This window comes from Vulpes vulpes, chromosome 2, assembly GCF_048418805.1.
Source record: "Vulpes vulpes isolate BD-2025 chromosome 2, VulVul3, whole genome shotgun sequence".
Taxonomy (NCBI): Eukaryota; Metazoa; Chordata; class Mammalia; order Carnivora; family Canidae; genus Vulpes; species Vulpes vulpes.
Genome location: NC_132781.1, coordinates 78,909,710 through 79,053,888, shown reverse-complemented (window position 1 = coordinate 79,053,888; position 144,179 = coordinate 78,909,710). Strand labels below are relative to the sequence as shown.

General features: G+C 46.1%; 1 protein-coding gene, 1 long non-coding RNA gene and 1 other non-coding gene across 10 annotated transcripts; 2 read left to right on the top strand and 1 right to left on the bottom strand.

Annotated features, from left to right (window-relative positions):
* Nucleotides 1-34,105: 34,105 nt before the first annotated feature.
* On the bottom strand, nucleotides 34,106-133,410 carry USP46 (ubiquitin specific peptidase 46). 8 transcript variants are annotated; one of them, XM_072749004.1, is made up of 11 exons: nucleotides 125,261-125,418; nucleotides 123,644-123,813; nucleotides 110,526-110,638; nucleotides 68,955-69,035; nucleotides 65,809-66,022; nucleotides 63,979-64,208; nucleotides 51,074-51,150; nucleotides 42,661-42,744; nucleotides 40,315-40,512; nucleotides 37,351-37,429; nucleotides 34,106-36,227 (listed from the first exon to the last, which is right to left on the bottom strand). In XM_072749004.1, the coding sequence occupies exons 3-11, from the start codon at nucleotides 110,628-110,630 to the stop codon at nucleotides 36,126-36,128; spliced, it is 1,170 nt and encodes a 389-aa protein (XP_072605105.1). In that variant the 5' UTR covers nucleotides 110,631-110,638; nucleotides 123,644-123,813; nucleotides 125,261-125,418; the 3' UTR covers nucleotides 34,106-36,125. The 8 variants fall into 8 exon arrangements, with proteins under 8 accessions (XP_072605105.1, XP_072605107.1, XP_072605104.1 ...); XM_072749006.1 differs by lacking the exons at nucleotides 110,526-110,638; nucleotides 123,644-123,813; nucleotides 125,261-125,418 and adding exons at nucleotides 89,670-89,969; nucleotides 91,015-91,338; nucleotides 91,553-91,663; XM_072749003.1 differs by lacking the exons at nucleotides 123,644-123,813; nucleotides 125,261-125,418 and adding an exon at nucleotides 132,774-133,410 and having other exon boundaries at nucleotides 110,526-110,635.
* LOC140597895 (uncharacterized) lies at nucleotides 96,999-106,399 on the top strand. The gene is made up of 3 exons (XR_011999895.1): nucleotides 96,999-97,091; nucleotides 105,484-105,665; nucleotides 106,294-106,399. It is a non-coding gene; the product is annotated as an uncharacterized lncRNA (long non-coding RNA).
* LOC112913040 (small nucleolar RNA SNORA26) lies at nucleotides 126,733-126,853 on the top strand. The gene has a single exon (XR_003233630.1). It is a non-coding gene; the product is annotated as a small nucleolar RNA SNORA26 (small nucleolar RNA).
* Nucleotides 133,411-144,179: the final 10,769 nt, after the last annotated feature.

Below are 144,179 nucleotides of genomic sequence, written 5' to 3'. Positions count from 1 at the left end.
GCCTGCTTCTCCCTCTGCCTGAGTCTCTGCCTCTCTCTCCATGTCTCTTGTGAATAAATAAATAAAATATTTTAAAAAATAAATAATAAATAAATAATCTGTCAGGATAAAAAAAGAAAATATGCCAATGCTGCTGGATGGATTTTGGAAGGGGTTTGGATCTACAGCTCAGCTGGCAAGGGAGGCACGGCGGGTAGAGGATTCCATCTCAGATACTTAAATCCCCTTTTGAAATTCTCCTCCCTGAACGGCCCCAGCCAGGTGTGACCCTGGATGAAATGAGAAAGCCCCCGGGTGGGGTGGGGGCCCCCACTGAGGAAGCCTGGCTCATAAGCCTTTCTCCAGTTGCCCAAGCTTCTCGGTGTCCTGCAGAGGCCTGACAGAGCCACACTCTGCCCCCTTCGCCCACACCAACTCGCCAGAAGTTCCCTCGAGTCAGGCCAGGCCCTCTAAGTGGTTCCCCAGTCATGGCAGGAGTGAGGTACAGGTGAGAGTGACAATCTGTCCCTCCCCACCCACTCCCTACACATACACACTGTGATGACTGATTTCATCTATCAACTTAGCTAGGCCACACTATCCAGATATTTGACCAAACACTGTTCTGGATAGTTCTGTGAAGCCATTTCTTAGAAGAGATTAACATTTAAATTGGTAGACTGCGAGTAAAGCACAAGACATGCCATAATGCAGGTGGGCCTCGCCCAATCAGTTGAAGGCCTTGCTGGAATAAAGACAGACTTCCCCTGAAGAGGAGGGATTTCTGCCAGCAGTCTGCCTTTGGACTCCAGCCACAACCCTTTCCTGGGTCAGCCTCCACTACTGTGTGAACCAATTCCTTAAAATCCCCCTGACCTCTGTCTGTTGCTCTCATCTGTCATGCTGGAGGAAGCGAGCAGCCATGCTGGGCGCAGCCCCATGGAGAAGCCCACCAGGGCAAGAATCTGATACCTCCAGCCAGCCTCCAGAGAAGCTCTGAGACCTGACAACGGTCACGTGAGCTGGCTCAGAAATGAATATTCTGTGGCCTGCCAACAACGACCCAGTGAGCCTAGAAGGCTGATGGCCACTCAGCCCCGCCCACAGCTTGACTGCAGTCTCATTAGAGGTTTTGAGCAAGAGGCCTCAGCTGAGTAACACCCAGATCCCTGCCCTGTGGAAACTGTGCAATTATGGATATTTGTCGTGTTCTAAGCTGCTAAATTTGGGGACAATTTGTGACACAGCAACAGATGACTAATACGTTTTGAATAAAAGCATAACCAGGCGGAAATTAATTCAGCAAATCTAGTAGGCAGAAGATATGCATGCCTTCAAACCCAAAATTCTGATCTGGGGTCTTACAGTGAACCGTTATTATGATTTTTAGCCACCAAATATGTTCTGAAAACTGTCCTCCATTGGAGGAATTTCCTACTCTTATTTCCACCTCCCTTGGGCAAAAGCCGGTCTCCTCTTTCCCAGCCTCCCTTGCTGCTGAAGCCAAGGGACATGACCCAGGCTTCACGATTCAGGTGCACCTAGATGAACCTGTGATTTAGAAAAGAGAAGAGTGGAAGAGTTTTGGTTTGGGGGATACGTGACGTTGGTCTTTCAGAGGCAGTAGACAGAGTTCCTAGTGATGGCTTCCTGTGGAGAACAGCAGCCACCGCAGGTTCCACTGGGGCAATCTGAAGTGTCAGTGGATCTGTTTTCTTCCTATGGGCTTCCAAATCTGCTTCTTTGCCCCATCTTGAGATTCATTTTGATTCAGAATCCTCTAATAGATCCCCGTTATGCAAATTGAAACCAGTTAGAGCAGAGTCTGTATTTTTGCAACGAAGAACAGCAAGCAAGTTCAAGGAAGTGTTGGGTTCCGCTCTTCACTCTGATGATCGGAGGGTCCTCTGGGTGTCTGGGTCCGTTTGGGTTGCTATAACACAATATCGTAGACTGGAGGCTAAACAACAAACATTTATTTCCCACAATTCTGAAGATCGGGAAGTCCAAGACCAAGGTGCCAACAGACCTAATGTCTGCTGCAAGCGCTCTTCCTCCTTCAGAGGGCCGCCTCCTTGTTATATGCTCACATGGCAGAGAGAAGGACAGAGAGAGAGAGAGCGAGATGGTCTTTTCCACTCCTTATAAGGGCCCTGACCCCATCACAGAGGCTCTACCTTCACAACCTCATCTAAATCTAATCCCCTTCCAAAGGCCTCACCTCCAAATACCATCACCCTGGGGACTACGACTTCAGCTTATGAATTTTGGGGGGACACAGACATTCGGACCATAACACTAAGGGAAGTTTTCACTTTTGTGAACAAAAAGACCCATACTAAAATGTTCACTGCAAGACCAGGCAACGGGAAAATAAACTGTGGTACATTGACAAAATGGAATCCTCGGCATAGGTTAAAATGAATGAGATATATATGTATGGACACAGATGAGTCTGAAAATACAATGGTCAATAAAAAAAATAGCTAGTGCTCTCGTACCATTTTTTTAAAGTTTCAGACTTGAAGTGCAAAACGGTTTCTGTTTATGGTTACATGTGTAGCAACAAGAGTCTTAACACACGCCAGAGATAAATACTGCGTCCAGGCAAATGGCTAAGTCTAGGGAGGGAAGAGAGAGAATAGGATTAGGAAAGTATCTCAGGGGAACCTCAATCTGTTTTATAGACAAATCTTGTTTTATTGATCTTCACTTCGTTGGGCTTTACAGATCTTGTGTTTTTTTTTTTTTTTTTGTGGGGGTTTTTTGTGTTTTTTTTTTAATAAATTGAAGGTTTGTGGCAGCCCTGTGTAGAGCAAGTCTATCACAGCCATTTTTCCAGTAGAATTTGCTCACTTCATGTCTCTGGGTCACATTTTGGTAATTCTTGCAGTATTTCAAACTCTTCATTTTTGTTGTATTTGTTATGATGATCTGCGATCAGTGAATAGGACTTGCTGAGAGCTCAGGTGATGGTTGGCATTCTCAGTGTAAAAGTAGAGAGTTTTTTAAAGATTTTTATTTATTTATTCATGAGAGACACAGAGAGAGAGAGAGAGAGAGAGAGAAGCAGAGACACAGGCAGAGGAAGAAGCAGGCTCCCCACAAGGAGCCCCATGTGGGGCTCGATCCCAGGACCCTGGGATCAGGACCTGAGCTGAAGGCAGATGCTCAACCACTGAGCCATCCAGGCATCCCAAAATAGGACATTTTTTAATTAAGGCAAGCACATCAGTTTTTTAGACATGATGTCATTATTGCACGTGTAATAGCGGCACAGTGTAAATATAAATTTTACATGCACCGAGAAACAAAAATGTTCATTTGGCTAGTTTATTTTCCTTGTTGCTGTGGTCTGGAACCAAACCCACAATACCTCGGAGGTGTGCCTGCCTCTATGTGGAGCTTTCTTTCTGTTTTTCCAACGTTATATAGAGTTGAGATAATAACATTGGGTAAGTTAAGATGTACAGCAGCACGATTTGATACCCATATATTGCAAAATATATTGCAAATATGTATATATTGATACACATATATTTTGCAATATATGTGTACATATACATGTGTACTACAGTAGGGTTGATCAACACCTCCATCACCTCACATAATTACCATTTTTCTGGTGAAAACATTTAAGATATGCCCTCTCAGCAATTTTCAATTACACAGTATTGTTAGGCATAGTCCCCATGCTGTGGTGTTTATTCACCTTACAACGGGAAGGTTTTACACCTTAGCAACATGTCTCCATCCGCTCGCCTCCTCTTCACCCCAGCAACCACAGTTCTAACTCCTGTTTCTGTGATCTTTAGATTTCTATGATTTTTTTCGATTTCATACACAAGGGATATCATACAGTATTTGTCTCTTTCGGATTTATTTCATTTAACATAATGCCCTCAAGATCTATCCATACTGTTGCAAGAGACTGAATCATATTCCTATATATGATATATTGGGCATATTATTAATATATTAATCATTATTAATATAATGATATATCATGTATATTACATAATGTAATTACACACACATTTATCACATATGTGTATCACATCTTCTTTATCCGTTCATCCATAGGCGGACACTTAGGTTGTTTCCCTCTCTCAGCTCTTGTGGCTAAGGCTGCAGTGACCACAGGAGTACAGATGTCTCGAAATCCTGATTTCATTTCCTTTGGATTTATAACCAGAAGTGGGATTGACAGATCCTAAGTTCGTTCTATTTTTACTTTTTGAAGAAACTCCCTACTGTTTTCTGTAGTGGCTGCACCAGTTTGCGTTCCTCATGGTGCACGAGGATTCCTTTCTCTCCACACCCTCACCAACGCTTGTTCTTTTCTTTGCCTTTTAAAAAATTAGAATCATTCTAAAAGTCCTGAGGAGATATCTCCCGTAGCTTTCATTTGCATTTCCCCGATGATGAGTGATGTTGAGAATCTTTTCATGCACCTGGTGGCCATTTGTGCGTCTTCTTTGGAAAAATGTCTGTTCAAGTCCTCTGCCTGTTTTTAAATTAGATTGTTTGGTTTTCCTGCAATTGAGTTGTAAGTTCCTTGGGTTTTTGCATATTTACCCCTTATCAGATGGATGGTTTGCAATTATTTTGTCCCATTTGGGCGGTTGCCTTTTCATTTTCTTGATTCTTTGGCTGTGCAGAAGCTTTTTAGTTTGATATAGTCTCATTTATTTATTTTTGCTTTTGTTGCTTTTGCTTTGGATGTCATATACAAAAAAATGATTGCCAGGACCAATGTCAGGGAACTTTACCTCTAAATTCCCTTCCAGGAATTTTCATGTTTTAGAGCTTGTGTTCACATCTGTTATCCAATGAGTTAATTTTTGTGAGGAATGTAAAATAAGGTTCCGAATTCATTCTTCTGCAAGTGAATATCCAGTTTTCCCAACACTGTTTATTGAAAAATTAGACTTTCCTCATTGAGTATTCTTTGCTCCGTTGTCAAATATCAGTTCACATATATGCGAGGGTTTATTTCTAGAGTCTTGCCTCTGTTCCGTTGGTCTACGCATCTATTTTTATTCTAGTACTACACTATTTTGGTTACTATCGCCTTGTCATGCAGTTTGAAATCAGAAGTGTGATGCGTCCAGCTTTCCTCTTTGACTATCTTGACCTGGCTATATTCTTGTCCTTTGGGTCTCAGAAATAACCTCCTCGGGGTGCCTGGGTGGCTCAGTTGGTTAAGTGTCCAACTCTTGATTTCAGCTCAAGTCATAATCTCGGCTCAGGTCATGATGTCAGGGTGGTGGGAAGGAGCCCTGCATTGAGCTCCATGCTCAGTGGGGAGTCTGAGATTCTCTTCCTCTTCCCTTCCTTTTACCCCTTACCCTTTACCCCCCTTGTGCGCTCTCTCTCTCTCTCTCTCAAATAAAAATTTTTTTAAAGAAAGAAAGAAAGAAGAAAGAAAGGAAGAAACTTCCTCTAGGAAGCCTTTCATAATACCCTCTAGTACATTCAAATTTACTGTCATGCCTCATATTATATGTACTTGCGTATATACCTCTCTGTTTCCTTGAGGGCAAGATTTATTACTTACTCAGTATTAAATGCCTAGATCCTAGCAGAATGCTGAGTATATGGCAGATAATTGTTAAATGAATGAATCTGGCTCCATCTTTTATAATGCCTGAATATTATTTTATGTTTGCTTTATGAGGCACTCACCACTCCACAAGACATCTTATTCCAGGTTTAGAGAGTTCTAAATATCAGAAAGAATACATCTTTCTTAAAATGGACTCACAGCTGCCTTCACGTAATTTCCACACATTGGCTCTACTTCTGCCTTGGAAAGCTACACAGAATAAGCCCAGTGCCAGTTCCATCACTTACTCCATGAGTGTGAAGAGTCCGCTCCCTTTCCAGACTGGGCACATCATCTCTTCTTTATTATTTTATTTTATTTTATTTTATTTTATTTTATTTTACCATTTTGTAAAGATTTTTTTTTATTGGAGTTCAATTTGCCAACATATAGCATAACACCCAGTGCTCATCCCATTAAGTGTCCCCCTCAGTGCCCATCACCCAGTCACCCCCACCCCCCACCCACCTCCCTTTCCACCACCCCTTGTTCATTTCCCAGAGTTAGGAGTCTCTCATGTTCTGTCTCCCTCTCTGATAAATCATCTCTTCTTTAGTCTTTAGATCAAGCATCTGGGTACTTAACAATGCATATAAAGTATGTATTTTCCTAGTGAATGCTGCTTATAGGAAACCACATAGATTTCAGACCCAGAAGTAGTCAGACATTTCTCAAGGCCAAGAACTTTAAATCTTTATATCTGCTGCCAGGACTCAATAGATGCTCAAATTAAACTATTTTGGCTACTCTTTTCTTTTCATTGTAAAAAAGTGAAAAGATAAGCATGGCTTCAAAGTCTTCCCTAACATCGCCCTTCCTCATCCCAACCCCTAGCCCCCTGAGAAAGAAGTCATTGACCCTTCATGTACTTCCACTGCACTTTGTACAAACCTAACTAAAAGTACAGTTCAAGATGCATATTATAAACAACTTGACCAAAAATCTGTCACAGAATTTTGAGACCCATTAAAACAAAAGTTTAATGAGAAAAAAAAAAGATGCATATTATACTGAAGTTTCTGTGTCTATTTCCCCACTAGACCATAAACCCCTTGAGGAGGGCAGGATCTCATTTGTTGTTGTATCACAGCATCTAGCACAGTGCCTGGCACATAAAAGATAGTCAACATACGTTGCAAGGAAGTGTAATAAAATATCTAAAATAAAATTACTTTATTTGTACACAGGATTCCTTGTCCTATCCATTTTTAATAAAAGGATAAAGTTCTGTTTTCCTGGGTCATTTTTCAACAAGAAAAGATGACTGTACCCATATTATACTGTTCAGATATTTCAAGGGTATCAGAACGGAGTCCATGCAAGTTTTCAGGGGGAAAAAAAGATATATGTTTTATGCTTCTATGTGGTTAGTTTGCAGAGCACGGGGTATAAGGTGAGTTTAATTGCCTGGTTGCTTCTATGAGGGCACACTGAGGTTCCAAGACACAGGCCTAGAGAATGTGAATAACCCGTGTCCTTCCAGAACAATTTCCATGGAGGAACAGGCATCTGAGCCAATCCGCCTACCCACCGTGCCCCTGGGGTGTGAAAGCTTTAGAAGTCCATCCTTACAGTGACATTTTTTCTTTCTTTTTTAAAAATTAATCTCCATCATCCCTTTAATCTTCCTTGGGGACTTAATGGAATGGTGGGTTAGAAGTCAACAGCCGTGACGGTATTTTCCCAGGAGGTCTTCATCAGCTGTTATGAAATCGGAAGTATGTGTGCGCTGGCTGTGGGGGTGACAGACGCGGTCAGGGTGACTTTAGTTCAGACGGAACCAGAGCTACTGGAATTTTGTGGAGATGCCCCCAAGGACAGACACTTCATCTACAGAAGTGGAGTCCAGACAAGGAGTCCATGGCAACCATTGCTAGGAGATAAGGGTATCACAAGAGAGGTGGGAGCCAGGAGCAACGGATTGGCTTTTAGCTTGTGGTTCTTGCAAAGCACAGAACTGTCTTTCTCCCTTTTGGAGCTGGCTGTTGGGTGAAGCCAAATCTGAGCCCCCCCCACCCCCACCCCCCCATAGCACACAACATTTTGTGCATGGCCTCTTTGCCAACCGCATTTTACATCTCTACCTTACTTCTTTAAAAATATATATATATATATTTATTTATTTATTTATTCATTTATTTATTTATTAGAGAGAGCATGAGCAGGAGGAGGGTCAGAGGGAGGAGCAGGCTCTCCGCTGAGCAGGGAGCCTGATGCAGGGCTCAATCCCAGGGCCCTGGGATCATGACCTAAGCCAAAGGCAAACATTTGATGGACTGAGCCTGCCAGGTGTCCCTCTACCTTATTCTTTATAAATCTTCAAAAATTAGTTTGGAAACAAACTGAAAAACAAACGGAAACTCTGTGTGCACAAGGTTGGTTGACTGGTGGGCTTCTCTGGAAGGGTATCAGGTTAGAGACCATTAATTCTTTCCTCCTGAGCTGCTTGGTTCAGAGCAGCTTCAGAGCACGATTCAGAGAGGAATCGTCCAATCTCCTGCCTAGGATACAGGATACCAAGCCCCTTTCTCTGACTGCAAGTGTTTTCAGAACCCAGTGAGGAAAGGGAACTCGGGGCAAAGGGTTTTCACTGTGCAGTTGGTGTCTTCCTATGATTTCGACTTTGGTTACAAGATCCTGGTGGTGGGGAGGGGCGGTCAGCTGAGATAACTAGTATATGTGTTCAACGTACCATGACTAACTGTGCAGGACCTCCTAGGGATGTCAGGGAGGCATGGGCCCCCATCAGTGATTGCATAAGCATGAACGTCAAGTGGCCATATGACTCGAATTTTCATACTAGAAAGAACGCTGTTATTCTTCAGCTTATCCATAGTTCCTTGGACTATATTGACCTAGTATTTTCCTAGGGGATTTAAAGGATCCATCATGGAGAGTTCCAGGGAAGGGCCATATAGCACATCTGTCATTTAGATTCTAAAGCGCCCCCAATCACTAGGGACTCCACAGTCTTCAGAACCACTGTTGGGAGCAGTATCGGAACATGCCAGGACAGTCCTTCCACCTCCTCGAAAGGGCTACTCCAGATTAGATTACAGGCCAGCATCCTGCGAGGGGTGCCCAGTGTCCTTCTCTGAGATTAGCATCTCTGGAAAGTTCTCTCCAGTGTCCTTAATGTGACAGCCTTCTGGTGGACCCCTATGAAGATTTAAACCCAAGGAGGTTTTGTTACGGGGTGGACTGGAGAGACCTCTGGTCCTGAAGCCCAGACCCAGACTGTCCAAAAGATATCCCCGAAGGCTCTTTCTCATCATGAGAAAGAATTCAAGGACAAGCACAACACAGTGGATGAGGAGTACAAGCAGGAATGTACACTCTGGAGATGTGAGAGCAAGTGAGCTCCCGAGACAGCTGTGACTGGGGTTTGGGTCTCTGTGTTTTATTCTCAGTTGTTATCAAGGGGGAGGAAAATTCATTACATTCATTAATTAATGAATTACTTGTAATTCATTCATTCATTACAAGGGGGAGGAGATGTGTTGGGAGCAGGATTTCCAGTCTTTTATTTTTTTTTTAATTTAAAAATAATTTCTTCTTCTTCCTTATTGGGCCAGGGTCCTCCAGCCTACTTTGTCAGCCATCATGGGCCTAACCTGTTTTGATCTGGCTGCCTGTGGCTGTGTTTTGGCCTGGCCAGGACAGGTCTCTGACTTTCCTGTTAAAGCCTAACTAACTTCCCCTAACAGTTTGGGAAGCTTGGAGGACTTGGGCAGGCTGCCCCATTTTGGCTCAGGCCCTGTTCCAGCTACGAGGAATGCCACAGGGAGGAATATAGGAAAAATCCCTGCCCTTGGGGCATCTTACCTTCCAGTGGGAATGACACAGAGCTTCAATTTAAAGGCCGCAAGACCAATTTTAGGAAAAATATACCTACTCATTCTAATTTGATAAGAAGTGATTCATTTAAGCTTCTAAATCTTAAGAAACTTCAAAAAGATACAGAGAGAGAGAGAGAGACAAACCATAAGAGACTCATTAAGTCTAGGAAACAAACTGAGGGTTGCTGGAGGGGAGAGGAGTGGAGGGATGGGGTAACTGGGTGATGGGCATTAAGGAGGGCACATGATGCAATGAGCCCTGGGTGTATGCAACTGATGAATCACTGAATTCTACCTCTAAAACTAATAACACAGCACATGTTAATTAAATGGAATTTAAATAAATCATTTTTTTCAAAAGAAACTCAAAAGGGGTACAAGCAATGGCCTCATGGGAACAGGATGGCGGGTTAGTGGCACAGCGAGATTCGGCAGTTTCCTCACCCCCTGCCCTGCCCCCCCATGAGGTCTGGACTAGATGTCCCTCCCTGTCCACTGCAGAGCTGATGATCTAAAGCCGAATTTTTAACGTCTGCATTTTTCTCTGTTATACACAGAAACACGTGCTAAGTGCCGAACACAACGCTTAAGTGCTGACACTGTAGCTGCTGTAATTAACTGTCCTCTTTTTTACCTTTTGTTGTTCAAGGCTGACAGTATGAGCATACGCTCCCCAGAATATCCTCCTTGTCTTTTTCTCCCAAAGCACTTGGAGCTATACTCTAGATAAAATTTCTCATACGACCCTGAGCAAAAACACTGGGAAACATGAGGTCTCCTTTTACTATTTAGGGAATTATAGACTTCTTTTGTTATCTTAATGTAAAGGACGGGTTTGGACAGGACCGGTAATGGGCATTTGTTGATTTGGGGTCGTCCAGTGTCCACTGAAGCTGCTTCTGTTAACAGGCTCTGTTGTCCATGTCTTTGAGGAATCCATTCTCCCTCGTTCTTATGCCATAGGGCTCCGATGCATGCTGCCCCTCATTTCTCCCAACCCCATCACCACATCCCCTCCCCAAGGCCGCCAAGCACCAAGGTTGAAGCACGTGATGACCTCGGCCAAGCAGCTCATTCAAACTCCCCACTCACAGTGATTGGTCGGAACACGTGTTCTAATCCGAACCAGGGAAACACAAGAACTTTTGCTAAAGGAAGAGCTAAAAAGAAGCAAGTGTTGATGAATGAATTTCAAGCTTAGACATGGGAAGATCTAGGGCCATGGCAAGCTTTGAACCAGGTGGGCAGATAACAGAGCTACAGCTGAGGGGGAATGAAGCTGAAAGACTGAGACAAAGGACATGAAAGGAAAGAAGGGAGAGAGATGGGATCTTGGTGATACTCTTTGAACCTTAGACCAAAGTGTGCTAGAAGCTAGCGATAGAGCCCTGACATTTCAACCAGGAGAAGCAATCATCTCCTATGTCTGCTTGCTCCAGTGACATCTGGCAGAGTTGACGGGAGAGATGTGCAAGCAGCAGACCCTCCTGGTCGTGCTCCGGGAGTTGGGACCCCTGAGAGCCGGGAAAGAGTATACCACTGTCTGTGTCAAGCGGGACTGCACCTACAGGCGTGCAAGTATGGGGAGGTCATGTGATTTAAGAGATTGCAATTTAGGATAGCAAGCTGCCGAATGGGGTGCATTTTCTTGGGTCTCTCAGATCCCAGAAAGGAAATGACTCTCATGGGGTTCTAACCTATGAATTCATCAAAAGATCACTGGGTCAAGAGAAAGAACCCAGTTCTGCCTTCTAAACCCCCCAAACCTCTTTTTAAATGGAAGTGCAAAGTAAACCACTGTCTTAGCACAGGCCGTTGGACCAAAACAGCACAGACTGGGGGGCTTATCCAGACATATGTTTTTCACAGTTCTGGAAGCTGAGAGCTCCCAGATCAGGGTGCCGGCATGATCCGGGGCTGGTGAGAGCCCTCTTCCTGGCTTGCTCGGATGGCTGCCTTCTCAGTGGGTCCTCACTTATGGAGAAGGTAGCTCTGGTGTCTCTTATGAGGTCCTCTCCTTATGAAGACACTAATTCCATCACGGGGGCTCCACCCTCATGACCTCAGCTAAACCGAATTACCTGCCACAGGCCCAGCTCCTGATCGCATCACTTTGGAGTTTAGGGCCTCAGCGTATAGGGGGTGGGGACAAACATTCAGGCCAACACCACAATGCTGCTGATGCTCAGAGTCTGCTGGCATGTTGTGGCTATTTACATCTCACGCTAGGACGAACCCTTTCTGGTTTCTCAGAGGCTGCTGGGGTGATTTTAACTGCTGACATTCCTGGGCCTAGCATCCCAAACCAACGCGCCCCAGTTATCCTGGGGCGGACAGGTTTCCTCTTGCGTTTTCCTGCAATTCCAAGCTTGGGCCTGATTTCTAAAAGGGGTCCGATGCCCTCAGATGCTGATCACGGGCGCCCCCCTCAAGGGCCTTAGCCCACAGCATAATCCTTGCTCCTCTGGAAGACCCCTGCTGCGAAAGCTTAACTTAAACCACATTCCACAAATCACAGACCCCCAGGAGCAGGGTCCCTTCTAAGGAGATGATTGCACTTTTGTCTTTTAAGTAGAGCTCAAGTTCCTGTCCATTTCGTCAGGGATTCTCCATGGATAATGAGATTTGGGAATAGGATTAATACCAGAGTCTGTGCCCCCAAAGTTTCTCAGAATTACTGTTATTCAAATCCTGCCTTTCATTTTGTTCGAAAAAGGACATTAAAGGGACAGCAAATCGCTCGTTGGCTTGTTGGTTAATTGAAACAACCTGAAGCAAGGATTCCATCTTCGGTCAGCGTGGACAAAGCCGTCTCTATCCTGACCGGTGCACCCCTTCAATTCCAGAACGCGGTTTCTATCTGGTCTGAGCGGAAAAAGTGAAAATAAGTAAATAATCTTAAAAAAGGGAGCTAGGTGAACATCCTTATCTTATCGAGGATGCAACCAGGAGCCGTTGCAGCCAAGAGCCCATCCTTGGGGACTCTCCATGAAACGGTGTCATTTCTCACCCGGGCGAAGCTCGGGGACCACTGGGCAGGCAGGGCGTGGGGCCACCGCCTCCGCTGGGGCTCAGGCTGCCGCTGCACCCTACTGCACACCGCACGAAGCCCTCGCCCGTGCACGCTCTCAGTTATTCTCCAGGCCCTCGAGGAAGACCGGTCAGTAATCTCCACTGGGCTTTGAATTCAGGTCTTTTTTTTTTTTTTTTTTTTTAAGAATTTATTTATTTCTGAGAGATGAAGAGAGAGAGGCAGAGCCACAGGCAGAGGGAGAAGCAGGCTCCCTGCGGGGAGCCCGATGCGGGACTCGATCCCGGGACCCCGGGGATCACGCCCGGGGCCCAAGGCAGGTGTCCCCACCCCCCTGCCCTGGAAGAATTTTCGGCAGGAGCTAACACGATTGGACTTGCCGGGTTAGGACAGTGGGGTGCGTGCGGGGCCGACAGTAGGTGCGCAGAGGGCGGGTGGGAGCCACAGGGGGCTGGGACCAGCGGGTGACCGAGGAATGGGAAGAAGTGGACACATTCCAGAGGCCTTTTGAAGGCAGCATCTGTGCACGTGGGATTAGCGGGATGTCAGGGTGAGCGGGACGGGCCCTCCCGGGTAACTTCCAGCCCTCTGAACCCAGGCACGGCCTTCCGCACCATCCCAGAATGAATAGTTTTCGCCCAACGTAGTTGAAATGTTTGGATTCCTTAAAAAAAAAAAAAAGAAAGAAAGAAAGAAAAAGACCCCTGGGTATTGCCTTGGACACCGTCATTAAGCTGAACCTCCCCTTCTCCCAACTCTGCGGTTTAGGATCAATAAAAGGCCAGCGTGTGAGGAAGGGGTGTTATTCGTACTGGCACAAGTAGACCATCTAGGTCTACACTGTGATTTTTTTCAGTCTCTGATTTAAAATCTTTTCAGGGTGTTTTTGATGATCAGCAGTGTGAGGGATGCCTGGGGGGCTCAGCGGTTGAGCAGCTGCCTTGGGCCCAGGGCGTGACACCCCCCCTCCCCCGCCCCCGGGGTCCTGGGATCGAGTCCCGCTGGGCCTCCCCTCCCCGCAGGGAGCCTGCTTCTCCCTCTGCCTGTGTCTCGGCCTCTCTCTCTCTCTCTCTGTGTCTCATGAATACAGAAATAAAATCTTTAAAAAAAATAAAAGATAAATTAGAATTTATTTTAAAAAAAAAAAGGAGCATGAGAGTGGTTCCCTAATACCTTCACAGCAGATCACCAAGCGGGGCAGCTTAAAACGAGAAATGTGTTCGCTCGTGGTTCCAGAGGCCAAAAGTCTGAAATCCGTGTTGGCCTAGTTGGTTCTTTCTGGAAGTCCTGAGAGAGCCCATCCCCCCGCACGCCCCTTGGCTAGGTTCCGGAAATCCCTGGTGTTCCCCAACTTGCTGACACATCGCCCCAAGCTGTATCTCAGCCTTCACTAGCCTTCCCCCCCACCCCCACCCGGGGCCTGGGTCTCCCTTTCTGTCTCATATAAGGACGGGTCTTTGGATGGAGGCCTCACCCTACATCCTGGGTGGTCTCATCTCTAGCTCCTTAGCCTCATTGTATCTGCCGAGACCCTATTTCCAAATAAGTTCACATTTCCGGATACCAGAGGGTTAGGACGGGGACACTTCTTTTGGGGAGATACTTTCAACCCTCTATAAAGGAATAACCACTTATATCAGAAAATACGATTGCAGGAAACTGATTCAGAGAGTTTTCTGGGTTTCAAGGATGTGCACAGAAACACACCGGCCTTCTCTCTGCTGCTGAAAATTAATTACTGCACTGGGTTTTCCCTTCCAGAAATGCCACAGAGAGGAGCGGAGATTTCAGTAGTCACAACCCCCAGTTTATGTATAAACAGAGGAAACAAAGGATTTGGTTCGTTGTGCCTGGCCTTGGAGATAGATACAGATTCTTTCAAGCTAGGACTAATTGTTTAGTTTAAAGGTTGATCATTTATTTGCCAAGGAGCCAGAAAATAACTAGAGATTAAAGAACAGCTGTGGATGAATTAATTTTATCCCCAATCACATGAACATGAGATCTGGAAATGTACCAGGAGGAAAAGCAAATAAATGAGCTGAAAATCCTTGCCGTGTACAGCGGACTTAAGCTGCTCGTTTTCAAGAATCATAACCGCTCAAACCACGGAACATTTCCGTTGCGCTTGCCAACCACGTTCAAAGCACTCGGCAGGCACGTATCGGCTCGTGTGACCCCACAGCAGCCCGGTGACCGTTCTCACCCCCATAGTGTAGGAGAGAATATTGCTCAAGGTCACAAAGCCACTAAGCAGCAGAGAGGCCAGGATTGGAATCCAGGCACACATCAGAGCACCCGCTTTTAATCAATATGCAATTTTAGAAGTCTTTCTTATTTCAAAACTATACATATAATAGCATAATAGTGATTATTTTTCTGCTAAAGGCAAAAATGTTGGGTGAAACTTTGCCAGTCTCTACCAAGCACCCACGCTTTTCTATCCCACTCTCATCAACCTACCTTCCGAAATGATCATTGGCATGTATTTAATGTCTATCTTGCAAAAATAAAAAGAAATGATAAACGTAAAATTGTCTTTTAGGGCAGGTTGTCTCTATGTGTATAGCTAGCCAGGCTATCCGGGACTCTAGGCATGGGGCAAGGTCATAGGAAGGACACCCTCCAAGATCAAAACCAAGAAAATCCAGATTGTGGATTTTTTTTGGGGGGGGGTGGGCAGAGAATAAGATGAAAAAATAGATTAAAAGAGCCTGAAAAGACACAATCATTTTTTAAATGATGGAGATGAAACAAACCATAGCGTCCAAGGATGCACACCGGGTAATAAAACTATTGTAAAAATACAAGGGGGCGATAGCAAGAAAAGCCAGCAGAGTGGTTACTTCTGGGAAAGGAGGGACACTGATAAGGATGGGGCTCCTGGAGGGGTGTCTGGGTGTCTCACAAAGTTCTGTTTCTTCTTTGGGGTACAGTTACAAGGTGTCGGGCCCACTGTATCCCATTACACCGTTCATGGACTTTGTGTGGTGTTCTGTATCAGTATTTTCTTTTGCCTTAAACGCCTTTTCAAAATTGTTTTTTTTTTTTTTTAAGATTTTATTTATTTATTCATGAGAGACACACACAGAGAGAGAGAGAGACAGAGACACAGGCAGAGGGAGAAGCAGGCTCCATGCAGGGACCCCGACATGGGACTCGATCCCAGGACTCCAGGATCACGCCCTGGGCCAAAGGCGGGGCTAAACCGCTGAGCCACCCGGGGATTCCCCCCTTTCCAAAATTTTAATAATAACTGAAGTGTATTATTTTACAAATACAGAAGTAAACACCAGTATTTTATTTTACCTTAAACGCCTTTTTAAAATTTTAATAATAATTGAAGTGATTATTTACAAAGACAGAGGCAAACACCGGGAGAAATAACTAGAATAGGTGAAGGTGGATTACTTCTGGGGGTGTTGCATGGCTTATGAGTGATGAACTTCTGTATTTCATTGTAAATCGTTTGATGCTGAATTCTTCTGCTTAATAACATTAACTAATTTTTAAAAGAAAATAAACCAGGGGTAGTAAAACTTTACTCACAGGACTGTCAAAAGATTTAATTATGAATATACGGCACCCAGAACCCAGTGTCTAGGCTGTAACAGGCACTCAGTAAGTGATTGTGATTAAATTTATTTTCCTACGCCAGACTGCAGGATGAAGAAACGTGTCCATGAATCCCCAGCCCTGCCTGGCACATAGTAGGCACTCAATAAATATCAACTTCCGAAACGAGCATGTGAATATAGGGGTTTCTTTATAAAATTAAAAATATTTTGACATCAACTTCCTGGCAAAACCTTGTTAGTTCTGGCTATGAACCAGCTAGGAAATGCCTCATCCCACTAAGGCATTTGCGAAAGCATTGAAGCAGGGTCTGATTACAGCACTTCAGAAGAATGCAGCCCCTCTGCCCCCGGAACTGGTTGAAAACAAAAATTTGAATTCTAAATTGCACAACGAGCATGTGCACTAAAATTTTTAAATCTGCCTTTGTCTCCCAAACGTGAGCTGTATTTTGTGACTTGTTTCCAAAGAATGGGCTATGGAACGGGAAAAATAATGTTGTAGTGGCAGGGTCTGCAAATACCACCTTAACCAAGGGACCGAGATTAACACGACGGTGATAAGTCCTGTGGTAGCATGTACCCACTGACTGCACGAATGAGAAGACACCTCGCCTCTGAGGATTTCTTTCCAAAAATTCCTATCCTCAATCCAAGTAGAGAAAAGCATAAGATGAACTGAAATCAAAAGACATTCTATAAATTATCTGGCTCTGGTCCGTCCTCCTCAAAACTGTCAGGATCGTAAAAACCAGGATGATGAACCTGATTGTAGTGATTATCTCACAACGTAAATATGTATTGTCACCATGCTGTACACCTTAAACAATAAAAATAAAAGTTTGTTGAAAGATTTGAAAAGAAAAAAAAAAAAAACAATGAAAAACAAGGAAGAAATGCAAAAGCGCTCCAGACCGGAGTAGACTCTGGACACGAGACAAGTAAATGTGATGCTGTATCCTAGACAGAAAGAGAACGGTAGTGGGAAATGTGATAAAATCTGAATAAAGTCAAGAGTTGGTTAATAATAGTGTGCCAGTCTTGATTTCTTAGCTTCGCCAAATATACCAAGGTAATGTGAGATATTAACATCGGAGGGAAGGGGTGAGAGGTTTTACAGGAACTCTGGGATATCACTGCAACATTTCTGTAAATCTAAAGTAGTCTAAAATTAAAAGATTAATTGTCAAAAGATTTAATTATGAATATACAGCATTTTTTAAATGCTGCCTTGTTGTAAAAAAGAAAAAATATTATAATTACAAAAAACATACTTACAAAAAAAATTACAAAAAACAAAACACCAAACCTTAGGCCTGTCACATGGAATTCGGGTTGCACATCGGAGTATGCCAAGTACCAGTTACAGCTCACCCCACCTTTCGGGCAATCTGGCATTAAAAGAAGCAAAGGGAACAAAAGACAGGTAGCCTGAGGCTGGTGAAATCATTTTTACAAAAATCATCTTGCAGTGACTTCCATTTTAAAATAATGGCCATTCCTTCGTCTATCTCTCTTCTGAACCCCTGGCAGGTATAGACCTGCCAACTGCAAGTAGAACAGGTAAGAAGAGCTTCCCAGGGACAGAGCTGACCAGCTCGAGGAATTGGAAATAGTCCGGTGTAGGAGGAAGAGTGGGTGCGAGGAGGGAAGGCTGAGAGAAGCAGTGGCCGGGATGTGCCTGGCTTTGCAGTCAGGGTGTGCAAAGCTTAATTCAGCAAGATGCCACCGGAGGGTGACTAACCCAGCGGAAGCACCATCTGACTTACGGCCCATCGGACCCCTGAATGGGATGCTCTGAGGAAGAACCCACCAAAAACGAATCACCTGCATTTACTCCTGAAGAAACCTCAGACAAACCTATCCAAAGGGAGGGGTGGTCTATAAATGATTGGCCTGCACTCTTCAAAAATCCTAATTTATGAAAGCCCAGTAAAAGTCTGAGGTTAGAAAAAGCTAAAGGACATGACCACTAAATGTATGTTAGGGATTGGGTCCCAGAACAAACAAAAAAATTATAAAGGATATTTTGGGGGGCGATTGGTGAACTTTAAATATGAACTGTTGATTAATAATAGTATTGAATCAATGTCAAATTCCCTGAATTTGATCACTGTGCTGTAGTTAGTATGTAAGGGGATGACCTTGTCCTTAGGAGGATACAGATTGAAGTATTTACAAATGAAGGGCCGTGATGTCTCCAGCATACTCTCAAGTGGATCAACAAAAATAGTAATAATAGTAATGGTGATAGTAATAAGATATATATATATATATTTATTTATATAAAGAGATAAAGCAAGTATGATAAAAAAATTACAATCAGCAAATCTAGGTTTAGGTATACAGGTGCTTATTATTCTATTCTTGCAACTTTTCTGTAGGTTTGCAATTTTTCAAGTTAAAACGGTAAAAGAAGTCCCTCAGGCTGCTGTGCATTAATAATAGATTGGAGGGAGCAATCAAGAAGGTTGGTCCAGGCAAGACAGAAAAGTGGCTTGGAGCATCCGGGTGACTCAGTCCGTTAAGTGTCTGCCTCCAGCTCAGATCCTGATTTCGGAGTCCTGGGATCAAGCCCTGCATCAGACTTCCTGCTCTGAGGGGAGCTTGCTTCTCCATCTGCACCCCCTCCCCATTCTTAGTCACGCATGCGCATGCTCTTGCTCGCTCTCTCTCTCTCTCTCTCTCTCTCTCTCTCTATATATATATATATATATATATATACATATATATACACATATATATAAGATAAATGAATAAAATCTTTAATAAAGGAAAAGAGGGATACCTGGGTGGCTCAGTGGTTGAGTGTCTGTATGCCTTTGGCTCAGAGTCCTGGGATCAAGTCCTGCATCAGGCTCCCTGCAGGGAGCCTGCTTCTCCCTCTGCCTGTGTCTCTGCCTCTGTGTGTCTTTCACGAATAAATAAATTAATTAATTAATTAAAGAAAAGTGGCTTGGATCAGACATTTGACAATGGTCATGAAGTGATGCCCCTGTGGTTGACGTAGGTCTTGGAGGTGAAGGAATGGGCCTGGGGAATGAAGAGACAGAGGTATCAGATGTACACCTGTCACTGTCACAAGTCGATGATTACGTCAGTTTCTTTCAGGTTGGTCTATTAGCATACTATTAATCTTTCAATATATTATTAAATATATAATCATTAAAGTCGCCATAAGCATAAATGTAGTGTTATAATTAATGTCATTATTACAGACGACACATTAATAACTTGTTTCCACTGATGTAACAAATGCTCATGGACGAACTGCAACCACTGCAGTGTGCTATTTAGTCAAACCTGGGGTCCAGGTTATGTAGGGGTGGAACCCAGGAAACTATGGTGCTGGAAGCTTCCCGCTGGCCCTGAGGCATAGCCAGGCGGTGGGGGCCGCTGCTGCAGGGTAGTCTGGGTTTGGACTCCTGTCTCTGACTCGTGGTGCGCTTGCCTCTCTGAGTATTTTGGAGCAACCCTCCACTCAGGCCACAGGGGGTTTCTTAATCATCGCCCCAGCGATCCTCTGACAGACAAACAAGATTATTCAAGAGACTGTAGAGTCAAAGCAAGGAGTGAAGGCATCACTTTCATGAAGACTTTGAAACAGCCCCCTCCGAAATCCTACTGCTCCTTCCCAGGTCCTGACCTTCAAATTTCAGTTCTCTACTTTTTATCTCAAGAAGAGCAGCATGAGACTTCATCTTGTGGCATTTGCAATTTAAATCATGTGGCTTGGGCAACTGTTAAAAGACACTCTCAAATCAAGGGAAAAACACTTCAGCAAAAAGACAAGTTTCACAACCAAACCAACCCTGGTGAAAGGGTAACAATGGAAAAACACACATTATCAACCTTCAAGCCTCTCCTGGCTCTAGGACACTTGAAAGAGTCCCAAATACCAGATGAGGAGAGACACCAAGTGCATTTTACACTGTCTTTGGGCAACCTGAAAACTATGTCTCCAGTTACTACCCTTAGATGATGGCTCCAGGGTCTCTGTGTGTTAGACACACATGAAACTAAAAAATTTCCCTGGGCAAGGTGCTCTGACGGTCAGTGCTAGCTCTTGTCCTAAAGGTTTAACGAGGGCTCCTGGCTGGCTCGGTCTGTAGAGCATCCAGTGCTTGACCTCAAGGGTGGTGGGTTTGAGCCCCAGGTGGGGCCTAGAGATTTCTCAGAAAAAAAACTTTTTTCATGAGTCCCTTGCAAAGATACTTACTCCAAGGTGCTCTGACGGTCAGTGCTAGCTCTTGTCCTAAAGGTTTAACGAGGGCTCCTGGCTGGCTCGGTCTGTAGAGCATCCAGTGCTTGACCTCAAGGGTGGTGGGTTTGAGCCCCAGGTGGGGCCTAGAGATTTCTCAGAAAAAAAACTTTTTTCATGAGTCCCTTGCAAAGATACTTACTCCAAGGTGGCTTATAATAGCAAGTAAAGAACCCAAGTATTCTTTTTTATTTTACTTTATTTTATATTTTATTTTATTTTATTTTATTTATTTTAGAGAGAGAGCAAGCGAGCAAGAGAGAGCATGAGCAGGGGGGAGGGACAGGGGGAGAGGGAGAAGCAGATTCCCTGCTGAGCAGGGAGCCTGATGCAGGACTCAATCCCAGGACCCCAAGATCATGAAATGAGTGAAAGCAGATGCTTAACCAACTGAGCCATTTAGTAGGCCCCTCAACTAAATGTTCTTGAAATTAGTTATGATACACCCATGTTATAGAATTATATGCAACGATTTTGTTTTTTTTTAGTGAAGAAGTTCTGGTATAGAAAGATCTTCAAGACAAGTTGGGGGGGAAACAAGTTGCAGAATAACACTTGAGTTTAAAAATCAAAAGTAAGCACATGTGCATGTTTACATACCCACATGCATATATATGTATGTTAATCCAAGAAAAGACCTGAAGGGTCTTTTACAAATTTTCATTACTAGTTACCTTTAGGGAAGGAAATGCAGTTGGGAGAAAAGAAAGAGGTACTTTCTGTTTTTACCCTATTTTACTAGGTAGTTTTGAATTTTTAACTCTAATTATGACTTGTATATCACTTCTATAATTTCCAAAAACTATGTATGTAAGAGGAATGTCCAAAAAAAAATGGCAAAAGAGCATTATAAAGCTGCTTCTACTGTGGACAATGAGCATTTACTACTTTTACTTTACGTTCCTACTTTTCTTTAAAAATCATGCAAAGTATTTTTTCAAAGAAAAGATAAACACGTTGCTTGACTGGAGCTAGAATAAAAAATAAATGAATTCCTACTGAATAATAATTTTAAAAAATCCCAAAAAACCCAGTCGGAGATCCCTACATGGCTCAGAAAAGGGGCTGCAAAATTGTCCACAGATCTGGAGCAGCTGGTTTGCTGGGCCAGCCTTCGGTGGACAGACAGGAGGTGAGAAGCGGTCCCCGCGGGCCCGGCCACTGTCCCTTTAGGCCAGGGCAGATGGCAATATCTGTGAGTCCGGCCACCGCAGGCCTTGCGGAGCTCCCCGTGCGTGCACGAGGAAAGCCTGCGACTGGCAAGCCCCTCATCCTTTTGCAAGTGCAGAAACTGCGATTTTGGAGAAAGTGCTGACTGATTTAGACCTCAGCAGCTCGAACAGCTCCCAGGGGGCAAAATGCATCCCAGAGCTGCCGCTTACAGGCAAAGTTCACGCAAAGTGCAGGGATGATGACTTGATGTTGTCAGCCCCTTCTGCTCTCTCTGTCATTGGTTGGCCGGAACACCATGCACCCATGCCCAGGCCCTGATCTGCTGACTGGGTTGCCCTAAAGGAAAAGAAGATATAAAACAGTAATCTTATGTTCTCTGACATTAAGCCTCTGCTCTTCAGGCTTAAAATACATGAGGCGGAGGAGGGGGAGGTTGGAGGGGTGCGAGGAGGGTGGGGGGCATGCATTCCTTCCAGCAGTAGTAGCTTCACTGTTAACCTGTTTGGGCCTAGAAGTGTTCCTCGTCTATAAATGCAACTTCAAATCTAAGCCTTGAATGTTTTATTTATTATAACAAAAGGTTTACATGAAAAACAACAACAACACCCCCCCACACTAAACCTTAAAACCAGGCCACAGCAGACACCAAACATGAGCTAATGTCTCTCAGAGAAGCAATCAGACCTTAAAAGAATAAAAGAATTAATCTAAATGGTGTTAGCATAGATTTACTTCTTATTTTAAATTAATCCAGGCAACTTCATTTGTTACTGTTTTAAATATGTGCATAAGTGGGGGCACCCGAGTGGCTCAGTCCGTTAAGCAGCTGCCTTCAGCTTAGGTCATGATCCCGGGGTCCTGGGATCGAGTCCTGTGTCAGGTTCCCCGCTCAGGGAGGAGCCTGCTGCTCCTTTTCCCTCTGCTTCTCCCCGATTCATGCTCTCGTTCTCTCTCTCTTTCTCGAATAAATAAAAAAATATGTGCATAGGGCAGCCCGGGTGGCTCAGCAGTTTAGCGCCTGCCTTTGGCCCAGGGCCTGATCCTGGAGTCCCGGGATCAAGTCCCACGTCGGGGTCCCTGCATGGAGCCTGCTTCTTCCTCTGCCTGTGTTTCTGCCTCTCTCTCTCTCATTGTGTCTCTCATGAATAAATAAAATATTTTTTTTAAAATATGTGCATAAGTGGAAGATTTGCCTAGTATCATTGTATTCAGCTAGTCCAGACCTATTCATGAATTAATAGTGACAAAATAATAACTAATACTTTCTGAACACTCACAGCATCAGATGTATTGAATGCCCTGAACACAGAGGCAAGAGTTGTGTCATGTGTCTGACATACTTCAACTCATTTAATCCTCATGACACTGAAATATAAGTACTATAATTATCGTCATCTCCATTTTACAGATAAGGAAACTGAGACTGAGTAAGAACACACCACTGATTTGTGGCATAGCCTGTATTCCAATTCATGCTAATTTGATTTCAAAGCCTGTGCTCTTGGGACACCTGGGTAGCTCAGCGCTTAAGCATCTGCCTTTGGCTCAGGTCGTGATCCTGGAGTCCCGAGATCGAATCCCATATTGGGCTCCCTGCAGGGAGCCTGCTTCTCCGCCTGTGTCTCTGCCTCTCTCTTTCTGTGTCTCTCGTGAATAAATAAAATCTTAAGAAACAAACAAACAAACAAAAACAAAGCCTGTGCTCTAAACTGCTGTGTTACTTATGGAAATTTTTCAAATGAAAAAAGCTTGGTTCTAAACCACCTCATCATTTGTACCTGGAATTCAAACCAGGTAGCTTTAGTGGTAGCAGAACAAAAAGCTCCAGAAAAGCAAGCTTCGTAAGTGCCAGCCTCAGCTTTCCCATCCCTAGATGGGAATGATAATACTAGACCCCGTCTCACAGGGCTGTTGTGGGGACCCAAGGAGGTAATTCATGTAATGTGTTTAGCGTAGTATTTCGCGCATAGCACTTGCTCCATAAATATGTAATACGATAACTAATACTTACAAAGGAGTACCAGTAGACGTAGCAGCTGAACTGGTTTACCGGGATAGCAGGCAAACACTGTGCAGAAACAGGGTCTGAGTCATGGGATACCGAACAAAGAGGATAAAAGTCTTGATGGAAGGACTGACGAAGCCATGAGAATTAGGCCCACCTACTTGATGATTTTATTGGGCCCTGGAACCCATCCAGGCAGCAGGGGCTGGCTGCTTTATCCTCCTTTCTATCCTCGTGACCAACAGTGCTATATCTCAGTGAAACAGAGTTCAAATGAGCTCAATCTTATTTGAAAGTTGCTAAGAGACTAGATCTTAAAAGTTCTCGCAACAAAAAAACAAAACAAAATACTGTACCTATTTGAGGTGATGGATGTCAACCAAGGTAATTGCAGTAATCATTTTGCCACATAGATATTTATCATATCATTAACCGTGTGCACTTTAAATGGATAAGATGTTATGTGTCAAATATGTCTCCGTAGAAATGGAGAAAAACCTCAGCAAAACGTGCTCTCCGAAGAGGGGAAAAGCCATGAAAGGGCAGCATTAAAAGCTGAAAGGTGTTTGGGTAAGGAAATAAAGGATCCCTTACCTTTTGAGATTTATTTACTTTAAAGAGACAGCTCCTGTGTGAGTGGAGAGAGGGGCAGAGAAAGAGGGAGAGAGACTCCCCGCTGAGCATGGAGCCTGACCTGGGGCCCAATCCCAGGACCCCGAGATCATGACCTGAGCTGAAAGCAAGAGTCTGATGCTTAACAGACTAGGCCACCCGGGCGCCCCATGGAAGCCTTACCTTTTGGATACCAGATTGGTAGTTTTCAAACTGTGTTCCATGGAATCCTGCTTCAGGGGCTCCAGAAATGTTTTCATCAGGATTTCACTTTTTATTTTTTTTTATTTTTATTTTTATTTTTTAGGATTTCACTTTTTAAATATAACTCAGTTTAATAATCAACAGACATACTCAATAACCACTTTTGTTCTACATCAAATTTACATTTAGTGGAGACTTCCTACTGACTTAACTGGGGAGGTTAACTAATTTTTAGGAAGATTTCACATGAGAGACTCCTAACTCTGGGAAACGAACAAGGGGTAGTAGAAAGGGAGGTGGGGGGGGGGGCATGGAGTGACTGGATGATGGGCACTGAGCGGGGCACTTGACAGGATGAGCACTGGGTGTTATGCTATATGTTGGCAAATTGAACTCCAGTAAAAAAATAAACAAAAAAAAAAAAAAGGGAAGATTTCAAAAATAAAAGTTCCCCACCCTCTCTCTTTGCTGAAAAGAATTCCGGAATTTGCAAGACAACTTTTTAAAAACCAACAAAACAAAATATTATTTGTAATCATATATATATCTGTGTGAACTTGGACTTTCTTAATCCTCTGCTAGCAAAACAAAATTCATAAGGCTGGGTGCTGAGATCAATAAAACACTGGCACTTTCTTTTTTTCTTTTTTTTTTTTTTACACTGGCACTTTCAAAATATCATGGTCATCAAGTAGCCTCGTGGTTCTCATTAACTCTATGAAGTTAGTTTATAAGAGGAATGTGTGTTAACAAAAGGCAATATAAAAATATACATCCACAGTGAGGTTCTACATAAGACCGTTTTTCAAAAAAGATTGTGCTTAGTAAATGAAAAGTTTGAAAACCACAGCCTTAGTTCATTGGGACAACGGGGTGAGAAGGGTGAAATCCCATGCATAAGACCCTGAGGTTTCTGCTCAACCCCCGACCGCTAAGACCACCTATTTCTCTTTCCCTGCCCAGACTCCTGCAGCTCTGAGGCCCGGCCTGTGGGCAGAGGTGGAGATGAGATGCAGAGAGCTAACATGGCCTTGAGGCCCCCTCCTGCTGGAAGGGTCCACCACACACAATGGTGACCCTGCTTCAATGCCAAGGCGACCTCCACCAGCCCCCACCCCCATTCCTTATTCGAGCTCATACCAGCTTAGAAAGCAAAGCAAGTCTTGCTGAGATCTCAGGGCTTCTGGATCCTTATCTCAGCTTTGGAAAATTTGCACTGTTAACTGGAAACTTCCTTTCTGCTTTGGCATTCTTCAATTTAATCTATTAATCAGTGCGATCTGTTCTTGACCTACCAGGAGGGAAAATACCAACAGGAAAGGGTGGAGACAAATAGAAATATTGAGCTTCACCCCATCCTTCTGGGGAAATTCTAGAAAGATAAGGGGTGGGGGTAGATGGAAAGGTGAAGATCTAGAAGACAAGTCTTACGAGATAGACATAAAACTTTGCACTTTTTAAAATTTTTTAAAAACTTTTTTTAAAGTAGGCTCCACATCCAGTGTGGAGCCCAAAGCAGGGCTTGAACTCATGACCCTGAGATCAAGACCTGAGCTGAGATCAAGAGTCCAATGCTTAACCGAATGAGCCACCCAGGGGCCTCCAAAACTTTGCACTTTTGCCTACACATTTGTAAGACTGTATTCTATAATCTAGATCAGTTTATGACAATTAGAAGAGCCAATTATTTTCATTTTAATTTTCCAAATAAATGTGGTCGCCCTCAAACACCGCAGCCTCAGTTTCATTATATTTCTCGTTATTTAGCCATTAGGCAAATGAGGCCTACGTCAACCATAAAAATCTCTGTATTGCAAAATGTTTCCACATTCCTCAGGTTGGAGGAATGACATATTATTTCATGTTAGAGGAATGACAAAATAGATTACCCATCTATGGGTAATCCCTTAGAGTGGGTTGTTCAACCGAACTATGCTCATGCCTCATGTACTTATCCTTTTATGCTTCAGATATCCAGAAGTGTTGGAGGCTTGCGAGTTTTGGTTACTTCTCAGGGCCATCTGAAGATTCTATCAGTCTAAAACAAGACCAGGGGATCCCTGGGTGGCTCAACGGTTGAGCGCCCACCTTCGGCCCAGAGCGTGATCCTGGAGACGCGGGATCAAGTCCCACATCGGGCTCCCTGATTCTCCCTCTGCCTGTGTCTCTGCCTCTGTCTCTCTCTTTTTCTCTCTCTCTGTGGGAGTCTCTCATGAATAAATGAATAAAATCTTAAAAAATAAACAAATAAATAAAACAAGACCAGCCATAAGTCACTGTTGAAGATGAGTCATGGGTTCCTAGAGATACTCTACTTGTGTATATATTTAAATTTTCTTAAAGCTTAAAGCTCAATCAATTGATTGATTGATTGATACAATCTGCCCTCCTGAAATCTATTTTAGAATAGATCCTGATTATCAGCCAGCTTCATCTAAATCTTGGTGTGACCAAAGTCACCTGCTAACCGGCCATCTCTAAGAAGAACAACCACTATTTCTCCCTGTTCCCTTCGGCTTTGCTTTCAACTTTGCTCCCCAGGTGCCCTTCTCACACCCCTTCTCACACGTACTTCATTCCATCATCCCCAGTTCCTGCTCTCGAATGTCACTATAGACTTCCCGTCTGCACATCACTCCCTCGCATATCTAAACGGAGCCGAGGAAAAACACATCCTGAGCCTGATGTAATCAAAGCTCTATATCCTATAGTTCGGAGTCAGCAGACACGATTACAAACGAACGCCTCTGGCCAGGGTAACGTAAGGCTCCTCCAAGATGCAAAACGATTGTCCAGAAATTCGGAAACAGTCAATGAATCCCTAGCCCCCTACCACTCGTGCAGAGGTCTTATGGCCTGTGTGCACAAAAACCAATAGCTTGCAAGGAATTTTAACCAAATTGCGAAGAGCAGGGAAAAGAAGACACTTTGCCCGTGGGCCAAACTGTAAGGATTAAAATTGTGCCTTGTCACCTTAGCCGGCTTGCTGTGGGGCACGCTCCCTGATTACCTTCCAGAATATGAAAGCAGCTGTCAGATGTTTTCACTTAACCTCGGTGATGCCATTTGTGCCCCCTCTTCTTCTTCCAGCCTTCTCTTTCCACTTTGTACCATTAACAAGTCCAATGGGCCCAGTCATCAATTGTCCTGGAATCTTCCAAGGTTCTCCCACTCAAGCTCCTGCCTCATATCAAGTCCTCATTTTTACTCGAAGACCTCTTCTAGGCATGAGGCTCCAGACATAAGGGACACTCTCTGTCTTCAAAGAGATCATCTTCTTCTCTCCCTGACGCTGGCCATACCTTGTTCCATTGCAGAAAAGTGAGGGCCTGCTTAAAGCCTCCATGTGGATTCAAGATAACTGTTGTCAGATTTGATGTGCGTTATTAACAGAAACCCACGGACAAACAGTGCATATAAAATAAAAGCACACCTGCGGTAATTCTTTTTAAGAAAATTCAGGGGTATTTGGAGAGGGCAATAGACCCTACACCACGTCCACACTCACCTCCAGGCCCCTGGTTTCTCTACCTCACTGCCCCATAGCCCACCCCAACCCTACAACTCTAAAAAGCTCTTCAGCACACGTAACAAGATCCAGACAGCACTGGGAACCTCTCCATCGGAGAAAATTGGGATTCCTCAAATAGATTTTGCACCCTCCCTACGGATGGAACTTGGGCCCCTCTTGGGAGTTTTCAGACCCTGCCTCAAATAGGGTTTCTGATCCTTCAGTGAACTCAAGGGCTCTAGAGCGAGTCCTCCCTGAGCCTGAGAAATTCTGAGTGTGGCTAAGTGTGGAGTGACCGTGTACCCATAGACAATGGGCAAAATATACCATATCCTGCTCATAATTAAATGCCTACCATGCTTTCCAGCAGTTTCTGCATGTCACAATCCTGCTCTAACTTCATTTGACAGGTTGGGAAAAACTGAGGTCCAGATGCATCCAAAGTAACTTCTAAGAAGTCTCCCTGTGGCATCTAGGCCAACAGCATCATCCCTTCTGGGCAAGAGTTCCTGTCCATCGGCCGGATACCGGGACACCCATGAGCACCTTGAAGGCGTGTGGATTTTTTTTTATCAGCCGGCGACCAGAACAGCAGATCCAGGCTGTCCCCAGGAAGTGGCTCATCTCTCTCTCTCGGTCTAGCACGTTCCTCCGTGGACGTTCTCCAGCCAGACCAAACAGGAACACCACTGTGGTCGGACACGTCGTGCTTAATGCTCAAAGCAGCAAGACTGCACACTCTGGGCAAGCACGTGGTGCCGCAGAAAGAACCTACGGGCTTGGGGCTCTGGTTTGGTAATTTGGGGGGAGGGTCCAAGGAACAGGGGTTCACTCTGGGTTGGGTGCTGTCAGGAGATGGGGAGAATTCTTTGCTCGTGGATTACAACACATCTCACCTAGAACAGAGGAGGGCAGAGCTAAGGCCGTCACCAGGAAAGCAGCGGCGGTGACTCAGGCTTGGTGGGCGGGAGGAATGTTGGGTAGCTTTGTGGCCTGCAGGGACTTGGTTTTTGCCTGTGCTCAGATGAAATTACGAAGTGGCCTCGTTTTCTGTTGTCCCTTCATCGTGGTCACAGCACGACCTCGTCTGAGGCTGGTGTCCTGTGACATTGTGTCCAGCCAGAGAGCACCACCGCCCGGCTGGAGCACCAGGTCAGCTCCTAACAGCCAGAACGTAGCCGTGGCAAGCCAGTTCCTGCCTGTCGGGGCTGTTTTTCTCGTTCTCAGCCCTGTTTGGTCTTGTCTTTCAAGCCTGGAAGATGCGGGGGAGGCTTAGATAAAAGGAAGCCGCATAGCACGGTACCCCGGAACTTCTACTCTATGCTTTCCACCGTTTTCCATGGTTGTATTCTTATCCCCTCCTCACCCCCCGGGGGCCTGTGGAGAAGAAGCCCTTTGCCACAGACCGTTCATTGGCATCCTAACCCCAACGTGATGTCCAACATGTGACTTAGGTGACAGATCTCTAGCATCATCCGACCAGGATGCCACAGTGAGGACTCGAACCCAGATCTTATTAGCTCTGCCCAGAGCACCAGCGAGTGACCAACCCACGCTGGACCCTGAAGCTGACGCCAAGTCCCATAGGGCATTTCTGCACTTCTTCTGAATCGAGACTAAAATCGTCCTGTCGGCGATCTGGACCTGGGCAATCACAGATACGGCGTAGCCTGTGCAGGCCCAACATCAGCCAGAGGAAACGCAGAGCGGGCCAGGTGCGCAGTGAGACCCAGGCTCGAAGCCAAGCAGTGATGTGAGAAGGGTCCTAACCCCAGCCTCCTCCTCTGGCTCCTCTGAGAGCCACCCCCCTTACTCTTCTACATTCTGTACAATTTCCCACTGAAGGCAGATTCTGAGGTACGTTTGTATCTCGTGAACTTCCAGGCTTCTCAGGGGGCATAATTTAGAGCCCGGCCAATCACTGAACCTCCAGGAGGAGGGGGTCTCCTCCTCTCCACAGCCTTCACCCCTACTTCTGTGGAAGCCTCGAATGTTGAGGCCCAGACAACCTGCATCGACCGGCAACTCATACTTATTTTTGTGGTCAGGGCTCTGGGGTTGCAGAGATGGAAAAATATGCGGAAGCAACTCTTCGGGGGCTTTCAAACAATTTATTCTGGGGGTGGGGGGAGGAGGAGTCTTCACACAGGCTTCAAAACCCGTTAAAAAATATTTTTCTAGGGATCCCTGGGTGGCGCAGCGGTTTGACGCCTGCCTTTGGCCCAGGGCGCGATCCTGGAGACCCGGGATCGAATCCCACATCGGGCTCCCGGTGCATGGAGCCTGCTTCTCCCTCTGCCTGTGTCTCTGCCTCTCTCTCTCTCTGTGACTATCATAAATAAAAATTTAAAAAAAAAAAATATTTTTCTACCCCTCAGCATGGGAGACAGGCAACGCTCAACCTGGAGACCAGCTCTCTAGCGAAGAGATTTAGCTTGCTTCAGGAGGGATGAAGGCTCACTCTTAAATTGTTCCTTGTGTTTGTTATCTCAGCACAGAATGTTCTCTCAGGCAAGGTCAACTAAGAGACTTAATACAAATACAGTTGAGGTGGATCCCCGGAGGATTTGGTTAAATAGAAATAGTGGCCTCAACCATTAAATTATTTTGCCTCCTGCCAAGTCAAATCGACAGCTGTTTTCTTCTCCAAGCTCCCTACTACAAAGAGGAGGTAAGAACAAACAGAACAGGGTTTCAGCCCACAACGCAAGCGCCCAACCTTCCCATGGAGAGTCTCCATGGAACCTCTCACACGGCCTTAGGGGACCCCGAGTGCTCAACTGTATTTGTATTAAGTCTCCTAGTCCACTCGAGGTTGGGGGGGACGGGTAGCGAAGACGCATCCATGGAACTCACAACATGAACAGGATACCCCAGGGTCATCAATAAATACTTTATTATGAATCATCGTGTGGGAAATGAGCACAAAATTAGGAATTCTTTTTACATTTAATGTCATTTCTGACTCTGGTGTCTTCACAACCAGAATGAAGCTTTTCGTTTGTTCGTAGGCTCCTCGTGTGCTCCGTTCAAAGCACTTTGAAAACGTAAGGGAACTCAAAAAGGGTAATCAAAAGCAGGTTGGTAAGTCGACAAAGTCATTAGTCACATAGCTGGGAAACTCTCGTGCCCTGACTGGTTTTGCTAAAGTTTGGACAGGCTGTAATTATTTGGTAATAATGTATAAGGACTGTTTATTGGTAAAACTCTCTGTTAAGACTTTCAATATCCCTGGCTCCTTTGACATGAAATTAAGGGGCAAAATGCTCAGGTCCATTGCTGCAACATAACAGATTTACCCATTTTTAAAAATGTGTTGTCCCCCGATACAGCAGGCAGGGAGGCAGGTGGGCCTTCCCTCCAGGGAAGAAAGGACCCGGCCTGCTTTATCCAACTGCCCATCTGCTCCCTGAGACCCAGGCCAAAGGCCAAACTGTGCTCAGCTGTGAAGTCCCCTCGGGCACACAGTTTCCACAATTTAAATTTCTTTTCCACAGATCTTTTTTGTTTTCGTTTTTCCTCCTGAGGTAAGCAATGAGAAAAGGCGATCCTCTGCTTCCCCCTCTTCGTCCCCCAACTGCCAACAGATCTGGCGTATACTGGGTGCTAAAGGATCACTTCATTAGAGATCTCTCTCCACTTGGGGCATCTCTAGGACAGGTCTAATGGTTTGTCTTTAGTAACATCCCCACAAAGTCTGCCCTGAGGGCGAGAAATGACTTAGCAAGAATCTTTATTTCATGTAAATAGAAGGTGAAGGAAGGCTCCATTCTGTTACAGGTGTTTTAGTATCGATGTACGGATACTAAAACATTTTACAGGATAAAATGAACCCATCTCATTCCCCAGAAACCGGGTTCTGCGGGTGGGGGACACATCTGTCCTTGTACACCCCATTTAACAGATGGACAAAACCAGTTCTAGAAAAGAAAAAGCCTTTCCTAAGGTCTTCCCTTTCCTACAGCCTTCACGGTGGCTGCAGGTGACCTTCCACTCCAGGCCGGTTCAGCTGACTTGCCCCAAGAGAAGACGGATGGAAATTGGTCTGTGGGTTTTTATTGCCCATAACTGGGCCCAGGCCAATGCATTCAGATGACCACCTCGTGCTCACAGACCTCCTGAACAGACTGGCTGGGGGGGGGAGGGGCGAGCCTTGAGCATTTTAACTGCAGGCTTGGTGTCAGGCAGGCAGTGCAGGGAGGGGTGTGCACGCCCCACTGCGGGGGCCCACAGCTCAGGAACCACCCAGAAGCCTAGGCCTAGGGCTGGCTGTCACTACTACCACCGGGCCAGGACCGCAGCCCCACTGGTGCCTAGAAACCAGCTGCTGGAAGCCACTTTGTTTGGGGAACGGATCTTCTATTTCATAACCAGCAAAAGGAAATCTTAATATGCAGAGCCCCAGCTAAGGAATTCACCTGATAATATACCTGACTCTTATTCCCCTCCCCCCAAAATGATATCCTCAATTTGGTATTCCCCAAATACAGGTTTCTGGATTACTTCGGTTGATCTTTTTCACTCAGAAACAGGACTGAATTACCTTCAGAACACTGACTTTATCAACCTTGACAGTAGCACCGCATTTATCTATCACAATGACCAGAATGTTCTTTACATTGCTTCAAAATTAAGCTTGGAATGATTACCCAGACATGAGACTTGCCAATAAATCACATTTTATAAAAAAGGGTTTTGTTTTTTTTTTAAAGTCCATGTGTGTAACGTTACCAAGATATAATTCTCTAGGAAGAGAATTCCTATTTTATTTATTTATTATTATTTTTTTTTGCAAACAATTTTAGAGGCAGGGTGTTAAACTGATTGAAATTTCACAAGATTGACGTTATTGCTTAAAGTGCTTGAATTGGTTACATTAAAAAAAAATTAAGGTACAGATTATTCTTAAATAAAAACTAAACCTTTTCAGCAACAAAATCAAATGAATGCCACACAAATACAGTAACTATTTTGGTTACAAAGAAATGGAGGCCAAAAATAAATTAACGTAATACTGGAAAACAGAAATTTAATTAGGCAGAAAAGTAGGAAATAATTTTCCCTGACCCATGCCATTTACATGAGTTAATCACAATAGTGCTAATAAATGCCTTGACCATATAATAGCAAATGAGGGCAAAACATTTAGTGCACGATATTTTAATACACGTGAATATACAAAGTTGATCAAAATGCAATGTTTAAAGATAAAATCCATCTGTAATAAAGCTACACTCCAATATCTAAAATAAGTCCTAAGCTCCAGTTAGAACATAGTTCATTGTTAGGCATGCCCATGAAATTAAGCATATCCATGAAAATAAATGCATAGGGACCATTCCTGTCATTTTTTTTTTCCCATTTCATCTGAAATCCAAAATATGCCAGGCTGTAAAACCAAATACGACTGCCTGCCAATTTAAGCCAACATCCTCTTGTGTTGTTCCTTGGCTCTCTGAGAACCAGTCCACTTCATGCTGCCCTGGAATGGAAAATGTATCCATGTAGTAGGACCGGATGTCATTCATTTTGCCAAAACTGGCTTTTAAACAAATGCCTTTAAGCCAACTGTACCATAATCTAGATGCTCAGCTAGAAAGTAACCAATAAAGCAAATGTGTCCTGTCTTTTTTAAGTGGAAAACACTGTGACTTCTTTTAAAACCCGCAGCAGTTAAAAGAAATACAGCAGGCCTACTCACTCCTGCCAGAAAATGACACACAAAACCCCTGCCATTTGAGGGAATATTGCTGAGCCTTTGTGCTGGGAATATTGCTGAGCCTTTGTGCTATCGTTGACCTCAGAATGGTCTCACACATCTCACACCGTTCTCTGCTTTACACAATGAATGGGGATGAAAAATAATGTGTTTGCCTGCTACTGTCTTTAGGTAAAGTGAAATGATTTGGGGGAAATGTAGCTGCCTAGTGTTTCATTTACCGAAGAGAAAGAAATGACCAGATAGCTCTACAGCTTAAAAATCTGATGGAGTAGCAGTGGATGAGTGTGTTTTGGTCTTTCTCCAATCTTCTCTTCATGCATCACACAATCATTTTAATGCCTTTGCATTATCTTCCATACTTGTTTTTTTTTTTTTTCTAACCTCTATCCAGGAATACTGAATTTTAACTGATCCTTTCAATGTCTTCTGTTTAGTCACTAGGGAAAATTCTTTACACACATAATAATAATAATAATAATAATAATAATAATGGAAATGCACTGAATCTACAACTTAGCATTTAGATATTTACTTCTGTAGGCTTCCAATCGAAACTTTTGTTTTCTAATAAATTAGCTTCAAGAGTCATTTCAAAGATAATTTTAATAGTTTTTCTTATGAATCAGTTCCAAATATATTAGATATGAACCATTTTCTTTTTTTTAAACTTTGCAACCTGTGGTCAGATACATGGGTAAGATATAGTACAAACAGTTTCTTCTATCAGTCATCTCCAATTGCAAAGTGTCTCCTTAAAAACAGAATAAATACTCACCTTCCAGGTAAGTGATTACTGCATATGTTTCATGGAGGAAAAAAAAAAAAGACAAAATGTTTATAAATATGAATTTGCCTCTAAACAAGGCAAGGTATATTTTCATCACTTGTATAAAACAATAACATGAAGATCACCCTGTTTTTGTCTTCTCCAGTGAAAAGTAGAACATTTCACTTCAAGCATGAACAAATGAAGCATCGGCATGCTTATTTAGGTTCTGAGCAATAAACAGTTCAAGATATCTCAAAGACAAGAAATCCAGTTTTCATCTAGATAAAGTGCTATGCTCTTGTTACAAAATGGCCACCAACATTTTCGATTTCAATTTTAGTTCACATTATGCCAAACATCTGCATGTTCGTTCGCTGATTTATTAGGTAACAAAATAATATGTTCACAGTATATTAGAGTGAATGGAAGTCGACTGACTTCCCACAGGAAGCCAAGATCTATGACTCAGAGTGTTTGTAAGAATCCAAAAACCAGCTAACAGCAAAACACCAAATTGACCCTTTTAATAAAAGGTACCAATACTCAAATGATCTAATAAATACATATATAACAAAAGTGAACAAGGTAAAAGTAACTACAGTGAGATGAGGTTCTTCCACAAAAAAACAAAACAAAAACAAAAAAAAACCGTCTCGTCAAGCATTCTAGGAGTCTGAGCCAAAGAAACGCCACGGTTTTGTTCGCCCCTCCGCCCACCCACTCACACTTCCTGTGACCCCCCTTCATGCCCAGCTAACTCCGGTTATCCCTGTAGGGAAGGTTCCATGGTGGCCCCATGGCCCACCCGCGCCTCAGTCAACAGGCTGAAGCGTGAACAGGTGGACCTAGGCGGTGAGGGCCCAGTGCCTGTGTCCTTCCTGACAGAGAAGGATGGGTGCTGACTGGGGGACGACAGCTGTGCCGGGGGGCAGTCCCCGTGGCATCTCAGCCCCGCGACCACAGGCTGCACAACACCCAGCTGGGGGGACGCCTTGGGATAGCTTAGCGGGGCCAGAGAGAGGACAGATGCAACGCACAGGACCTCACGGGAGGGGACGGTCACTACAAACGAACAGCAGAGGGTTCTTTTCCTGACACGTGGTTTTGGTAGAAAGATAAGAAAAGTAACTTTTCACTTGTCCACACAAGCCTCCATCTCCTGCCCCTGCCTGCCCTGAGCCCCCCACCTTCTGGGCCTCGGCGATTCTTCAGGCTGGGTGAGCCCAGCCCGGGCACGGCTTCTCCTCACCCCGTCTCCACCTGGAGGAGGACCTCAGTGCTGAGGTTACTCACTTTTAAAACGTTCTCACTTGCACAGACGTAAAGCTGGAGTTGCGGCCCTGAAAGGTGAACATCTACCTAACTCTTCTTCTGTCCTTCTGTCAGACAGGAGGCAGGGCGGCTACAACGGGGGAGCAGAGCTTCCAGGGACACGTGAAAGGAATGCATGGAGACGCCATCCCGGGAGGCCCTCGGGACGTGGACTGTACATTCGCGGGACACGTCACTCTGATTCAGCCAGACACAGCCAGTGGTGGAACATTCACCCGATCCTAAAATTAGCAACTGTTACTCATACGCATCTTACTACGATCTGATTGCAGTTAAACTCTACCTCAGACTAAAATAAAACCACAAGTAGTGCTGCATGTAAAAAAAAAAACAAAAAACAAAAAACAAAAAACCAAAGGGAGAGAGAAAGTCTAACACAGCCAGACCACTGGACTTGGCGTAACACCACTGGTGGGCCGCTGGGGAGGAAAGTCTGCGGGGAAACCAGGTGAGAGGGCTTTGAACACCCCGCCCCATATGGAATTAGTCCCGCAGCTCTTCAGGTTATTCTCTTGACTGGTAGAATAAAATATATCCAGATTCTGAATTTTTTGATATATCCGATGTCAGGCCATAGAATTCTTCAATAGCTTGGGCATCTATTTTCTGCAACAGAAGAGAGATGAAACAATACAACTGTTTAACGTGATGACTGAGGGAAGGAAGGCAAAACGAATTGGGATGAACAAGCAGATGTAAGACACGCTGTTCTAAAATGACAACTGGGAACTTCCAACAGCGAATGGGTAATTCCGCAGATTTGACAAAGGGGCACGATGACATAAATCGTTGAGGAAAGCCACCCTTTCATCTATCAGGCCACCATGCGTGGGCCCTCTCTGAAGCAGCCAGCGCTTCTGTCTTCCAAATGGTGTGTGGGACGGGGGGACAAGGGGGGGGCAGGGGACGAGGTGTGGGGGGGGGGCTTGGGAATAACCCTAATTCTGTTAGATCATCAAAATTCATTGCCTTTAGTGTCACCCTAGGAGCTAAAGTGGACCTTGTCCGAGTGTGGAATTCTCTCCAGCTAGTACTGCTTTACCACAAAATCAATATATGGAGCACTTGAGTGCGATATAAAGATTTGTAGGTCCCACAGACTGAAAAAAGTGTTGTTTTTTTTTTTGTTTTTTTTTTTTTTTTACAATCAATATGAGGAAAATGTGGTATAATGAAAGAATCTGAATAGAATCTTTTATTTATTACTTGGTTTGTACTAGAGAGGGCTTCAGGTGCACTGGAAAATGGGACTCAATAAAAATGTGATTTCTGGGCAGCCCCGGTGGCACAGCAGTTTAGTACCAGGTCCTGCAGCCCAGGGGATGATCCTGGAGACCCTGGATCGAGTCCCATGTCAGGCTCTCTGTATGATGCCTGCTTCTCCCTCTGCATGTGTCTCTGACTCTCTCTCTCTGTCTCTATAAATAAATAAAAAATCTTTAAAAAATAAATAAATAAATAAAAATAAAAATGTGATTTCAGAGATCCCACATCTATAGCTGGTCAGTTAACAAGAGCACGGTATGAATAAGCCCCCACATCACACTCCTTCCTCCCTTTCCACAGAGAACGAAGAGCAGCAAAATCTAGTTTTGAGAGAAACATAAGTTGTTTTCAAGCCAGATTATGGGAAAACCGCCCTATGTTAGGAAATGCCCACACATACACAAGCCCCAAAATACAGTCTGCGCACGCCCCCGCCCCACTGTAGAGTCCTGTGCATACCAACCTCTACAATGTCATCATCAAACAAAAGCCAGAAGCCGTGACTCTTCACAATGGTAATATAATGCCCACGATTAGGACCACTGGAAAAGAACAAACAAGTCATCGAGTTAACGTTTACCTCTTTAGAAAACTACGCAGCTCCCTATAAGCAGGGATTTGCTAGAACAAACTAGGACAGAGAACGGGTACAGGTCACACCCGCTTCTGCTTGGCCACAACTTATGGAGGAAGACCCACGTGGCGGTGCTGTGCTGAACACAAGGGACTGTTTTGCAAGGATGCAAAAGCATCGGTCTTCTAAAGACCCACAGTCCAATGGTTCTGGAAAGCAGATATTCAAACTCAACAGATAAAAACGAATAATTCCTGTACACCTACTCTGTGCCAGACCAAAAAAAAAAAAAAAAGCAGTGAAGAAAACAAAGTCCCCACTTTCTCGGGTTAAGGGTTGGATGGGCAATGACTAAACGAAAAGATATGTCAAGGGGTGGGTGATGAGTGCCATGAAGGATAAAGCCAGAGTAACCGCATGGTGAGTGACGGAGGGAAGTGTTGACAGAGGCCTCTCTGCTAACATGAGATCTGAGCAGAAGGAAATTTCCCCGAGAGACGCGGGTGATGGTGAGAAGCCGGGGACTATGTGACGGAAGTTTCGGGAACAGGGAATGGCCAAGTGCAAAGGTCTTGGGCGTGGGGAGAGAGGAGGGGGTTCCTGGTGTGCTCACGGAACAGCAAGGAAGCCAGAGCCCAGTGAGCCAGGGAGAGGGGAGGGAGGAGGCCCCATGGGCGCCGCGGCATGGGGTCACGTAGTTAAAACTGTGGACTCTGCAGTGGGCCAGCCAGGAAGACACCGGGGCATTTTGAGGAGCGGCATCATCAGAGTTTTAGAAGTACGTCAGCCCATAATGTATATGAACAAGTCCTAAAATGGAAAGGTATGTATCACACAATATGGGGGGAAAAAAAGCAGAATTAGACTGCTGTTACCGTGTGGCTAGATTTGCACAACAGAGGGGCTTTAACCCTAAATCTAAAGTCCGGTTTTGTTTTTTCGGTGTACCATCATTAAAGTTCAAAAGCTGGATTTGCCTCGGCTTGCTTTCTTTTCCAGTAATCTCGACATCCAACACGGGACTCGAACTCACAACCCCGAGATCAAGAGTCTCACGCCCCACCAACCAAGTCAGCCAGATGCCCATGTGCTTTTTTTAAACACAGGATGACCCACACGATCTGCTCCTGCCTCCTTTCTCCCAGGTCATCCAGCTGTTCTTCCCCCACCCCTCCACCATCACCCCCACCACCACCCCTGCCCCACCGGTTGGCTGTTTTCACATGCCGCTTCTTCACGTCTCGGGCCTTTGCCCTTGCTAGCCTCTGCCTGAAGTACTTCGCAAGCCGGGCATTCCTGGCCCACTCCACCCCCCAGGCCTCAGCCCACATGTCACCTCGGCAGCTACTCCCTCCCCGCCGATCACCTCCCCTGAAGAGGTGCCTCCTCGTTCATTCCTCACAGCCTTCACCAACCTCACAAGTTATCTCCCGGTGGGTCTGGTTTTGGTGCGGACAGGCCGGGGTGTTTCCTTATGACCTACCTTTCCCACTGGACCCTCAGCTTCGTGAGGACAGGGCTCGTGGTCACGGACATACCCGCAGACCCTGCCACAAACCTAAGACACAAGTGTTCAAAGAATAACTCGCAGTAGGAATGCGTGAATGGGACTGTGCACCTGCTGCACCTGTGGGCCAGGAGGTTGCGGCACGGATGAGGAAGGGCTCAGCTCCCCGACCTCTGGGCTTCCCAGTGCCCACAGCCAAAGGCCACATGGGCCCCGGGTGTACGGCCGGCCCTGCTCCATGGGGGAGGACAATCCCACCTCCGGTGGGGAAGATTTCATGAAGGCCAGGTAGTAGTAGCATGAGTGAGTTGACGCCAGGGCTCCTCCGACCCCCGACACCAGGATTGCTCTGACCCCTGCCCCCCTTATGGAAACTGTTCCAGAATCCAGGCTCCACTCATCCTGCAGGTCCCCCTGACAGTGTCCACCTCATCCTCTCCAGCGGCCCAGCGGTTAGTCCCCCCCACCCCAGATATCCCTACTGAAACCCCCCTGTGCCCTACACATCTGAGCACTTGTGTCCGCACTGCCTGCTCGCAGCAGCCCCCGAGCCCCCTCGGCCACATGACCCCCAGGTCCCAGGCTTCGCCAGCCCGGACCTCCTTCCCCCTCCTGCTGAGGGCTCCCACCCAGCGTTCACAGCCAGTGTCCAGATCACCAGGCTCCTGTGTGCTTGCCGGCAGGACCCTTGCTCGGGGACAAACAGGAAGCAGGCTTATTACTGACCGACACCCAGGATCCCTAGAATGTGGAAAAGCATCCTGTGACTTCAAGTCACCCTGCAGGGGGCAAAACACGAGGTGCTGCGGAGGCGAAGCTGGGTTTCTGACCGTGCGGGGAGAGAAGTCAGTCAGTCCCTTCCTCCGAGGGCAACCACGTGCCCTCCCGTCAAGACATGTGCACCGAAATCCAGTCCACATAGACGGAGAAGAAAACATGCCTGCTGGGGGACGTGCCCCACCCCAGACCCCCAGCGGGCGGGGGGAGAACACGAACCCGTCCCAGCTGAGCAAAGGATGGCAAACAGGTGCATGTCAGCAGACTTTTCCACGCTTGTATCTATAGCTATGGGATAAAAAAATATATAGATATCTGCTCAAAAGGACTTTCAGCCAAACACACCACATCTCCATAACTAGGACCTTCTTCTCTCTTGCTCTCTTTCTTCTGATGGGGTAAACGCTGAACACCACACAAAGAATATTTGTACCAGCACATTTTAGATTTTTCTCGCAATGACAAAGAAGAGCTTGGATGACATTGTTAAAAGGGGCCGGCATCGCGGAGTCCCGCGGCCCAGGGAAAGGTACAGCTGGGGCCGAGCCCCGCCCCCCGCCTGCCCTCACCTGCCACAGTGAACCACCACGGCCACCAGGTCGTACATGCGGTCCAGGTTCACGGCGTCGCTGGAAGTGTTGAAAAGCCGGAGCTCCAGCGGGAAGACCACCCGGTAGGACAGCTTGGTGTACCTGTGGAGCTGCTCCATGTACTTGAACCGCTTCAGGTGCAGGGCCAAGATCATGGGCAGCTTCTTCACTCTCATCCTGAGAAACCACGAAATAGAACATCAGCCGTCCCCAGCGGCCGTCGGGGGTCAGACACGCTGCAGCCACACGGATGGGGGGCAGGCCGGGGTCTCCCGGACCTCGAGCCAGCAAACAGCCAAACCACTTGCAGGAGTCCAAGCACGCTTGCTTACACACACTGGCCTAACCTACTTTGCTCGGCTAACTGGGGCACAGCCAGCGAGAGCCAAGTGCGACAGCAGGTCTCTGTTTCTGTTTGGTCAAATGAGACAGTCTTGAATCGTCGTAGCGCTAAAAACGTGACGGCTGGTAGCTCTCCCTTACTGCCTGGTGCCTTCCAGAAAAGGAACGATATTTGGAAGGCTCCACCTCCCTCCACCCCACCTGGAGACAGCGGAGAGGACAGGTGGCAGCTTTCGAGAGAAAAAAAAAAAAAAAGATGCGAGCCCCTTGTGCGCCTCATTCAGAGGAGGGAGGTGCTTAGGGCCACCTTTCCCCAACCGGCTTGCTGGAGCACTCGAGGCTGGGGTTCTGCGGCCACCTATTTTGAGGCTCCTCCCTGCACACTGGCAAAATGGAGGTTTTGAGAGATCCTTCCGGAAAGGAACTGTTCCTTCTTGTTTGATGCAGCCTTTCCCAAACTCACATGAACACAGAAAGCATTTTTCACCAGGTGACCATTAATATTTCTCAGTTTAAAAAAAAAAAATCACAAAAACATTTTATGTAGATGATTCTGCTAGCATAGAGGAACTTCGGTCACCTTCCATCCTGAGTCAGCGTCAACGCTGCCCAGCTTATATACATTTTCAATGCATGTTATTTGAAAAGGGCAAATTTTAAAAGACTACTGTTCAGGCATCTATGGAGGTAAAACCCCAATTGTAAAAATAAGCAATATGAAAAAAAAATAATAAGCAATATGACAACATCAGCAGAAACCTAAGAATCAGGATGTCTGGGTGGCTCAGCGGTCGAGTGTCTGCCTTTGGCTCAGGGCGTGATCCCGGTCCCGGGATCGAGTCCCACATCGGGCTCCCTGCATGGAGCCTGCTTCTCCCTCTGCCTGTGTCTCTGCCTCTCTGTGTCTCTCATGAATAAATAAAGTCTTAAAGAAAAGAAACCTAAGAATCGTGGGGAACCCCACATTTCACAGGAACACAGAATATTCGAACCCATAAAACCTCCAGGGCTGAGCAGTACGCACCTCCATCCCACGCGGGAAGGGCTGGCTGGCCTTGGGCAGAGGCTAAGGACCGGGAGCAGAAACGAGCTGCCCTGATCACTCACGAAAGCCTATCACCTCCATTCCCATCTGGCAGGATGACTAACCTTTCATAAGCTCTGATGCAGCAAGGAAAGACGTGCGCGTCTAGTCGGGGGAAAGAGCGGAGGAGGTTGGGCAGAGAAATTATTTCCACCTCAGCTCTAGACCCCTGAAGGTTTCAGACAGCAGTAATGAGCTTCTGCGAGTTATTTTGAATATTCCACAACCGTGGGCAGGGCGAGCTTAACTCACAGTGAGGCCTCATGGGATAATTAACATGTCAAGTTTCTTGACTTCTGGGGCAGATAACAGAGAATCCCTGATTATCTATCGCACGCTGTCCAGGGGCTGTAAGCGGCTGGTGGTAGTAAAAGGACAGGCAACCATGGATCCTCTATGAGTTCAGAACGTGATGCTTTCTTATCACCTATCCATATAACTGATGTGTTATTGATTTCCCCGTGTTTCCATATTAAATGATTAACTTCTTTAAACTCTTGTGTCTCTGGATAGGAAGTTCCGATACTTAGGCAATATCAACATTACTAGAGATCTACTATGGGTTATAATGCTAAGTTCTTTTTTTTTTATAACTTGCCTTTCATCCCAAGGGGACAGTAATTCTATATGATCACCACTCGTTCACTCCACACAGGATCTGGCACATGGCACACAATAAACATTTGCTGAATGAAGGAATGAATGAGCAAATGATCCAACAATCACGCAAATGGACAAGGCTCCAAGGGAGGCATTCTTTCCCTGGTTTCTCCAGGGAGGAAGGCAATTGACTTCTCCAAAGCTACTTGGCCACGAGCCCACGGAACTGGGATTCAAAAATCAGACACGGTTCCTTCCCTCAACACAAAGCCACCCCCTGGGCTAAATCCTTTACGCACCTTTTCTGGGCCTCCTGTTTGCTGCAGCATGTTTCACAATAGTATTTTTGTTCACTACACAGGGTTTCTGTGTTGCTGAAATCCCTGCAGAGAAAAATATTTTCAACTCAGAAAACAGTCCAAAATGTACGTGGCGTACCACGTTTTAAACCCTTTATTACACCTAGGGCCATTTTTAAGTGGACTTGGGGAAAGAAGTAATGAGAAAAGATCTTTCTGATGAGTGGCTGCTATGACTGCCATTGGACCGCGTCTGCCGCCCTGGGTTAGGAGTTCACCACTGGAGATTTTCGAGGAGAACTTTATTTCACGGGACCACAGACAAATATAAATCAAGGTTTCCAAATGATTCAGAAAAAAAAAAAAAAAATCTCAAGGTTCAACAAAACTACCTGTAACCTGGAGATTACAAATTAGAAGAGATAAATACTATTATAAACGCCCATCGTTACACTGAAAGGTCCCCAGAAAAGTCAATCACGTAAAATGCAAGGCGATATTATCGTGTAATGAAAAACGGTGTATCTCAGGTGGTCTACATTTTCAAAGAGCACAAAGGTAAAGATAATGAAATTTAAATCATATACAACTGCCCTTAGATTGAACTAAGAAAATCCCTAATTACGGGAAGGAGATGCCCGCTTCCTACAATCCCCCGCTCCCCGGCACCCCCTGCACTTCGGCTCCTTTTGAGAACAAACGCCACTGCAGTGTTATATCTGTAGCCACCCCTATCAGGAGGTTTTACTGCACCACTTATAGTTTTCATTTTTTAAATGTCATGGCTTCTCATTCTTTTCTGGTCATTGAGATCCTACTTAACATTCCTGTGGTACTGCTTCAAAGGCTAAGAACATCCAGAATATAATAATACCCTAGAGTCCTGAAAAAGCCTGTGATATTTCTTTATTCACAGGGAGTGTCCTAGCACCAGAATGATCAGATTTTATTAAACAGAAAATGTTATTTACATGCTGTTATTGACTCACACTTGAACAGAGCTTATCGGAAGAAAACCCGGATTGCTCGTTCATTCACTATGCAAATGTTTATCAACACTACTCTGGCCTTGGTGTTGGGGGCTCGCAGAAGCACCTGCCCTCACGCTGCCCCCCAGGCCACTGGACACGCGCAAGTGAGCCATTTACAACAGGCAGTGTTCAGTGTAGGTTAAAAAAATATCATTCCACACAATTCTCCCACTGATACCCCCCGCCCCCCCCCCCCCCCGGCAGTTCCCCAGGACACTTAGGAATGCAATCCAGATACCCTGCCATGGCCAACAGGCCCTCCGTCCTCAGACCCCTGACTGTTCTTCTGACCTCAGCTCCTACCCTATCCCATCACTGGCCTTCAGCCATCCTGGCTTCTACAGGTGCTGCTTCCCTAAACAGCTCCTTTCCAGATGCTTCTGTGGCTGGCTCCATTCATTGTTCAGAGCTCAGCATAAATGTCACCTCTTGGGAGAAGATTCCTCTGCCCACCTTCTGCAAATCCACTCAGCTTCTATCCTGCTTGCTGTCTTGTTTTCTTCTGAGCACTTAGCAAGTATTTGAAACCATCTTCCTATTTATTTGATTACCTGCCTCCCCTCTCTGTGTCCATCTCACTCACTGCCACATCCCCAGCATGCAGAACAGGCGCGATGCAGGACGGCACTCCATCCGTTGGCTGGGTGAGGACAGAAGCACGCATATAAAGTCCAGGGGAAAGCACAGAGGAAGGAGAGATGAACCTGAACTGGGGTAATGCAAGTCATTTCCAAGGGATGATGATGAAGTCAGGTTCTCAAAGAGGGAAGGTATGCCAGGAGGGAAGGTGTGTCCAGGACCCCAGACACAGGGGCCGCGGCAGCAGAGGCACATGGAGGCAAGGGACAGGGTGGGCCTCGGAAGCTCTAGAATTCCACTAACCGATCTTAGCAAGGAAGAGACATAATCAGACAGTGCTTTTGAGGAACACCTTGTCCGACAGCACTATGGAGGAAGGATTGGAAGGCTGAGAGGCAAGAAAACAATTTAGAAGGCAATTACACTCTACTCTCAGATCTCGGGTGCTTGGTGCGTAAGAGAGGCTCAGACTCAGCTGAATGAACGCAGGCTAACTCTCGAAATAACGGATGTGAACACTTTTCTTGGCCTACACAGGATTGGGGTGGAACTGGTGCGTGGGGGGCAGGGAAAGGGGGAGGAGAGTTTGGGTGATGATGGAGATTCACATCGTTGGGATGTCTACCGCAGATCTAACTCTTTATCCAGCTCAAGAGCCAGGATAATCAAGGCTAGCGGAGCAGTGAATAAGAAATTAAATACTTTCTACTCTTGTTTTTCAAAGAAAGTTTCCTGAAGTATTGGCAGACCCAGATAGGTGGAAATACAGCAGAAGTTAGTACTTCATGAGCAGGCCCCATTTACAAATGACCACCCTCCTGCCCCGCCCCAGCTGGCCAGGGGCTCACGCTACGAGAGAGACACAGTAATGCTTCCAGGGCACCTGTGGACTGAGAACTGGAAAATGAGGCTAGCTTAGGAAAGGCGCTGACCCCAGCGGGTAACTCAGAGGGAGAGCAGGTCTGTCTGTACAGATGCTGACCAGCTGCTGGAATAAAAGCAGGCAACAAAGGTTGAGGAAACCTTTCAAGGAGAAAGTCAAAGAGGAGGGAGTGAGTACAGAGGCCTCTCTGAGGCTCAGGAATAATGACCAAAGCACAAAGTTGCAGGAAAGCACAAAACTGTATTTCTTTAAAAAAGAGTCATAGGAACAGTCAAACGTCATTCAGAAATATACTCCAGGAATAAATCTAGTAAGAAGTAGACGTCTTAACAAAGGAAATTATGAAACCTTATAAAAGTGTATACAAGGAAATTTGAAAAACTGAAGAAAGACTTTCTGGGTGGAAAGACTATTGTAAAGACAGCTTGTGTGTGTCCAAGGTAACGTCCATGTTTGATACATTTTTTTATTACAATCGTAACTTTTCCGCTCAGCACGATAGATCAGAAATTGATTTTTATTTTCAATTGTTTAAAGATTTTATTTATTTGAGAGACAGACAGAGAGAGCATGTGCACAGGGGGATGGGGAGAGGGGCAGAGGGAGCTGAACTAGCAGACGCCTCACTGAGTGGGGAGCCGGACTCGGGGACTCAGGACCACGACCTGAACGGAAGGCAGATGCTTAACCGCCCGAGCCACCCGGCTGCTCCCAGTAATTGATTAAAAAAAAAAAATCTCAAGCAATGCTTCTCGATAACTGTCATGTCATGATCCACATAAAAATGGCATCGTGGAGAAGGCAAACTGATGTGGCTGTTCCTCCAGCTTGCCCTGGAGCCCTGGCAGCTCCAGGCTCGGCGCGGCCTCCCAGGAGTGCAGGGGGATCAACACACACCTGTAACCTATTTCCTATGGCACACCAGTTGGGAAGCTTTGTTCTAAGGATGACATCAGCAGTTCTCCTGGCTGCCCATTAGAATTCCCTGGGGAGCTTTCAAAAACCATCTCAACGCCTAATCCCTGCCCCTGGCTCCCACTCAATTACATCAGAAGCTCTCCAGGTAGAACAGGTGGTTCCAATATGCTTGGAAGGCTGAGAGCGTAAAGCTTCCCAGGTGGCTCTCGCAGGCTTGGAAGTCTGAGAGCCGCTGTTCCCAGCGCTTTGTAACCTTAACATGCATTTGAATCACCTGGAGATCTTGTCTGAATGCAGATTCTGGTTCATTCATTCATTCATTCATTCATTCATTCATTCATTCAACCTAAGATGCTGTTCCAATGAGCTCCCAGGTGATACCGATGGTTGTTAGCCCAAGGACCACTGCCTGAGCAGCAAAGATCTAGAGCAGTGGATCTCAAACTCTGGTAGTGTTAGAATCACCTAGAAAATTAATTAAAAATAGAGGCCCAGGCTTACGGAGGTTGGATACAGCCAGGGCCAAATTATGGAAACAGCCCAAGTGTCCCTCCATAGATGAATGGATAAAGAAGGCATGTGTGTGTGTATTATCTAGCTGTAAATATTATTCACCCATAAAAAAAAGAATGAAATCTGCCATTGCCAACAACATGGATGGACCTATAATGCTAAGCGAAATGTCAGAGAAAGACAAATACCATTATGATTTCACCCATATGCAGAATTTAGGAAACAAAAACAAAGGGAGAAAAAGGAAGAAATATCAAGAAACAGACTCTAGTAATTACAGAGAACACACTGATGGTTCCCAGAGGGGAGGTGTGTGGAGGGGAGGGATGAAATAGGTACAGGGATTAAGAGTATATCGGGATCCCTGGGCGGCTCAGGGGTTTAGCACCTGCTTTCGACTCAGGGTGTGATCCTGGAGTCCCGAGATCAAGTCCCACGTCAGGCTCCCTGCACGGAGGCTGCTTCTCCCTCTGCCTCTGTCTCTGCCCCTCTCTCTTTCATCAATAAATAGAATGTTTAAAAAAAAAAAGAGGGGATCCCTGGGTGGCGCAGCGGTTTAGCGCCTGCCTTTGGCCCAGGGCGCGATCCTGGAGACCCAGGATCGAATCCCACGTCGGGCTCCCGGTGCATGGAGCCTGCTTCTCCCTCTGCCTGTGTCTCTGCCTCTCTCTCTCTCACTGTGTGCCTATCATAAATAAATAAAATAAAATAAAAATTTAAAAAAAAAAGAGTATATCCACCATGATGAGTGCTGAGTAACGACGTGTAGAATTGTTAAATCACTATATCGTAAACCTGAAACTAATATAACACTGCATGTTAACTATACCGGAATTAAAATTAAAACCTTAAAAAAAAAAAAAAAAGACACCCAAGCTGACTGAAGTTGAATAGAAACTAGGCCCCTATTTTGTCAACTTCTCCAAAGTGAGTTTCTCACAGACACCAAAATGTAAGAACCACTGATTCGAATATTAAAGAAGATGGAAAAAAGAAATCCATGAGACATGTCAAATATTAGAAAATACTATATATCAATAATAATCAAACACAGATCAGAGAAATAGAACAGAGAAATCAATAAATGAGCACGTGGCACTGGATGGCTGGCGGGGATGCGTACAAACTCAGTATAGAGAAGCTTCTCAGGGGTACCTGGCTGGCTCAGTCAGTAGAGTGCTTGGGGTTGTGAGTTTGAGCCCCACGCTGGGTGTCAAGATTTTTAAAATAAAGGAGGTTTCTCAAAATAAGTAGAAAAGGAACTCATTTTAGAGAAGATACATTTTTAAAATAGAGCTAAGGGAGAATGAATAGCTACGTCCCTCCCAGCTGACCTCCCCAGTGCTGGGAGAATAGGTGTTTTCTACTCAAGGAAGACAGGGGAAGGAGAAGTGGTTTCCTGGAGCTTAAAGAGGTTTCTGTGAAGGAGCCACAGGGAGGGGCTGAGGCACGAAGTGAAAGGCAAAAAATACCTAAAAGGCCATGGAAGGATAATTAAGATAAACTTCCACGTATATGAAGTTTTTGCCTGAGGCCATCCCTGAACTTTTCAAAAAAAGGAAAAACAGTCTCGGTACTCACGATACAGTTGGCTCACCCTGCCTCAGACATGGTGCCGAGGTCGGCGGTGCCAGGGTTCGAGTTCCGTTACGTTAAGGATTTAACGGTTTCTAGAGACCTGCACCCTGAGTTTAACCACTATTTATTTCATCATTCCTCTGGGACCAAAGCAGGGAAAACATACTGTTAATTGGTCATCTGGAAGGAGGTGGCAGGGACCTCAAATCCTACAATGCAAATCCTACAATTTTAGCTTGATTTTTGGCTTCTTTTTGGTCATCAGAATGAAAGAAAGAGAATGTATGACATGGCAGGAGAGATGCAGATGGTAAGAAGAAAATTCATAGTTCTGATTTGAAAACCAGACCCTTAAAGAATGCAAACCAAACGGAACCATGGAAGGGGCCCAAAACCATTCTTCCTCTTTTGTCTCAGGTGGAAAACGCTAAGGGACCAGCTGGCATCGTTGATTCCCTGGGCCCTTCTCAGGCACTGGCACTTCTTTCTTTTGGGATAGGTTAGAAAGCTGCCACTGCTCCCAGGCCAGAGCTCCGCGGGCATGAGGGTGAGTGGCAACACCCAGCACAGGTCTGTCTTCCTGTTGGGGTGGTGGTGAGATCTCAGGCCTGGGTGAGGGCAGGTATAGGGAAGTCAGTCAAGTTCTACTTTAGGGATGATGTGAAAGAGGGGCAGGGCAAGCGATCTGGGAATACCAGCCCGGTCAGTCTGATCAGATGCAAATCTAGTGTTGCTTAAAAGGCATCTAGGGGTGCCTGGGTGGCTCAGCCCCCCGAGTGTCCAACTCTTGGGTTTCAAGCTGAGGTCACGATCTCAGGGTCATGAGATCGAGCCCCTTGTCTGCACGTGGGGGAAGTCTGTGAGATTCTCTCTCTGGAATAAATGAATAAATCTTTTAAAAAATAAAATACTGGGGTGCCTGGGTGGCTCAGTCGGTTAAGCATCTGCCTTCAGCTCAGGTCATGGTCCCAGAGTCCCGGGATCGAGCCCCATGGCGGGCTCCCTTGCTTAGCGAGGAGTCTGCTTCTCCCTCTCCCTCTGCTCCTGCCCCTGCTCATGCTCTCTCGCTCGCTCACTCTCTCAAATAAATAAAATCTTTAAAAATTTTTGAAAATTTAAAAAAATCTAAAAAATAAAAGGCATTCCAAAGCTCTTTCATCCTCTCCCATCCCAGCTTTAACATCTCCAAATGCCTCCAGCCTGCCTTTGTCAGGTATGCATGACCAACACGTACATTTCGTAAATAAATAAATGAAACATAAATCTGAGTTACATGTCTTTATAACAAGTTTCTCCAAAGATTAAAATCATAACTAACCAGTAAGCCTTTTACCTGGCTGACTGAGATCTCAAAGCTACAGCCACTGCCATCTGCCCTTTTGAGCAGCCCAGGAATTTCTTTGAAGGGAGGAGAAGCAGTCAACCTAACCAAATTCCCCCCAACTCAAACTCGTAAAAAAGGAGGGGGAGAGGCAAGTAGTATCTTTCCTCCCATTCCTTCATCTGCAACTAAAGTGGACAAAACCATAACTTTTTCCACTCCCTGTGATCATTAGACCTTGGAGAAATAAAAAAAAAAAAGGCTTCTTCTCACAGGAATATTAGGAACTCATGCTATAAACAGAACCATTTAGAAGAAAAAGAGGCCACCTTAGCCTACAAAACACATTCCAAATAAAGAGTTAACATACTTGCCCCTAGACCTAAGGCCCTTGGACACACGGGCTGGTGGGCCACTCCAGCAGGAAGTGCTGTGTAACTGGGTAACTCATCAGTGCAGGGAGTGGAGGAGGCCCTGGACCCCTGGAAACCAGAGAGCAACCAGCTCCCCGAGCCCCACACATGACATGCAGATGAACCAAGAAGCTCTCCATGTGGGCACCGGTGCCATCACCCTGCAAGATGACTTTCCAACAGCCAACTACCACAGCCAGTCCCCTTAACTTATCCTAAAAGGTTCCAAGTAACCTGAACTCCTGAAATAACGCTTCTGTCACCCAGTCACCATTGACAAAGATCAACAGTGCCTTGTCCAACGCTATACGATGTCTCTGAGCTATGGTATCCTAAGCAACGGGAGGCCTGCCTGGACCACGAGGTCCACACTGGAATCCCTACACCCAATCACTCTGTAGACCTACTTCATTCCTTCAAAGCACCAGCTGTCATCTGTGGATTCCCCCTAGAACATACATTCTGATTCTCACTCTGCCATGCCCAGTGTCTGGAGTGGGGCTGGGCTGCTGCTAAGCCCTCACGACCTACTGAAAGCAGGAGGGGGAAGAAGGGAATAAAAGAAGAGAAAAGGGAATCGTGTCTCTATACTGACTCTGGGCACATTTCCAATGTTCAAGTCAACACACAATATGCATGGAATCCCAGGCACGTACTGTTCTGCACTCCCAGCTCCTTACCTCCTCTCAACCCTAACAGGGAGGAATTTCTTTCCATCACTGATCTCCACAGAACACTCAAAGATGGAGAAACAGGCAGTTCCCTCACGGGTTCTCAGCTCAAGAGTACCTAATTTTTCAAATTAGCTTAGAAAAAGAAAGAGTCACGTAGGCATGGGTAGCGTTTATTAATCATGTGTGTCAGAGACAACGATGTGAGAGCAAGATTGATGAAAGCCAGAGCCTACACCCGTATTAAAGATTAAAATTTATTTTTAAACGTAATGACTAACGACTTTCACTTGATCCTCTTTCTTCTCCACAGGATCCTTCTTCTCTAGACCACATATACTTATTTTTAATCTCTCTTGGGAAAGAAGTAGAAAATAATAGGATTATATGGGTTTAACAGAAAGGAAGATTACCTCCTGAGGAAATATAATATATCCCCCCTCCCCCCCCACTTATTTACTATCCTGATCAAAAGCTCAGATCACAGTCAGAATTCATGAGGTTACCTCAGACAGTGGGTAATGGATGTATTCTGCTCCACATCGACAGAAAGGTCAAGAAAATCTTCATCTTTGCTACTAACCTGAAGCAAAGAAAAAAGAGAAAAAGTATTAGGTACAAAATACATAATGGACATAGTAGGTCAAATTTTGAACACTTATAGGTAACCAAAACCCAAAATGCAGTCACAGTCATGTGCAGTTTTGTATACTCGCTGGCAACTAGTTACACCAAAAACAACCCAATCTAGAGAAAATCCCCAACTCTCAATTGACCACAGTCCCGTTCCAGCTTTGATTCAGAACTTTTAATAATTAACACTCAACCAGATTTCTCTTCCTCTCCATTCGTCTTCCCTGTCATTCCAAAGAAGGAAGTATCAGACAAACACTGATACAGCCCAAACTGACAGAAGGAGAAAAATTGAAAAAAGGACAAGAGACTTCGAAAACTCACTACTCAGGTAGGCAACCTTTCAGACTGTCTGCCCTGAAATCACTCGCTCTCGAGCCTCATCATCCAAGCTGTGCTTGGGGCCAGGGAGCCTGATGTGTGCTGGGCTGGAGGGTCACACTCACCGCACGTGCTGTCCCCAAGCTTGGAAAGCAGCCATCATTTGCAGAGCCCTGTGCTAACTGTGCTAACTGCTGGACCCGGAGCTGGCCAGGAGCCCTGGCTCACACAGGCCACCCTACCGTGGACTGCTCTCAGCAGCTGGCTCACTGACCCAGCTGTTTCTCAGCTCCTGCGGTTAACACCACACCAAGCCTGGCTCTTGTACTTACTGACGTTCCCTGAGTAAAACTGCTTGCATTCCAGCCGTACACTGGCAAGCCTGGTGTTTTCCTCTCTTGGGGGGGAGGGGGTGCAAACTAGCACAGAAACAACCTTGAAGTATTCAGTCAATTGGCAGCAAAATGAGAAAACACTCCCTTAAGTGTGACAACCACCCTATGACCAATACTCTACTGCAGGTCCTTATCTAAAGGAGATGTAGAATGTGGACACAGACTTTTATACTTTTACTAGTACACACAAGAAAGGGCGTGGACACAGACTTCCCAGTTCCATATCCTGTCTCTGCCACTTATGCAGTAGATGACTGTAAGCCAATTACTTAGCCCTGGTGTACCTTAGTTTCCTCATCTATAAAGTGGGGATAGTAAGAGTACCTATTTCATCAAGCTGTTGTAAAGATAAAATAATACGTGTAAAGTGCTTTCAGAAATAGACACTCAAAAAGTCAGAGAGGGGTATAAAAATTATAAATGGCCTAAGATGGGCAAAGAACTGGAATGGTTCACTACATGGTGGATATCATACAATATTACATGAATAAATAGGCTATACAACCGCATATAAGCTAATTCCAGTTTTGTATAAAAAAGGCATGTATATATTTACACACACACTCCATCATTCTGCCCTTTTTTTATTTTTTATTTATTTTTTTTATTTTAATTTTTATTTATTTATGATAGTCACAGAGAGATAGAGAGAGGCAGAGACACAGGCAGAGGGAGAAGCAGGCTCCATGCACCGGGAGCCTGACGTGGGATTCGATCCCGGGTCTCCAGGATTGCGCCCTGGGCCAAAGGCAGGCGCCAAACCGCTGCGCCACCCAGGGATCCCTGGCCTTTTTTTAAATGGCACTTGTTACTTCTATGGTAGGATGTATGAAAGGCCCCCAATCTTCACCACTGCCTACACTGGCTTCTTTGCCATATGACTTTACAGATCGTCTCATCAAGAGATGTGCTTCCCATCCTTGATTCTGAGTTCAGCCTGAATGACTTGCTTTGACTAGTGGAGTGTTAGAGGACATGTCATAAGCAGAAGCTTGAACAAGCACTTATGAAGTCGCTCTCTTGCATTTCTGTCGTCATCGTAAGAAGGATAAACCCGGGCTAGCCCACTATTCTCAGGAAGAAGACGAGAGACCCATGGAAGAGAGCTGTTCTCTCTAAGGTCCCCCAGCCAAGCCCAATCTAGAGCAAAATGCCTAGCCAGCCAGCAGATACATAAGTGAGCCAGCTAAAATACAAACACACAAGTTCATCCAGGTCCAGACTAAATCAGGTGACCCTCGGCCAACTCATAGTTGAATGAATTATAATAAATGATAGTTGATTTCAGTCTCAGAGGTTTTGAGGTGGTTTGTAAGCAAAGCAACAGGTAACCAATACTACTACTTCATATTATAAATGTTTTATTTGTATTTTTTTTATTGTCTGACGCCCCCTCGCTAAAATGAAAGACTGGCTCCAGCAATGACTAAGATCTTGCCATTCGAACACTCCTCCAGAAAAACTATAGAGCTCAGATAACTATAAATAAAAGTAGCTACCCGAAGGTGTTGGGGAAACCACACAAACAGATGGAAGCGGAGTCCACACCTGGAGAAGAGTTACAGAGAGTAAGCTCATGGTTACACAGCCTTTAGATGGGAATCTGGGAACAAATACAGTCTGTCTGGCCTTGGAATCAGAAAACTGAATCTGGGAAGACCATGTGTACTGGCAAGAAGGGGAGGAACTGGGAGGGTATTCCCAACCCTGTCTGCCCACATCTCTGGTTGACCACTGAGCCGCTTATGCACAGAGTCCATACACTCACAGCACTCGGCTAGAGACCAAAGGGCTGACCCAAGATTCAAGCTGCCACCTAAGAAACAGATTTGTAGTTTGCATCCAACCAAGATAAACTGCCTGCTGGAACTCAAACATTAACACTCACTGAAAAAATATAACAGAACCTAGGGTCTCCCAAGTTTTACATCCTCAATGTCCTAGATACCATTCAAACCTACAAAATGTGTGAAAGGCAGGAAAAATAGGAGACATTCTTAAGACAATCGAAACCAGTCCTCGATGTAGACGTTAAAATGAGCAGACGAGAATTTTTTTTTTAGAAGAATTTTAAAGCTATTGTAACTATTCTCAGTAAAGTAAAATATACTCACAATGAACCAAAACATAAGAAATCTCAGCAGGGAAACAGAGAAGAAAAAAAAAAAAAAGAAAAGAATCAAATGGGAATTCCAGAACTGAAAAATTCATAAGCCAGATGGACTTAACAATGAATTGGAGATGACAGAGGAAATAAAAAGTGGACTTGAAGACAGATCAACAGAAAATTAAGCAATGAGAAGAATAAAGAAAAAGGAAAGATTGAAATAAAAATTAACAGATACTCAGAGAACTGTTAGAAAATGTCATACATACAACTGGAGTCTCAGAAGGAGAGGAGAGAAAGAGCAGTAAAGCTGTTTGAAAAATAATGGCGAAATATCAGAAAAGCTGTTTGAAAAATAATGGCGAAATATTTCCTAACTTGGTGAAAGAAATACATTTATAGATTAAGACGCTCAACAAACACCAAGTATTTGGATAAACACTGCTAGAAGGCCAGCCAAGGCACATCACAGTCAAACTGTTACAAGTCAAAGGCAAAAAGCAAATCTTAAAAATATCTGAGAGGAAAATGACATTTCACAAAAGAATGGTTCAACTGGAAGCTGATCTCTCATCAGAAATTAGAGGCCAGAGACAGCAGAACAACATCTTTAATGTGCTAAAAAAGAAAAACTGTCAATGCAGAACTCTTAAAAGCCCATAAATAGATCCTTCAAGGATGAAGCCAAAATAAAGAGAATTCATTATTAACAGACCTGCACTGCAAAAAAAAAAAAGGTTAAAGGAAGTTCTTCAAGTCAAAGGGAAATGATACCAGATGGAAACCCAGATCCTCAAGAAAGAATGAAGAGCATTAAGAATAGTAATTTTGACACTTCCCTGTGGGGTTTGTAATACACAGAAATGTAATACATACAACACTACAGCATAGGACCACATAAGGCAGGGCCAGGCAGAAGGAATATGCACCTGTATGGTTACAAGCTTCCTATGTTTTATGTAAAACAGTGACATTATTAACTGTAAGTGGACTGTGAAAAGTAAAGGATGTATACTGGACTCTCTGGAGAAACAACACACACAAATATATACCAAGAGGAAGACTAAAATGGAATTGTTTATGCAAATACATATATACATGTACATATATTCAAAATATACATGTATCAACCTAATTTTTTTTTAAAAGCGAGGGAGGAGGAACATAAAAATAAAAAACTGAGGGGGAATATATAGAAAATGAGTAATAAAGAGGGGGCCCCAAACCACCCATACCGGTAATTACATCAAACATTAATGGAATAAACATTAGTGGTGGCCTGGGGCTTGCAACAGAGATTAATTGCTGGGTACAAGGAATTTTACTGGTGTAACAAAAATGTTTTATAAAACTGGATTATGATGATAGTTGCACAACTCACCAAATTACTTTAAAAATTACTGAAAGGAGGGCACCTGGGCGGCCCAATGATTGAGTGTCTGCCTTTGGCTCAGGGCATGATCCCAGGGTCCTGGGATCAAGTCCCTCGTCAGGCTCCCTGCGAGGAGCCTGCTTCTCCCGCTGTCTATGTCTCTGCCTCTGTTTCTCTCATGAATAAATAAATGAAAATCTAAAAAAAAAAAAAAAGAAAAATTACTGGGATGCCTGGGGTGGCTCAGTGGTTGAGCATCTGCCTTTGGCTCAGGGCATGATCCCGGGATCCAGTCCCACATCGGGCTCCCTGCAAGGAGCCGGCTTCTCCCTCTGCCTGGGTCTCTGCCTCTCCCTCTCTGTGTCTCTCATGAATAAATAAATAAATTTTTAAAAATTACTGAAAGGATGAACTTTATGGCAGATAGTATGCCTCAATAAGGCAGTTTTTTGAAAAAGTAAAAGAGGGGCACCTCGGGGGCTCAGCTGGTTGAGGGAAGAACTTGTGATTTCGGCTGAGGTTGTGATTTTATGGGTAGTGAGATTGTGTCCCGTTTCTCAGGCTCTGCACCCAGCAGGGAGTCTGCTTGAGATTCTCTCTCTCCCTCTGACCCTCCCCCAACTCAGGTGTGCATGCACTCTCTGTAAGATCAATAAATCTTAAAAAAAAAAAAAAAAAAAAAAAAAAACCGGGGCACCTGAGTAGCTCAGTCAGTTGAGTGGGTGACTCTTGATTTTGGCTCAGACCATGATCTCAGGGGGTCCTGGGACTGAGCCCCACATCCTGCTCTGTGCTCAGCAGGGAGTCGGCTTGAGGATTCCCTCTGCCCCTCCTCTCTCTCTCTCTCTCTCTCTCCTTTTCCTCTAAAATAAATAAAATCTAAAATAAATAAATAAAAATCTAACCATGATTATGGGATTATTTCACTTTATTATTTTATTTCCTCCTCTAATTCTGTCAGTTTTTGCTTTGCGAGTCGTAATCTTTAAAAAAAAAGATTGATTTATTTGAAAGAGAATGAGCGAGCCGGGAGAGAGGCAGAGAGGGAGAGACGCCCTGCTGAGCATGGAGCCAAGATGTAGACCTTATGACCCTGTGGTCATGACCTGAGCCAAAACCAAGAGTCAAATGCAGAATCAACTGCACCAGGGGCAGCCCGGGTGGCACAGCGGTTTAGCACTGCCTTCAGCCCAGAGTGTGATCCTGGAGACCCAGGATTGAGTCCCACGTCGGGCTCCCTGCATGGAGCCTGCTTCTCCCTCTGCCTGTGTCTCTGACTCTCTCTCTTTGTGTGTCTCTCACGAATAAATAAAATCTTTAAAAAATAAAATAAAATAAAATAAAATAAATAAAATAAAATAAAATAAAATAAAATAATAAAATAAAATAAAATAAAACAAACTGCACCACCCAGGTGCCCTCACCATCATAGGTCGATATTTTAACACCCCTTTCTCAGCAAGTAATGGAAAGACTAGGGGTAAAGAATCAAGAAAAACAGAAAATTTGAAGAACTCTAACGTTAGAATAATGTACTCAATAATAATGAAATACATATTCTGTTCAACTATAAAATACATATTCAAGGAAGCTTTTCCTTCCAAGGGACAATTTAGCAAATGTCTGGAACCATTTTCACTGTCACCTTCTGGGGGATGCTACTGGCATCTACCATGTTTAGAAGCCAGGGATGCTCCCCCACAGCAAAGAACTATCTGACTTTAAATATTAATGGTTCCAGGGGATCCCTGGGTGGTTCAGCGGTTTAGCGCCTGCCTTTGGCCCAGGGTGTGATCCTGTAGTCCCAGGATCAAGACCCACATCAGGCTTCCTGCATGGAGCCTGCTTCTCCCTCTGCCTGTGTCTCTGCCTCTCTCTCTCTCTCTCTGTGTCTCTCATGAATAAATAAAATGTTTTTTAAAAAAATAAATATTAATGGTTCCAAGGTTGAGAGACCTTGTTTTTAAGTAGATTTACCAGGATAGACTATGTGTTAGGATACAACGCATGTCACAGCATATTTTAAAAGACTGAAATAATACAGAATATATTCTCTAACCACATAGAATTAAATCTGAAATCAATAAAATTAGGGAAAAAATCTAGGCAAATCCTAAATAACTGAAGGTTAAACAACATACTTCTAAGTGATACATGGATTGAAGGAGAAAAAGCACAAGAGAAATTAGAATATATTTTGAACTAATGAAAAAGAAAAATCAGAATTTGTGGGATGCAGCTAAAGCAGTGCTTAAAGGGCAATCTACAGCTTTAAGTGTGTATATTTAGTAAACAAAAGAGGAGGGACGATCTTTTTTGTTTGTTTTAAATGCTATATCCCTAGTACATAAAATAATTTCTAGCCTTTCCTGGGTCTCCAATAAACATTTACTAAATGCCTGAATATATAGCTGAACAAATGGAAAAATATCTAAATGCCAACAGTGGCATCTGGATGCAGAATGATAAATGATTTTCTTTTTATACATTCCTGTATCTGGTCTATAAAACATAATCCCATAGGTATTATATTTTTTTAATTAGTGAAACTTTTTAAATCTAAATGATTCTTCTCTAGGAGAAAATAAAAAGATCAGAGCCAACCGAAATCATACATAATTTAGAGAGGGAGCATCAGATTCCAGTCCAGGAAAGCCTTGACTGGAAGGGCACAAAGACAGAGAAATATGGTCTCCTGCTGGATGCAAATCTTTTCTCTTCTTAATTATTTTAGGGAGGGGAGAAAGGTACAAACCTAATTAACTAAATGAAAAAAGTTACTGTAACTTTCCCAATTCCCAGTGTAAGCTGCTTCCAGAATTTAAGAGTGTGAGAAAGGAAAGCACAACTCAAGCAGATCAGCCCCTTGGGGGATTTGAACACATGGCTCTAAACCCTTCCATTAGAATTCTTCTCTCCCCCTGACTCAGACTGCTGTAGTCAAAAGCAATGGGTGATCAAGCAATTTTTTTTTTCTTTTGCCTTTCCGTCTCCCCAGAAAGCTGCCAGATAATGAAACCATTTTCTTCCCACACACAAGGATCTCATTCTGGTCTAAGTGAAAATACAGCTTGTCTCCAAGGAAACATATATGTCACTAAGACTACAATACTCTCAGCAAGCACAGGCTACATCTTATTGTTTCTTCTTCTCCCCAGTTCTGGGCCTCGAGTTCCCCCCAAAACTGGTTTAAAAGGTTACCTTTGGGGGGGAAAAAAAAAAGGTTATCTGGGAAAATTAAACGATCCTACATGTTCTTCTGTTCAATTAATTACAGATCAATTAATAGGACAAATTACTAAGTATGGGATACATACGAATCATGAGCTTTCCAAAGGGCCTGGGTAATTAATATCATATTCAGATGGGCTTCTAATCCCCAGACTCCTTTCCTTGGCTTATAGAAGAGGTGGCCAGGTGGGGTTCCTCGATGATCAGCTAGGAACCGAAAGTGCGCCCTTCGAGCAGCAGCAGGGCTGTGGGCTTTGGAGAGGTGGTAACTACAGCCCCCCTGAATCGCAAGGGAGAGGCCTCCCCTGCCACATCCCCCATCCCCACTCCTCTTCTGTAAAGGGCTCAGAGGCTCGAATCCATTTCAACCTCTGCAAACGAATCAAGAAGGAGCCGAACAACTGGTATTTAATAAAGTAGTTCTTTAGACGACCTTTTGGCTCTAGTGACAGATATAAATGTGCCTTAAAGCCCCCAGGAAGCACTAAAAACCACAGGTTTGTAAAGCAAAAACTCAGCTTAAATGGAAAGGGGGGCTGGGAGGGGGGTTAACAACAGCAACGACAAAATTAAGCTCCAATTGGCGCAGCAAATCTTATGAACCAAGCAAAGAACAGCCAAAAGGAGCGCTGAGGCCAGTCTGGAAAATCCCCAGGCCGCAATTCTGAAGTGCCTCGATCAAGGTTATGTAGGGAAGTGTGCACTGAATTACCCCCTTCAAACGGTCTCTCCAAGTGTACTGCAGAGTGAAAGTGTCTCCATAAATCTCTCAGTTGACATTTGCACTGCAATCACAAGCAACATTTACAAAGGGTGAGGCCAAGGGGAAAAAAAAATCATTGTTTTCTGAAACCTTGAAGGCTGGCACAAGAGTTTTTTGCACCAGTGGAGGAACTAGCAGCTGAGGTGGCTACAGTGGCAAGGCTCCCTGGGGGCTAATGTGCAGCTCGGGATCCTGGAGGGCTGAAGCCCACTGTGAGATTTCACAACTGTGACAGAAGCACCATCTCAAGGCTGCTTGCCTTGGGCAGAAGACATCACTCAAAGGGGGCTCCATATTTCTCATCCTGTAAAGGAAAACTTAAATGTTAGGTCTTCTTTTATCCTAAGTCCTCAACGTCCTACAGCATCAACAACAACAACAAAAGCCTGCAGGCTATGTATTTTCTTAGAAAGTAGAGGGCTTTTCTAACAATTGAGAGCTTTCTAAAAATGGAATGCATGGCCCAGGGAGATTGAGTTCCCCATCCCTGGACAGGGGCCAGCAGATGCTGGTGACCAACTGGCTGGGATGTCACAGAAGGGACTCAGGCACCAGTAGGGAAGGATTGGATGACTCCTAGGATCCCATCCAGTTAAAGGATCTAAGAAATGGAGTTGATTATCTAAGTGACTCCAGAGAAAACTCCTGCCTCAAGGCTAATTACTTTAAGAAATTAAAAAAACAAAACAAAAAAACCCCCAGGTTTTTCAGAGTGCCATCCTCCGTAGAGATACACTCACTTCCACAAACCAAGTATTATGGTAGGAATCCCATTATAACAAACTATGGCACCACCCAAACATTTTGAAGGTTATCTCTGAGCACAGGTGTCACATCTAACAGTGACCCTCCAGGAATGAACAGGCTACATGATAGTTTCTGCTACACAAATATTTGAGGGTGTGATATTTGCATTTGTTGGGATCGAATAACCTGGTCAGGGACAAGAAAAGAAACTAAAATGTGACCGAGCCTATCATCTGAGCCTTCCTGAAAACTCGCATGGAGTTTTCCACAAGATGGATTTAGTAACTGTGCTAATTTCAAAGATAACCAAAAGGACCAGCCAGCTGCACTGTCTGCTGCAGGTTTCTTGGCTAAATGTAGAAATGCGATGCCCCACTGTTCAGGCTCATGTATCATAAGCTCACAGGGTGCTCTGTACTTCTCCTTCACAGCACTTTACCATCGTAATGACAAATCTCATTATTCATTCTGTTATTAATGTGTATCTTCCATGTGAAAGTTCCAGAAGGGCAAGGCTCTCACTGTATCCTCAGCGTCTGGACCCTTACATAGCAGCTGCGAGGCAGGAGGAGGTATTTACTGAAGAAAATAATACTCAGCTACACAGCCACTATATTACCCAAAGTGAAGCCAACTAGAATAGTAGGTATAGACAACAATGTGGAGGAATGAGAATGATCATTCACGGGATGTGTAAAACAGTACAACCACTTTGGGCATTTGATATTTTCTGATATGAATACCATGTGACCCAAAAAATATATATATTATATAATATAAATATATAAAATATATAAATATAAATATATAAAATAATATGTAAATATATATATATAGAAAGAGAAAAAAAAGATTTCTGTATTGTTATTTTATATATTGGAATGTTCAAAGCAGCGTTGCTCATAGTTGCCTAAATTGGAAACAACCAAATATCCACCAACAGTGAAATAAACTAGTGAACTGTCCTATATTCATGCGCGGTACTATAGGGCAATGAAAATGAATGAACAAAAGCATAATGCAACAACACAAATGAATCTCACAAGGATACTCCACAAAAAAAGCAAAGCCCAAACCCAGTGCACAAAAGAATACATATTGTATTACTTCATTCCTATCAGGACAAAAAACAAGCCAAACTGAACGATTATTTTAGGGGTACAAAAATAAGTTGCAAGTTCTACCAAATATTCAAAGAACAGACAGATTGCTGTAAGTTGGACAGGACGGCAACATGGAGGAGGCAAGAAAAAGGGCAGAATATCAAATAAGAAGTTACTGCAATTTAGTTGAGAATGGCAGTCAAGAGCTGGGGGGGGGGGGGGGAGGTGGGCTCTGAGCCAGGGTGAGAGCCTCGGGGATGGAGAGAAATAGGGGATTAAAAAGATACAACAGGCAGACCTCAAGGATAGAAGAGATATAAGAGGTAAGATGAGGATGGTGCCAAGGAATACTCCCTTATTAAAAAAGAGGAAAGAAAGAAAGAAAAAAAGACTGTATATCTGCAAATTATAATTATTTACAATATAGCCCTGACTTTGATGTTTAAAAGTGCGTGAGGTTATTCTAAACATACATTCAGTATTGAGAAGAGAATAAAAAACTGCAACAGATTAAAAAACATGACATGTTGGGTGACGGGCACTGAGGAGGGCACTTGATGGGATGAGCACTGGGTGTTCTACTGTATGTTGATGAATTGAATTTAAATAAAACATTGGAAAAAAAATGAAACACATGAAATGTTAAAATTCATGAGTTCATTACAAAACGGTAACACAAAAGAGGGAAAAGGTGATGAAGTATTCCACACATTCTGGCAATGTTGGGAAAGTGGTAAAAAATTAAGGAAGGCAAAGATGTACAGTGCAGTCTCTAGAGTAACCTCTAGGAGAATTTGAAACTAATAATACAATTGATGCAAAAAAAAAAAAAAGAAGAAATATTTCATTGACACAAAAGAAGGCAAGAAAGAAAAAGAAATATAAAACAGGAGGGTTAAATAAAACCAGAGCAGGATGGTGGAAACATGATGCCATTCTACTGTACTTGGTAATGCTACAGATGCTTCCAGAATGGGGGAAATTCTACAGGACAAAAATGATTTCTTCAACAACTAAATTGCAAGGAAAAAAGGAGGGGAGGGGAAGCAGTGGGTGGATGTTTGGATCCTTAATGTGAATTAACCAACTGCTAATATATATATATATATATTTGTGTGTGTATATATATATATATATATATATGATAATCAGAGAAACTTGAACACTAAGTGAATAATGATTTAAAGGAATTATTTTTAGGTATCATAATGATACACTTTTGTTTAAAAAAAAAAAAGATGTCTTACCTTTTAGAGATATGTAACAAAAGTGATGAAGAAACTATAAATGAAACAAGAACTTATCTGAGATTTGCTTAAAAATGACCAGGTAGGCAAGGGTGGGGGGAGGAGGCATGAAACAAAAAATGATCAAGATGGGCCAATGTGTTAACGATCATAGTAATACCCATATGGGATTTACTCTACTCTTCTACTTCCGTATTCACTTGGATTTTACTGGAATATAAAATATAAAGGGCCAGAAGGAGAAAGGGAGGGAGGAAAGAAAGATCTCTAGACAGAAAAGTATGTGTAGAAAATGTTTTGGCAGCATATATTTCAAAATGTTTCGAGTGGTTCTCTCTGGGCAAATGTGATCACAATTTTTAGAACATGTTACAAATTTATCATCTCTAGGTAGAGGAGATCACTGGTAACTTTTACTCTCTCTTTTTCCCTCTTTTTTGCTTAGCTATGTTTTCTAGTTGTTTCTACAATGAACAAACGAGAATGCTGATTCAAAAACTGTTTAAAAGGACAGGAGAAAGACTGCCAAAAAAACAAGAGCCTCCTACTTACATCCACATTTCTTCTTACCCATTTCTGGGTCCTAGTTCCTCCGCAGAAACTAATGAAAGCTACTCTCTGAGACTCAAAATGCACAATCCTATAGAACTTTTCGTATGATGTGACAAAACTCCTGAGACGCCTAATGAACTCAGAGACTGGCTATGTTGTTAGCAGTAAGAGTAAATAAGAAGAGCTGGCATTTATTGCCTTTTTGCAAAGTACCGCGCATGGTTCTATGCACTTTCCAACTGCTAACTCGGTTCATCCTCCCGAGCAGCTCTGTGACACAGGTGCACTCACTGTACCCAATTTACAGATGAGGAGAGTGAAGGCAGAGAGGCTGAATGGTACGCCCATGCCGGCAGAACCAGCGTACAAACTCCACGGCCTGGCTCCAATGCCGGGCTCTGAGCCACCAAATCCTGAGACCACTCACAGCGTGATATCAAACATACCAAGCAAATGTGACATCCGGAGATCATGTGTTCGAATTCACCTCACAGTCCTGGCCTACTGTGTGCCAGACTCAGCCAATACATGAGCCCGCCCAGCTGACTGCAGCAGGATCAGAAGCCAAGCCCGACTTCCAACTTCAAGTGCACCACCCCACAGCTGATTCCCCTAAAACTGGGGAGACAGGGTCTATTCTGCATCACCTGACCTCCGCATGAGCAAACTTTTTCCGAGATAACTGGTGGAGGTCCCGTTTCATATTTCACAGTTTGTGGATGGTCAAATGTGCCCGTGACACCGAGCAATCCAGTTTTTGAGATTTGCCCTCATCCAGTCTGCGTTAGCCAGCGGAGACATCCTGGATGGAGACATGCTTCTAAAAGTTTGCCCCCGGGGCTCATCGACACAAACGGATCACGGTGCACTCATGCACACGACACACAGTCTGCACAAAACACGCACAAGCAAAGTACCCGAAAGCCCTCTCAGTGCTTACAGTTTCACAGTTCAAGCATCGAGTTTCATTGGTCAGCGTTCCCTGAAAAATCTCATGGACCCAGGTGAGTTCTGGTTTATTATTCTCTGCAGGCTCATTCATGTTGCCATTTTTTAATTTTCCGTTTTGCTTTTCCTGTTTCTTCTCTTCCTGCAGGATGTCCGCAATAGTGTTCAGCAAATAATTTAAAAACTCGTGAGCATCCTGCTGCATGTAGTTATCAAAGAGATCTGGAAAAGAGAAGGTCATTATTTCAATCTCTGGCTCTTGTAAAGCAAACAAAACACTTAATTTTACATGCACACTTCAATTTTTATACTGAAATGTCAAGTGGACAGGCATGACATACATTCATCTCTATTTTGCAACTTGACTACGTAAATTCTAGAAGACTTTTTTGTTCACTTTCCTTTTTTTCTACCACCTGCCGAGAATTACACTCCCCCTATCTCCCTAAAGTCATCTCATATATAAAAAGCTACTAAAATTTTTATTTATTCTACAAAAAGACTCCAGAAATTATTTGATAAGTTTCCGGATAAAATATCAATATTTAATATGACGTGACCGCCAATGATCAATTATTCATTTTGCAATTTATCTACAGCAACTGGGGTCTCTGCCCAAAGATCATATTAAACCCTGGACCAGACTGGAAGCAGCTTAAATGAAACACATATGGGAGATGGGGGATATGTGTATCTATCTGATAGTGTTCTGAAACCAAATACGAATGATTCCAGAAGCCTACTGCTGTTCCCCGCCATAAGGACAAACAATCAAGAGATGAATGCAGCTGTGAAACTTCATTATTAATCATGTTCGCGACGAGACTCGGGAGTGCTCTGCTTCCTGCTCAGATTATTTTTATTCTGGTACATATAAACTACAACAACTTTAAGAGACAGCAATCAAATTAAATGAGACTTTATAAAACAAACATCTGATTAACTGCAAGTCTGTGGAGTAAGGCTGAAATCTAGGATAAACACAAGTTGCCATATCAACTATTTCTAGTCACAGAAATTACCAATGCAAATCTTCTGGAATAACCTCGTCTCTACTAGCGATTTTCCCCAAAAGAGAAGATCAAAAAACCAGGGAGGGGAAAAAAAAAAAAAAATCTGGTGACAACAGGGCATTTGTATCATATAAAGGTATTAATTTAATATCCTGCAATCGTCTTAGGCAAAAATCAGGAGGCATTATTTTTAAAAGAGCAAGGGCTCTGATTGGATAATACGCATTGACTTTAATTACTTATGACAAGTTTATAAGAATACCATTTTATTCAACGATTGTACCAACCTATTTATTCCAATCAGCGTACTGCTTAGAAGGCTGCCTTGGGCAATTTCTCTCTTACAACGGTCCTCCCAATGTGAGGCAAATAAAAAGACCATTCCGAAATGGAATGATGGGGACGCCTGGGTGGACGCCTATGCTCCACGGCTGAGCGTCTGCCTTCGACTCAGGGCGTGACCCCGGGGTCCCGGGATCGAGTCCCGCATCGGGCTCCCTGCATGGAGCCTGCTTCTCCCTCTGCCTGTGTCTCTGCCTCTCTCTCTGTGTCTCTCATGAGTAAATAAATAAAATCATTAAAAAAAAAAAAATGGAATGATAAATCTGAATTTATAAACATGGTTTTTTGTCCAGTGTTATTTTATGTATACGGAGAGGAAAAGGAGAATCACATCTTCTTTCGAAGGCCAGTGACTTGAGCAGTTGGCCAGACAATTTCCTGGTTATAAACCAGGAAGAGGGGAGATTCATCTCGAGGATCTGCGGGACTACGAAGGTGTGTTTCGGGCCCTCCAACACCTCACTCACCGTTCTCTTTTCTCAGCCGCGAAATGAACTTCTTTGGTGGGATCACGCCGACCTTCTTCTTCTGAGTGGCGATGCTGTGGAAGAGGTCTGCCAGGCACGTCAATAAGTTTTCCTTCTTTTTTTGCTGGGCCTTGTATGCCAGCACATTCTCCCGGAAAGGCCGGCAGAAGTACAGCGCCTGAAGCACGGAGTTACAGTAGCACGTGTTTCCGAACTGCCAAGGACAAGAGGGAGGCTTCAGTGAGCCATCCGGGGATGCGCCACCTCCCAGAGGCCCACCCTCCAGGAACCAGCCCGGCTTCCCAGCAGCAGGGTCCTGCTGGCCATGTCGGAAAACCAGGACACCACTCACAACACCGGCGACTATCTGAGCAACAGGGAAATGAATACAGGGGGACACCAGCCTGTTGAACGTCCCTAAAATGATAAACACTGAGCCTTGATTCAAAAAAAAAAAAAAAAAGAAGAATCTAAGGAGACTTTCTGGTGATTTAAAAAAAGAAAGAGAAAAATGAACACAATATGGCGCCCCAGGAAAGAGGCCACACCGCCACACCTCGAAACTCCTATGATGGAAAATAAGAATCCAAAATCAGAAAGAAATCCGGGAACTGGGAACCATGTGTTCAGGTGAAACAGCCTTAACTCCATGGGAACTTGTTTTAGTTTTTCTCTTTCGAGATTCTAGTGCCCCTGTGCATTGCTTCAGACGGCCCGTCCTCACTTGCGCCAGAGCCATGGAGGCAAAGAGGTGCCTCCCTAGGTCATCCCACTGGCTTCTTTTCCCCCTCAAACTCCTAAGTCACCCTCAATCTTGTTTCTGCCAAGATGGCAAGCGTCAGATGACATAAGAGCACTCAGTTCCTGCTCTCCTGCCATCACAGTAGGATCCACACCACAAGATTTCGTTCCTCTCAAAAACTGTGGACACTCTCAGATTATGATTAAAGAGGGAAGGCGTCACCATCTCACTGGTTTTCAGCAGACTGTGACACCAACTCCATGGAGGAACACGGCCGAGACTAACCCTTTAGAATTTCTCACATTCAGGGAAATGAAAAAGAGAAAAAAAAATCTAAAGAAATCACAAGATCAATAACATAGATTTCAAAACGCGGTGTAAGATTAAAATAGAACACGAACATCTTCTCAAGACTGGTTGTTGGCTTGCGTGTCATTTTCCCAAGAGTGAGACAGATGCTCCGCCATGCTTAATGTGACATTTCTACGTATGCGAAGATAGAACATTTCCTATTTTTACATATTTTAATCTACTTTGACACAATTATGTAATAGGAGACAAACCTCTTTTTTAAAGAGAAGCTGGAACTTTCATGAATTACCATTCGAAGTGAACATAAATTAAGTTATTAATGAATTGAATCTCACAATGCTTCCACAGACTAGGAAATGACCTTAATTCTTTTGTTCCCCATTTGTATTTTCCCTAGCTAGGACAGAATTTCTTACAACATGAATAACTATATCTTCACAGAGCTCAGCAGAGGCCTGTGCATAATGGCTAAAAAAAAGAAAAAAAAAAAACTATTAAAATTCTAAGTCAGTATTTCATCAACACAATGCCCTATATTCTAGTACTTTAGCCTTCCTTCTTAATCGTTTTCTCTTTGACTGTGTCTCCACCTTCATACCTAGATACCCTTTAGTGAAGCTTGGCCCCAACCCAGGGATGACTCCTGGGAAAGAAAAGATACCAACATTCTCTGAGTGTCCACAATGTGCCTCAACTTCACGTCAGGATCTTCAATAAGAGCTCTCACTGACCCTTCCCTACTGCTCAAGAGACAGGTGTTGAAAGGTCTCCATTTTATAGATGGGGAAACAGAGCAAGTGACTTGCTCAAGATTATACAGCTGCAAAACAGCATGGGGGGATGCCTGGGTGGCTCAGTGGTTGAGCATCTGCCTTCAGCTCAGGTCCTGATCCCGGGATCTGGGATGGAGTCCTGTATCGGGCTCCTTGTGGGGAGCCTGCTTCGCCCTCTGCCTGTGTCTCTGCCTTTCTTTCTCTGTGCCTCTCATGAATAAATAAATAAAATCTTAAAAAAAAAAAGAAAGAAAACAGCATGGGTACAATTCAGACTTAGGTCTGTACTACTTCAAAACCAATGTTCTTTCCATTAGCCCCAAGTGGCATTCATTCTCTGAGACAGGTCTAGCTTCCCCAGTGGAAATGAGTACCTGTTATACCTGGGTACTGACAGATTCTGCTCAGGGCAGTTGTTCCAGAAAACCAGGTGCTGGATGAGTTAACACTTGATGTGTGGAAAACCTCCAAGTCAGAGGGAAAGGATCAGGTGAGGAAGAAAGCTCACAGGGTAGTAGAAAATACTGCCTTACTACTTAGTCATGACCAACTTACCAAGGAAGCAGAGCCTGCCGTGTGTGGCCATATAACAGAGAGCCACTGCTGAGCACAGATAAAATGAGGCCAAGGAATTCTGAGAAACATTGGTCCCAGTCCCCTCCCCCCCCCCCACAACTCACCCGTTTTAAGCACCATCATCAGGTTATATTGTTTGCTGAACAGTTAACTGGTGATGAGATGGTAACACTTTTAAAATTCTGGTTGTACTGATACATATGGAAACGAAGTCTGCCCCAGGAGCTCGTCCATATCATACAAGCAGATTTGGCATCAAAGCTAATAAAATTGCTCCGAAATTCATGTGTACAAAGGAAATCTTGTAGCCAGAAGGAAAAAAGTAAGAATCTAACCCAACAATAGTAATTAAACCCCTTTTTCTGGGAAAATTGACACTTTCCAAAACTGGACTAAACGTCTTCCGCCCCTAACATTTGCCCTTTCTGGGAACTAAGGCATATGAACAATTATGTAAAAATTGGTAATAAGGAAAACTGCCCTGGAGTTGCTTCAAGTACTCTAAAACATTTGATAAAAATAATACATTTTTTGAGGAGCTTGGGTGGCTCAGTCAGTTGGGCGTCTGCCTTCGGCTCAGGTCGTGACCCCAGAGTCCTGAGATGGAGCCTCACATCCAGCTCGCTGCTCGGCAGGGAGCCTGCTTCTCCCTCTGCCTCTCACCCCGCTCATGCTCTCTCTTCAATAATAAATAAAATCTTTTTTAAAAATAATATAAAAATAATACATTTGTGTATACTTACATTGACCAATCCAAAGTAGTGTTCATTGATTGGAAACTGCTCTGGACCAATGTCTTTTTCCAGAGCAGAGGCATTGGTGCCCTGAAAGAGAAAAATAAAAGTTCTGTTGTATGTCAAACGGACAACAGACTCTTAAGAGAGTTCACTATTGATCTTCCTGGTCCAAATGGTGGTTGGCGATGTTCACGCTAGGAAAAAGGGTGTCAGACGTGTATCGGTAAATGAAGTAATAATGCCAGCCTTATTCTTCTCCTCACCCAACCTAATCATCCCTTCCAACCTGTTCTACTTGGCTTTGATTATCTTCTTCTACCAGGAAAGTTGGTTTGAGATAGGCAAATCAGCAAACTATCATTAAGAACTTGTGAGTAAAACACTCTTAAGCTCCGCAGCTTTTATAATACTCAGTGGTATAGAGATTCACATCATCACTCTCGAAGTGAATTTCTTCATTCTGATGATGAAGAGTTACTGTGCACCCGCTATGAGCCAGGCACCGTTCCAGGCACTGACAATACTACAGAGAACAAAACAGAAAGGGAAGCCCACTCTTATGGAGGTTACGTTTTAGTGGATGAAGACAGCCGGAAGGAAAAAGAGAATCTGCTAGGCAGTATGCTGGAAGGTGGTGTAGGTGCAGCAAAGAAAAATAAGGTAGGAAATGCAGGTGTGGACCTCAGGGAGGAGGGGCGGCGGGTGGTAGACAGCTGATGCTCTAAATGGGGCAGTCAGGGAAAAAAAAAAAAAAAACCTTACCTGGGAAAGTGAAATGTCCAAGGAATATGGTGAAGAAGGGAGCAATACACTTTAAAACCCGACACTTCCCAGTTGCATCAAATTGGTTAAGTCATGTGAAGCCAAGTTTAATGCTTCAACGAGATAGTGAGAAGCTACTGGATAGTCCTACTATGTGCAGTATTTATTCTCACAACAATCCTACAGGTAAGTACTATCATAACCCCCATTTAGCAGATGTAAGGTTTACGACAGTTAAAAATCTGCCCAAGGACCACAGTCAGTAAGGGACAGAGCCAGGACTCGAACTCAGGAGTCACACATGGGAGCCCCTGATCTTAACAAATACGATGCAAAGCAACCACACTGAACAAACTGCTAAGGGCCAAGTGGCCACTAGGAATACCACACAGATCACCACTGCTCCCCAAAGGCCCAGATGAGTCTGGTAGGGTTAAGAATGGTGGCTGAAGTCCAGTCTAACAACGTAAGTAGTTGGGGGTGGGGTGGGGTGGAATCAGGCTCCACATGTATCTGTGGCTCTAGTACCATTCTATAGCCTTCCTCAGGCTATCACAGAAGACTTTGTTCATGGAATCTCAAAGATTTAAAAAAAAAAAAAAAAGAATCTCAAAGACTGGGGACATAGGTGTCATAGAAAGGAAGAGACTCAGTTAAGTTTTATTTAAAAAATAAATAAATTACTGCTGCTACTTATTCTTGATCCATGTAATTAGCATCCCCTGTCACAGAAAGGAATGGCCAAAAGGTAGGCTGAGAACCAGCCAAAATGGTCACTTGTCAACAAGAAAACGTTAAATGCAAAATAACCCAATTTTAAGCAAACAGAACCATAGCAAAAATGGCAATTCCATCCCCTTATCATAATATCCTTTTGTTTTCACTCGTCTTCTACGCCCATTATGCAGCCAGACAATCTGAATTCCTTTTCCTGTCATCGGAGACTCTGAGTTCAGTGGTCATCTACGCGTTGGACAGTTTCACTCACTGTCTTTTCGTGTGTGCGCACGCGCGCACGCATGGCTTTCATACCTTTCACGATAAACCCCATATACGAGGCTGAATCTTTTAAATAATACTTACCATATTATAGTAGGATTTTATGGTTTAGAGAAAATCACTAAAAGCTATCAAAAAAGCTACATCTCAATGATAAATCAATATAAATAATGTATATTAAATACACCCACAGCCATATCTGAAGCAGCATTAGAATATATGGCTTAGAGCCCAGGAGGGATGTCAGATATAAAAGTATAGCACACGGAGACAGAGCTCATTAAATCTCTCTTTATGAGGTAGCCATACACTCAAGTTAATCCATGATTTTTGCTATTCAGGAATTCTTGGATCGAGTCTGCTTTTTTCTACCTATATTAATACTTTCCCATTGGAGGGGCTGGTGATTAATCACACGGAGGGCGATGTTTAGGAGAAATAACCTGTTCTGAACACCTGCCCTTCTGAGGCTCTTGTCACCCAGTGCTCTCAAGGCCCCTCCTGTCTCCTCTTCTTGGCTGACCTCCATTCACTGAAGACCGACCTTTATCCCCCATCTCCTGCCATCATCTGGGGTGGTCTCGATCCCCATGTGGAAGAGCATTCCCACAGCCGCTCTCAGTAACTGGATGTCCTACTTTCCAGCTGTCTTTCATTCCACTCCACTCCCAAAGACATACTCTGGATCTGGTCACTGCCCTAAAAATGGGTCCAGGCTCAGCTCGGCCTGCTGGCTTCCTTAGGCATCCCAGCACCACACCTACATTTACGCCCCAGAACCTCTCACCCCTCTTCTTTCTTACTCAGCTTAGAGTCCAGGGATCATGATCTCAACTGTTCTTACGAACAACCCTTACCTTGCCCTTTGGTCACACAACCTGGCCAACAACTAACCCTGGAGGAACCAAACTGTCTGCCTTCTCCGAACACATATATACACCCATACAGATGGGCAATGCTAGCGGAAGTCACACAACCAAGCTGGATGGATTCACCTGAATTCACCAAAGTGGCTCTGAACGACACACGTGTCTTGCTTCCAACCATATCTCTGCGGTGCACTCAATCTCCACGCCACGACAACTGTTTCCCACTTTCCTGGAGCTCATCAAAACTCCAACATACCCTAGATCTCCTTGGTGCCGCTCCCTGGCCACCTACTCAGTAGGGAAAACAATTTTTAATTGAATTAAATTAAGCCAGCAGAGAGGAAGTCCCTTCATCTCAATCCCAAACCTTCAAACCCATGTCCCTCTGTTAATGAAGGAGACCTCACTCCGGTCCAAGCCAATCTTTCCTCTCCAGTGAGATCCTTCCCATAAGAATTTAACATGCCTATCGTGAAGGCCCGTGGCAGACGTTGACACCGTGCTCTGAATGTCAAAGTGAAGAATCTGGCATGCCTAAGTGCCTCTCCCACTAAAACTACACATGTGCACACTCTCCCACACATCTCCCCCAGTGACCTCCCCCCGTGTCATCATCCCATCATAGTTCGACTTCTTTAAAGAACTCTCTATTGTCAACAACTACAGATTGAGTCAGATAACTTCTATGGTTTTTTCTTTTTAAATAATCCAGTGGTGAGGGGCGCCTGGGTGGCTCAGTCGGTTAAGCATCTGCCTTCAACTGAGGTTATGATCCTGGGGTCCTGGGATGGAGCCCCGTGCCAGGGTCCCTTGCTCAGCAGATGGTCTGCTTCTCCCTCTCCCTCTGCCTCTCCATCCAGCTGTGTGCTTTCTCTTGTGCTGCTGTCTCTCTCTCAGATAAATAAAGTCTAAAAAAAAAAAAACAAGAGTAACAATCTAGTGGTGAGGTGGGGAGAAGTGGGGACACAATTGTGTTGTTGAGCTGAGTGCTGGGTATGTGGGGCTTATACTATTCTGTTTATACACGTTTATAACATGTATGTGTGTAGGCATAGGAGAGGTCCCCCAAAGATGTCCATGTCCTAATCCCCAGAGCCAGTGATTATTCCATTACCTTATATGGCAAAAGGAGATACATGGTGTAGATGGGATTAAATCTGCCAATCAGCTGACCTTAAAAGAGAGGGAGTGTCCCGGATTCTCTTGGTGGGCCCAACGTTATCACGAGCATCCTTAAAAGTGGGAGACAGAAGCAGAATGAAGACTAGAGTGATGCCATGTGTAAAGGACTCAACCGGCCTTTGCTAATTTTGAAGACGAAAGAAGGGGAGCAGGAACCAAGGAACACAGGCAACCTCTAGAAGCTGGAAAAGGCGAGACACAGTCCCTGCTAGAGCCTCCAGGGAAGAACGTAGCCCTGTACTGCCTTCCTGTTAGCTCAGGGAGGCCCACTTCAGATCTCTGACCTCCAGAACCGTGAAATAATAAATCTGTACTGTTTAAGGGGCTGAGTTAAGGGTAAGCTGTTACAGCAGCAAGAGGAGACTGATACGATTTGTTAGACATTTTCCCTAACACTCTGTAAGACTTGTCTCTCCTTCCTCACCTCCACGCCTCTCCTTCTGGATTCTATCCCCACGTCACCCAATGCACCCACCCGACGGGCTCCAAACACTGCCAACTCCAGCTGCTAGCCTTCTCCAGGCACCGAGGCCCTCTTCCCTCTTCTCCACACCTCTCCGTGGAGTCCAGGCAAAAACCATTCACGTGGCCTCAAGTAGCAGCTACCATTTCAAACTTCATCTTCACCCCAGAAAACTGACTTCTGAGCTCATTCGGACCCGATAAATATCGACGTTTCCAAGGGCTTATCTCACAGGGCCTCAAAATCAATCTGCTCCAAACTAGAGCATTCCCTTCTCCTTGCCCCAAATCCAACCCTTTCCTGTGTTTCCTCACGGAGTAAATGACAATGCTGCCTCCTTCCTGGCTGACACTAGATCTCTCGCCTGGGGGTCTGGCCAGACCCACCCATCACCCTGTCTGTGGGTTCACTCTCCTCCAATCTCTCAGGCCATTCTGCTTCTGTTTAAGCTTCGGCGTCTCTCCCCTAAACTATAACAGCCTCCTAAGTGGCCACCAACACCCATGGGCCCACCTCTCACCCCCCTGTCAACATGGCAGCACAAATATCCTTTGTAAATACAAATCTGCTCGAAAACCTTCCAGTGACTCCCCTTGCTGTCTCTGGCGTCACCTCTTGCCACCCACTCCCTTGTACCTCTGGCCCTGTCTCCACGGCCTTCGTTCTGTTCCTCACACACCTCAGGACACCTCAAATTCCATCCCACCCATCATCTGAAGGCTCTTCCTCAAGCCTCCTCACTTGGCTGTCCCCATTACCCTTCTTGGGGAATCCCTCAGTGACCACCCCCAGGCCCCGGGAGTGCCTGTCACAGGAAGAATAATAGCCCCTCAAAGATGTCCACACCCTAGTTCTTGGAACCTGCATCTGTTAGCTTACATGACGGAAGAGATTGTGCAGGTACGATTAATTTAAGGATCCTGAGATGGGAGGATCACCCTGGATTACCTGGGTGGGCCCAGTGTAACCACAAGGGTCCAGAGAGGAAGGGGGCAAGAGGCGGGGGTCGGTGAGGAGACGGGCCAACAGGAGCAGAGTTCCGAGGAAGGGCCCTGGGCCGCGGAAGGCAGGCAGCCTCCAGAAACGGGAAAAGCCAAGGGAATGTGTTCTCTCCTAGAGCCTCTGGAAGGTGGGCAGCCTGGCTGACACCTTGATTTTAGGACTTCTGGCCTCTGGAGCTCTAGGAGAATAAGTGTGTCATTTGGAGCTACTAAGTGTGTGGTAATTTTTTGCAGCAACAATAGGAAACCTCACCCATGCAACCCCTGCCTCCCACTCGGGGCACCTGTATGGCATCCACACCTCGCTGCAAGGGAGCTTGGCAGTGGTGGCTAGCTTCACCCTGAGCAGCTGTGACCAGCTAGAAATGGAAAATGGATATTGAGGGAACAACAACCAGCCACTGGTACCTCAGAGGGTCCTCACGGGCAAGCTTTATAACAGAAAAAAAAAAGTTAGAAACAACCTGACGTGGTTAGAAAATTATAGTAATCCATATGATGGAATACCATGCAGCTGTTTAAGAAAGAAAAGTTGCAGGGCACCTGGGGGGGGGGGGGGGGGGGCGCTCCGTGGGTTAAGCATCCCAATCTTGGTTTCGGCTCAGGTCACGATCTCGAGGTTGTGGTGGGATCAAGCCCCGTGTTGGGCTCCGCCCTGAGCTCAGAATCTGCTTCAGATTCTCTCTCTCCCTCTCTCTGGCTCTTTCCTGCTCACTAACGCACTCACTGTCTCTCAAATAAATAAATCAAAAAAAAAAAAAAAATGTAAAGTTGCCACACAGGTACTGCTATGCAAATCTGTCCGAGATACAGGGATAAGTTAAAACATGCTAGAGAGGGATCCCTGGGTGGCGCAGCGGTTTGGCGCCTGCCTTTGGCCCAGGGCGCGATCCTGGAGATCCGGGATCGAATCCCACGTCGGGCTCCCGGTGCATGGAGCCTGCTTCTCCCTCTGCCTGCGTCTCTGCCTCTCTCTCACTGTGTTCCTATCATAAATAAATAAAAATTTAAAAAAATAAAAAATAAAAAAAAATAAATAAAAAAAAAACATGCTAGAGAGTGACAATGTACAGGACAATACTGGACATGTCATTCATTTAATCAACACACAGCACGCCCTACTTTCTGCCTGGCACCTATATGGGGGGCACATGGCGTGGACACAGCAGACCGAGTCCACCTGCGTTCACCGTGTACATGCTAATGAAACCCCTTCAGGAACAGCTGAGAGGGGCCCCCGGTGGGGCTCAGTCGGCTTAGGTCATGATCCCGGGGTCCTGGCATCGAGCCTGTTTCTCCCTCTCCCTCTAGAGCCTGCTAGTGCTCTATCAAATAAATAAATAAAATCTTAAAACAACAACAATAAAAAACAAACAGAATCCCTGAGAAATGATCACTATCCCTGGGGTCTAGGAGTAGGGCTGGGACATGAGGAGGTCACCAAGGGGCTGTTCCGTGTTCTCTTCCCAACTATTTACAATTTTTACTGCGAGCATCTATTATTTGCCATAAAAAAAATGTTTAATAAAAATCAGCAGACTGATATCCCGCAGACCAGTTAACCTAAAGCCCACGGCACACAATTCAGCCTGTTTTTGGCCACCGTTTCCCCTCCCGGTATGAATCCGCCTTGAGTTTTGGTCCCTTCCCTCTCTTGGCCTCGGTTCCCTGGCGGAGGTGGGGGAAGGGTGGGGGGCATCCAGCCAACCTACTGCTCCGAAGCCAAAGCGGGAATGTCACCAGCACTCCGTAAACTGCAAGGTGCACCACAGACCTGAGGGCCTACCCTTCTCCTGCTGGCGCCCTGCACAGAGGCACAAGAGGTGATGTGGGAGGCACTGAAGATAATTGCTCCATGACCAGATGCTGAATAAAAACCTTCTCCGTGGTGGCAAATCACAGGGTCCGGAGGTACAGAAACACAAAGATCTCATTTCCATCAGTAAAAAATTTGGTAACCTTTGAAAAACAATGCGCCACACTTTATTAAAAATAGAATCCGGGCTGGGACACGTTCCAACAAGAAGACTGTAATGTTAGCTCTTCAAAGCACTTCGGAGAGCAATTCTGTGACTGCCAAGGGGGGCTACAAAACCACCAAATAAACAACCACCACCACCGCCGCCACCACCGGGCAGGCCGAATCATAGATGCCTGAGATGGTACAGAAAGGCATTTTCTTTTTAAAGCGATTTTAAAAGCAGTTTATACGGAAAGCATATTAGAATTTCTTCCATGGGGGGATAACAAGGAGATAGGATCTTGCTCAAGAGAATGATATAATCAGAACGATGGCATTGCAAGATCCATAAAAGCCAATGAGAATATTGCCACAGTTGGGGAGTGCCTGAACAACAGCAATAACAAAACTCCGCAGAGGTCGGGAAGGGTCCCTGGAGATCAACTAGACCCATTTCACAGATGGAAAAAAACCGAGGCCCAGAGAAGTAAGCCTCCTTCACCCATGATAACCTCAGGATAGCCCCCCCCTTTTTTTTTGGCATCCTAGGCAGGCTCTCTTTTGATTTTGTGCAAAGTAAAGAAGGGACACACGCACTAAAGGCCACGCATGACACACAAGGATTTTTAAGTACACAGAGAACAAGTCATTAATTATAAACCAGGAATTAAAGCTATGTGACAAGTGAATGTTGCTGCTTAAGACACATTTTCAGGTCTATGCTCAAAAGGCCAGGCTACTTATCATGTAGGTTTTCAAAGTACAAACGTACACAGAGAACTAGCCTTCGAAAGGACTGGTGTTCCCTGACTTCCCGTGACTAAAGGTCACGCCTACAGCCCTACAGACAGTGGGAAACACAAATGAGGTGAAGCAGCCCAAGATCTCAGGATGAGTCAGATGCAAGCCTGATTAAAGAGCAGCTACAGTCACAGGTTCCCTAGCGGTGATTAGTAATGATAACAGATAAAGCATCCTTACCATGCCCCTCACTGCCGCGAGGATGTGATGCGTATTTTGTTCCTTTTATCCTCACAATTTAACTCTATGAGGTGAATGCCATTATCGCCCTCATGTTAAAGATAAGAGAACTGGGGCCCAGAGGGGGTAGGTACCTTTATCCACGTTCACACAGCCAAGTGTGGACCTGGGTCTGAGCGCACACCAGCATGCTCCCGACCCCTGCACCATACTGACTCTCAAGGAAGCAGAGTCCCCTGGAAATCCCAGAATGGCAAAAATCGAAACCTTCCTGAAGAGGTCACAAAGTTGTAGAGACAAACCCCTAACTCCAAAGCATCCCTTGAAATATCCACAGTGAGCAGCAGCACATCTGTCCTTTTCTATAAAATCTCTACAGAGCTGCAACGTGTTTAAAGGAAATGTAAAATTGAGGTTGGAAGTCAGGAAAAACTCAGGATGTAATCAATAGGAAAATGGCTTTTTTCCCCCAGATGGTTTTCAGCTCCGTGAATCTTTAGCCAAATAGGGGAAAAAACATTAAAAAAAAAAATTTAAGCTTAACAAGGCAAAAAGAGAAAACAGCATCAAAAAGTATTTTATACCTAACAATGAATACACAATCTTACTGCTCAAACTTCTCAATTTTTAGATATGGACAATAATATAAGGCAAACAATGTAATAGGGAAAAAAGCTACCAAAAAAATGCATAACAAAATGTATTCGTGTGTGTGTGTGTATATTTTTTTTCTTTTTAGATTTTTTTTTTATTTTTTATTTTTAAATAATCTCTTCACCCAATGTGGGGCTCAAACCTACAACCCTGAGATCAAGAGTCACATACTCCAGGGGCTTTTACCTCAGTGGGTTAAGCATCCAATTCTTGATTTGGGCTCAGGTCACCATCTGAGGGTTGTGAGATCAAGCCCCCTGTCAGGCTCCACGCTTAGTGTGAAGTCTGCTTGGGATTCCCCCTCTCTCTCCCTTTGCTCTTTCTCCTTCTCATGCAATCTCTCTAAAAAAAAAAAAGGAAGGAAGGAAGGAGAGAAAAGAAAGAAAAAGAAAAGAAAAGAAAAGAAAAGAAAAGAAAAGAAAAGAAAAAAAGAAAAGAAAAGAAAAGAAAAGAAAAGAAAAGAAAAGAAAAGAAAAGAAAAGAAATCACATGCTAAACTGACTGAGCCAGCCAGGCACCCCAAAACGTGTTAATTATTAACACGCTTGCTCATCTGATTCTAACAGGGGTGAGGGAGTAGGAGGGGGGAAGAGAATTGGTATGACTTAGATATGGAAATTTTCCATTTTTTTTAATCCAAAGCAGGCTGCAAAATATCTGCTGTACTTCTAAATGATAGAAATGCAGGCTGTAGTTCTGAGCCAAGAGGCCAGTTCCCCAGCCCCTTGAGCTACACCCCCCCCCCCCTGCTCTTTCCGGCTACCTTCTCCTCACCATTCTGCTTCAGCGCCACTTCTTCGAAGCCACCTTCCCTGACCTTTTTCTCTCATGGAATCCTGTATGTAGCTTCATAAAACCTATCACGATTTGTAGTAACATGCTTGTGATTATTTAACGTGTTTTCCCAACGAACCACAGGGTGGCGAGCGATGGCCCCTGGGCCAAATCTGGCACGACTACTTTTGTAAATAAAGTTTTATTGGAACACGGCCACAGTCATCCATTTATTTCCTGCAGCCACTTTCACAACAGTAGAGTAGTTGTGACAGAGACATTAAGGCCCAGGAAGCCCAATATATTTACCGAAAAGCTTGCTAATCTCTCTATGCCAGGCCACGAACTCTAGGAGGACACACTCTGTTAGGTCTGACTGGATTGCCGGGGCCTAACGGAGCATCTGCTGTACAAGGCACTTAAATAAATTTGCAAAGTGAACAAATCTGGCAAACGAGGACGGGTAAGTGGTATGTGCCACTCACACAGGGACTTCATGTCTACATAATTCACTTAATCTTATCCACTAGCCTAAGCCAGATTACACATATTATCTGTGTTTGACTCGTGAAGAAATGCAGGGAAGCTGCCCACGTTCACTCAGCCTGTAAAGGCAGAGACGGGACTCAAATGTAGGCCATTCAGACTCAGAGCCCAGACTCCTGACCACCAGTCAGGGGAGACGACCTTTTCATTCATATTTTTAGTAATTCCACAGCTGCAGACACAGGGCGCAGGCCGAGAGCCAGAGCTCCTTCTGAGTGTGTGCTCTCTGGCCCTTGGCCACACACCGCCTCGTCCCCTAACCCCCAGGTGGCCATGGACCCCTGATCCTACTCAGACCGGACAGGTCACCCGGTCCCAGTGAGCAACACTACACAAAACTCTCTCTCCAGCAAAATCCCTCCTGGGGACTCACAAGGCCTATTTCACAGCTGAGGGAAATGAGGTTAGTGGGGGGTTCAGGCTCCTGCCGAGGTCAGGTGTACACTCACGATCTGAATCCGTCACACTGCAGCCCCAACACTGGGTGCGAGGGCGCCCCTCCGCCTCCCGGGCCTCTCCGGCTCTCCCCAGGGGCCAGCGTCCCCAAGAAGGCCGCTCAAGGACGTTTTCATTCTGCGCCACCATAGCAGGTCATTTCCAAGCCTTCCGTGATATGTAGGGAAAAATAAGCGAGGAAAAAAGCAAAAAATCTCAGGATGACTTCACTTAATGATCGCAACACAGAAACAAAAACGTCTGCTATTGAAGAAGGACGACCCTGGGACACATGATGACATGATGATTTCAAGTCATCACAGGAAGGGACATTAAAGAGCAGCTCGGGTTTGCAAGACAGCTCTCCACACGTCCAGCGACAGCGTAACAACTTCCTCGTGCAAAGGTAACACTACAACTCAAGATGCAGAACAAAAGATGCTGGTGTGTGTGTGTCTATCTTGCAGCTGAAGGAGGCGGGGGGGGGGGGGGGGGGTGGCGGTGGTCACTGAACACAGTGCACTGGAGGCAAAGACTCATTCCCAGTCGGGGGTTCTGCAAACCACCCCTCCCTCCCCACCCCTCCACCCACCACCCACCCCCCACCCCAGGATGCCGGCTGGCTTCTGGGGTCTCTCAAGCACCTCCCCTCCCAGGAACCCCTTCCATCACATCACTTCCCAGAAAAGCAGCTTGGCAGGGCCCGGGGATCCCCGCAAAGGCCCGGGGGTCTGGGAGGTCAACTGTGCAAATGTGACTAATAGGGTGATTGTGAGCATTCTCCACCCAGGGCCTGTAGTAATTCAAGCTCGAGGTCCCCATCAATGACAACGGCAGGACACGGGTACCCCACCCCACGGCACGGGGCATGGCAGGGGCCCGTGTACCCGACGGCTCTGCGTGGCCCCCCTGCCCCCGGGAGTGGTCCTGCACCATCAGAGCTCTTTTGCTCCATCGGATAATGATCTACCCAGGACTGACCGTGAGCAGAAAACATACAGTCCTGCGCTCTCTTCTCTCGTCCCCAAACCGGGCGGCGATGGGAGAAAAGAGAGGAGTAAGGGGCACCCCATGGCCGCGTTATCAAGGCTAATAACTCACAACTAAAAGCAGGTTAAGACGTATGGATGGATCAAAAAAAAAAAAAAAGGAATGTATGGATGGAGGGATTCCGTATCCGTCAGGTTTCATCATAAGAAAACAGGGCCTTGTGCGCTCATGTCTCTTCAGAGTTTTTAATCCCACTTGGCTAATGATTCTCTTTTTTATTGTATTTTACAAAAACATCAGTCTGCGACAGATTGAAAATAAAAGTAAAACCGGCCCTTCCCTGCAGACTGGGGAAATAACTGCCAAGAACAAAACAGTTAAATGAAATCGAGCTTGTTTTCCTGAACGTGTGAATAGCTGCTCCGGCTCACTCCTAACAAGAGAAACGCAACCTATAAATATACCGGGACACGATTTTTTGCCCCTGACTGGCAAAGGAGCACAGGGTTTCTGGAGAACACGCTGCCTTGGCCAAGGCCGTGGGTAACCAGAGTTGCACGTGGTGCCGGTGGAGGGCAATCTGGCAAAATCCGTCCAAGTTACAACCGCGAATCCATTTCGAAGAAGGGAGTCGTGGGCTCCCGTCCCACATATGCACAATGACATGTGGACATATGGAAATCTGTTCCCGACAGCAAGGCTGGTAAAAACCACAGACCGCCCAGGAGCGGGGCTCTGGGTAAGGGAACGCGGTGCATCCAAGCAACCGAATACTCCGCAGGCATTAAAAAAGAATGAGGATGCCCTTCACTGACGAGCACCAGGCCACCTCCAAGGCACATGGAGCCAGGGGCACATCGGGACGCATCAGCCCATGCTCAAAGCACTAGCTGGGTTTTTAAAAACTACAAGGGACCCATAAGCATACCTGCTTATATGTGCGTACGCTGCTGCATGGAAGAAGAAGAAACCACGACAATGACCCGCACCAGAGACAAGAGTCAGAGGATGCAACTATTACCAATATTAAATCCTTTTCTGCTACTGGAAACTTCTAGCATGGGCACTCATGCTACCTCTTTAAGAACTTTATTAAAAAAAAAAAAAACACACTGAGCTTGGCTACTCCTTAGCTAGGAACACCGAACTGGGTACGCCAGGCTATACAGAAGGGTTTGTTAGACGGTTACTAGACGGCGAGAAGTCTTTGACTTCACGATGCGCCCTCCTTTATCGGGAAAGGGAAGGACACCGTATCCTGACTGATGATTACAAACGTTTTGCCACCATCAGCGCTGTGTCCAGCGCTGGCCATCTCAGTCGGAAATCACAGCTTCTTCCTCCTTCAGCCCCCTCTGGGCTTGCCCCAACCCTAGTCCTCTCTCTAACTGGAAGCCAAGCTAGGGCTGCAGTGGGGTGCTCCTCTTCTCACCACCACTCACCAGCAGGAATGGTCCTTAATTATTAACATCTCATCCCCTGGAGAGGCCTAAGTCGTCTGCCCCATGTCGGGAAAACTACAAAGCGGCCGGGTCAACACTGGAACCTGGGACCTCAGGTACCAGGGCGCTTCCCGCTCCATCATTTGGACTCCAGTGTTGGTGGAAAAAACAGGGGCACTAGAAGAAGACAGTAGTAAAGCGGTCAGGCCCTGGGCTAAGCGCTAGACTCATGATTCCATTTCAGCCCCACAATGCCCCAGGGACGGAAGTTCTCTTGTCACCCCCATGTGATGGGTGACGAGCAGTCTGAGAGTGGGAACAATGGAACCTTCACACCCGATCTGGACTTGTGGGAGGTCCAACCAGATCTCTTCCACAGGCTAACCTGCCTCCCAGGGAAGCTGACCAACCTGTAAATCTACAATCCAGTTTAACAATATTCCTCTAGGGGTGCTTGGCTGGCTCAATCGGTATAGCATGTGACTCTTGATCTCGGGGTCATGAGTTCAAGACCCATGCTGCACACAGAGATTCCTTTAAAAAAAAAAAAAAGTGTTCCTCCAATAGCCAGTTATTTCAATTATCATAATGAACCTCTTATCTGGGCCAGTGCCTCCCCCAAACTATGGACCATGAATCCCAGAGGGAGGTGAGATCATTTTAGGTGGTACAAGTATGAACACTTAACTCTAGCAATTATGTGTGTGTTTTTTTTTTTCAATTGAGGTATAACTGACACACTGCATTATATTAGTTTCAGGTGTACAACATAATGACTTGATATTTGTATCTACAGCAAGTATGTTTTTGATAGGCATTAGAAAAGCATATAACTAGCTCATCGAACCCGTAACATCAGATGCCTTAACACAAAATGAGGCCAAATTAAAAGAAGTTGAACGCATTGAAGGAAAACTACTACTAAGTTCAAGTGGTTCAAAGACAAAGGGAAGACTTGGGAATAAAAAGATATAATGAAGGTTGGGAATAAAAGAAACTGTAGCATACAACACACACTAGTTCTGAATGTCACTTTTTTATTTTATTTCCTCTCCTCTCACTATACTACACTGCCTCTCTCACAAGGATGAGCCAATAGCCCCAATAAATAAAGCACCCTGAGATGCTGCATTTAAATGGCTGTGTCCTGGGACGCCTGGGTGGCTCAGCCGTGGAGCATCCGCCTTCGGCCCAGGGTGTGATCCTGGAGTCCCAGGATCGAGTCCCACGTCAGGCTCCCTGCATGGAGCCTGCTTCTCCCTCTGCCTGTGTCTCTGCCTCTCTGTGTGTGTGTCTCTCGTGAATAAATAAATAAAATCTTTAAAGATTTTTTTTTTAAATGGCTGTGTCCTTTGATGGCTTAACTTTGGGAGGACCCCCAGCCTAGTTTACCCTGAATAACTCTGATTTTACCTACAGTAGATCAATTAATACCCAATAGCTATTTGGAGCCCCCCAACCCCCACTTTAAGAAGTGTCTGACTTGCGGAGTAAATCAGAGAGCCTCTCTACTGTCCTGGCATCTGCTACAGTGCAGAGCTGAGTGGTGGAGAGTGGTGGGCCTCTCTCTAGCCCCATTCCTCCTCCTACCACAAACCAGTGAGAAGGGAACCCCCACCTCCCAGCACCTGCAGTCAAAACCACACCACAAGGTGAATTTTGCCTCTGCTCTGGCCCAACCTCCTCCCCCCATCCCACTCCTCTCAAAATGCCCACTAGATAGTGGGTCAGATCAGAAGCAGAATTCCAAAAAACCAGTGATGCTCGGATGTCAGTATGTGTCCTTCGTGGTTTCTGGTGTATCTATAAACTACTGGAACTTATTGGTAGCTTTCCCCAAATCTGTTCAGTTTAACAACAGCTCTGTGATGTGAGCAAACTGAAGGAAACCATTAATTCCCTACAAGAGTGAACATTATAAAACGTAACGTGTGCGAGCGCATCACAGTCCACAAAATGCTTCCATAGGCAGCAGGATCTCCTTCGGGTCTTCCCAAAAGTGCCATGGGAAAAAAGATACTTTGTCACCTGCCTTTCTGTGTTCCAAAGAGATGAGGAAGTGGGCTTTGCCATCTAGGGTCCCGAATCCTAAACTCGTCCACTTTAGATCTCGATGGAGGAAGGAATCGCGTTCTTTCCCCGCCTGGGAACTGGCTGTTCTCAGTGTGCGCCCCAAGCCAGGAGACTCTGGCCATGCCTGAAACGCACACTCTCGGCCCCACTCCAGACCTACAGAATCAGACTCCGCATTTTAACAGGATCCCCAGGTAATTCCTGTGGACAGTAAAATCTGAGGAGCACTGCTTGACTGCAGGCATTTCTTCCGTCCTACCAGGCTTACGGCTCTTCGCTCAGTTTTCCAGTAACCATCTGTTGAGCGCCCAGCACGTGCCAGGCCCTGCGCTGAATGCTAAGAAATCAGCAGTGGACACATACCCGGAGCTCCTGTCCTTGCGGAGCTGCCTGTCTGACACAGTGGTTTCTTGGCTTCAGAGGCAGATCAAAATCAGCTGTGGCACATGTTAAAAAAAAAAATTCCCAGGTGCCTAAAACCCACCCCAGACCTCCCTACGCCTCTGGACAGTCAGAAACTGGGATGAGGGCCGCGGAAGCTGCACATCAGAAAAACTCTGTTTCCTGCAACCACTTTGGGGAACCGTCTGGCAACACCTAGCAGAGCTGCAGCCGGACACATCCTACGAGCAGCACTTCCATTGCAGGGCCTGGACCCCGGAGAAACGAAGGCACCTGTGCAAAGAAGACACGAACGAGAACATTCACTGCAGCATGGTTTCCAGAGAAGCACGCTGCCTTCCCAAAAGAACTTCAAAAAGCGACTGGGTGAACAGGAGAACTTCCGAAGTCCAGCCTTGCTGTTGTGCTCAATGGAAGAGGCCCCGGACACGATGTTCGCCAGCGCCAGCTTCAGTTCAACAAAGCATGGATGGGGCAGCTGGTGGCTCAGTGGTTGAGCATCTGCCTTTGGCTCAGGTTGCCATCCTGGGGTCCTGGGATCGAGTCCCACGTCGGACTCCCCGCAGGGAGCCTGCTTCTCCCTCTCCCTCTCCCTCTCTCTCTCTGTCTCTCATGAATAAATAAATAAATAAAATCTTTAAAACAAAACAAAACCCAAAAAAAACATGGACAATGTACCCCAATCAGAGAGACCTGGCCAGGACAATGACGCATGCCAAATGTAGCCTCAACACTCAATCAACGATCCTCTCGCTTCTAGTCTATAACCTGCCTGCTGCATGTTCTCACCTCCTGGTCATCATTCCCTCAACCTCTAGCTTCCATCCCTTCCCAACAGTTCTGGACCTGTTCTTTGCTCTCCCCATGGGGTTCCCCCTGCATCCTCTTCCTCTCCCTCTCCCTATTTTCAGACAAAGCCGGGAAACTGCCCTGGAGTCCCCGGATTAAAACCAACCCAGCATAAGCAACACGGGAAAAGATGTTCAGCCCCTTAGTAAAGAGGAGAGTGAACATGTTAAGTCACAAAGATATCACTTCACACCCATCAGACTGGCACAACATCAAGACAAACAATACTGGGTGCCTGCAAGCACGGAGAGCAGCTGAACTCCCCAGCGCTGCTGGATGGAATGCAAACTGGCACAACTGCCTCGGAGAGCAATCAGGCAATAGGTCAAGAGTTGAAGATGCCCGTTTCCTGTGATCCAGCAATTTCTCCTCAAGGTATATACCACAGAGAAACTTTAAACACGAGCATAGAGAGACAGGTTCAAAACTGTCATGACCAACGCGAAACATGGTAAGCCCAAGGACGCACCAACGATAAAATGAATCTATCGTAGCATATTCGTGAGGAGTATCGTACGGCGGTTGATAACCTAGAGTCACGTGCATTTTAATGGATAAATCCCAAAACCACAGTTTAAACCAAAGCAAACCGAGCAGTTTAGTATCAGAGAGCATGTCTAAAACGTGAGAAAATGATGATACATCTGGTTAATGAATATATACACATACCTAGTAAAAGTCTATAAACACATGATAAACGCCAAGTTCAAAATAGTGGTCAGTGTCCAGAGGAAGGAAGAGTGAACTGAGGAAGGGTTCGCTCGTGTTTGTAGTATTTTATCTCCTCACTGGGTGGTGGATGGAAACCCACGGTGTTCCCTCTATGATTCTCCACACTTTTCGGTAGGTCCGAAATGTATCACCACCCAGAAGAAGAGTCCCAAGTCTAGAGTACTTTAAAGCACAATCGGGCCCTGAAAATGGCATCAGACCTGGATGAGCAGGAGGAGACTGGACCAACAGGTGAAAAGTGAAGCTTGGAGAACCCATGGGGTTTCTTCCATACTCTTAACAAATACCCAGCACAGAGAACCATTCTTAAAATTGTAGTAAAATTTCACGTGGAGGACTTACAACATACCCCAAATTCTTGGCAACCATCTCAGGACAGAAACATTCCAAAAAGCCTTAATGCCAGGATTGATTGTTCACGCAGAACTTGTCTCAAAAAAGTATCTGCTCGTTCATTTTGGGGTGGCTTTTCCTCTTAAAAGATCAGCAAGGCGTTTCAAACCCTTATATTAGCAATTGTGGTTTCACCACAATTGAAGGCAACTCTAACAATGTGCATTAAAATATTTAGGCCAGAAGCATTAACTAGACTAAAAGACACCAAACTCTTCCAGTCTGTTTGCTTTGGGCTGGCTCCAAGGGTGGGCTACAGATAAAACCACCAGGAGATACCTTTCTGATGATGACACCGCAAAATTAAACACTATCATAAAGCCTCAAGTCATTTCGATGAACTAGACACGCCAGGCTGGGGAGAAAAGGGACATGGAAACTACAGAAATTTCTCTTAAATGGAAAGAGAACCAAAATTGAATTGAATTTCCATTACAACCCAAACCACCAAAATTCCACACCAGTTAAAAAATAAGTAGGTTTTATCGTACGGGTGAAATGGAACACCACATTGATATCTAGAAAATAATATTGCAATCTTTCACGCTAAGTAAATATTGGCATTCAACTTTGTTTTCCTCTAGGATTCCAAGAAAAGACAGAGAAAAATCTATAGGCCTAATTGTCAGGTCCTGACCCAACACAAACATCTACATATTAGACTGAGAGACCAGAAGAAGAGAATTTTTCTTTCCACATTAGCCCACCCCACCCCAGGCTGCAATTTTTAAAATCTGACAACGATCACAGTAGATCCTCACACATGACTTTATCTACTCCCAGATGATACATTAATCTAGGGTTACAGTCTCCAATTATCTTTTAAGAATGAGAAGCAACAGTAACAGTACCAGAGGAAAAGACAAATTACGCCTTCTCCCAAATTATAAGATGTACATAGATTTTTTTTTTTTAATCTTAAAAACATTTTCCAACTAGTCTCAAAATACTGCCTCATGTGACTGATTTAGCAAGATAAAACGACCTCAACACAATCCTCTAGTTTCAAATTTTTGCTAATTCTACTGTCCCTTCATATCAGGGTGATTTCGTTTATTTAAAACAATTCAAATATGGCACTCACTATGGTGTCCAATAATATCCTGGGACTGTTCAATGAATGTTAAAATGCTAATAGCTGGTAAATTCGACAGTTTTAAGTAAGGTGCTTAAGTCCTTAAATGGTTGCTAGACAATCAACAGATTTTTTTTTTTACACTTTAAATATGTGTTTATTGTATGTCAATAAAGCTGTTAAAAAAAAAAAAAAGAAAGAAAATGATAGTGCTTGGTTCGTAATGTTCTGTGTTGAGGAATTTCAAAGTAAAATAGCAGCGGGTCAGTCCCCAGCTAGAGGCTGGTACTTCTCCCGCGGCTGGCGATGCTGGTGAGGCCAAAGGTCACCACTCCATCCTCACAGGACATTCTGCCTTCCAAAAGACTTCCCATCTGTGTGCTGGGTCAGTCAACGGTAGGTCACTGCCACTGGCCCAAAGAAGACTGAGAGAGAAAGTGAACCCACTGGCCGTGGACACCCCTGCACCCCCCACCTGGGTGCACCCTCTTTTGGGAAATCCTCAAAGCCTCTAACCTTCCCTGAGCTTCTGACACCAGCATCCTCAGGGATGGACCGGGGATCAGCTCCCTGACCTCTACCCACCTCGGTTCCTCCCTCTTCATCAGGCTTTTCACACGTTGCCTTGAATTAATCTTTCAGATGCTCGCCCCATCTTGAGAAAGAGGTTTTTAATAAAGACTCTTAAGAAATACTGTTCATGAAGAAGCCTTGGACAACCCAAAAAAAATGGACAACCCAGCCCTACAAGGTGAGAAAGACTAACGTCTCAAGAAATACAACCACCTGTCCAAAGGCACCATTCACGCTCAGGCTTAACTAAAGAGCCACAGGAACAGATGCCAGGTCTAAGTTACACTGACTGTAGTCATGTCCTCACATAAAACAAAAGATAATCAGACTCTGGTCAAATGCAAATTACATTAAGAAACATCCTGCTGTGTTCATCAGTCTTTTCGTTGTATTGCTTCTGCAATTCTGTTCAACCTTTATCTGTGCAGATAACACACCAGATTGAAACCGTTGAGTCTTCACCAATGCTGTGCCCACAAAATAAGAAACTGCTGAGTTCCATGGGGATAGGGACTCCCCTCATTCATTTATGAAGCACCTACAGCAGTATATGCCAACACGCTCATAGCCGATCCTCAACAAATGGGTGCTTATGGGGACAAAAACAGAGTCTATCTGACACACGGCATTTTCTCTGCAGTACATCTTCCGGCGCTATCAACAAACGAATTTAAGATTTCGAGGATTCAGACCAATTTGCGTTGGTACAAGTCACATTTCTAGAGGACACATTTGGTTTCTCCTCAACAAAAACGCTGCCTCTTCACAAAATTTCCCAGGCTCTTCCCACTGAAATCTTAACCAGGAAAAACAACAACAAAACCCCACAACTTTCCATTTGTAGGACCACAAAAATACAAAGGGAGTTAAATCCATTGATCTGGACAAAAAATCAGAGGATTATCAACAAGGGACATTTCCTCATGCTTGGCAGCAGCTAGTACCTTTTAAAAATTACAACACACCAGCCAAACAAGCTTTACTATCTCTGAACCAGACACGCTGTGTGGCTAAGCTGACACAAGCAACCTGATCACGGATCACTATGGCAGGAGTTCACATGGATGTAAAACTGAAACAGATAGCAACGATCATTAAACTTCCAGTGGACCACAAAACTTCAGTGGGGAAGGAGACAAGCAGAGGGATGTGGGCATTTTCCAACACCCCGATAACTAAAACCGGCAGAAGTGTGAGGGGAAAAAGAAGGTGCTCGTTTCTCGATCACAGAAAGGACTGGCTACAAGTTGTGTTTCTGCTCTGCTGGGTCCTTTCTTGTCTGGTTGAAGAAACAAATCTGCCTTTCAAAGCTAGGTCTCGGCTTGCTCAAGTCTTACCTAGGACGATGGTACCTTTTAACACCCTTTCTGGACACATCATCCTGCTTAAAATATGCCAATGTGCCTCTTTAAAAAAAAAAAAAAAAAAAAAAAAAGCAACTGGCACTTGCTGTTACAACAGCTACGCAAACCAGCTAGTAGGACCTAATCATGTTAGGAGTGGAAAAGCCCAATTAGAGCCCCAGAGAGAAACTAAACAGTAAACAGCGATTCAGACAAGACCTACCTGGAAACAATTCATCATCCAATGAAGAATCTAGACAGGGGTCTGGTGAAAATGTACGTTTGATCAGGTGAAAAGACAGCAGTGTCTTCATCACCAAGCCTCCTGGCGTGGGAAGTGAGACTGGGAGGGACAGGGGTGACCGGAGCCGGCTTTTACACGGGGCGGGGCTAAGGATTCCCATCCCAGCCTTTGTATACTACTGCCTTTCGGCGTGGTTTGTGGTTTGCATAAATGAACGTGGGGCTCGTCTGTAGTAGTGGCTGCTTCCACCAGGTCCAAGAACGGATCATCTTCGTTGTCCTTTAAACCATCGGAAGGTGACATAACAGTGAGAAAGATGTTAATAATAACAGCTAGCCCTCACTGAGTACTCGCTATGTACTAGGCCCTGTAGGGCAGGAGTTCATTTAATACTGACAGCCTAATGAGGTAGGGACCACTGTCATCCCCTCTTTCTGGACAAGCAAAGTAAAACAGCAACTTCTTGTTCAAGGACAAAAAGCTGGTACGTGTTAGAACCAGGACTTGCACTTGGCTCCAGACAGTGTCCAGACGGGCACAGAAAAATCCCTACTTAGGAATCACTGGCTCCTCCCTTCACCTGGGCGATGATCCTAACTCTGGTGCCCTTCACAGGGACTCCGCACCGCACAAGGTGTCAACTCTGCCAACACAGCCTGCACGAGAGCATGACTTCCCTGCAGCCCGCCTCCTTGAGTTTTATGGGACACTGGTGGTAACACTATGCCCAGGTGTGCCAAGAAGCCCCAGCTGTACTGGGGCGGTGCAGGGATGGCCGGACGCTGGCTTCCTCTTGGGACATGGTCGCTCTGGAGTTCCCAGTCTACTTCCCTATAGAGAGCAAGCAGGGGGGAACACCACCGAGAGCTGGAGGGCTGAGGCCACTCAGCACGCACGAGAGCTGCTCTGGTTTCACAGATCCGCTCAGAAAGTGGTCTTAGCAGAGACAGCGACCGGGAAGAAAGGCAGCATTGCCTTCTCCCTGCACCAAGCCACTGTTAATGCCACTCGACGGCAAGGGGCAGGAGCCCTGTGTCTGTGTGGAGAAGGAAGGAGAGGAGAGGAAATGGACCGGCTCCAGGAGCCACCCACCACATCTACCTGGTCCTGCGCCAACACCTTTGCAGCTCTCACCCTGGGAAGCCCCAGCATTTGCTCTGCAGGCCCCCGCAGCAGCACGTCCAACAGCGCTGAAAACTGAAGCCAGCGCCTGTGGGTCCCGGTTCCACCCCTGGGCTACCACAAGGCTCCCCGAGGCTCCTCTGGCAGGAGGATGTGGGGCAGAAGACTTAAGCTGTGCGTGGGGGGAGGGTGCCCGGCTCACCTGACCCCCAGGCTCCTCCAGGAAGCCTCCTCAGACTCCCTGTGGGGCCCGTGCGCTGAGCTTCCAGGGAGGCTTTCCCCAAACCGGCACTACACGGACACGTGCTCCAGCTGGAGGAGGGGCCCTGGCTCGGCGGGCAGGGGGCAAGGGGACCCCCACAAGGGGACCCCGAGGGTGGGGGCGAGGCGCGGCTCTGTCGCCCTGCCCAGGGGGGCCGCTGCCTCATTCCGGGGGCCAGCGGAGCCGCCCAGAGCTCTGACAAGTGGGGGCGCCGGCGGGGTGCAGCCTGGGAGCCCCAGGGCCCGAGGCTGTTCCTGCAAAACACTGAAGAGGGAGAGCGAGGGGGGACCCAAGTTAAGCGAGCGCCGCGTGATGGGCGCAGCCCCGCCGGGCCCGGGGTGCCGGCCGCGGGGCGCACAGCAGAAGGGGCAGGGGGACCCCGGCGACCCCCTCCCCCTCCTCCTCCCCCTGCCCCTCCTCCCCCCCCGCCCAAGGGCTGCCCCACCCGCGGGGCCTCCGAGCCGAGCGGCCCGATAACCTTGTCCCCCTCCCCGGCCGGGAAACCGAGGCGCCCGCAAACCGCCCGGCGAGCCCCGCCGAAGTTCCCCGCGCGGCCCCGGCCTCCCCTCGCGAAGTGCATCGTCAACGCGGCCGAAGGGGCGAACCCGAGACGACACGAGGGCGGCCGGGGCGGCGCAAGGGCAGGGGGCCCGGGGCCCGCCCCAGACGCCCCCAGACGCCCCCAGACGCCCCGAGCGCCCCCGCCGCAGCCCGGGACGGAGGAGGCTCCGCGGCGGGCGGGCTCGCGGGTCGGCGGCCGCGAGGGGGCGGGGGCGGGGGCGGGGGGGGGGGCGGGGGGGGCCGGGAACTTCTGGCCGCGCCGCGCGGACCCCGCCGCCCCCTCCCCTCCCCTCCGCTCCGCTCCCCTCCCCGCCCCCTCCCCCTTCCCCCCCCTCCCCTGCCCCGGGCGCCCGGCGGGGGGCGGCTCCCGCGTCCCTTTCTTCGCCCCGCGGCGCCCGGGGCGCGACCCCCGAGGCGGCGGCTGCCACTCACCATATTACAGATGGAGGCGATGTTTCGGACAGTCATTAGTCTAAAGGTTGCAGCGACCCCGCACCGCCATCTTTACAGGGTGAGAACGGGGCTGGCCATGGTGGCGCGGCGGGGAGGCCGGCGGGGAGGGCGGGACGCGGCCTGGGGCCGGCGGGCGGCGGGGCTGGGAGACGGAGGCCGGCGGGGAGGGCGGAGGAGGCGGAGGGGGAGGCGGGGGCGGGGCGGGGCGGGGCGGGAGGCGGGAGGCGGGGACGGCGGAGCGAGGGAGCCTGGGCCGCGGCCGGCGGCGCGGGAGGAGGGGCGGCCCGAGCGAGCCCGCCGCCTGCAGCCTGCAGCCCGCGCCCCGAGCGCCCCCGCCCGAGCGCCCCGAGCGCACCCCCGCCTGCAGCCCGCGCTCCGGGCGCACCCCGAGCCCCCCGCCGCGCCCCGAGCGCCCCCGCCGCGTGCAGCAGGCGCCGCGAGAGCACCCCGAGCGCCCCTACGCCCAGCGCCCCCTGCCGCACCTCCGCCCCGAGGTCCCCAGCGCACCCCGAGCGCCCCGAACCCCCCCGCCGCACCCCGAGCGCCCCCGCCCGAGCGCCCCGAGCGCACCCCCGCGTGCAGCAGGCGCCCCGAGAGCACCCCGAGCGCCCCTACGCCCAGCGCCCCCTGCTGCACCTCCACCCCGAGGTCCCCAGCACACCCCCAGCCCCCCCGCCGCACCCCGAGCGCCCCCGCCGCACCCCGAGGCCCCGAGCGCCGCGTTCTGTCCCGCTCCCCGGCTTCGGGCCGCAGCGCGGGGCCAGGCCCTCGGCCGCGTGTCCGCCGCAGCCGCGCCCCGCAGGTGCCCCGGGTCGACCCGAGGCGGCGGGGGCCCGCGGGAACCGGGGACCGCCCGGGGCGCCGGGCGCCTGCAGGGGCCGCGCGGGCTGCGGGGCGGGGCGGGGCCGGGGCGGGGACCAAGCCTCTTCCTTCCCGCCGCCGGGCCCCGCAGCAGCCCCGGGATCCCCCGGGGGGCGTCCGACCTTGGGGGGGGGGGCCGTGGAGCGAGCGGGGTCGGGCCAGCCCGGGAAGGGGCGCCGCGAGGGGAGGGGATGGGGTCTGCGCCAGGGGAGGCCAGCGACGCGCTCGGGCTCGGGCTCGGGCCGCGTGTGGCCGCAGCAGGTGCGAAGAGCAGCCCGCGTCCTGGGGGAGCCAAGGAGCGACTGCGACCCACACAGACCGGAGACCGGGAACCCAACTTTTCCGCATCTCAAAAGGGGCCTCTCTCTCTCTCTCTCTCTCTCTCTCTCTCTCTCTCTCTCTCTCTCGGACCCAGCCTCATGAGGCTTGGAGAAGGGGGTGCTCTTGGTTTATGCACATTTCCAGCAGAAAAGGTCGTGGCTCAAAGCGTGAAGCCCCACGGTTGAGCCCATTTGGCCCACTCCGAATGTGAAGCAGTTGTACAAAGTTGCACTTCGGTGCTTCCTTTCCTTTTTTTCTTTTTCTTTTTTCTTTTCTTTTCTTTTTTTTTTTTTTTTTTTAAGATTTTATTTACTTATCTACGGGAGACCCGCAGAGACACAGGCAGAAGGAGAAGCAGGTGTCTTGCCAGGAGCCTGTCGGGGGACTTGATCCCACAACCTGGGATCACACGACCTGAGCCAAAGGCAGATGCTCAACGACTGAGCCCCCCCCCCCCCCCCAACCAGGCTGCAGGGTAGTGCTTTCAACAGAAAAGTTCTGGGATCCCTGGGTGGCGCAGCGGTTTGGCGCCTGCCTTTGGCCCAGGGCGCAATCCTGGAGACCCGGGATCGAATCCCACATTGGGCTCCCGGTGCATGGGGCCTGCTTCTGTCTCTGCCTCCCTCTCTGTCTGTGACTATCATACATAAATAAATAAAAAATTAAAAAAAAAAAAAGAGAAGTTCTGCGAGGGGAACCCGCGATCATTCTTAAACCACCGATACTAAATTAGAGGGTAAACTGATAATTTGAAGGTAGCTTTTTTTTCTGACATACTGGGAAAATATCACGCTCCCTAGCCTCCATTATTTACGAAGTGTTACTGGTGTCAGGTACTGCAGGCCATTGATTGCCGATATCTTCGGACCTGGGGTGTAGAGGAAAGACAACTGCTGAGTGAAGTTCTCTGGGAACTTGTTGGCTCTATATATGCCAGTGCGTTTAAGGAATAATATTCTGGCTTCTGTTAAGTCGTTCAGCCAACATCTTATTCCCAAAAATATAGTGATGATAATAGTTGACTACGATTTCTTATCATTGTCAGTCATGATGTTCTTTACATCCGTGAGCCTCAATCATCACCACAACATCAGATGATTATTATGTCTTTTGCAGATGAATAAAATAGGGATTAGAGAGTTAGGTGTCCTACCTCCACGGTGTTACAAATGCAGTGGGAGAGCACCATGGGAGAGTGGAGGACAGCAAGACACCCAGTATGGCCGGTTGGGTAAGAGGCCTAGAGAGGTTTTAAGACTTGAAGAAAATCACAAAACACGTTCAGGAGCAAATGTGAGTCTAAAACCCAGGCCTCACGACTCAATTTCACAGACATTCCATTCGAAAGGCATTAATCCAATGCCTTAAATGAGAGGGAAATTTTATACCGTAATAGAGTTCAGTATTTCTGCCAATATTGGCACAGTGGCTTGAAAGTCCAGGGGATTGAGAACACCACTGACATAATGGAAATAGAACATCATCTGATTACTGAGTGCTATATCAGCACGTTCAGAGGATCTTTTGCATGCCTTCTAACAGCCTATGGCCTAAAACCGAAGTGTTCAATATAGACGAACATCCAGATTGAAATGCAGGCAGTGAATTACATACACAACAAATCAATGAACACAGTAGATCTTGTCAGACTCATGAATAATTAAATACATTTTTACACTACCACAAGGTTAGTATTCACACAGGTCTAAATTGGAAAAGGCATCAGTCAAAGAAGAAGAATCCTAACCTCAGCCTCACTCAGTGAGACTCACTCAGCCTCCTTCCTTACTTGAAGGAAATAACAGGTGAAGTCATAAAAATGTTGAAAAGTTAACAAGAGAGCTTGGAGGACAAGTATTTCACAAAAACGGGCCCGCTGGTATAAAGGTATAGAGTCAAAACTGAGAAGGGTAGGCAAAGGGAAGGATGGGATACAGGCTAGACCAAACGGTCTAAATAAATTTGAGGGAGGCAGTCACTCCAGGTGGCATGCCCCTTGCTCCATCCAGTGTGGTCCATGAGCCAGGAGCATTGGGCTCCCCTGGGAGGCTGTTAGAAGCGCAGACTCTAAGTTCCCACCCCAGGCCTGCTAAACGAGACTCCGCATACGCAGCGTGAGGAGCACTGCCAACCCCTAGTGGTGGCATTCTCCATTTTTGCCTGCCCAGTTTCCAGATTCGATTTGGGGGGAACCTTCTCATTTTCAGAACCTATGGTTCAAGTATGGCTGACCCTGTTCTCCGGGTCCAGAGCAAGGCACCAGATCCAGGCCTGGCCAATGGGAGCCCCTCTCCTGGCCCAGCCACTGTGGTTGGTTCAACAAGGTGAATGTATTATAAGCTGAGCCCATGAGAGTCCACGCGGGGCCTTTAGAGAAACAAGTGCTCTCTTTCCTGAGTTCCCTGAAGTGATAGGATGAAATCTGGAGCTTCCCTATTTCCATGGCCCGAAATTGAAGCCAACATAGAAAAGTGGAACTGAGGAATGGGTGAGAGATCCTAACAGCATCATTTATCTACTAGCTGCTAGATCTGTATTCTGCACTTTTCAGCAACTCAAGCCCGTAGAGTCCTGGTTTTCTCTGGCCAGTCCAAATGGAGTGTCTGCTACTCGCAACTGAAGGAATCTTAATAACCAGCGTCTTCCTGCCCCCCCCCCCAAAAATTAATGAGGTTCGGTCTGAACTCATGATGTTTCCTTTTCCTGTCTTCTCCACAAACTAGACCAATATTTCAAGGTCTCCCTTCAGATTTGCCTCCTCCATGAGGCCTTTCAGATTGCTTCCCCCCACCCACCCCCACTACCAGTGAGCCTCTATATCCACGTGGTTCCATGCTCTCCCCTCTGTTGCTGCCAGTTTCATGTCTCTCCCACTCCCACTCTGCCTCTTTGCGTGGTCCACGCTACTCAGCCCTCAGACAAACCAAGAAAACCTGAGACGCCCATATTATAACTTCTTGTAGCACCTTCCTTTCTCCTCTGCACCCCCCTTTATGGACCTTCTATTTGGAACTATGTCTCTGCCAAATAGCACACTTCATGGAGGGAGGAGAGTGGATGGTTGTCAAAATGAACCCTGGATCCAGACTGCCTGGACCGGCTGTGTGACCTTGGGCAAGTCTCTTAACCTCTCTGTGCTACGATTTCTGTCTCTGTAATATGAAGAGAATAAGAGAACCCCTCGTGAATGCGACTGCAGTAATTTATGTAAAGTACTGAGAACATGCCTGGCGCATACTGGCCACTGTATAGAATAGCTGCCATTATTATGCCTCTGATTATTTGATTAATGTCCGATTCCCAAGCCTGGTCAGACGTGAAGAGACTGAGAGGCAGTCCTGTTTCCACTCACCATTTTACACCTAGAGAAACACACAGTTCCTGATCCATAAGAGGAGCCAAGAGAGTGAACATTAAATTTCTGGACAATTGCCTCTCTCCAAGTGGCCTGGAAGCTCCTGGAGGGAAAGAAGCTTGTCTTGTGCATGTGTAAAAAAAAAAATCTCATCCAGTCCCAGGCACCATGCCTGGCACATTCTTTCCTTTCCTTTTTTTTCCCCATTGCCAAATAGGTTATTGCAGCTCATTTGATATGCAAATGCTAGTAAACATTTGGCTGTCCAAGGGGAAAATATTTTGCTGGCTGTAGAGTTTGCAACCAGAGTGGTTTCTGTGGATTATATTCCAATTCTGTGAGGAACTTTATGGCAGCCTTTTCTCCTTTTCAGCGTGCGCCGGACACCTGTCTACTAAGGACATACCTTGCACCAGGAGCTGTGCGAGCGGCTGGTGATCCTAGGATAGAAGAAGGCGGTCCTGGGGTTTGTACTGCTCGATTTCTAATGCAGTGTTCATTGGCATTGTTTGCGGGTATTTTTGCTACTTTTTGCATGCAATTAGTAGAACATAAGGATAAGCTAACTTTGGAGCGAACATCAAATTAGAGTTCCTACAAGAGGGAGGCTACATGGAAGATCATGAGTGTGTTTAGGGGTGGTTAAGATTCCCTAAGCCTTTGGAACAATGTGCTTATTTTGAAGTGCCAATTGAAATGCCATGGACAGGTTTTTAAGCCAGGCTGGAACATGATTAGGTTGTTATTTGCTTCTACATTTGGTGAACTGAGAGAGAGCTGGCTCCCAGTTCTGGGGAAAGAAGGTTGAAGGAGCAAAAGCCCTCCTTGTGAGGCCAGTTAGAAACCTGCGGGGAAAGAGTCCCAGAGTTGTCAGCAGCCCGGGTTTACTTCAGAAGCAGCAGTGGGAAAAAAGGAGTGGACAGACCGGAGGCCTTTTCTGGAGATAGTCAAGCTGCATTTGGTGATTGATAAGGATGAATCAAAGAGGAGTCCCGGATTTCCGACTGGAATGAAAAAAAAATGTTTCTGTGCGTGTGTATGTTTTGTTTTTTTCAGGGAGGGGACAAGGGACAGAGGGAGAAGACTAGAGAGAATCTTAAACAGGCTCCATGCCCAGCGCAGAGCCCCAGGCGGGCCTCGATCTCCCAACCCTGGGATCATGACCTGAGCCCAAATCAAGAGTCGGATGCTTAAAGGACTGAGCCACCCAGGTGCCCCAAGAATGTCACTTTTTACCATAGGGAATGCTGAAGGAGAAGGTTCAGGTGTAGATGGTTGGAAAGAAGCGAGATTAGTTTCAAAGGTGTTGTGCTTCAGATAATCATGAAAAACCTGGATAGTTATATCAAGTACAAATCTGGGACTCAGAAGAAATGTCTGGATTGGAGCTACATCTGGAAGTAATTAATATATAGGAGATAACGCAGGCCATACAGTTATGGATGAAATTGTCTGGGAGTGTGTAGTGAGAATAGAGCAGGGGAAAGTCATGAAGAGCTCCACCATGGAGGGATCTGGTGGGGGGAGGAAGAGGATCCAGAGAAAATGAATACAAAGCTTCTAAAGTGGTAGAGGAAAAAAAATAAAAATAAATAAATAAATAAAGTGGTAGAGGAAAAGCCAACCAACGGGCAACACTGCAAAAGCCAAAGAGTATTTCAAGAGGGAGGGAGTAGTCAAATGGATCAGATGAAGCCAAGAGATCAAAGAAGATAAACAATACTAGTAACAACGTTCAATTCTTGAGCAAGGCTTTAAGATGTATTTATCCCTTCTGACACCCCTTTGGGGAAGGCAATAACCGTAATCCCCATTTTAGAGAAAACTGAGGCTCAGAAAGTGTTAAGGGATCTGACCCCGATTCCTGTACGTGTCGTCTCAGGGGTCCTTGACTTCTCTCGAGGGCGGTCTGCAGAGGATGGTTAGGATGGACCACCCGTGGAACGGGTTGGTAAGCGAAAGGGAAGTGAGAAGACAGAGTTAAGGTATTTGGCTTTGAAGGGAGAGAGATGGGGTGTTAGGGGGTCAAAGAGCTCAAGTACCTTTAATGTACCAGGCTCTGTGGTTTGCAAGCACCTGCCAAATCTGGCCGTGCCCCACCTCTCCCAAACCCTCACCCAAATAAGGCCATCTTTCCCATTTCCTGCTTCCGGGTCCTCAGGCTCATGACTCCCCTGAACCCATCCTCAGCCAATTCTTCTTCCTTCTCTTTCCAGTCCCCTCATTCCTCAAAAGTCAGTTCGAACCTGACCCCTGGAGGACGTCTTCTCAGTCTCATCTTCCTTGGCAAGTTTTGATCAAAGGTCACCTTCTGTATGTCTCCAGAAACCTCAAATCCCTGGCACAATGCCACCCACACAACAGGAGGCTCTCTGTTGGCAGGAACATTATTTTACCGGAAACTCTTGGCTCACCAGATGAGAACCATTTTACTCACCATCCTGCTTTCCCGGTGGTTTTCTCTTTTCTCCAAGATCTGATCTGAAGCCTGTAGAAATGACAGCCTTTGAGGCTAAGGGGGAGGCGGGGCCTGGAAGCCAAGTGAGCCCTAAGGAAGTTGAAGGGAGCGAGTCTCCCTTAGAGATGAGATTTTCTAGAGAGAGATTTGGCAATAAAATAGAGATCTCAGCAGCTTAAGGGGGGCAACAGAATCCGGAGAAAGGTTTGATCATATTATTTGTCCCTTTTATCATGATTAGCAGTGTGGTGAGACCCTGAGTATGTTTGTCGTCCAAAAATGAGGGGCTAGTGAACGTAGCAGGGAGGCTTGATGAAGGTCGCTGTTAGGTAGAGGGACAGGTCAGCAGCCCTAGAGCTTTGGAAAGGAAAAAGTCCATCCGTTAGGTTGAGAGAATTAACATGAAATAGCCTCCATCTTCTCAGTAAAGCAGGCAGGAAGGAAGAGAAGCTCCAAGGTCACTCCTTGGGTCACCCCATAGGTTTTGACTGCTTTGTTCAGCACTATATCCCTCAGAAGAGTAAGACACACCTAGTAGGTGCTCTATAAATACTTGTTGAATGGGGGATTTGATTGAAACTGTTTGAAAGAAGATGGGAAGATCTCCAAGCATAGACTCGGTAGGTAAGGTGAATAGCTGTTCTATAGCCTGATCAGACCCAGAGCGGGTTTCATTGGGGGCATTTACATTCCTTCCATGCCCGTAAACACTGTTTTCAATAAAGGGAACAGATATAGGTCTTGTTGCCAAATGATACCTTCATGCCCTGGCAGCCCATGTGTGGTCATCTCCAAAGCGTTAATAAACCCCGTCGCCACCTGGTGGGAGGGCAGGGCTTCACATGTGGCTCTTGGAATGAGTTGTCCTTTAGGGCAGTACCTGTAATTAATTCTCCTCTTTGGTCCTGCCCTTCTAGAAAGCTGGCAACCCTTGAAAACAAGCTACGACCATCCCGAGCTCTCTCACTGTTCAGCTTTGGCCCCAGTGAGGGGGTTAAGGCTGTACTCTTCTATTTCTTCTTGGAAAATGAAGTCAGGCCAGATTAAGGGTGCCGCTGACAAGGCCATGCGAGCAGCATCCTCCTGGTGGTGGCTGCAATGCTCTGTACCTTGTAAAGCTCTGTGCGCATCCTATCCATCACTTACCATAGGGATGACCCCAAAGCGGTAAGCTGTTAGCAACTGACTGGCTTAGAAAGCTGTAGTCATTGATTAAGCCTTTCAAGATTTGCGTGAACTTAGGCAAATGGATTCAAGAGTTTCGGGAGTATTACTTAATTCAAAGAATTACGAACGGCTTATGCTGTTTTGTTGGTGTCCTGGTTCAGTTGGAACCTTTGTAACAGATACTGCAGGTGCTTTCATTTTAGGCACGCTGTACCCATTGCTGTGTGAACGTTTGTTTAAAAAAAATAAGGACAATTCCAGCTAGCTTACTTTGACTTTTATATTTTTTTATTATCCTAAGGAGAGGGGTTAATTATGAGTCGTTTGGCCAAAGTCAGTGTTAAACAATAATGAGTTTCAGCAGCAGCTACGCCTGATTCCTATGGATTATTAGAACTCTTTAAAGAGCTATTATTTTGACGAAGCACAAAGCATCAAACATTTCTGTTTTTTAATCTTTTTAATTAAAACATACATTAGGAAGGCGCATACGTCTTAAGTGAATGGTCACAAAGCGGATACACCTGTGCACCCACCACCCAGGTAAAGGACTAGAACATGACCAGCATCCCTGAAGCCCTTCCCCAGGCCTCTCCAGGTCCCTGACCTCTCTTCCCCAAGGGTAAGACCTATCATGACTTCTAACACCGTAGCTTAGTTTTGCCAGAGTCTCTTGTTTGTGTGTGTGTGTTATATAACCTTTTTTTTTTCTCCCCTGGTTTCTTTTGCTCAGTATTACGTTTGTGAGATTCAGTCATGTTACTCAGGAAAGCTGTGGCTCATTGGTTTTTGTTACTGTATAGTATCCCATCATCTGAAAGAGCCAACAATCTGTTTACAAATTCAAAACTGTCAGATACTTTGTTTTTTTCCTAGCCTGGAGCTATTACCAAAAATACTCCTGTGAGCATTCTTGTCTGTGCTCTTTGGGGTACACATGCACACATTTCTGCATGTGATGACAGTCATAGAGCATGCACGTGTTCAGCCTGGGGAGATAATGCCAAACATGTTTGTGTCAAATGGTCATACTCACTGACCCTCCCACTACCAGAGTGTCAGGTCTCTTTGCTCCACCTCCCCATCCCTAGCATTATCTTTTTAACTTTAGCCATTTTGGTGAGTGTGTTTATGTATAAATATATATTTTATAATTGTGTGGATATATTTATATAGTCGTATATAATATAGTTGTATATATACGTGTGTGTGTATGTAGCTATATTTCATTGAGGTATGGGGTACTGTTTTTTTTTTTTCAAAATTTTACTTATTTATTTGAGAGAGAGAGAGAACTAGTGGGGAAGAGTGGCAGAGGAAGAGAGAGAGAGAGAAAGAGAGAGGGAGAGAGGAAGCAGACTGACTAGGGAGCCTGATGTGGGGCTCGACCCCAGGACCTGGAGATCATGACCTGAGCTGAAGACAGACACTTAACTGACTGAGCCCCCCAGGTGCCAGAGTACTGTATTTTAATAAACAACTAATTTTGTTTCCTTTAGTAGCAGAACAGGGAAAAACATCTATGATTTCATAAGGATCATTAAAATCTTTTTGGTAATGAGTGCACATCGTCCTGTTTCCTTCTAGGCCCATCTCAGTGATCAATCTATGTCCCAACTGACAACAATATTGAGGTGTGACACATCCATCAGAACCATCTAGCAAACAGAAGGATTCTTCTGTGTCTTTGAAACAGAACAAGGGAAATAGTCGATTACTATAGCAATAACAGAAAAACAACCAAATTTTTTTAAAAAACGAAGCATAAAGAGTAGAATAACTGAATATTACAGTTAGATTCATGTAACTCAACCAACCCAAAGCCAAGAGAGGTTAAATGATTAAGACCCAGATCAATTGCAGACAGAGCCAGAAGTAGAATTCAAATCCCACCCTCTTACCCTTTAGGATACCCAAATTTTTAGTCAATGGTCTTTCTGTAATCTGAAATGTCTTTAAATTTAATTTCCCAAAATTCAGAATAATTTCATAAGTGCACTAAGTTAACCATGAAAAAGACCACCATGTCTTGTGTTTAAGAAAAAAAAATTTATTTATTTACTTTACAGAGAGAGATCGTGCACATAGGGATGGTGGTGGGTAGGGGCAGGGAGGGTGAAGCCGACTCCTCATCCCAGGACCCTGAGATGATGACCTGAGCCGAAGACAGATGCCTGACAGAGCCCCCCAGGCATTCCCCACTATGTCTTGTTAAAGAACAAAGTTAAACTGAGTAAGTTGAAAGATCAAATTGCCTTTATTTAAGACCCATGAGTCAGCAGCATCCCATCTAACAGAGTATTCCAAGGAATTGAACCAAGTAGAAAGCTTTGAGAGGCGGAAGAGGATGGATAAGAAAGTTAACTAGCAGAAGAAAAGAAAGGATGGTTTCAGGCAAGGTCACCTTCCCGCAAGGGCAAGGGCAGGGAGTCTTATGCAGATTACCTCACTGGAGCTGGTCAGGAAATTCCAGACTGATGAATTTAAAACCAAGAGAGGCTCAAAGTGCAGTTAGGTTAGCTGGGAAGTCTTGGAGCAACTCCATTTGGGGCCTGTTGTTTCTTTTTTAACAGTTCCCACCCCTCTTGGTCAAACTCTCAGCCTGAGATGTGATCAAAATTGAAGGCATTAGCACCATCTCAGCTCCTGCTCTAGTTCTCACAGCTTTCATTCATCCTGGGTTTTGCTGACTCTCTGTGGTACTCACAGGTCATGACTTCAGGCTCACAGATTTTTAGTTGGTCATTGTCTTTGTTCCCTTTTTGTCATTCCAGTCTTAGAGAGAGATCATTTACATAGTGGTTAGTGCTGCAAACCTGTATTTAAAGCTCTCGGGAGAATACAGCACACCAGGGAGATTATTGTAACTATAAGCAGCATAATTCCCAACATTTGAAGCATACTTCAGAGCCATGGTCCCTAAAAACAAGCCAATCGAAGAATGACCCCATTGACCAAGACACCCTTTTTTTTTTTTTTTTTTTTTTTTTTTTTTTTTTTTTAAATTTATTTATGATAGTCACAGAGAGAGAGAGAGAGAGGCAGAGACACAGGTGGAGGGAGAAGCAGGCTCCATGCACCGGGAGCCTGATGTGGGATTCGATCCCGGGTCTCCCGGGTCGCGCCCTGGGCCAAAGGCAGGCGCCAAACCACTGCGCCACCCAGGGATCCCCAAGACACCCTTTTTAAACCAAGTGGTTTGCTGAGTAATCTCACATAACTGAGTTGCAGCTTCCCCAGAAGTGTTAATCCAGGTATAGCTGGTTCAGTTGGCTACAACACAGACACCTCCTTAGAACAGCTTTGACCCGAGAGTCTAAGGATCTTTGCTGGGTAGCTAGTGTCTTAGCAACAGAATCTGCAGTGTCTCCAAGAGTTAAGGAGAGGTTTCGAATCATATTCTCATTTGTATTTATTCTTAAACTGGGGGGCAGTCAGGGTTTTAGCATGTATAGGGAGAGAATCTCCAAACCTGAAATAAAAAATCATTTTAAGTGCCTTACAAAGATGGGTGCTGCTGGTGTGCTCTCTTAATGAATGGGGACAGATCTGGTCTAGATGATCACGGGAACCTAGGGTTCAAATGTCCTAAGATTCACATAGGTAAATTGTCTAATTGGGTACATACTTCTAAGTGGGGAGCAGAGAGGGGGCGCGTTCAGGCATAATTTGCATTGACATTGGGATTCCAAGAGAAATTGGTCCCAGGGAGGATTCTTTGCATCATGACAAATCCAGCAATCTGAGAGCTAATCCCCACCCCTTTAGCAATGGCCTGAGGGATACAAGCGCGGGCATTCTCTCTCCAGGCCAATGCCAGAGTGAAGAAAAGAAAAAGGAGATAGGGCTTCATGTCTAGTTAAAGTATGAAATCTTGATCCAGCGTCTTGAGTGAAGGCAGTCTACTTGGATGTCAGCTACTTCTCTTCCTTGTCAATTCAATTTGTAGGTCTGCCTAGGGCCAGATGTCACGTGGAGACTTCTTTATCAGTGAGACAAGTCCTGATTGTCTAGAGACTCAGGGTGTTCTAGATTTGCAGTAGAGTGTGGTCAGGAGTACTTGGTAAGGTCCCTTCCGATGAGGCATAATGAGGCTGTCTTCCTCTGAGGACACTCCCAGAATACCGAGTTACCAGGCTCTAGACCGTGCCCAACAGGATCCTTTGAAATGGGATCCAGAAAAGCTTCTTTAATCTCTTGGTAATATGCTTAAGCATAAGACATAAGCATAAGACTTACTGTAGCTGGTCATACTGGCATGAAAGTTGTATAACTTCAGCAGAAGGTTCTATACCAGTAGACGTGGATCTTTCCGCAACTATCTTGTGTGCAGTGACTTTCCCAAAACGGAGTACTGTGAATAGTCAGCAAGACCAAAAACAATACTGTCGGCCATGGATATCTGTGGTCTCTGCAAGTTTAGACATTTTTAAGTTTAAAAATCTCGTTAGTTCCCTCAACCTTGCCTGATGATTCAGGGTGATAGGGACAGTGGTAATCCACACGAGGTTTGCAAAGTGTTCGTTAAGGCTCATATGATTTGGGGCATCTGGGTGGCTCAGTGAGCTAAGCATCTGCCTTCAGCTCAGGTCATGATCTCTAGGTCCTGGGATGGAGCCCCGCATCGTGCTTCCTGCTCAGCCGGGGGTCTATCCCTCTGCCCTTCCCCATCACTCATTCTTGCTCTCTCTCAGATCAATAAATTTGCTCTCTCAAATCAATAAATAAAATCTTAAAAAAAAGAAAAGGCTCATGACTAGCCTAGTGAAGTGGGTACCTTGATCACTGGAGAATGTGGAAGGTATACCCCAAATGGGAAACTCATTTTCCAACAGATTCTTTGCCACTGTGAGGGCATCAGCCTTGTGGCAGGGGATGGCTTCAGCATACCTGGAAAACCCACACATGATAACAAAAATATATTGCTAACCCATACCAAGTAGCAGTTGAATGAAGCCCGGCTGCAGGCATTCAAAGGATCCAGAGGGAGGAGGTTCTGAGGCTTCTCTGGGCAAAAGTATTTTCCCAGGATCATGGCCATGGCAGGTCAGACGTGGCTGGTAGACTGTTTTTGCAATTTTATAGAGCATCCCTACCAATATCTATTTATAATTTGGGTTATCTTAAGTGCCCTGGGAGGGTGAAGGGATATGAAAACCTAAAAATGGAGTTAGGTGTAGATCCAACTGTTGTTTAATTTCAATGTTCACCCATCTTCATTTCTCTGATTCAGGAGCAGACTGTTGCCATGTTACAAGGACATCGGGATCGCAAACATTAGGCAACAAGGAGCTTCTGCTTTTTTGCAGAAGCAGAATGGACTTTGTCCACACATGCCACAATCTACAGATGCTGTTGCCCCTGCCTTGGCATGAGAGCCAGCCGGGACGTTCCCTGGTCCTCCGTGCTCTCAGGGTGAGCCTCAGTTTTGATGACAGCAATTTCAGAAGTTAGTAGAACAGCAGAATAGCAGTAAGAAGACCCATTTACTTGTTGCCCAGTTTTGATTGGGGTCCCAGAGGGTGCAAGAAATCCCCTTTGTCTCCACAACATTCCAAAATCACAGATGACTCCAAAGGCATCCCAGCTATCCATATCAATATGAGCAGTAAGTTCTTCTGATAACTGACATGCTCAGGTCAAGCATGGAGCTCTCCGCTGATTGGGTGGATTTAGCTTGTGAGAGCTTTCCCCTTTCCAGCAGGTCATACTGAGTAAGGACAGCACAAGCAGCCTGAAAATGCCCTTTTTCACCTCTACCGTATGGTCCCATTAACAAGCCAGACGAGATCAGGATTAGTTAGAGGGGTATCTCCTAAATCAGGATGACGTGTCACGAAATGGGACTCCCTGCCTCAGCCCTGGGGCTCACCTTCATCATGTAGAGGTAGTAACAGAGCTAGATCAAGGGTGCTGCAACATTTAGGTGGTGGAAGCAGATGGATCGAAGGAAGTTAGTCTACCTGCAGAGAAATGTAGTCATTTCAGAGTGAAGATGACTTTGAACAAAGTGTGAAGTTTCCAAGTAAACCCCATTTCCTAGGGTCAGATATGCAGATGCTTCCGCCCACTCCACAGCTGTGGCTCTAGCTTGAAGACAGCTGCGACAGGCACAAGCAACTGACTCACACTGTGCTGTCAGCGGCAGGTCAGTGACCTCGTTTGTGCGTGAGCATTCCCAGGGCTTGGTTACCCCCTCCCTGCACAGATAAGGTGAAAGGTTTTAAATACTTAGGTGGCCCTGAGGCGGGTGGCTCTTAAGGCACCTGTTTCTGTCTTCTAAAAATCTGCTCTTGTTTGTCCTTCCTTTTTTTTTTTTTTTTAAAGATTTTATTTATTTATTCATGAGAGACACAGAGAAAGAGAGGCAGACACACAGGCAGAGGGAGAAGCAGGCTCCATGCAGAAAGCCCGATGCGGGACTTGATCCCAGGTCTCCAGGATCACACCCTGAGCTGAAGGTGGCACCCAACTGCTGAGCCACCCGGGCTGCCCTTGTTTGTCCTTCTAAGCATAGGGCTCAGGGACTGAGATTTTAGTAAGTTTACAGAGCGGGGAAGTTAATGGAGAATAATTAGGAACCCCCATAGTCTGCAATAAATGCACAAAGCTGTCACTCACTTGTAGGTCTCAAGAAATTCCTGAATTAGCTTAATTCTTTTTGGAGACAGCTGAATTGCTTCAGAGCTTAGCTCATGACTTAGGTACTGCACAATGTCCAGAGATCGTTGTAACTTTGCCTTAGAGACTTGGCGTCCCTTTTCAGCTGTTACAGCAAACAAAGGACCCCTCTTTTGTGATAGGCACGGCAGAAAGTCATCTACATAATTACGAAAGGTTCGGTTTCCCATGGAACTGGAAGGGACTAACATCTCCGTGAAGTCACTTGAGAGAAATAAAAGGCAGCCTTGGTGACTGGTTGAGGTTTAACTATCTAGGTACAGTATCAATCATTTCAGATAAAGGCAAATAGATACTGGCTGCTGATGTCCCCAGGGATGCTTAAAAAAAAAAAAGAAAGTCCAAACAGAGGTGCCCACCAGTGACCCGTGCATCAGATGCAACTTGTGACCTAAGGATGTTTGGGTTTAGAATGACTGGGGAACCAGGAATAACCATCTTACTCATAGTTCTCCAATCCTAACAAACTGCCCTCCCTGTCCATTAGGTTTCAGGATTGACATCGCCTCTAGGAACTTGGGCGGCCATGGTGAGCCCCTGGGCAGTGAGGTCTTCTACATCTGCTGTTGAGGCCGTGTATGGCCTCAGGCTGGAAGGGACCCTGAGGTAATGTAGGGAGTTTACTTATATCTGTCCTAATCTTTATGGGTCCTGCGCTTCTTATTCTTCCAATGTAAATAGTCATAGGAGCCCACAGATTTTCAGGCTCCTCCAATTAAATAAATTTTGCTGGACTTCTCCCTCTTCTGTGCCAAGGACAGAGTATAAGGAACCTGAAAGATCAGGTTTAGGTTGGTCAGGAAATTCTCAGGTGAACACTCCACTGGTGGCAAGGTGCGTGAGCCCTTTTAATCTAGGAGGGAGATCCCTACCTAAGAGATTGACAGGAACTGATTGGCACAACAAAAAGGAATGTTTTTCAGCAAGAGGCCTGAGTCATTCGTACTGGTAGAGATAAAAATTGTCTCTGAATTTTAACAGACGCCCCACCCCACCCCCAACTCTGGAAACCTCCTTTTTACTTTGAGGGATCTGTCATCTTGAGGGTGGGGTTTAAGGCAGAGTGTAACTCCAGTATCTATTACAGTTTGCCAAGGTTTCTCATTAATCTTAACTTTGGCTTTTCCTTGGCAATTTAAGGGAATTTCTGATAATAGCTTTGCAGAGCAGCCTCCAGAATCCCTTCAGCTGTGTGAAGGGCTCTCCTCTGAAGGCCACTATGAGGCCACTGGAGAAGAATTTGCATAGGACCTTTGAGGACAAGCTCTTTTCCAGTGCCCCAGTGGATTACAGCTGCGACCTTGATCTTTGGACCAGCGTCTGGATAATGGACCCTACCTAGCAAGGTACAGTGGGGGAGGCCCAGGTGTTGTTTTGGGTCTCTGGCTTTGGAGCTGTAAAGCTAATAGCTTGGCAGATTTTTGTTTGCAATCTTACTCCAGGGTCCTTTGAAAATGCTCAGCTGTAGTCATGAGTTCAGTCAGACTGGTGGCCTCCCATCCTACTTTCTGCCTTTGTATTGATCCACTAATCTCAGGAGATAATCCATATACAAATAGGGCAGCCAGAGCAGACTGGGTGACCTTATTTATTGCATGGAACCCCAAATGCCATAGAGAAAGGACTACAAACAGCATTTAAAGTCTGCCTGAGAGTCATCTTTTTTTGTTTGCAAGTTCATATAATAGACCAATAAAGACGAGCCGGGAAGACTCTAGAAGTGGCTTATAAAAATTTGGTTGTGGGGCACCTGAGTGGCTTAGTCTGGTTAAGCACGTGCCTTCGGCTCAGGTCATGATCCTGGAGTCCTGGGATCGAGCCCCATGTCAGGGCTCCCTGCTAGCGGGAAGTCTGCTTCTCCCTCTGCCCCTCCCTCTGCTTGTGTTCTCTCTCTCTCTCTCTCTCAAATAAATAAATAAAATATTTTTTAAAAAATGGTTCAGCTGCTATTTTCTGAGCTTTTGCTGGTCCCTGAGTTGTTGAAGGCCAAGGATCTCGAATATCATCTTTGGGGTTTTGCATCCACTTTTGGACTTCACCAGGTCACACCAACATCTATACAAGCCGATATAGGGTATCCGGGGGTCACAGACCCTGATGATGACTTGAAATTCTTCAAAAAATGTTTGGATTCCTCCCTAGATTTCAGGCATCCTTTGACTCTGGCGTTTAGTTCTGTCTTTAACCAAGGCATAAAGGGTACCTGAGGAGTTCCACCTGCAACCTCAAAGTTTTATTTTAAAAGGAAACTGTCTCATGGTCTCAGAATAGAAGGGCAGTTCAGTCAGACCATTAGTAAAATGCAGGTGGTGCTCGGATAAGAAGGATCAGGGGAGCAGTAGGGGTCATGTCAGTCTTATTTTTTGTTGTTGTTTACCTCATGTATTTTTAACCTTTTTTTTTTTTTTAATTTATTTAATCATGAGAGACACAGAGAGAGGCAGAGACACAGGCAGAGGGAGAACAGGCTCCATGCTGGGAGCCTGATGTGGGATTTGATCCCAAGACCCCAGGATCATGCCCTGGGCCAAAGGCAGACACACTCAACCACTGAGCCACCTAGGTGCCTCCTTTAACTTTTTAAAAGATTTTATTCATTTGAGAGAGAATCCATGTGCGTGTGCGCGCACATGCGCGCGCACACACGAGTTGGGGAAGGACAAAGGGAGAAGCAGGCTCTCCACCGAGCAAGGAGCCAGATGTGGGACTGGATCCCTGGACTCTGGAATCATGACCTGAGCTAAAGGCAAATGCTCAACCGACTGAGCCCCCCAGGTGCCCCTCTTTAATTTTTTTCTTAGGCTTTTGTGACAAGTCTTTTCATGAAGCTACTTTGGAATCTAAAAGCCTTTGGAAAGCTGCCGCCCACCAATTAAAATAGGCATGCCATTCTGTGTGTCCAGCTTGGGATCCCTTGCTCTCAAGTGTGTTTCTTAAATGAGCAATCTTCTCTAATCAGAACATCCCCTATAATGGCCATTTTAATTCTAGATTATCTTTTGTACGCTTCTGCCATTTTGCTAGATATGTGCAGTTTCCGAGACTATTGTTCTTAAACATAATATTAGCAGTTGTGCCAAAGGTGGTGCGCTCAACTCTTTGGATATATAAAGGATCCCATTTCTTAATTTAGCTAGGTCTTTGCATTTCCTGGAGCCACACTAATACCAAGGAGGACCTGGGAGTCCTCTTGAGGTGGCACATGCTCTGACAACCTTTAAATGCTTGCTCTGTGGCCCACCAATTTTTTTGACTTGAGATTCCCATTAGCAACTACCCCTTATGTAATACTCACCTGAGGCCTCCCACTACACCCAGTCTAGCCCAAATTGGACCCAGTCTGACCCTGGACCCATCCAACTTTGGTTAGTAACCACCAACACTGTATGGAATCTGGGAATGGGGGAAAGATTTGAACCAGCAGACCCCAAAGAACGGCGGGCTGATTCCAAACAGCTACCACCAGCAGTTCTCAGTGTGGAATCTGGGGATAGAACCAAGGTCTGGGGTTTCCAGTCAAATAGGAAACTGTGGAAAGTCAACTAACTCAGGATCCCAAAGCAAAGATAAAGGAGCTCAGAACTGAGAACTTACCAACAGCCCTTGGAAACAGGACAAGGACATAAAGGGTTCACGGGTGCGGCGCCTGTATTTCTCGTTCTCAAAGTTGCCAGTTTTCTTCAATTCCACTACTGCCATCAAATCTGCTAAAGAACAAAACTTCAATTGAGTAAATTAAAGCATCTAATTGAATTTATTCAGTGTTTCACAAACATCCCATAGAAGGATGTTCCAGGGGACTGTAGGAAATGGAGTGTTTGGTTATGTACAACCCTAGTTGTACAAGCAGGACAAGAGTTATTTGCAAAAGAATAGAAAAAAAAAAAAGGATTGTTTCAGACAAGGTGACCTTCCCTTGGGGGGAAGTGCAGGGGTCTTAAGCAGATTACCTCCCTAGTGCTCCTCAGGAAATTCCAGACTGAATAATTTAAAATTCCATTCATAGGAGAGGCCCAAACTGCAGTAGGTATAAGGTATTAAGTCTTTGTGGGGCTTAACGTAAGTGACTCCCTTTTGGATCTGTTGTTTCTTTTGAACAGTCCATATGCTGCAATTATATAGCCATGCTTTTTCTCTCTGACTAATTAGAAGACAACTTGACACTAAAATCTAATCCCAGCAGAACATGTTATCTGGCTATCACTCTTCAGAAAGACAAAAGCAGTCTGCCTAAATTCCCACTACCTTCTTTTCCCACTACCTTCCTTTTTTTTTTTTTTTTTTTTATTCTTTATTTATTCATGAGAGACACAGAGAGAGAGACAGAGACAAAGGTCAGGGGGAGAAGCAGGCTCCCTGCGAGGAGCCTGATGTAGGACTCAATCCCAGGACCCTGGGATCACTACCTGAGCGGAAGGCAGATGCTCAACCACTGAGCCACCCAGGCTCCCACTACCCTCCCACTACCTTCCTAAGGCAAGTCAAGCCTTAGAGTTTTTTTTTTTTTTGTTTTTTTGTTTTTTTTATTTATGATAGTCACAGAGAGATAGAGAGAGAGGCAGAGACACAGGCAGAGGGAGAAGCAGGCTCCATGCACCGGGAGCCTGACGTGGGATTCGATCCCGGGTCTCCAGGATCGCGCCCTGGGCCAAAGGCAGGCGCCAAACCGCTGCGCCACCCAGGGATCCCAAGCCTTAGAGTTTTAATAAAGCCATCCACATAAATACTCAGCTCTGTTTTCCTGTGAGGAGTCAAGAAGGGGGGCTAGCTCCATAACGTGATAGCTTTCTTGTAGGAAGATGTCACTACCGACCCATAATCAATAGAGCATGAACTTTGAGTTATGGCTCTGCACTGATCCACATGCATTCATCCAGAGCATCGAGGTGACGAATGATACCTAACTAAACTTCTAGCCTCTGGCTAGTGACCAGAATATAGCTAACTTATCCCTGTAAGGTTTATGGTGTGAGTCTCTGCTAATGGCATCAGCACACTGGCTGTAGACTCTAATTTTCACTCATCTTGATCTGGGAAATGTAAATTCTCTTCTGTTTCATTGTGGGATTAATTTACAGTATTTTATCCCCTAAATCAAACACCCCCAAAACGGTGGCATTTGCAATCTGCAATCTGCAAAAAATTAAATTGACACATATACAAGTTTGTTTCTTCTTTCCAACAGCTGTATTTCCCGCCCCGCCGTGTGTCAATGCATTTGACAATGCTATTTAAATTTAATAAGTAAAGGCAAATGAAATTATAGAAACGGATCATCATTTTTATGGAAAACCAACTAAACAAATGTTTGGCTTAAAATGTCAGGCCATCATAGAACTTTAATAAAATACTCAAAGTAAATTCCCTAGAGGAGATGAACAATTCAAAAATAGAAAGTTTGAGAAAAGTGCTGATTGATACTTAAAGTACAAATGGCACTCCATGTCCTAATGGATGAGGAACCATGTTACCCGGTCAGAGGACACCAATCATGCAATGGGAGTCTCTGGGGCCCAGTGAGCAGCAGCTGTGTGGGATCTGAGACCATGGATGTGAACAACACTGGTCCTTGGGAGTCTACGGGAGAAATTAGTTCAATGTCATGTAGAATGACACTGTACAGGACTTAGGGTTGTAAAAGTTTTCCAGAATCCTAATAACAGAGTAGTTGGAACCTAGATGTCTCAACCACAGGATAGCACTGCAGAGAGGCCAGCACTGTATGGCACTGCTCTTGTCTGTTGGGCCTCTCTTGAAGGATCTCGCTTATCCTCCCTCCTTTCTCTTATATTATCAGTGGTTGATCTTATGCTCTTATTTTGGAGTAACTGCTTAGATATGTACCAACTTGATGCTTTGTCCCCAAGCTCTGATGAGGTGGTCCCAAAAGGCTATTTATTCCTTTTTTTTTTTTTTAAGATTTTATTTATTTATTCATGAGAGACACAGAGAGAGGCAGAGATACAGGCAGAGGGAGAAGCAGGCTCCCTGCAAGGAGCCCAATGTGGCCTCGATCCCGGATCTCAGGATCATGCCCTAAGCCGAAGGCAGACGCTCAACCGCTGAGCCACTTAGGCATCCCAAGTTGTCCTTTTTTAGAAGATTTTATTTATTTTTCTGAAAGAGAGAGAACACATAAGCAAGGGGAGAAGGAGGAGAAGCAGACTCCACACTGAGCATAGAGCCCAATGAGGGGCTCAGTGGGCTCACTGAGATCATGATCTGAGCAGAAGTCAGATGCTTAACCGACTGAGCCACCCAGGCTCCCCCTAGAGAAAGTTGTTCTTTACAGAAGTCCAACTAATAAATGCAGAAGAAATGATTTTTAAAGAATTTCTGATTACTATTTTATAGCTACTTATGGGATAAAGAGTATAAAGAATGAACCTAAGTGGAAGTTAAAGACATTCGATAAAGGATGATGGCTAACTTTGTAACAGAGGGATCACATGGACACCACCCAGACCCACTAAGGAAGCCTAAAAAATGGCACGAGTGTATCATTATATGCCTCACGATGTGACGTACTAGGAAGTATGAAGTTTTCTTGCCCTCAGAAGTCAACTCATCTTATCAAGCCAGTTTATAGGGGAAAAAAAAAAAAAAGTTAAATGACACCAAAGGGAAACAAGACAAATCCAGAATGTAGGTCATTTTCCAGGACAAATGACCCAGTTTCTATAACAAATCAGAGGTCAGGTAAGGAAGAGGATTGTTATAGAATAAAAGAAACTTAAAGACATAACCAAATGGATCATGTTTGGATTCTGAATAGAAGAAGCTAACCTTGGGGTATGGGGGTGGCTCAGTTGGTCCAGCAACTGACTCTTGATTTGGCTTAGGTCATGATCTCAGAGTGGTGAAATCCAGTCCCCTGTCTATGATGGGTGTGTACAGCTTTAGATTCTCTCTTCCTCTGCTCCTCCCACCACACTCCTCTCTCCTCTCTTAAAAAAAAAAAAAAAAAGCTAACCATAAAAAGACTACTCTCAGACAATTGGGGAAGTCTGAGTATGGACCTGATATCAGACGATAAAGAAAAATATTGCTAGGTGTGGTAGTAGCATAGTTATATTCAAAAATATTTTTATTAAAAAAAACAAAAAAATATTTTTATTGATTAGAAATGCATATATTTTTATTAGAAATAAAAAAATATTTTTATTGATTAGAAATGTAGAAATTTTTACAAGTTAAATGACACAATGTCTGGAATTTCCCTGAAAATGCTTAAGCAAAACTCAATACACTTAGGTGGATGAAATGAGACTGGCAAAAAAAAAAAAAAAGAAAGGCTAATTGCTGAAGTTTGAGGTTGGGTATGTGTAGTTTACAATATTCTTCTCCTTATTTGGGGATATGCCTGAAATTTTCCACAATAAAAGGTTTTAAAAAAATACCTTTTGCCATAGGCACTTACTCCTTAGGCTAAGAAGAAGCTGAAATTATTATTACTTGGGAATGAATATTCCTTTATAATGAGAACTCCCCTATAAACACCCCTGGAAGGGCATTTGAAAATCAAAACTTGGTTTTTAGTTCCAGAAGTCCATTTTTTTTTCCACTCATGGCCCTAAAAGGCACCGGTTGGTTTTTCCTCAGCCACATCACCCTCTTCTGTAATAGCTTAATGAAACGCACAGAGTAAATGGAACTCCATTTGCTGCTTTAGCTGCTTGAGAACCATTAAAAGACCCTTAAAAGCATCACTCATGTATTAAGTGAAAGAAAACTCATCATTAAATTAAGGGAAAACAACTCTTCCCACTCAGGAGTTTTTGGTGTTGTAAAGTACCCTAGGTAATCAAACGTGTTCAAGCAAAAATGGTTGTGCTTTGTTGTAGCGTATTTCTAGAGCACAAGGAGAGCTCCCTTAGAATATCCACAATGTACTCTCCTCTTTGTCAATGAAAAAAGAATGGCTTCAGATTAAGAATTAAAATTTCCTGAATCAAAAAGTACTCTAATTAATGATCTGGGCACACTTGTACATTTTGAGCTCAATACTGTAAAGATCTGTGCAGTCCTTTAATTTGGCTCTTACTGCCTTTACAGCTAAATTTGGCAGCTTCACTCAAACTCTAGGGTGGCTAATTAACACCCACAACACAATTCTCTCAGCCAGGATTCCTTCAAATGCCTATCTCCAACCCACCAGACATCAGCTAGGATGTTAACCTAGGCTGTTTTGAGTAATTCCATAATACATCCAACTTTATTGTTAAAAAATCCTAGCCAATGACCCACCATTGCTTTTTTGGCTTTCCTGTGAAATGTCAAGTGCCACTGAGGTCAAGTTCTAACGACACCTAGCAGAGTTTCTCACAATGTGATCTGGGAATACCCTCAGCAGAATCAGCTGGTGTGTTAACAATACAGATTGCTGGGCTCCCTCTCAAGCCTACTAAGTCAGACTATCTGCTGATGAGGCCTAGGTTTCTGCGCCTCAAGCAAGAGTGCCAGGTGGTTCTTCCATACACAATTTGACAACCAAGTTTTCAAAAACAGGAGTTTCTCTCAAGTCTACGAGAAAAACAGGATAGAGCTGACAAGTGAACCAGCATCAGGAGGAAAGCAGCCAGCCAGCATGTGGAACACTCTGTAAGACAACTGGCCCGGTTTCTTCAAAAAGTCAATGGCATATCCATCAGCTGATATATAAATTTAAAAAGGCAGTATATCCAATCAACATATTATTCAGCCATCAAAAGGAACGAAAGAGTCCAGCCCTGCGTAGCACTACTCTTGTCCATTGGGCCTTAAAAACATTACGCTAAGAAAAAAAAGCCAGACACCAAAGACCACATGTTGTGTAATTCCATTTACATGAAATGTCCTAAATAGGCAAATCCATAGAGATAGAAAGTAGATTTGTGGTTTCCAGAAGATAATGGAGAGCAGGGAAGGGGAGTTGCTGCTAATGGAGTGATGAAAATGTTCTGGAATTAGATAACAGTGATGGTAGCCCCAGTCTACGCATATACTAAAACCCACTGAATTGTGTACCCTAAAAGGGCGAATTTTATGGTATCTGAGTTGTATCTCAAACATTATAAATAGAAGAGTTGAAGTTAATAAAGTTATGTCAGGACTCACAGATCGAAGGCCACCCCAGTGTCCTGGCCCCCGTCATGAATCAAACCTAGGTCAGCCTGTATGTACAGGAAGCACCTATCACAGAAACCTTACCCCCAACACACACTCAACAGACACCCACTGCTTGTGAGGCACTGTACTCCCCCAATCCGTGACTGTTTTCCCTTGAATAGAGGGCATCAAACTTGTTACTAAATTTTGGGGTTTAGTTGTTTGACAAAGATGTTGGGGGGGAAAAAAGAGGGCATTTTTTTTCTTGACTAAAAGAGGCTTAAAAGAAATGGGAAATATAACCAAATACAGTGAGCCGCCTTTGTTTGGATCAAGATTGTCTGTCCAAAACAGACAATTTCAGGCAATGGGAGAAGTTGAATATAGATTGGAATTGTTGTTTATTTTCTTAGCAATCATACTGGCATTGTTACGTATGATTATGCCTTTTGAGATGAATACTGAAATATTTAGGGGTGAAATAACATGATATCTGGGGTTTCTTTAAAATAATTTGACAAAATAGTCTGTAAAATGAATGTTTTTGGTTGATACTTGTGGGCTGAAAAATAAATACACAGGGATATATTGAATTTTATCTTGGTGCATAGCTGGATATTTTCATGATAAAAAATTGAGAATAAAGGAACTCAGGCTTTCTAGAGTATCTTCATTTGTTTTGGTTCCAGAAATTTCAGTTGTATGCTTATACACTACAAGTGTTAGGATGAGATTGAAGGGCAAATAGTAGAGGTAGGTCATTAGTTTTGAGCTTTTCAGCAGGAAAAGGCCAGAGGGAAAATTCTGAATACCTTCCTTGAATTCAGTGAAATGAAATGGACAAAATAGAAAGGCACTGGGCCCAGGGTTCCTCGGTCATTTTAAAAAAGAAAAAAAAAAAACCTATTCTAAATCTCTCCTCAAAAGCCTCTTGAAGTTCATCCTCTTAGGATGAAATTATTGTTAACTAAATATGCAGTTGATACCTTAAGCAACAAATTAATTTCACAGAAAAATACGTTTGTGTCTAATGTATGGGGCTCAACAGTTTATTGTGCAGGACTTCCTATGGTGACCTGTTGTTGCTTCAGAACTGGATTTTACTCTTAAAATCTTACTAGAGACATTTACTTGCCTTAAGATCTGCTGCTGGACACACACACACACATATATATAACTTAATATTAAATAAGTATTGTTAGTTATTTAATACTTAATATTAGTTAATACTTAGATATTTAATACTTAATATTAAATAAGTATTACATAATATTAAATAAATAAATATATGTGTGTATAACTATATCTATAACTTCACGCAGACTCTTTGGCCAGGGAATTCACCCCAATTATGACCCCTTTCTTGCGGGAGCATGCCATCTGTCTTCAGCCACCGATTTCAGTATCACAGGGAAGGCTGGCCCTTCTGCTTCAAGACCAGAACTCCATATTGTCAGATGTCATAACCCTCTTGCCATGTGATAACTAGGATTTGGAGAAAAAAAAAAAAAAAGCATTGACTAGGAGACCTTCCACCTGAACATCCAAAATCTTGGACATGTGAAAGTTGGAGAGATTATAAATGTTCTTTTCAGGTTCATGATCCTGAGGAGGGTGACTGAAGTGCCCTCTTTATGAAGATCCGCCAAGGAACTTCTTTTAGGAATATTTTGAGTTTCTCTTGATTGTCTGATTTGTTTCTATTTTCTAATTTTTGCATCAAGTGCCAGGCAGCTCAGAGAAAGGTTTTCGGCCTTCTTCCAGCAAGTGTCCAGTCTCATGGGTGCTATTTTGTGTACGAGGCCCCATGCTCCAATCTCCTCGCTGTTTTCTTTACATCTCGTTGCAATGTATTCTCATAAACTATATGCAAGTCCTCTTTGGACTAAGATGGGGGTATAACAATAAATAAATAAACAAACAATAAATTACAAATAAGCAAATGCAAAACCAGAAGGGAGAGAGGGCAAGACTCAGAGGGCTTTGGGTGTATTATTAGGACTTTCCTATATTGGAAAACAAAAAAAATGTGGCTTCAGAGATGGTCTAAGATCAATGTGTTTGTGTGTGAGATGGGAAAAAAGACGACCATGTGAGATATGTTCCATCCCAAACAGGGTGGAGAAAGCAGACTTTTTATCTGGAGGGTTTGGTGGCTGTCCAGAGAGTACAGGCAACTGACCTTTTTATTTATTTTTGTGTGCGTGCAATTGACCATTTTGATGTCTGAGGTGGCTCTCAGGGAACCTTTCTACAGGTTGACCCATTATGCCTCAGTCTCTAAACCCAATCTCATTTTATATAGGGAAGATTCCTGAGGCTCAAAACCAAGCTTCTCCACACCTGCCCTCCAAACTTGGCTGAGACCTTCTGCTCAGTTCTGGTGACTGGGTCCATCCTCCAGTGACCTCTCTGGTCACATACATTCCTGCTCGTTCTTCCAAGCTCTTCCTGGAGCCAAGGTCACATGGTGGATCTCAGTGTGGTGACCAGGCCCTGCTTCCTTCCACCAGTCCAAGAATCAGGCAGAAAGAGCACTGCAGCAGGAGTTCAAAAGCTACAAACCAGTTTCTGCCTAACCCTGGGTTTTAGCATCTTCTGGGGCAAGTTATCACTTGTCCTGATCTCAGTTTCTACCTGTACCAAACGAGATCAAAACATTACATATTTCCAGCATTAGCATGAGGATCCAAGGGGGCAGTATATGTCAAAAATGTAGACGGGCGTCTGGCACATGAGATGTGCAGTGAAAGCTGGCCGTTATTCTGATGAGTCAGCAAGAAGGGCTTTGTGGGGGGGCCCCTGGGTGGCTCAGTCGGTCAAGCGTCTCCTTCGGCTCAGGTCATGATCCCAGGGTCCTGGCATCGAGCCCCACATTGGGCTCCCCAGTCAGCGGAGAGTCTGCTTCTCCCTCTGCACCTCTGCTACCCCGCTCAGGCACACACACTCTCCCTCCTCTCTCTCTCTCAAAAATACATAAATAAATAAAATCTTTAAAAAAGAAGAGGAAGGTACAAACATGGAATTTCCTCCTTAGCCATGCTGTGCCGGGGATGTTACTTAAGGCTAGCCAAAGCTCACCTTTCCCCAAGCATCCAAGCAGCATGGGCAGATTTATAATGCAGCTACTGGAGCCAAGTTTAGGTTCCAGGCTCCGGATGGGGCACTACAGCGTGTTCATAGGGTTGTGTATTTTTCTTTAGTGCATAAATGTTAAGATGTTTTTGCATTCTTTTTCTTAAGACGGACCACTCAAATCATCTGAGCTTCAGGCCTCACGAAGCCTGGCTCCACCTGGTATCAAGTCATAGCATATCTCTGGCACCACCACCACCCCATGGCCAGATGCGTGCTGCAGCAGGTAGATTGATAGATGGTAGACTTCCAGATATGATTGTACATGTTAAAAAGGCTAACTTGAAACACTGCCATCCACTTAGATGAGCCACCTTTGCCCTAAAAGAAAGAATATAAAGTTCTTCTGATCTGTCTTTAGAACTTCATGAACACTTACATCATACCCCAAAGAGGTAGCTCTCTCTCAACAACAACGCCTTCTTCACCTTGCTGCTTAAATTTCATACCATTCCCCGATCTTGCAGATGAATTGCTGTGAGGAATCCTCTGATCCCAGGCTATGTCACCTCCTCTGTTTGTGCTGGTGGTTTTTTGCGGCCCTACCCTATCAGGAGCCCACTAGTTCCCACAGCTGAGCCCACTATGCTTTACAGAAATTGCATTCCACAGCTCAACAAAACACATTTTGCCATGAATTTAAAACAGCCTCTACAGGTAACTGTCACGCTTTCTTTGGCAAAGAAAAAGAAATCACCGAAACCTGGAAAAGATGGAATGTAATAGCAATATATAATAGATAGTAGTTCTTAGCAGAGCAAATCCTTGATGCTTAGGGCCAACGACGATGACACCCAAATGCCTCTGCAGTTAACCTCTCATGAGTCTAGGTGACCCTCTTAGTACACCTAACCCCCCTTTCAGTCTGCAGCCAGAGAGAGGAACCCAGCAGGGGATGGAGAGCAGATTGTCATCCCTGTGTTAGGATCACGTCTATCAGAGCACAGGGTAGACACGAGAGAGAACACCACAGGCATCACAAGGGAGATCATGATGTTTTCTTTGTCCCTTTTCAGTCAGGGGTGGCCAATGCCCAGGCTGGTCCCAGCCCTTAATGGGGTGAGCATCTCTAACTGTGCCAAGTGTCAGCTCTCCTTTTTGAAAAGCGCTATACCGTTGTCCCTTGACCAACACAGGTTTGCTTGCTCAGGTCTGCTTGTATGTGGATTTCTTTTTTTTGACAAATGTAGTATAATACTATGAATGTATTTTCTCTTCCTTATGATTTTTTCTCTAGCTTTAAGAATACAGTATATTAACCATATAAACACACAAAAAGTGTGTTGTGTCTTACTGGTAAGGCTTCTAGTCAACAGTAGGCTATTCGTAGTTAAGTTTTGGGGGAATCAAAAGTTATATGTGGATTTTTGACTATGTCAGGGTCAGTGTGTCTAACCCCCACGCTGTTCAAGGGTCAATGGTACTTTATCCTGATATGCCCATACACCTATTTACAGAAGGGTAAAATAGGCTTTCTTTTATTTTCTGTAATGAAAATGATTATTTTATTTTCCGATTACAAATAACCTAGACTCCTTGTAAAGAATTTGAATAACTCAGAAATATTTTAAAAATTATTCAACATAGACTCATTGTAAAGACTTTGAATGATAACTCAGAGATATTTTAAAAATATTTAAATATTTTAAATACTTGAAGCCCCACCACCTTGAGAGAACCACTGCTAACAGAACCATCTTTTCACGTAGACACACAAACTGTAATATGCATATATATGGATATAGATACTTATAGACACTATAGATTTTATTTATTTGAGAGAGAGTCGCACAATCGCACAATTGGGGGTGAGGGCAGGTTGGGGCTGAGGGAGAGGAAAAAGCAGGCTCCCCACTAAGCAGGAAGCCTGACTCTGGGCTCTATCCCAGGACCCTGGGATCATGACCTGAGCCGAAGGCAGACACTTAATGAGCCACCCAGGCGCCCCAAGATACATGTGGTTTTATCATAGACATTTCCTCTCTCCTTCTCACTCCTCCCTACCCACCCTCTGTCCTCCAGATAATCATCCTAGGAATATGCTGTGCTTATAGATGCCGAATCTTGAGGGATAAATAGGAGTCAAGGAGCAAAGGAGAGGTGACGGGCAGTGCAGACAAGGAAAACAGCACGTGCGAAGGCAAGGAAGCAGGAGCTCTTTGAGCAGTGCTTCTCAAAACCTCAATGCATACACGTTACATTGGTTGAAATGCAGATTATGAATCAGCAGATCAGGGATGGGGCCTGAGGTTTTTTTTTGACTTCTAACAAGCTTTCAGGTGGTGTCTGTGCTGCTGCATCACACTTTGGGATGTGCTAAATTGCTGTGCTATGCAATATGGTACCTACCAGTCACTGATAACTATTTAAGTTTAAATTAAAGGTAAATAAAATTTAAAAATCAGTTCCTGGGATCCCTGGGTGGCGCAGCGGGTTAGTGCCTGCCTTTGGCCCAGGGCGCAATCCTGGAGACCCGGTATTGAATCCCACAGTGGGCTCCCGGTGCATGGAGCCTGCTTCTCCCTTTGCCTATGTCTCTGCCTCTCTCTGTGTGTGTGACTATCATAAATAAATAAAAATTGAAAAAAAAATTGAAAAAAAAATCAGTTTCTTCGTTGTACTGCTCACACGTCAGGTACTGACTAGCCATGTGTGGCTGCCATCTTGGAGAGCAGTTATAGAACATTTTCCATTATTGCAGAGTTGTATGGAGCAGTGCTGCACAGAGCATTCAGGGGCTTACAAATAGTTGAGTATGGCTGGATCCTAATAGGTCTGTGGGGTGGGGGGAGGTAGAAAGATAGACAGGAAATTGGTCTTGGTCCTGGTGGCAGTGAGGACCATTTAAGGATTTCCAATGGTGTGGAGGTTGTACTGGGGGAGGGAAGACTGGAGGCAGGGAGGTGGAGCGGGGCCAGAAAGTACATGGTGTGAGCTAGAACCAAAGTAACGGAGTGGGTAGGAGAGGGAAGACTCATGGGATGGTCTGCAGAAAGAACTGACCGAATAGAAGGAGGGAGGAAGCAGGATGCTGAGAATGGGAGGAGGAGGAGGCAGAGAGAGGCCATCACTTGGGCTGAGCTCTGGACAGCTGGCCCGAGGAATTGCTAGTCATCAAGATGACACAGAAGGGAAGTGGGGGTTTGGAAGAACAGAAGGAACTGTGCTTGAGACAACTGTGCTGATTTTGTGGTGTCTCTGGCTCCTCCAGATGAGGATGGGTGCAGGCTTGGGGGTATCTGCTCCTTAAAGCCAGGGAGAGTGGTTTAGGCGAAGGGATCACCTCTGCATGGGAGGGGTTGTGGGGTGAGGGGATCCAGGGAGGCTGGGAGTCCAGCACTGGCATCCTGGCTCTGCCATAAGTTGTGCAGTCTGGGAAAATCACTCAGGCTTTCTTGGCCTCAGTTTATGATCTCTTGATTGATGATAATGGTATTTTTATGTAAAAGGCTAAATTCTCTGGTTGGTTCATCAGTGTTCAGTCAGTGTTACTAATAATATTCTTGTTATCTGCCTTACAGGATTGTCTTAGGGATGAGGGATGGCATGTGTGGTGTCTGATGCTCAATAAATGACTTTTATTATTGCCATTCCTGGGAAGTTGGTCAGCAGGAGCGTACAGAGTAAAAAGAGAAGTGAGTTGAGAGAGAATGTGGTCAGAACCAACACTTGAAGGGTAGGAACAAAAGAGGAGGAAGGAAGGGCCACAGATGTCGGTGGAAAAGGCAGGGATGAGTGGAGGCTCAGAAACCAGAGGCAAGAAGGAATCAAGGAAGGAGTGCTCAGGTATGTCCAATGCCACGGAGAGGCCGGGGGAAGATCAGGAGCATCGGATCTGGTCACCGAGAGGTCACTGGTGGCCTCTGAGAGCAGTTTCAGGGAAATGGGGAAAAGGAAAGTCAGACTGTACCGACCCGAGGGCTGAATAAGGCTGAGGCAATGGAGGCCTATGTTGGCATGGTCTTCCTTCTTTTCTTTCTCTTCCTTTTCTTTCATTTTTCTTTCTTTTTTCCTTCCTTTCTAATATCTTATTTATTCCTTAGAGACACAGAGAGAGACAGAGACACAGGCAGAGGTTCGGGGAACCCAATGCTGGACTTGATCCCAGGACCCCGGGATCACGCCCTGAGCCTAAGGCAGACGCTCAACCGCTGAGCTCCCCAGGTGCCTGGTGGCATGGTCTTTCTGAAGGTCTGTTGGGAAGGGGAGGGGAGTGTACTACCTGGGGACTGGGACACATTTGATGGAGGAAGAGTTTATTCGGGTTGAAAGAGATAGAGCGTATACACAGAGAGAACTAAGAGCCAGAGAGAAGAAGCGAGAGACAAGACAGAGAGCAAAATAACCCAAATAACAGATAGCCCGTAAGGCTGAGGGAGACTGGCGGGAATGGAGTCTGGAGCCCAGGGGCCAGGATGTATTTAATGGTGGTCCAGGGGAGAGGTACCTGTTTACAGAGGTGGGAGTCTGGAGTAATACAAAGACAGTACCTGGGGGATCTCTGGGTGGCTCACTGGTTTAGCGCTACCTTTGGCCCAGTGTGTGGTCCTGGAGACCCAGGATCGAGTCCCGCGTCGGGCTCCCTGCATGGAGCCTGCTTCTCCCTCTGCCTGTGTCTCCGCCTCTCTCTCTCTCTGTCTCCCATGAATAAATAAAAAATCTTTAAAAACAAAACAAAACAAAGACAGTACCTGCCCATCAGTTCTCCTGTGCTTTTCCACCCGGCTCCCAGGTCCTCTAGGACAAGCTAAATTCTCTCAGAGTGGACAGATTTCTCTCAAATAATCAGGTCAATGGATTCCATTTTCTTTCAACTGAATCATAAGCATTTTTAATACCAAATACAGATTACTCTGAATTTAACTCCAAAGCAGTTAGGCAATAAGTTAACTTTACTCCTTCATGTCTGTATTAATCATAATTAATTCTTTTTAATAGTTGAGAAAACATTTTTCCTCTACACCAAACGGCTTTACCATTTCAAATGAATGACAGTTGTCATTTGGCCAGAGGTGCAAAGTCTTCAGATTGAGGTGGATTTCTCCTGAGTTCAAGGGAAACCCTATTGTAATTATTTCATAACCTCTTTGTGTTGTTATCATCTGGCCTGGGAGGCAAACATCCTGCACAACTACTCCCAACCCCACTAGGGTTGCCACTGAACTCCTACATTAGTGTCTCTTGGCTGAGATTTATTTCTCTGTCCTAAAATTCTTCCCACTGCAACTTGTCCACACTCAGTGACATAACTGAAGGAAAGGTAATACCTGTCTACGTGTCAGGTATCCAAAGGGACTATAACAAGACCAGATGGAAAACCAAAGGCATACTTAGAAGATTCTAAGATAAGAAAGGTAAAGGCTCTGCGATTTTGCGCCTGCCTTTGCCCAGGGCATGATCCTGGAGACCCAGGATCGAGTCCCACAAGGAGGGGGGCGGGGGCTCCATGCATGGAGCCTGCTTCTCTCTCTGCCTGTATGTATCGGCCTATCTCTCTGTGTGTTATGAATAAATAAAATCTTTAAAAAAAAAACCGAAAAGGTAAAGAGACAGCAAAGTGGTGTTCCCTCTACCACTTTAACCCATTTTACATCCTTCTAGGAGTATCTACAAAGTAGTGGCTGGCTGCCAGGACTTAATAAAATCTACTCCATGTCCTCTCTGGCAGAAATCATCTTAATGCCTCTCCAGCCACACCCTATGTCAGGGCCTATCATTTCCTCTCCTAAAAACTGCTTGAATCGCTTTGCATTGTTCTCAGCATCAACCACACTTTACCAGGGCCTCCGGCTGGGGCCGCCCTCAGGGCCACTCTGCTCCTGCGTCCTTAAATCCCATTATACTTTTGGGTCCTAAAAGGGGTCTCGTGCTTTCCTGGGGAGCCCCCCCCGCCACCCCGGGGATGGCCTGTCCGCGCCGCTGGTCTCCCCGCGGGGAGGCGACGTCCCATAGGATCCCGGGGCCTGGACTTTCAGACCTTTTGGACTGAGATCCCCAACCCACCACTTGCTAGCTCCTCGGCCACCTCGGCAAGCTACCCAGCGGGTCTCAGTTTCCCCACGTGAAACGTGGAGCTGACACAAGACACAGGCAAGACTGAGCGTTACCGGCGGGCGGGCTCTCGGGGCGGTCCTACAGGGTCTCAGGGAGCAGGACTCCGAGGCCGGGCCAGGTGCTCGTCGGGGCTGGGCGCGGCCCAGGGCGGGGCAGGCGCTCCGGGACCGGCCCTGGGCCGCGGCGCTTCGCTTCCGTTACGGCTCGGCCCGACCCGCTGCCCGACCCCTCCGAGCGCGCCCCGCGCGCGCCGCCGCCACGAGCCGCGACTGTCCCCGGGGCCCGGCCCGCCGGCCAGGGAGGCGGCTCCGCGCAGGCCCAGCTCCCGCTCCCGCTCCCGCCGCCGCAGGGCCGGGGCGCCGGGCCGGCCGAGGGGCGCGGGCGCCGATCCGTGCCGGGTCCGTGCGCCCCCCCCACCTCGCCGCCGGGTCCGTGCACCGCCCCCACCTCGCCGCCGGGTCCGGGCACCGCCCCCACCTCGCCGCCGGGTCCGTGCACCGCCCCCACCCCCGCCGCCACCCGGTCCGTGCACCGCCCCGACCCCCCGACTCCCGTGCACGGCGCCCTCTCCCGCCGCCAACGGGTCCGTGCACCGCCCCCCACGCCGGCGCCAGGTCCATGCACCGCCCCCTCGCCCGTGCACAGCCCCCGCCCACGGCCGCGTCCGTGCACCGCCCCCTCCCCAGCCGGGTCCGTGCACCGCCCCCTCCCCAGCCGGGTCTGTGCACCGCCCCCTTCCCCGTCCGTGCACAACCCCGCCCCCGCCGCCGGGTCCGTGCGCCCTCCCCTCGCCACCGGGGGGCGGGTCGAGGAGCGCGGGCGCCAATGGGGAGCGCGCCCCGCCCCGCCCGGGCTCCGGGATGCGCCTCTCCCCACACCTTGCCGCCGGGTCCGTGCGCCGCCCGCGTGCACGCGCCGGGCCCGTGTCCCCTCCCCCTGCGGCCGGGGGCGGGCCGAGGAGCGCGGGCGCCAATGGGGAGCGCGCCCCGCCCGGGCCTTGGGGATGCACCGCCCCCGCCCCCAACGCCGGGTCTGTGCGCGCCCGCCGGGGGCCGCGGGAGTCCGGCCAGGTGAGCGGGGGTGAGCGAGGGGCGAGCGGGGTGAGCGGGGGGCGCGGGCGGCGGGAGGGCCTCGGGAGGGCCTCGGGCCGCGTCCCCTCGAGCTTTGCCCGCCCCGAGCCCCGTGCTCCCGGCGGCCAGGACGGAGGGGTAGAGCAGCCCTCGGCGGCCCGGGGGGCGGGCGGCTCAGCCCGTCCCGGGGCCGCGCGAGGCACAGGCGCCGCGAGGGGCCGTCCGGAGGCCCCCGCCCCGCCCCGCCCCGCCCCCGCCGACCTTGCGCTCTGCTCCCCAGGCCGGCGACTCCGGAGGGCTCGGGGCGGCCCGGGTGTCGGACGCGAGCGGGGCCGCGGCGGCCGGAGCTCCCCGCGCAGGTAGGACCCCCCCCCCGGGCGACCCCGGCCCGGAGCACGTGGCCGCCCGCCCCGCCCCCCCCGCAGCGCCCCGCGGGCCCCGGGCCCCCCTTTCCTGTGCCCTTCCAAGGCCCCGCGGTGCCCTGGGAGGCCAACACAGAAGGGGACAGCAAGGCTCCATGAAACCCAGGGACGAGCCCGCAGCGCTCCTCTTTGGATCCTGTCTGGAGTCACAGCCCGACCCGAGACGATTCCTTCCGCCGAGCACCGCGCACCTTTGGGGCTTTGTAAGCTCTTGTGCGTTCGAGCGGGAGGGCGAGCACGTGCTGGCGCCGCAGCGCGGGGGAGGGGCGGGAAGCGGCGCCGGCCCGGGCAGGACCCCCGGGCCCTGGGACCCTGGCCCCGCGGAAGGACGCCCGCCCCGGAGCACCCAGGCGCCCCCTCCTGTGATGGGATTCTAGTTGGGAGCACAGTGAGGAATGCGAACTTCCCCTCCTTAGATGATCCTTTCAGGGTTGCTGGTCTTTGAAGGGTGGGGAACACGGGGGGGGGGGGGGGGGGGTGTGGAACGCAGGGCTCCTTCCTGCACACCTGTCTTTGGAGACAAACTGAAAATAAGGTACCTCAACAATTGTTTTCTGTTGGAAAGGTCATTCGGAAGTTTTTCCTTTTTTCCAGGTTGAAAGCTACAGGTAGCAACCGTGGAAGCTGGAATATTCTGATGCTGGTTATTTTTACTGACCTACAGCAACTCTGCGGCCTAAGGTACACACATGCTTCTGTGGGACCCAAGAAATTCAGGAAATGTCCCCCACCCCTGGCCCCTAGAGGAGTAAGCACCGCGGCCTCCAGCCCAAGTCAGTGCCAAGAATGCCCGCAGAGCACGCCCTTAACGGAAAGTTCCATATCCAATGAGGAACTAAGGGCTTGAGAAACTCCTCCATCCTCACTAGAAATCCCCTAGACCAGCCCATAAAAATCCAGCTGGAACCCACCTCGAGTCCAAGTCCCTGCTCCACTGTGACGGGTACACTTGGACCCAAGCTCAAGCTTGCTAACAAATCCTCATGTACTTGCATCGGTGTCGGCTCCTTGGTGGTTTATTGGGTTCGCAATCTTGGGCACAACATTTGGGGGCTCGTCCGGGATCCGAGAGACCCCCAGAACCCACCCAGAGGGTTTCACGCCTGGGGAGTGCACTCAACTTTTTCTACCTTTTGCACACATATTTTCTGAGAGCTCCGTATCGTACCTTGATGGGCCAGCTGGGAAATCAGGGCACCGAAATGGTGGACCTTGCACCAACCCTCTCTAAGCTGTCAGACTTTCCCGCCACCCTCACAATGGGCCTGGCCTTCTTGTCACCATTGGGAGACCAACACTCTCTACCCAGGAACTTCCAGTTGGGAAGTGCCAATCACCTACTCCCAGCCCCATGTCCCTTGAGTGCCACATACCTTACAGATATGAACTCGAACCCATGCCCTTGGGATGATCCGACACACTTTCCCCCGCTCCATACTCCCTAACCACCACATACCTTTTTTGGGGCAAGCCAGGGCCCTACCCTGACCCAATAAAAGAACATCGCTAATTCTTTTCCAGCGCGACTTCCCCAACTCACTACCCCCCCCCATATCTCTCTCTCTCTCTCTCTCTCTCTCTCTCTCTCTCTGTCGTGGAACCTCGCCCGAGGGTGCTTGCAATACAGCTGGTCTCGGATCCATCTGCCTTGTTCTCTTTCCTTAGCATCACTGGCGAGGAAAACTCAACATGTGGTGCCGAAACCCGGGAGGAGGTTGAGCCCTTGCGCGGCACAGAGACTCCCTCCTCCTCTTACGGGCCTCAACCCCCGCCGCCCACCTCGAGGAGGCTTACTTAGGGACCTGTCGTGGTGAGTGTTCCCTGGCCCCTGACCCACCTCCGGATCGCCCTGTCCTAGCCACGACCGCGCCTGGGCAGACCTCCGGTCACCTGGTGGCCCCACCAGTCCCAAGGAATCAGGAGACGTCCTCATTCCGAGGGAACTACTGTTCCTCCGTTGATCCAGTACACGGATAAGGGGACACCCTCCTCCGTGAGCTGAGTCGGTTGGTGAAGGGGACCATGGGAGTCTCCCAATCCAAATTCGACCCCAAAACGCCCCTGGGCTGCCTTCTGGCCAACCTCCGTACAATGGAGTGGGACCAGGACTTACGCAGACGGCGTCTTATACATTATTGTACCATCGCGTGGCCTCAGTACAAATCCAGAACCGCCTTGCCATACCTGAAAATCTGGCCCACACCTTGGTCACAGAAATTCACCAGATGCTTCATATCGGCCCCAAGGCGTTGTTTCAGTTCTTTGCAGTCTCTCTTCTATCACCCTTCCCTGTCCAAGGTGGTTGAAACCGTCCACAGGACGTGTACTGTCTGTTCAGCTGTCAGTGCACAGGGTGGAATCCGCAGGCCAGGACCTAACCACCAATTGCGGGGCCACCAGCCGGGAGAAGACCGGCAGCTGGACTTCACCCACATGCCCCGTCATAAAACCCATCGGTACCTAGTAACTCTGGTTGACACGTTCACAGGTTGGATAGAAGCTTATCCCACGGCCCGTGAGACGGCGGACATCGTGGCCACCGTCCTTACAAACACATCATTCCCCGTTCCGGGCTGCCTCAAACCCTCCAGTCGGACAACGGGCCCGCCTTCATATCCAGCATAACCCGGCAGGTGGCTGAAAGTCTCAGCATCTCCTGGAAACTACACATCCCTTACCATCCGCAGGCATCAGGTAAAGTAGAAAGGGCCAACGGGCTACTTAAAGCCCAACTCCTCAAACTTACCCTGGAAACCCGTGTCTTGGCCTACCCTCTCGCCCCTAGCCCTCACCCCCCGTGGACCCTCCGGATTGAGCCCATTCGAACTCCTCTACGGTCGTCCCTTCCTTATAGATCACAATCTCCCGGCTGTCCCCCCACTCCTCCTCTCTTACCTGCCGTACCTTACTCTCCTTCAGGCCCTCCTGAGAGCTCATGTTGACTCAGTCACCCCGGCCCTGGACGACCTCGAGGACGATGAGATTCCTCCCCAGAAACTGCTCCCAGGTGACCAGGTTCTCCTCAGGGCTCGCAGCCCCGGCCCCTTGCAAACGCGGTGGATGGGACCCCACACCGTCATCCTCACTACCCCAACTGCGGCTAAATTCCTGGGCCACCAGCCACGGGTACACATCGACAACCTTAAACGGGCCCCCGCCGACAGTAAATGGGCGTCCCAGATGGTGGGCCCCACCAAGCTCTGCTTGGTTAAGTCTCCTCCTAATACTCCTCCTGAGCCCCCCCATCCAGGCGGAGTCATGTGACTGCATGAGGGGCTCGGGTACCTCGCGCTACTTCGCGGCTTTTACCTTTATGCCAAAATCTTGTTACCAGGGAAAAACGCCAACCCTCTGCACGTCGCCCTATGCCCCGGGAAGGACCTTTTGGACCTCTGAGCTGTCTCAAACCTTTCGATCCCCCTGCACTAAGTACCCTAAATCTGGAAAGGTCTGCTGGACCTATTTGGGCCAAATAGGACTCTCTGATGGGGGAGGGGTCCAGGACCAGGCCTCCCGCAACCACTCCCTCAAGAGAGTACAACACCTCCTGTACAAGCACAACCCGGATATAAAGGGATCCATCTCGACTCCTCACGGGGAGCACCCTCCAGCAAACCACTCACCCTAACCCCCCTGAATTCCAGTTACAACCTCTGGAAAAATGTTTCTGGAGGACAAGATTGCTGGATCTGCTTTCCTTTTTCTTCCCTCACTAACATCATCGGGATCCCGATTCCTAATCCTGGCCTATACCCAATTTCTCCAGTAAAACGGTCCACATTGGATCTATCGGTGCTCCCGTACCGATCCTGAACCTCATCTCCACCCCTCATACCACCACCACCATCTCCACTCTCCCCTACTGCACCCCCTCGGGAATCTTTCTCTCCTGCCCTACAGGACTCTTGTTGCTTAACCTCCAATGACTCTTTAAACTGCACTCTCCTCCTCCTGTCTCCGACCACAAGCATCTATTCCTCTGAACAACTCTTCGTCTCAAGTATTCCCTACCCCTCGGAGCAAAAGGGCTGTTTTTCTCCCCTTAGTAGGGGCAGGACTAACAACTGGGGTGGCAACTGGGGCGGCGGGACTGGGAACCTCCATTAACTTCTATTACGAGCTCTCCCAGGCACTCAACAAAGACGTGGAACGTATAGCCGACTCCCTCACCGCCCTACAGACTCAAGTAACCAGCTTAGCTGCTGTCACCCTCAGAACTGACAGGCCCTGGACCTCCTCACCGCTGAAAAAGGGGGAACATGCCTGTACCTGAACAAGGAGTGCTGCTATTTTGTCAACCAGTCGGGCATAGTCCCCTCCAAAGTCAAGGAGCTCAGAGATCGGATCCGAGCAAGGTGTCAAAATGACCCTATTTGGGGCTTAAACCGTCAAGCCTGGGTGACCTGGCCTCTCCCCTTGGCAGGGCCCCTCTGTAGACTCCTGTTAACCTTAATCGGTCCCTGCCTTATACGTTATGTACAAGAGCGCCTGCGACAAATGACCAGAATATCAGTTAACCAGCTCCTCCTACAGCCCTATTCCCGCCTGCCCACTTCCGATGGCCTCTAGGACGGCGCCCCACTGCCTGCAGGAAGTAGCCAGAGCAAAGTCAACGCCCCCTGACACCAGTATATAAAAGAGGCCGGAATGATGGGCCGGCAGGGAAGTCGGGGCACCGAAATGGTGGACCTTGCACCAACCCTCTCTAAGATGACAGATTTTCCCACCACCCTCACAACCGGCCTTCTCGTCACCCAGGAACTTCGCATTTAGGAAGTGCCAATCACCTAGTCCTCGCCCTGTGTGCCCTGAGCACTACGTACCTTACATATATGAACTCGAACCCACGCCTTGGCGATGATCCGACACTCGTCCCCTGCCCCATGCTCACTAACTACCACATACCTCACCTTTTTGGGGCACAAGCCAGGGCCTTACCCCGACCCAGTAAAAGAACATCACCAATTCCTTCCCAGTGTGACTTCCCCTGACCCCCCCCCCCCCATGTGAGTCGTGGAACCTCACCCAAGGGTGCTTGCAATAAAGCTCATCTGGGATCCATTTGCCTCGTCTCTTTCCTTGGCATCACTGGGGGGGGGGGGGTACTCCACAGTAAGGTGTTCAGTACTCCTGTGAGAGTGAGCACGTGCTCGTGCTGGAGCGCAGGGAAGAGGGCCCTGGGCAGGCTCCAGGCAGGCTCCATCTGGCCTAACTGGGCGGCTGGGGCTCGCCCTGGGCCCTGGGATCCTGACCCCACAGGAGGACACCAACCGCTGGAGCACCCAGGCGCCCCCTTCTGTGAAAGGATTCTAGTTGGGGGCAGCCCGGGTGGCTTAGCGGTTTGGCACCTGCCTTTGGCCCAGGGCGTGATCCTGGAGACCTGGGATCGAGTCCCACATTGGGCTCCCTGCATGGAGCCTGCTTCTCCCTCTGCTGTGTCTGTCTGTCTCTCTCTCTCTCTCTCTCTCTCTTTCTCTGTGTCTCTCATGAATGAATAAATAAATAAAATCTTTAAAAAAAAAAAAAGGATTCTACTTGGGAGCACAGTGAGGAATGCAAACTTCACCTTCCTTAGATGATCCTTTCAGGGTTGCTGGTCTTTGAAGGGTGGAGAAAGACAAGGGGAGGGGGGGATGGAACACAGGAACACAAGGCTTCTTCCTGGACACATATCTTTGGGGACAAACTGAAAATAAGGTACCTCAACAATTGTTTTCTGTTGGAAAGGTCATTTGGAAGTTTTTCCTTTTTTCCAGGTTGAAAGCTACAGGTAGCAGCCGTGGATGCTGGAATATTCTGATGCTGGTTATTTTTACTGACCTACAGCAACCCTGCGGCCTAAGGTACACACATGCTTCTGTGGGACCCAAGAGATTCAGGAAATGTCCCCCACCCCTGGCCCCTAGAGGAGTAAGGACTGCAGCCTCCAGCCCAAGTCAGTGCCAAGAATACCCGCAGAGCACGCCCTTAACGGAAAGTTCCATATCGGAATTAGGGACTAAGAGCTTGAGAAACTCCCCCAATCTTACTAGAAATCCCCTAGACCAGCCCATAAAAATCCAGCTGGAACCCACCTTGGGGTCCAAGTCACAGCCGAGCCAGAGGACAATGTTCTTTCCGTTCCAGCATCTTTGTGATTTTGTGACACCGTTCAGAGCACAGAGAGATGAAATCAAACTTAATCGTAGCCTTGGTGGTACCTGCATTCAGTTACACTGTCCGTATTCGGGGGCACCTGGGTGGCTCCGTGGTTGAGCATCTACCTGCCTTCGGCCCAGATTGTGACCCCCCGGGGTCCTGGATTCGAGTCCAGCAGGGAGCCTGTTCCTCCCTCTGCCTGTGTCTCAGCCTCTCTCTGTGTCTCTCATGAATTAAATAAAGTGTAGGTATTTGTCACTTCATGAAGGCAGGACCAACCCGCTAGAGTGACATAAAGACTAAATTTGAGAACATCTGAAGGCCTTGGCTGGAAAGGTCATAAAGCATCTGAAGCCAGACTTCACGGGGTAGAAACAACAGATCCAGAATACTCAAAATTGACCCATTTTGAAATAGTTTTTGGTCCCCTCATGCCTGCTGACCTCTCTAAACCTTCCATTCCTAGGCTAGGTGAGCATTATGGAGCATTGAGTGAACAATTCAATATGTTGACTAGTTCTGTGTAGGAACTATTGCAGCATGACATCAACAGGTGATAGAAATACGGTCTTCACTGACTACCAAGCCTTGCCATACCTTTCTACCAGGAGATGGAGTACACATCGAAGTTTGTAGAAGAAACCATGCGTCATCATCTCGCTGGGAAGGCTTTAGGAAATACTGTTAACCGTCTACACTTCGATCAAAATAAAAATCTTCCAGAATCTTCCAGGAGACCCACCAAGCTAGGTCCAGAGATCATCACCCCTATAACAATTAGAAGGCCGTCCGTATGAGTGACATCAAATTGAGGATTTCCAGAGCCTACCCAGGCTCCAGAAGCAGATGACACCATGAAGTAGGCAGCTTTGTCCAAGATCTTGAATCAAGAATGTTGTCTTCATTTATCTTCCCTTGAAACCTTTCTCCCTAACCTGGAAAATTCTCTGACCTAGAGATTTAAAAAAATAAATGAATTATTTAATTAATTAAAAAATCCTCTTTTATTTACAGAAAGATTGGCTGGAGGTTGCTTGCCTTAACCTATGTTCCCTCTGTCCCTCCACTGTGGGCTCCCTTTCAAACTGTGTCTTGCTTTAACTCATGCTCGTTGCTTTTTTCAACAGTTCTAGCACAACCCCATTACCCACTCCCACCACTCTTCCAAATCCTGGCTCCTTAGCTGATTTATCTGATTGCTGATTATATCATTGCTTAGATCATGCACAGGGACCCGAACTAGTTTCTGTTCTTGCCCGTGCCAGTGCCTGGTGGACACATTCTGGACTGTGGGTGTATAAAAGGGAACGGTATCCACAAACAAAAGGACAGAATCACTATTTCCTCCTATTGTCGAATAATTTGGCATTGGGAATCTTCTACAGAGGCTCAGGGTCTATTATTTACTTAAGTGGAGCTTTGGGAGGAAAATTTTACTCTTGGATCGAAAATAAAAAGGGCACCAGACCCCTTCCTAGGTAACCTATCAACACCGTAATCAAACACTACGGTTTGATTTCACAGATGGTACCTTCAGACCTTCCATAGATGTTGTAAACGAGTCCAAGACTGACTCTTACGATGTAAAAGTTTGCCTAGTCACTGGCCAATATTCCTGCTCTGCAGGCCACACAAGTGGGACCTGGAATAGCTCAGCCTTCCCCCTGCTTGGTGTGCCCCATACCCAAGACTACATAGGAGTGGACCAAAATTCTGGAATGACCTCATTAGGTACTAACACCTATCTCTGTAGCTGCCAAAATCAAACCAAAGGTCTTCTATACCAGATATTTCACAACCTGCTTTGTTCTTTCAGGCTGACAGGCACATGGTAAATGGAGATGTGTAGATGCCAACATGACTAATGACAGATCATGATGGACGTCAGATGCCAGCCTGGTGGGTCACACGTTCCACTCTGACCTTTGTCCATGAACGACTCTGGTCTTTTTTATCTTATGTGGTAATATGGTATTTAAGGAGCTCCCCCCTAAATGGCCAGGGCCATGTGGACTTGGCCACCTGGCACCTGCCCTCCCCCAGGACTCCCATTTCCAATGCTAGCCCAATCACAAATGCACACTCTTCGATACATAAAGTAGCACACATAGAAGCACCCAACCAGACATCGTAGACAGTCTACCCATTTTTCACAACACCATTCCATTAAGGACCCTTTTTCCAGGTTTGGAAACTTCCCATTTAGAAGCAACAACTCTAAACATTTCCGAAGTAACAGAACAAGGATTCGCTGCCACCGAATCCTTTTCCCTGGGAGGCCGTAAAGGCTACTTTACTTACACTGAACATCTGAATAAACAGCAGCTGCGGAAGGAGGCCAACTTTCAACCTCTCTTTGATGAGTAAAGCAGGATTTTCTGAGAATTCAGCTGTCAGACCCCCTCTCTGCGGGAGCCTTTTGCAAGGGAGGAGCTGAGTTGGTACCGGGACATCCCAAAGAACTGTATGAATACTCCTATCTGCACCTTCCGTACTTTCCCACTGAAGTCTTCATACTGCCCCCCAACCCCATTAAGCTGGCAGATAAAACCTTATTCCGGGCTCTTCCATCAGCTGCCCTTTGCAGCCTACTCCCTACTATCTTTGTATATACATACAAAATAAACTTTCCCATTAATCTGTTCATCCACAGGCTCCCAACCGCTTGAACCTAAGATCTTGTATGTTTTGTAACTGAAGACTCTATTTCCCTTCAGGAGAAAGCCATACACCATTTAAGCTGGGAGGGTTCAGGGTGCTCTCCTGATAACCCATGTGCATTTATTCTCCTAACGGGCAAGTTCATCTGGTGTGAGGTGTAGCCATCCGATCCCACATGGGCAGCAGCAGAAGTAGGATTGTGGGGACAAGATAGCATTTATTGAGCATGTCTCCTGCCCAGTCCCATGGTGAGGTCCCTATATTTTTCTGTTGAATCCTTCCCATTTGGCAGGTGAATAAACCCAGAGGGTAGACAGCTTGCTAAAGATTCTATCATTACAAAAAACAAGAGCGAGATGCAGAGCAGGGTGTCTGGTGTGCTGTCTTTCATAAGGCAGAGGAAATAAAGGGTATATGCCTATGGGTGGGTAGTTTTTTGCTTTGGAAATAGACCATTCAGGAAGGGGAAACCAGAAGCTAATGAAAGGGATTAAGTATAGGGACGCCTGGGTGACTCAGCCGTTTAGTGCCTGCCTTTGGCCCAGGGAACGATCCTGGAGTCCTGGGATGGAGTCCCGCGTCAGTCTCCCGGCATGGAGTCTGCTTCTCCCTCTGCCTGTGTCTCTGCCTCTCTCTCTCTCTCTCTCTCTCTCTCTCATGAATAAATAAATAGATAAATCTTAAAAAAAAAAAATAAAAGTCAAGTATAAACAAACCAATGAGCATTTTAGCAAATTGACAACTTATTCATATGGAAAAACCAGTTCTTTGAAGTTTTGCAAAAGAGCCCCCAGTAATTCTGGGTACATGCTTTGAGATGGGATCATTGTCCATCGTAATGTTGTCAAAGGCCTGAAGAAACAGACCAGTCCAGTGGTACAGAGCATAATAACACCTCCTGGGCAGAAGTCCTAGGCCCGTTGCCTTCCTGTGTCTGTTAAACAAAATGTGGCTAAAGTCTTGGCATTGAAACTAGAGAAGCCATTAAAGTAGGCCTGCAGCTTTCAGTATTGATGTACGTGGATCATAGGTAGATGAGGGACGCAGGGCGCTATATATTAGCCTGGCAGAGATACAAAGCCCTTGAGGGAAAATGTTAGGAAAAGGAATCTAGAGTCACGAGAACCTCAATTTTCTTCTGTAAAATGGAAATAAACAGTACAGGGTAGGGCCAGTACTGCTTACTCATTTTTTTGGCCATAAAAATGCATCTTACTAATTTTATTTTATGAAAAGGTTGATAGCCACAGGCCCTTGGATTCAGTGCTCATGGTCACTGCTAAAGAGGTTTAAGACAAACTTGATTATTTGTTGTGTGCCTGTTGTCTGTTCCCTGCTAGCATGGAAGCTTCACAGAGACCAATGTATTTGTTGAATCACAATGAAGAGAGTTGGGGGAAAGATGAAGAATGCAGGTCAGGCCCTCAAGGTTGACCATGGGCATTGCTCAGTAAGATGGAGTTCGCCTATAGCCAATACGAATATCTGGCAGGTTTGCACTTTTGCATTGACTCTTGTCAGGTGTAAATTTGAAAACTTTTGAATAAAATTGATTGTAAGATTTTGGAGTTCTGTTCTGGCTTGCTTTGCTTCCCTTCAAATGTCCAGGTACATCAGAAACCTCATACATACAGGCAAATATATTTATTGAGCCCATAATTCCACAATGTCAAGTACCAACAAAGTGATGAGGAAAGTGAAATGAGAGTGCAGTCGTTGGAATGTTAGAGAACGTCTGTTGGGAGGATTAAGTCTTATCAAATAGCCTCTGTGGTTTTGAAATATGTCAATCCCCACAATGTTGGGTTAAGGGATAAGATGCTTTTCTGCTTCTATATGTAAAGTTTGCAAGGGATGGAAAGTCCTAGGAAACAGTTGCAGTTTTACCAATGATGGTCACAAAGACCTTTTTTATGTTTGAAACTTACAGAAAATATATCTTTGTCATTATTCGAGAGAACACAATACATTGGTTGGGAAAAGAGTTTATTTATTAGCCAGCTCAAAAGGCTCATCGGATGTTTTAGCCGTTCACTGAATTATTTATCAACCCTTAACGAGACTCAATGAAAAGATGCAGCAAATCAAGGGCCATTGTAATCAATTCTGTTAGAATTAAGAGTAGTCCTTGGGATCATTGTTAACAGTGGTAAATGATTTGAACATCTTAACCTACAAATAGGATGAAGATGGCTCTCCAAAAAGCATTGTTTTTAAGTGTTTGGTTCACAAATTGATACCATTTTAGAAGTTTGGTATGATGAATGGAAAACAGCAAAAGTGAAATATTATGCAAATGTCCTGTTTCTCATTAAGGTTTAACTCAAAAATTATAGCATTCAACAGTAGATATTGCTTGTTGCAGTTATTACCGTGGTTTTTAAATGGTGATTTCTTACTTCTACTTTTTTTTTAATTTTTTTTTTTTTACTTCTACATTTATTACTTTAAATTCTACCATAAGGGGGGCAGCCTGGGTGGCTCAGCGGTTTAGTGCCGCCTTCAGTCCAGGGTGTGATCTTGGAGTCCCAGGATCGAGTCCCACTTCGGATTCCCTGCAGGGAGCCTATTTCTCCCTCTGCCTGTGTGTCTGCCTCTCTCTCTCTCTTCTCTCATGAATACATAAATAACATCTTTTAAAAAAATTCTACTGTAAGGAAAATTCACATCAATCATTTTTATCAGTATGGACTCATAGATATAAAATTATCCTTTGGCTGTAATGCAATGCTATCATTTTTACTCTTGCTCAAATTGTGCCAGCTTTGGCCTCTGAGAGCTCTTCAAAGACGGCTCCTGTATCCTTTTGATACATTCCCATCCTTTGTTTTGTTTTATGTCTAACACTTCCTTTCTGGAACATCAAGATGCTCCAGCCTCATCTTATATTTTTCTTGCCCAGCCTCATAGCTAGTCATTTTCCAAGGAACCACGGTTCCTTTTACTGATAATGTTATTTAGAGACCAAAATCAGGGCACCAAATGTGCTTATTGCCACTGCTACTAGGGTGTCCACCCTGGGTGGACAAAGCCAGGAAATCTGTGCACATGAATCCGTGTATACACTGGTACCTCTATTTCTATGTCTACATATAGTAAAACAAATTAGTTCATACTGATTTCCCCAACTCATGATGCAGAGAACAAAGGCAAAAGAAATATAGAACAAATAAAACTTCCTTACAACTTACAGTCCATTGACAAGTCCTTGAGACAAGCAGAGTGACCTTCCCCAATGAGCTTAGCTGCTCGATGTTAATACTTTGCTAGAGGCAGAAGGCAACCTTAGCCTGAGATTAGCCCAACCTCCAGGATCCTATAAAAATCCCTTTGAAAACCTCCTTTATTTCTGCCCCCCAATATTTATTTCAGCAATCATCCTCCAAGCATATGGCCCATTGATACATCTGAAGGGTCTCATGATTAAGGTTTTACTAAACAGTAATAAATGATCTTTTCCTAACAGCAGCTAGCCCCTCAGGGTCCTGGAAACCTTGTTTCCAAATTCCTTAGAGACATACACCATCCCTAACCCCCTCCCAGCTTGAAAGTATATAATGGGCCACTCTTCACAACCCCTTACGGCTCTTTCTGCCCACGGCCGTCCCTGTGGTATAATAAAACCACCTCTTTGCACCAAAGACATCTCAAGAATTCTTTCTTGACCATTGCTCCCAAATCCCAACTTTTCACGTCAATCTATATTTTTTTTTTCTGAAACAATGAACTTTTTTATCATACATGTATAGGTGTATGATATATATATATATATATATACATAGTGTATATATAGTATATATATATATAGGTGTATGATATATATATCATGTATAGGTGTATGATATATATATATATATATATATATATATATATATATATATATTAAATGTGTTGGTATATAGATACCTCCTTAAAAGCTGATCCATCACTGGAACCTAGATAATCTATGTACATAATGGAAGTGACCAAGAAAACCATTTAAATTACTTAAAGGAAATAAAGTCAATCCCTCACTCAAATCTAAATTTACATAGATGGACTGCTAGGGAATAAATACTTTCTACTCTGATCACTTTCTACTCTGATCAAATGTTTTAAAAAAAACATTTTAGGGGCGCCTGGGTGGCTTAGTCGGTTAAGTGTCTGCCTTCCGCTCAGGTCATGATCCCAGGGTCCTGGGATAGAGCCCCACATCGGACTCCCTACTCGTGCTCTCGCACTCTCTCTGTCAAATAAATAAATAAAATCTTTAAAAATAAATAAAATAACATTTTAAAACCTGAAACCAGTATACATATATATTATACGTGTGTGTGTGATCAAACCTAATTGTCTTTTTTTTTTTTTAAAGATTTTATTTATTTATTCATGAGAGACACAGAGAAAGAGAAGCAGAGACACAGGCAGAGGGAGAAGCAGGCTCCATGCAGGGGAACCCAACGTGGAACTTGATCCCAGGACCCCAGGATCACCCCCTGAGCTGAAGGCAGCCACTCAACCACTGAGCCACCCAGGCGTCCCTGTATTTTTTTTTTTTTTAATGTTTGTTTTTCTGCATTGTAGTCACATTAAGCCATCCTTCAGAAATATTGGAGTAATTGGACCATGTATAATGGGGCATTTAAAACTTCATTCTCTGGCTGAATAATTCCAGTGCAAGTGTATCATGATGCAGCACTTTACCTTTTCCATACCTTGTGTCTTCCTAATGAGGAATTTCTACAAAGACATTCAACCAATCTTAGCTTGATATGATAAAATTCAATATTGCTAACATTCTTTTCTCTTCCCTTCTTTCCCTCCGTTACCCTCACCTGGCCAAGCGCCCCCTCACCCCCCCAACTGGCCAGGCTTTCCCCCACCCCACGCCCTGCTGCCGCCAACCATCCACCTGCTCCTAGCCTGCACCTGCACCTGCACCTGCACCAGAGCATTGCTGGAATCTGATGCTTCAGTGAGGTGCCAGGTCTCACTAAGTTCACAGCCTCAAATCCAAAACTGGCCTTTAACCTTGCCCAGCAATTCTACAACTTCGCTCTCCTGAACGCCTGCATTCTACTTTCTCTTCTTCCTTTTCCTCAGAATTCTCTTATACTCTCCTCCCAAACGCACATTCCCATTTGATGACTTTGCCTCATACTTCAGTGGAAAAGTAGAAGAAATCAGACCTACACAGGCTCCCAGCCCACCCCCAGCTTACCCCCGTGGTTACCTACACTCTGCCTTCCTTCTGTTGCCATGAGGCACCCTTCAACCCGTCAATGTCGGCACCTCACTTTCTTCCCTCAACCCTCTCCCTTGACACTTCTGTCCCCCTGTGAGATTGTTCTCATCAAGGACACTGATGCCCTCCATCTTGCCGAGTCCGTGGTCCTACCACGTTCTTAACAGATCTCCATTCTTGACAGCTGGCCACTTCCTCTTTTCAAACATTCCCTGAATCACATGATGATGCTTCATTTCATGCATCAACTTGACTGGGCCACAGGGTGACCAGATATTTGGTTGGATATTATTCTGGGTGTTCCTGTGAGCATGTTTTGGGGAAGATTAACATTTAAATGAGTGAACTGAGTAAAGTACATTTTTCTCCCCAATGTGGTGGGCCTCAACCAATCAGCTGAAGGCCTGAATGGAACAAAGGGCCTGACCCTTCCCTGAGCAAGAATTTTTCCCACCTGACTGCCTTCAAGTTGGGACATCAGCTTTTTTCTTGCCTTCAGACTTGAACTGAAATACCAGATCTTCCTGGGTCTCATCAAGCCTACAGGCCCTCAGATGGGAACTCCATGATCAGCCCATCTGGTTCTTCTCAAGCCTTTGGACTTGGACTGAAACCAAACCATCAGCTTTCCTTGATCTCCGATTTGGCAACTCACTACAGATTTGGGGGCTGGCTGGGCTCTGTAACCATGTGAGCCAATTCCTATAATAAATCTCTGTGTGTGTCTTCTATAGGTTTGTTTTTCTGGAGAACCCTAACCAATGCATATACTCTCCTGGTTTTTCTCCACTTCCATTACTCCTTGGCCAAATCCTCCTCTGCCCCATCTCTAAGTGTTGATGTGTTCCAGGTGTGGTTCTAGGCCCTCTGTTACTCTCTGTGTACATAATAACCTCCACCAGTGTCCTAACGCTGGCAATGTGGCTTTACATAGTACCTATGTGCCAATCATTCCCAAATCTGTATCTCATACCCTGATTTCTCCACTGAACTCCTAACTCATGTATTTGTACTTACTTGTCATCTCTCTCTCTCTTTTTTTTAAGATTTTATTTATTTATTTATTTATTTATTTATTTATTTATTTATTTATTTATTTATTCATGGGAGACACAGAGAGAGAGGTAGACGTAGGCAGAGGAAGAAGCAGGCTCCATGCAGGAAGCCCAATGTGGGACTCGATCCTGGGACTCAGGGATCATACCCTGATCCAAAGGCAGACGCTCAACTGCTGAGCCACCCAGGCGTCTCTACTTGTCACCTCTTGCTGGATGTTTCATAGGCATCTCTATATGCCAAAATTTAATTTCCAATTACTTCCCCAAACGTGTTCCTTCTCCAGTTTTCCTCCGTGCAGTGCATAATGACTCTACCCACCCAGCTACTCATGCCAGAAGCCAGATGGTCTTCCACTATGGGCACACTGAGGAGATATTGTCAGTTCGGTTCCAGACCATTGCAATAAAGTGAATATGGCAATAAAGCAAATCAAATGAATTTTTTGGTTGCCCAATGCATATAAAAGTTATGTTTACATGGTGCTGTGGTCTACTAATTGTGTGATAAGCGTCATGTCTAAAAAAGGGTACATGCCTTCATTTAAAAATATTTCTTTGGCAAAAAGTGTTAACCATCATCTGAGCTTTCAGTGAATCATCACTTCTCAGCCTTTTGGCTAAGATCAGGTGAGCTTTTGATTGAGAATTTTAATATGATCCTTTAGGGGCACCTGGGCAGCTCAGTTGGTTAAGCGTCTGACTCTTGATTTCAGCTCCGGTCATGACCTCAGGGTCGGGAGACAAGAGTCCCAAGACAAGTCCCATGGCAGGCTCCATACTCAGTGGGGAGTCTGCTTGAGATTTTCTCCCTCTCCCTCTGCCCCCCTACTCATGTATGTACACGCTTTCTCCCTCTCTCCCAATAAAAAAATAATAATAGGGGCCCCTGGGTGGCTCAGCAGTTGAGCATCTGCCTTTGGCTCAGGTCGTGATCCCGGGTTCCAGGATCGAGTCCCTCTTCAGGCTCCCTGTGGGGAGCTTCTCCCTCTGCCTGTGTCTCTGCCTCTTTCTCCGTGTCTCTCATGAATAAATAAAATCTTTTAAAAAATGAAATAAAAATGATCCTTTTGTAACCCTGTTTCTTTTCATCTAGTTAAATAATCTCTTGCTTATTTACTCATCTATTCATTTGGCAAACATTTGTTGAGTACTTACTAGGTGCTAGCCATTGTTCTAGGCCCTGGATACACCACACTGAATAAGACAGACATAAGAGAGGAATAACCAACAACAACAAAAAATCACGCTTCAAAAAAGTAAAAATAAAAACGGAGTGATGTGATTGTGAGTAGCTGGCAGGCTACCCTATAGGCAGCAGAACAATTAAGTGAAGCCTCCGATAAGCTACTGTCTTGCAGTTTTATCAGCATCTTTACAGACCTTTGCTGGGAATCCGTTTCTTTACTGTAAGATGGGAATGATAATAATAATAATAAAACCTATCTTACTGGGGCTTTGTGAGATAGTGTGAGTTTTGCACATAAAGTGTCAAAAAATGCCTGACATATTAAGAAAACAAGTTATAAATATTAGTTTTTATTATTACTTTAAACTGGGGTCTCAGAGATTTCTTGGAGGAAGAAACATTTAAATTGAGGCCTAAAGGGCAAAAAGGACCCAGCCTTTGGGAAATGGGGGCCAGGAGGAGTGTTCTAGCGGAGGAAACAGGTGGTACAAAGGTTTGGGTGAAGCGGTTTGGGCACTGAAGCTGGGTGCTAGGTGAGTGATCGTGTGCCCTTTAAGTCTGACTAGGGATGTGAATTTTATTTAAATGCTTGAAAAAGCAATGATCCTTTAAAAAAGGATGACTCTGGGGCACTTGGGTGGCTCAATGGTTGAGCATCTGCCTCCGGCTCAGGGTGTGATCCTGGAGAACGGAGATCGAATCCCAAGTCGGGCTCCCTGCGTGGAGCCTGCTTCTCCCTCTGCCTGTGTCTCTGCCTCTCTCTCTCTCTCTGTGTCTCTCCTGAATAAATAAATTTAAAAATAAATAAATAAAAAAGGATCACTCAGTCTGTTTTGCAGAGAATGCTGTTTTAGGAAGGAAAGGATGGAAGCAGAGACCAGCTGGAGAAGGGGCTACTTCAGAGGTCAGTGTAAGAGATTTTGCCATCAGGATAGTATAGTAAAAGTGCGGATAAAGAGAAGTGATAGATTTGTGTCCTACTTGAATTTTGAGGCTCCTGTTCTACTATGGTGTTTTCATTTTCTATTTTACAGATTTTTTTTCTTTCTTTCTTTTTCTTAGAGAGTGAGAGTGTAGGTGAGGGGGCAGGGGGAGGGACCAAGGGAGAGAGGGAGAATCCCAAGCAGGATTCACACCCAGCATAGAGCCCAATACGGGGCTCCAACCCAGGATTCTGAGATCATGACCTGAGCCACAGTCAAAATTCAGATGC

Bases quoted from the DNA above. Each gene is read 5' to 3' on its own strand.
- USP46 (XM_072749003.1), bottom strand. From the start codon at position 110,630: ATGGCAGTAGTGGAATTGAAGAAAACTGGCAACTTTGAGAACGAGAAA. The intron at 66,023-68,954 runs GTAAGTATACAC...TGTCCTTGGCAG, and splicing joins ACTACTTTGGATTGGTCAAT to TTCGGAAACACGTGCTACTG. The intron at 64,209-65,808 runs GTGAGTGAGGTG...TCTCTTTTCCAG, and splicing joins GCGGCTGAGAAAAGAGAACG to ATCTCTTTGATAACTACATG.